This window comes from Haliotis rubra, unplaced genomic scaffold, assembly GCF_003918875.1.
Source record: "Haliotis rubra isolate DU_JTF1 unplaced genomic scaffold, ASM391887v1 Scf548, whole genome shotgun sequence".
NCBI classification, from domain to species: Eukaryota; Metazoa; Mollusca; class Gastropoda; order Lepetellida; family Haliotidae; genus Haliotis; species Haliotis rubra.
In genome coordinates, this window is record NW_025767244.1 from 203,855 (window position 1) to 325,750 (window position 121,896).

Here is a 121,896-nt window from a genome sequence, read left to right on the forward strand (position 1 = left end):
GAGAGATAATATACATTACAGTTTAAAATTATATGTGGTTATTACTTATGGAACTTCCTGAACCATTCAGTGCTACAGTGTCAAGTGAAATCTTTCTTGTAGTATTGAGGCCTCTGTACCAGTATATATGTTGTAAAGACAAACGTTAATAATATGAAACATCACAATTTGGTATTTGCATATGGATACCTAGAGCATCACTAAAACCTGACACAACTGAAAACGCACTACAAAGTAGTTTTGCTAAATTATCTCCCTTTAAGGTTAACTGTTCAGTTCACATCCTTTCATAACTGGTGCATTGTATAATAAAAATAAAGAAAGGCACATTTTCAAGCACACTATTATTTCAGTATTTAACACATTTGTCAGTATTACATTTGTTGAATGACATGCTCTACCAATAAAGCTACAAATTTGTCAGCTTTATAGTAATGTTCTAATGGCATTCACATACTACATATAAAGCAAAAAAATAGGTTTCTTGTAAAAAATGTAAATGTTCTTATTGACAATATATACCTGTGTGTCATTGTACATATGATGGACAATGCGAATGTTGCGTAAAACATCTTACCTGACACTGCATTCAGACAATGTGTCAAGACAGGAATTAACATATTTGTGAATGTAAATAAATATAGAATCTTCGTATTTGTTTTGTCAATTATTAGCAACAGTGATCATCTACTGATCAATAATGATCACTGAGCAGTGATGCTCTATTATCTATACCTATCTATAAGTTCTGTTAGACACCTACTCACAACCAACACCTGACCTAACAAGTTAGTTAATAGTAGTAGTTAATCCAGTTGCAGTGGAGTGAGTACAGCTAACAGAACAGGGCTTGAGGTAATAATTAGTAGCTTGTAATAACAGGGGGTTACCTGACCTTTATCAAAATATTCCTAAGCGTTTCAAAGAGACCAAAGTGAAAAATGTCTGAAAAATATGTTGCAGGCCTAATGAAGGTCTAAAAAAAGGCTGACTATGTCAAAGAAACTAAAATAATTCACCAAGTCATTATGTTTAAGTTTTTTTAAGTCTTCTAACATTTCAAGAAATAATCTTCAAATCATTGAAGTTACATGTACTCCGAACCCCGAACAAATTCATTCAAATTTATATCATTTAAGAACAAGAGGTGGTTGCAAATTTGTCAAACAAACACATATATGCCATATTTTTGTTACCTGGGAAGCCATTGTGATGGGAATAGTACCTTGTAAGATGCGAAAGTTTTTAATTCGTTCCATTTGCCGCTCAACATGAATCCTCAAACTGGCAATTTTCTTGGTTACATTCACCTCATGTTGAGTCATTTGTTGCTTTTTAGTTTTAAATGGGGGAATGATGAGATCAATACCTCTAGGTGTAGTAAAATCAGAGATGAGAAAACCTTTGTCTGCCATGATAGCATCACCTTCCTCACACAATTCAACTAGGCCACTAAGTTTGGTGATCTGTTTGTCACTGATACTACCACAATACAAATCTGAAGAAAATGTTACAACACAAGCTGGACTTATCCCAATCAAAGCCTTGTAGGTCATATGTGACTTATAGTCACTGTATAAAAGTGACTGTAGCTGAAGTGAACTAGGTGTCTCTGTCCATATCTCTGTGCAATCTACGACAACTCTAGTGGTTGGGTAATTTGTACTAAATGAATCTGGCATTGTTGCATTAACATTCTCCCTACTTGGCCATTGCACCAAAAACGAGAGTTGAACATACAAATAGTCAAACCACTTGTTGCAGAGTCTGCCGCATGTTGCACGTGAAATTCTAAATCTGTATGCCAAATCATCTAGTAACAGTCCTAATCTCAATCTCATTAGAATCATGAAAAATTCATCTATCTGCCTCAAAGCATGTGGTCTCCCACCATCAGATGTGTCAGAGTAAACCTGCTCATCATCATACAAAGCCTCAAATGTTGATGAATCTGGAACTCCAGTGTAGAACATAACACTTTCATCAGAGCACCTGATATCCTCATAGGTCAATGTTGGTTTGTCAACTTGAATACCAACACTGTGCATCAATGAATCATATGTTTGAGTGTTTGCATTGCAATAGATAATTTCATTGTCAAATGTCTGAGTTCCAGCTGATGTAACAGGTTCCGAAAATGTTTGGGTACATTTATTCACAGAGAGACTGGTCAACATTTGGGAACCACAGTAGTCATGGTGACTAAGGGAACGTTCAAGTCTTGATAAAAGTCCTGCAGGTGAATCTGATTTCTCTGCTGACACATCACACATACTTGTATCCTCCATATGCAAAGCAATCTCATTAACATCATCAATATCCATGTTCTCACCAAGACCATGATCCAAATCGGTCTCACATGTAGTTCCATGGACAAGATGGGACACATTCTGTAAAAGAAGATAAAATGATCACCAATCAACTGTCATTTTTTTGGAAATGTATGCAGTAATCAGGGGAAAATGTCAACTAATTTTCCAGAATTTTGAAAATAATAATGACATGAAGGAATTAAAACCGTTTTTTTTTGCAATGCTAATGTTTGGATGGATTCATTGAAAGGTATAAGGTTACCATACTTACCAATATTGTTCTAATAACATGCACGTAATTATTTCATATTTCATTTGGATTTCACATAATAAAGTCAAATTTATCTCAATTCTTGATCTGTATGTGTACTAGTCTACATGATACGATACGACTAACCTCCTAAGCCTTGCTTTATCACTTTGGTGGATAATACGAAATACCATCTGCTTTTAAGCTAAAATTTTTTCACAAACAATCTTACCGAAAGTTTGAATGTCTTCTTTGGGAAAACAGTTGGCAAAGGATGAAGCTTACTCGGTCCCTCCCCGCCGTAAAAGTGTTCAGAGCATAATCTGGTGCTGTCATTTCTATTTGAAGTTGGAACGGAAAAGCTTGCATCTTTGAATCCAAACCCTTCTCAGTCGTATATCTGCAGGGAATCTGTGCATAGTGATCTTCCGGCCATTCGCAAATTTCTTACAATGATTACTACAAATACAACAGTATCGCTGTTTGGACGGCATTCTTGACATTTGCCGCACCGACGCGACACTTCCCGGAAGTAGATACGCGTTGACCAGCACATGCGCATTATGTTTTTAATAGCGGTCGCCAAGGACAGATAACTCACGTTTTGTATTTGAAAGCTCAATGAATCAACCTTTGTGGTCTACATGTCATTCTTCTGATCCAACTTGTCTTCATCAAGCGTTATAGCATAAAACAGTGATGCAAGAAAGCTGTCAGCCTGGATCGTGACCTTCAACTGATGTATTGCTGACCTGATCACTTCCTTGCCGTAAGCACTTCTGTCTAACGTGAGGCGGATGTGCCCGACAGCTCACAGCACTGTACACATGCGTAGCAATTTGAGTGGCGTGTACACTAAAGTCTGCTGTCGTGGGAGATATACGACTAACTTGGAGGAAGTTTTGTCACAGCACGTGTAAACAGTGAGTATTCGAAACAGATATTCATGATCTACTTTAAGTATCAATACTATCAACAACTGTTTTGAATGGCAGTACGGAACCTAAAGTTATTATTATTATATTACAGGATATGTATATAGCGCACATATCCACGCACTAGTGCATGCTCAAGGCAATGGTATTTTTTCCCTCGATCATTGGATGTCAATATCAACTGCACATCGTATTAGCAATCTCAACTCACTTGGGAGTATACAACTCTTTCTGCCACTAGGCGCACCAAGTTATTGTGGCTTTCTCATCCTAACGAGGTTACCATGCTACATTTCAAAGAATGAGAATTCACGCAACAACTTCGATGTGCTCTCCTTTGTCGGGGATGTATTTTCAAATACCTTTTGAAATGGTTTGTATTATGTGCTGTGAGTGACTTAATTTTTTAAAGTCACATCGGCAGAATCTCAGCAATAAAGTGACACCAAACGTTATACAGGATTAATAAGCACATTTCGATAGTCTAAAGCCCGGACATCCCAGGTAGGTATAACCGATACTTGGTTTGATGTCATGTAGTTTATTGATAGCTGCTTTGGTGTCCCACTTCTTCTGCACTAGATCACTGATATATAACCAACGTAAGGCATATAATCAATGTAAGGGATGAGACGTGGTGTCACAGATGTTACTTGGCAGCTGCATTAGACTTTATGTTACCAATTATATTGTATTCCGTCATGGAAACCCACCAAACGATATTTTTGTGTCCAGGAGCAAGAGCATTGCGTTTAAAAGTCGATGTTTGAACGATTTTTTTGATTACCTAAAAACAAGAATGAGAGTCTGAAAACATAACATAATTTTTGTGTTTATTTTTTATATTCTAGTGCTGCAAGTACTGCCTTTGGTTGGACCGCAAAAGAAAAAGAACAATTATCCAGTAATCTTGTATTACACAGATTCATTGTATATCGTTATAGTAAAGGTATAAAAACTTTGTTACAGATGTGAACGCCAGCAATAATTCTTCTTAGCCAAGAGGACACATTTGCCATATATGGCGTAAAGTGGACGCTCGACTCTACAGCCTTTGATGAGCAAGGACAATGCTTTGCAACGGTGCCTTACAGGGGGATTGTACGTGCGACGTTATATGTATGTACTCGAGATTACAGGGGGATTGTACGTGCGACGTTATATGTATGTACTCGAGATTTCTATGAGATAGCTGTTGTTAAGAAGAGTTGGCTGTACTCGAAAAAATAAATATGGTATTGCCAGTCCAGAAGAAATACGTATTAGTTGCCGTGACAGTTCCTATATTCGTTGCATGTGTACTTCTGTACAATACAGATCATTTCACTCTTGTCCCGTTGCTGACTAATTCTGGGGACATCCTGGTCGGACCGTGTCCGAGCGTTCTGGACAATATGATGATAGGAGCATGGAGCACGCGCACCCTAACTCCGACAGAGCAGAAGGAAATCGACGCCTTCCTCATGAATGGGTTGTTCTTTATTGACCCACGGCATGGTGTTCAGAAACCTGATGGTACTTGCGGAAACGTCACATACTATCCTTGGATGTCTAAGGAACCAAACTCAAGATGGTTCCGAGTACTCTGTGATCCCAAGGGCCCATCGCCTTGTTGTTATAAGAACATGTGTCAAGCCAAGACAACTGTGGAGTGTAGATGTGACGAATGTTTTGACCTGAGACAACAGATACATGCTGAATATTCCCTCTGGCGACCGCTGGATCCCAGGTAACTATTCACTTCTTAATTAATGACTACGTTTATGTCATATAGCTTGACACACAGTAACAAACAAAAGTTACCTTTGTAAATTTTAATTGTATTTCTGCATTCAACCCCCATGTCCAAACTGGAAAATCAGAAACAAGAAACGAGAAATATTCCAAGTCCAGTTCCAGACTTGTACCAACTATTACCTTTCCCTATGCGTGTTTGCGTGAACACTTCGTCATCAGCAATTGATAGTGATTCATATGAACATCTTATATGTGTATTCAGAATTGTACATTCGACTGTGCTTTTGGCAGAAATGTATTTTGAATAACGAAATAGTTTGCATATGTGCTCTTTCTCCTACACGACATTTAACTTATATATTCCAGGTGTAACATTAAAACTTTCACGTCCATGTCAGCGTGTGAATTACTGCAAGGTGGTACTGTACATTTGTACGGCGACTCTTTGGTGAGACAATTGTTCTTGGCACTTGTCATTATACTGAAGAATGACTTTGAGACAGGAGGACTCCTACCTAACGCTCCACAAGGTAAGGTCTACACTGTCTATTAGTGACCAGTAAATGTTGGTAGACGTCTTCCGATAGAGTTAACTATTTGCATCCCACAGTTTTCGTTCGTGTGAATAATGAATTTATGATATTTAAATGTCACAGTTCCTCCATACATCGTATCTGAAGTATGGGCTTATTTGGATCATTCACATGGCTGGCATAAAACTTTCAGTCAATACAATTAGCATTCACATGACTGACATTAAGCATGAATACATTTAACACTTACGTGACTGGTACAAAGGTTAAACGTCATAATATTCAACATTCATCTGTGATTGGATGGTTGGGAATGGTCAATCGGTTTATGTTCGTTCTCAATAACTGTGTATGGGTCGAGTGTTGGTATTTCTAATTTCCCGGGGTTGATGAACGTTTGAGGTATCCACATGTAGTTCCAGTACGTCCTCGCAGGGACCATCGTTCATTGTTGGTTTTCTAAAATCTTTTACCAATGTAATAGTTTCGACGAATCCTCGAGGATGGCATGATACTTATCTATACAATTGCAACTTAACATGAAGCAGGATCCTGCGTTCGTCTGAACAGTGGATCCGTCTCCTGGTCCGAGGATTCCAGCGCCGTCGAGCAAAACACCACTGCATAAGTTGCCTTTGATGTTCATGAATCCGAGTTGGACGTGTGATGATCCTTCTGGACCTGAAGCCAAGAATCAGTAACGGTTACGCGCGGTCATGGTTGACAAGCGTCTGTTGAGCACCCCGAGTTACTTCAAACGAGTGCTCGTGGCGATGGCATAGTACGGAGATGTTGCAAGATTTGGGAACGTTACGCACAGTGTTATGTTCCGGAGGTTGACCGATTTGAAGGGGGAAGCGTAATGCTTTGGTTCATATTTTGTGCCAATGAGTGCGTCAGCAGATGAATCACTTGGGTAAGCACTCGTAAACTATTCAGTGTGCGAAATAGACACTGGTCCGCTTGCCCTAGGATAGTAAAAATCCATTTGGGCCAGTAAATCACCACAGTGAATTTTCATGGGGTCATTTTGTAAATATATCTCTCTCTCCGACTTGTTAAGTTATGATACACTTTTAAATCACGCAAGGTTAAAATAAAAAATGTTCATCATATTAGCACTTTAATGATGAAAGCCATGCCATGCCTACAATATATTATGTTCATCTATTTTTGTAATCATTTGCTTAGTTTCTACACTCAAATTTGGGGTTAGTGAATTATTTTGTGGGCTAGTAACCTTAAGGCAGACCTAGACCGACTGGCTAGCACATTTTGGAAACGATTTCGCACGCTGAAACCATTTCCGGTTAGAGTGTTCCGACAGATTCTCCTGTCCATGAGGAGACGTTGTGTTGCCGTCATGGCCGCTCTAGGAGGTCATACTTGTTACTAACTTTTCAAACGTTTCTTCAGTGTGAAGTTCGCCTTTTTATCAGTATAACACACAGACACCTATTTCTATAAATGACAACTTCCATTTTTAGTAGTAAACAGCTGAACACATAACCAAATACAAGCACTTCTTACAATTTGTTGTCAACACCGCTACAGGGCCATTATGAACACATCAGGGTGTACACGGCATGACAATGGCGCTACAGGAGCTGATTCTGAGACTTAATTCACTGGTAAAGTGTTGTGTGTTATATCATTTCCGACTCTGTTGCAGCTGTGAAGGACTCCTGTCGCGGGATGTATGTGTTCCCCACCAAGAACTGCCGGGAGTACCTTGACTACAACCCCTATGTGTGCGGGGGGTCGGTACAGCTCAAGTTCCACCATGCTGCCCATAGTCCGGACATCCAGTCCATGCTGAAGGTTGCCTCGCCCCTTGCAGGAGTGAACCGATCAATCATACTATTCGGCTGTGGGGTCTGGCAACACTTCGATATACAGGAGACCACCAAATTTGCCTTGACTTTGACAAACATGTTTCGACTGTTATCGTCCAAATCAGAATGGCCTAAGCTGGTGTGGGCGGGATTTCATTACCTTGGCCTGTGGCGTCATGCACTTGTTCCAACGGTTAACAATGCGTATGTTGCGTACTTTAACCAGTACATGAAGCAGATTCTAGCCCCTCTGAAGGTATCCATGTTTGATACGGTCAACATCACGAAAGGCGTGCGTAGCGTGGACGGAACACACTATGGACCGGGGATAAATTTCCTGAAGGCTCAGATATACCTCAATTATATTGAGGAGCTTCAACGCAAGGGTGACTGGTGAAGATACGCCCAAGTTCGCAAAGAAAGAATTGTGTATAACATGTACACACATAAATAAAGACTGATTAACAACTGATGGCTTGCATTGTAACTGTATGGGTCGATGGACAAACTCCATTGGTGGTCGTGTACAGTAAAATATATTTATTTCCTGTACATCGAAACGAACATAAACAACCAGTTTAAATTTGATGAAAGATAAAATGCTGAGAATATTGTCCGAAATTTGTACTTTCACATTTGGAAAGTGTGTCAAGTAACTTACTGATTATTAAATGATTCCGAATCGTTAGTAACGATAGTTAGCCCTTACTATGGTTAGTACCAGCAAACGTTTACTGTTGACATACAACCTGTCATTAACAGTTTTATTGTTTTTAGAATTGAATTATTATTTTTTATTATTGAATTAGCCATAAGATCGACATCCCCGATGCCCTCCTGTGCGTACTCTGGCGCTGACAAGAAGGATGTGGGTGGAGGTTGTCTACCTGCCTAGATGGACCCACGCCATCATGTATACTACTCACACTTTGCTAAGGATCACAATAATTCACAACTTTACTTAAACGTAACTTTACTTAAATTGTATCCATTTAAAACTGGATAAATAATAATGTGGCAACACCTCTTTAGGCAAACAGCCCCTGGTTTTCATGGCACCAATCAACCATTTTGCACCTGTCAGTAGCACATATAGTTTCAACAAGATGAAATGACATACTGAAACCTAGGATCCATGCTTACAATAAGCTTTGATATTTAAACCAAATTTGATCCCACATTCTGTTGAATCCGTGATTTGATCCTTAGCAAAGTGTGAATAGTATAGTACACACTTACCTGGCGTATTAAAGGATGTGGGTTGAGGTTGTCTACCTGCCTAGATGGAACTACGTCACCCTGTAGTACACACTTACCTGGCCTATTAAAGGATGTGGGTGGAGGCTGTCTACCTGCCTAGATGGAACCACGTCACCCTGGAGTACACACTTACCTGGCCTATTAAAGGATGTGGGTGGAGGCTGTCTACCTGCCTAGATGGAACCACGTCACCCTGGAGTACACACTTACCTGGCCTATTAAAGGATGTGGGTGGAGGTTGTCTACCTGCCTAGATGGAACTACGTCAACCTGTAGTACACACTGACCTGGCCTATTAAAGGATGTTGGCGGAGGTTGTCTACCTGCCTAGATGGAACCACGTCAACCTGTAGTACACACTTACCTGGCCTATTAAAGGATGTGGGTGGAGGCTGTCTACCTGCCTAGATGGAACCACGTCACCCTGTAGTACACATTTACCTGGCCTATTAAAGGATGTGGGTGGAGGTTGTCTACCTGCCTAGATGGAACCACGTCACCCTGGAGTACACACTGACCTGGCCTATTAAAGGATGTGGGTGGAGGTTGTCTACCTGCCTAGATGGAACTACGTCAACCTGTAGTACACACTGACCTGGCCTATTAAAGGATGTTGGCGGAGGTTGTCTACCTGCCTAGATGGAACCACGTCAACCTGTAGTACACACTTACCTGGCCTATTAAAGGATGTGGGTGGAGGCTGTCTACCTGCCTAGATGGAACCACGTCACCCTGTAGTACACATTTACCTGGCCTATTAAAGGATGTGGGTGGAGGTTGTCTACCTGCCTAGATGGAACCACGTCACCCTGGAGTACACACTGACCTGGCCTATTAAAGGATGTGGGTGGAGGTTGTCTACCTGCCTAGATGGAACCACGTCAACCTGTAGTACACACTGACCTGGCCTATTAAAGGATGTTGGCGGAGGTTGTCTACCTGCCTAGATGGAACCACGTCAACCTGTAGTACACACTTACCTGGCCTATTAAAGGATGTGGGTGGAGGCTGTCTACCTGCCTAGATGGAACCACGTCACCCTGTAGTACACATTTACCTGGCCTATTAAAGGATGTGGGTGGAGGTTGTCTACCTGCCTAGATGGAACCACGTCACCCTGGATAAGAAGAGTTTACATAATGATGAAAATTCATGCTAAATAATAGAGTTGAAAGTTGAATTGTTGAATTATTATTTAGCATGAATTTTCATCATTATGTAATTAAACTCACTTATACAGTACTCTCCCTAGTGTACTGTGATGTCACTTGCATTGTGACGTCATAACTCAGTTATGACGTCATAGTGACGACGTCATAGTACTAACTGCCAGTTCACCTGATGACGGGACCTGGAATGGTCTTGAAACGTCGTGAGAGAAATTAAAAAAGAAGTTTAATCCATAAAAATATCTTGGACATCAATGTACAACTTCTAAATGCCACTGAAAGACATTATACCTTTATTGTCTGATAATGTTTGTTTTTTTCGATTGTTCTAACCGCTAGGCATCTTAGAAGCACATTTATTACCTACGTGGTCAACGTATGGGTAGTTGCATACTAATCTCGTACGTCACACGTGTGTCGTATCGCGTTGACCTGTGTCGTAACGACTTGACCTGAGATTCTAACGATTTGATTGGATAACCGATGACCTCTCAATTAGGTCACATTCTGACGTAACTATTTTTTCATTCATAACAAACACGTGGATCCATTCATTCTACAACTAAATGCATTGTGGGAATGTAAACATCGCGAACGTTGCCGTGTCGCTGTTTTATTGTGAGTCGAACTGAGACATTATACCCGTCGAAAAACGTAAACGCAATGTTTCCACCAGTGATGTTAGCCGAATGAAGCTACTGCAAACCAAGAAACGGGGTGCTACGGAGTAGTTTACTGTAGGAGGCTGTACGAGGCGATGACAACTGACATGCATCGTGACGTCGGTTACCAAGGCAGTGACGTCATGACAGTGACGTCATGCAAATATTGTACTACAGTACAAAACTCTTCCGCAACCTCTTTATGAAACCGGTTTCGGTTTGAAACAAAAATATGAACAAAAATACGCTATTTTGTCAATTTAATGCATGTAAGACGTGGGAAATAAATAAAATACCACACTCGGTCTCATTACATACGAATTATACGAAACTCGTGACCTTCCTATGATATCTGACCGAGCTTTCGCTCGGTCAGATACCATAGGAAGGACACTCGTTTCGTATAATTCGTATGTAATGAGACCTCGTGTAGTATTCTCTATTTATCATTCCTGTTTCGGCCAAATTAATGGTATTCTGTCAAGATAGCGCCATTGAGGCTCACAACAACCTCCGTTCAATCAGTACATGCGATTATCTGTCATAGCTGGAATAGGTATGAAATACGGACGACAGACAGTCACAATAATTCTTTGGCTGTCTAATAAACTGATTGTGTTTATTCACTTTACTATGTTCTACTTGTTAAGTCTCTTAAGTTTAATTCATTGTATCTTAACAATGTGCTACCTGCAAGTCTATTTGATCATTGAAAATGTCATACTTGTGTGGATATCTTGGCTTTCACATTGGAGTGAGTGAGTATGGTTTTACGCCGCATTTAGCAATATTCCAGCAATATCAATGTGGGGAAAACCAGAAATGAGCTTCACACATTGTACCCATGTGGGGGATCGAACCCGGGTCTTCGACGTGACGAGCTAAAGTTTTAACCACTAGCCTACCCCACCGCCCCTTTCACATTGGACAGTGGACACGTTTTGTGCTGGGAGTGTAATGATGGCGGCCGCAATCTTATATACCCTTACAACAGATTCGATGCACGTCCAGGGCAATTTAAGGTCACAACGTTACACAGATGAAATTATTCGACTACACGTCCTTCCCATTATGCAACAAATGAACGTCAATACGACCACCCATCGAACATTTATGGGATGCTCTTTGATCAGCTGGCACAAGCACTGCAGGAAGGGTGGGCGAACAATCCCCTGGCCACAATTCGTAATCTGATTGGTTACATAAGGTATACATCTGAAAAACACACTTTCTTTCTTTGTAGAGTATAAATCACCATTGTGAAACCACCTTAAGTTTATGTTTGTTTGCTTTACATAACCGAGTCTGAACCAGACAAGGCAGTGATCAACAGTATGAGCATCGATCTACACAATTGAGATACAAGGACACGTGTCGCCTGACCACCCGATCCCGTTAGCCAGATCTTACAAGCATGGGTTGCTGAAGACCAATTCCAACCCGTCCCACCTCTCTCTTGTAGATGATCTACCTCCATTCCTAAAATGACTACAATGCTCAGAGACACATTGGAGCCTCACTGAAGTCCCTCGACACTTGTACTGAACAAAATAATGTTATGCAAACAACAAGAAAAGTGCATGCAGAAAATGTTTTCAACGCAATGCACGTGCACTGTGTCGGAAACATGAGTATAGACATCGACTATTAAAGGCCAAACCAAATTTATCATTTTATTACGAAATTTACGACGTAAACGAAGTTAAATTGCCAAGATTGAATGCTACTGACCGAAATATCGACATTGGACGTTTGGAAGGGATCCCTGAGTGCCGTTGCAATACACTTCAACGTCTACCACAGCACCATAACTCAATTATGGCATCGATATACATTGTATGTACCCGCTTTGATTCGACCCAAGATCGTCCCAGAAGTGGAATACCAAGAATGACCACTCCTGCTCAGGACCGATTCATTCGGGTGTTTCACCTACGTCACCGTTTTGCTACAGCAGTGGACACTGCAGGACAGGTGCATGGCCTTCGAGGAATTTCCAAGCAAGCCATCAGAAATCGCCTGAGAGAAGTGGGAATTCGACAACGACGTTTCTAATGGTGCAACAGAGTACAGGCATGGAACATGGGGAACAGGCGACAAGTTTGGTTCAGTGATGAATCGCGATTCCGCCTGCAACGACAGAATGGGAGACAACGTGTCCTTTTGCACCGAACTGCGTTCGACAGGTGGACAGATTTGATGGACGAGACGTCATGGTGTGTGGAGTCATGTCCTACACGGGCTGATCAGCGCTGGTTGTTCAAGGCAATCTTACAGCAAGTCGCTACATCGACCAGATCCTGCGACCTCACCTCCTCCTACGTTTTAACCGCCAGAGGGAGCTGTTTCAACACGACAACGCTCGACCCCTTACAGCTCATGTAGCATGTGCCTATTTTGCCAGTGCAAACGTCAATGTCCTTTCCATGGCCTTCCGAATAGCCATATCTGAACCCGATCGAGCATCTTTGGGACGAACTTGATCGACGCGTCCGTAAACGTCACCATCGTCCTCAGACATTTGTGGAACTTGCCAACGCATTGCAGGAGGAATGGTGAAGAATTCCCCAAGCAAAACACCGACAACACCGAGACGGCTGCAAGGGGTGGTATCACCAGGTACTGACCTGAACGCCCCCTTGTGTCCACATATAGTATGACCAGACATTATTGAGAAATTTAGGAATATGTTTAATTGGATTTCTAGTATAAACAACCTTGACCAGCTATCAAGTGCTTGGTTTCATTCAAGAGAGACAACTCCGTTAATCCGTTTTCATTTGTTTGTGAAGAGTTATCCCCCTTTGTTTACTTTGCTAGCAGACGACATTTTCAGTGATCCTCAGTATGGACGATTTAGAGAAGAGGAAGTTGATTTTAGAGTATTATAACAAGGACATCAGATCAGCTAAAGTGATTTCAAGTAGAACAGGCATCCCTTTGTCCACTGTTTATCGTGTTTATCGAGGCGGCTTGGTATTCTTGTTTCTAAAAACAAACGAAGGAGTTTAGAAAACTTAAGGCTGGATATGATTGATAGAGGAACTGTGTCTGTCTGTAAGGAGACAATTAGAACAGAGCTGCATGCAATGGGTTGGCAGAAAAGTCGAGGAATTCCATCACCGATCACGAAACCTGAACAAAAGGAGCGAAGGTTGAACTGGTGCTTACAGCATAGACATTTTAACTGGGACAATGTGATTTTCTCAGATGAAAGTTCTGTGTGGCTGTTTCCTAATACACTGAAATTCTGGACCAAACAAACTGAAAAACCTTTGTATCAGCGCCAAAAGTACAGTCCGAAATTTAACGTGTGGGGTGGCATATCTGTGTTAGGGGCAACGCCCCTCTGTGTATTTGAAGGGAATATGAACAGTGAGCGGTACACAGATATTCTCGAGGGACACTTACTTCCATCTGCTCGCGTGTTCTATGGAAATGTTTTGATTTTCCAGCAGGACAACGACCCAAAAGATGGTTCAAAGCATTCACAGGCCTGGTTTCGGACCCAAAATATGACATTATTAGATTGGCCAAGCTATAGCCCTGACCTAAATCCAATAGAAAATGTTTGGGGACTTATGAAGGAAAGTGTCAATAAGAAAAATCTGACAAATATTGCTGAAATGAAAGAAGGGGTGTTTCGATATTGGGACAGCATGGACCACGACTTTCTAACTTCTTTGATCAGTAGTATGCCCCGCCGCATTGAAGTCTGTATTGCTGCCCATGGTGACTTGACAAAATACTAACTGTTCACCTGTCTATGTATCTGGAGTTATGTTCTGCTAATATTCACATTTAATACGTGAGTAATAAGTGAAAAAAAAAAAAATTACAATCTTTAAATTCTCAATAATTTCTGGTTGTACTGTATGTGCCGCGAGTGAACTGAATGATGACAATGACAACAATACATATGGTCATCCGAGTGTCGAATTTCCTCATCTATGTTCAAGCTTAATCGACTTACGTAAACCTATATACGTTAAACACTTTTCCTTATTTTTGGTCTGTGCGTTTCTTTTCTTGTTTTTCCTTGAAGGGTTTATAATATGTAGACAGTCTTGCGAAGATGATGAGCAATATCTATAATAAACCAAACAGAATACATAGAAAACAATCAACACTGCCGACGGATTCACCTTTCACCAATCCTTATTCCGAGACCCGTGAGGATCCGGGTTAGAATTGATCTTCAACAACGCATACTTCTTGTAAGAGGCGACTAACGGGATCGGGTGGTCAGGCTCGCTGACTTGGTTGACACATGTCATCGTATCCCCATTGCATAGATCGATGCTTATGCTGTTGATCACTGGATTGTCTGGTCCAGACTCGATTATTTACAGGCCTCCGCCATATAGCTAAATATTGCTGCTGGAACAATCCTTATTCCGATACCAGAACTGAAATAATTCAAATGCTATTCATTCGCTACTTCAACATGATTTAGCTTCAAAATACATACTGCTAAATACGTTCGTCATATTGGAACCCTGATGATTAAAGATAATACCAAAGAGCCTGTCTGTTTACATAATCGAATGCTATGCGAAAATCTACGAAAGCACAGTAAAATCTGATAATGTGACTATGTAATGCAAAATACAGTCAATACTGGAAAAGCTCCCCGAAATCTGCTTGTTCCTCTATAAAAACAGTACATCTGTCGAAACACAATTTGAAATTACCGGTAAACAATTTACCACAACAAGATTAAAGTGTTATGCCCTTATAATTACATTTACACTTATATCCGGCACAAATTTACTTCCCGTCGAGTGATTTGATATAAAAAGTCTCTTTGACCACGAAGTCAGTCAACACACAACAATTGCTGCATTATTTGGACATTACAACTTGAACCGCTGATGTGACCCCCACCAAACTTATTTCTCTATCACTGCTGCAATATAGGTGGAATATTGCTCAGTGTGGCGTTCAACAACAAACAAATACTTCTCTATCTAGCTCCTCAACCCTTCTCTCAACATTATTACACACACCATGACGTGGACTGGCGCCTGCAAAAGGACCAGAACCAACCATGACCAGTTAGGCTACCTCCGTTGTGACTGTCGTGGACATTTGGAACGTACAAGTGTGCCGCAGTTGCCGCTCTACCAAGCGATAGACGCACCCGATGTTGACATTGCCAATGGAGCTGTTACACCCCTCGTCTTTAGGCGCATGTTGTTCTGCCCCCTATTACTAAATATGAAAAAGCTTGACAGAATTACTTAACTTCACCAATAGAATGAACTTATTTTTGGCTTGGCTGAAGGCAGTATATCTCGGGGTTGTGACGCGGTTCGATAGGAGAAAAGACAGACCCATGAGCCTTTACGGGAAGAATTATCATAGCGACTTGAACTTGTGTGTGTTCCTATTTAACCTCATATAAGATCATATCCAGATGGTCATTGACGATATTAGTGGATGTAGATTCATCACTCATTTATTATGTTTAGATACAACTTTAGAATAGATCTGAGCAAAGACTGATAACGATGCATCTATAATGATTGATGGAATTTCAGATTTGTATGGTAACAAGTTCTGCCAGCATGTGTACAGTAGACCGTGATCAAAGGAGGCTTGTTGCTGTTATAGCGTGACTAAACCCAACAAATATTTTCTACAAATAAAAAGACAATTTATGATTGTTTGTTTGCTGTTAAACGCCTCACCCAGCAATATTCCAGCTATATAACGGCGGTCTGTAAATAATTGAGTCTGGACCAGACAATCCCGCGATCAACAGCATGAGCATCGATATATACGAAAATGGGATGCGATGACATGAATCAACCAAATCAGCGAGGACAATTTATGAAAATAGGACGAGAAAATAGAGTTAGCATAATGAAATTCAACAGTTTGGTTATGGTTCGTTTTGCGCCATTTTACCTGTGTGTGACCTTATCTCACCTGCTAGTTGGGTATATAGTTTACTTACCGTACTAGACGTACTAGATATCCTCATTGCCAAGAAGCTTCGACCAGTAAGTTAAAATGTATACCTAAATCAGGTATTTGAATGCAGTTCAGCATTGTATATAGAGATATGCAAGACGTAAGCAAACTTCCAGAGAATAATGTATGGCGAAATAGGATTTAATCACAATAATATTGGACCGTTAAATTGTGTGTTTAACCTGTATTACACTGCAACCTCGTTGGAACATGCACACAGGCCTCCCATTCAACACAATGCAGCATAATTCCTCGCACTGACAGTTCGACACCAACCCGTCGGTCTCGATAGCTTACTGGAAGGTTATTCTACAATGTCTGTTCAAATAAAGATAAAAAAAAGCCGAGGTTGGATAGCCGTAGTAACAGGCGTGGGTCGTGTGACATCATGCTGTCGACAGATTATTCAACAAGATGAGCCCGATAGGTTTGTTCAGGTCGATTTGTTCTTGTTTCTAAATTTTGATGACAAAGTCATTTTCTCCGAAATATTTTCAGGATTTTAGATTCAGAAAGACATCCCATGTACAGCCAACCTCTACAATGTTGAAACTTGAATCCACAAAATTTGCTCAACAGGTATCCAGTGTAGTTGTTTAAAGGTCACATAAACCCTAGAGGGTACAAATGCATAAATCACTAACTGGCATCGTTATAAATGAAACCCCGTCATTAAAACTACTCATTTCGACCTTTATTTGACTTAAATCGACCTTTTTGACAACAGTGCACAATTCTCACCCGCGAACGAAATTTCAACCAATCAGAGCGGCGCGCCTCTGTGACGTCATATGAGGAATAGCTTTGAGAGCCGATGCAGAATTCATCTACATTTTAGGGGGTAAATTATCGTGTTTACAGGCTTGTATAAACCTGAAATCGTGACAATTGTTGTGGAAAATGAAAGCTATATGTTCTCACAATCTACTGTCATTTAATTTTGTCTCCTGCTTTGCCTAGTTTCAGAGTTACAACTTGTTTTCATAGACGATTCTGTCAAAATCGATTGGTGTCGTTAGGCCCTATTTGTATAATGATTGATCCAAATAGATCCCATTTCTGTGTTGTTTTACCTCGACATTTAATCATGTCATGTAAAAATCTGTTTGTATTCTCAATACAGTGTCGGCCCATAAGTTTTCACATGCAATACAGCAATTTAATACTCCCTCGTTGTAACCCGTGTTAGGTGGTATAAACCTACACATGTTATTTGTCATCATTCACTTGATGGTCAGTTAATGAATTTATAACAGGCATAATTAGTGGTAACACACTTAGATTACCCGACAAAGGTTCCCATTTTGCATTTCTTGTGTCTGGAGTAAATATTCAACATTATAAACATCGATCAAAGGATTAACCGATAACACGCTGATTGATTAATTACTTTTATCTTACACAGCGGAATTGTCAAAAGGTAGTGTTTATGTATGTAGATTTACTAATCTATACTGAATACACTCTGTCGTGTCAGTGTCTGCGTAAAAACAACGTCCTTCTTTCAAAGGATTAACCGGCAATACATTGATTGATTGCCCATTATTGGCTAACTAAATTACTGTTTTTAAAGAAAGGCGGACCTTATGCAATTAGTTGCCAGATGTGCTATCTTGGGTGACCAATGAGACTATACACCAATACCTGAAAAGATTTATCACTTTTTCGTATATTAAACTGTTAAAAGATGCATCATTTGGAACAGTTTTGTGGATATTGATTGATACATTCCTCGAACAAGGTAATGGCCTGATATTGTTCCTATAACTTTAATCTTTTTTAATTTTAATATTTGCATTTTGTTTTTATTCATTTGTCGTAGCATTCAACAGAATCATTGTTTTCGCCGTGAAGTGTAATGAGACAGACAACATGCACTAGGGTGTGTGTGCGAATTATGATTCACATTGGCAAACTATAAAATGTCTAGATATTACAGTTCTGTTATAAATTCACTATAAGTATCAGCAGATCGTCTGCTTTTTATTTAGTTTCAAAATGCATACAAGTGTGATAATAAACTAATTAGGATTATAAGACCAAATATAAAGACGCACATTGACTAGTATCTACATACTGGTGAGTGGACATTAGCCATGGGAATGTAGCAAGAAATTTATCGCGCAGTATAGTGACTTCGACCCCCACCTCGCTTCCGTGGAAGAAATCGTTATGTTATAAGTTGTGTCATGCAAAATCCGTTTGGTTATGATTCCAATACATATTTAACAACGAGTAGAAAGTAGTCTTGATTTTCTAACTTGATGAAAACAAACTATAATCTCATTAATTCTAACAGATTTTTTTATTTTTAAAAATGGCGGCGCCCTGTCGGGAACATCCGCCAGTCTGAGGATAAATGGTATTTAGGTTTGTTTTCACCGATTTACAAAATCAAAACTACTTTCTACTGGTAGTAAAATATGTATTTTATTGATGGCCAATAGGATTTTGCATGACATAGCGTATATCATAACAATTTCTCTCGTGGCAGCGAGGTGGGTGTCAATATAATACTACTTACAATATTATTGTTACTTCGACCACAACCTCAATTCCGAGGAAGAAATCGTTAGTTACAAGTTGTGTCATAGAAAATCTTTATGGTCATCAATCATATGCATATTTTACTACAACTAGTAAGTAGTTTTGATTCTTTAACTTCCGTGAAGCGATCTGAACACAAGTAAGATATCGTTTCAGGCTTCCACAACGCTCGCTTCGCACTCACAAACATAACCCATTTAGCACGAACTGCGGGGTCCTGTGGAAATCTGTGCATGGGGACACCATCGCCCGACCCCTAGGAGCAATTGACGACAAAGCAACGATTCGGCATGTCGTCGTTGATGTCGAGAAATCATCAAAATGATGAGCGTGGTACACATTTTCTATACAACTAACTGAAAATCGTTCCTCATATGACGTCACTGCAGTGCTCTGGCGACAGAGTTACGTAACCTGTCTGTGGTTTCGTTGGCGGGCGAGAGGGAAGCAGGCGACTTTTTGGCCACTTTTAATCGCTCGGTATTAATTAACCACAAGTTTTTAAAGAATAAATTTGGTGTTCCGCATAAGACTAACCACAAATCTTTCACATGTAATGGTTAAAAGAGTAACAAAAAACAAAGTTTATTGGTTCTTTAAGGACTAGTGTGATGTGGTCCTTTGGCCTGGCCCTGGTGATCACCCCCGCCGCTCTGTTTTGGACTTTCTGCAAACGTTGGATGTTTCCAACTCCATACAGTAGTGAGTTGCTATAGTCCAGTCTCGATGTTACATAGCAGTTGGCTAGCAGCTTTGTCACATCTCTGCCAAGGTATCGGATGTTCCCGATGTTCCTCCGATGGATGTTCACTGTCCTGCATGTGTTCAGAGCTTGCTAGTCTGGTGACATTGTCTCAGTAAACATGACCCCGAGATTCTTCACCTTGTTGGTAGGTTGTATGCTTGAGTCACCAATCGTGAATAGGGATGTTGTCACTTTCTTTAATTGTGCCAAGGTGCCAATGATCATGTACTCCGTTTTGTCATCATTCAATCTCGGGGAATTCACGGCCACCCACGCGAATATCTGCAAGGCATTCTTCAATCTGATAATGGCAAAGCGGTACAGAGGTAGGTACGACACTGATGCATAACTGTTGTCAGCATACCCGTGGACTCGTTGGCCATGTCGCCTGATGATATCACCAACTGGCGAGATGTACGGTGAGAATAACACTCGGCCGTGAACTGATCCTTGAGGCATGCCAGATTCTTAGTGATGGTCCTCAGATGTTAACCATCTTCTGATACCCTCATCAATCTATCTGATCTGAACCAGTCTAAAGATTCCAATGGTGTTTTCCAGCCTGTTGAGGAGTATCTGCTGGTCGAACGTGTCAAAGGCAGCTGACAGGTAGAGGAGCACAAGTAGTACCACCTCCTGGAGAGTAATACATGCTCCTCAGGATGTCATTTTGAACTCTGAGTGAGTGAGTGAGTTTAGTTTTACGCCTCACTCAGCAATATTCCAGCTATATGGTGGCGGTCTGTAAATAATCGAGTCAGACCAGACAATCCAGTGTTCAACAGCATGAGCATCGATCGGCGCAATTAGGAACCGATGACATGTGTCAACCAAGTCAGCGAGCCTGTCCACCCGATCCCGTTAGTCGCCTCTTACGACAAGCATGGGTTACTGAAGATCAATATTCTAACCCGGACCTTTACGGGTGATTTTGAACTCTGGATAGCGCTGTTTCTGTACTATGCCTGGTCTGGTATGCAGACTGATACACCTCCATCAAGTATATGACTGATAAGATGTTCGTTTAGCCGTGTCAAGACAAGCTTTTCCAAGACTTTGGATAGAAACTGTAAATTAGTGGTCTGATCAATGCTTCTTTGAAGTCTGTAGGCACCACTCTCTGCGTCAGTGACGTATTGAGCAGAGATGTTATAGCTTGTGAAAGGGTGTCCAAACAGCATGTAAGCGTGTAAGTTGGTATCAGATCCAGTGGACAGGACTTCCAAGGTGAATCTTTTATTATCCTCTCAACTTCATTGTGGTCCGTTGCCTGAAACATGGCCATTCTGTTGCCCACGAAGGTTTTGTCCTCACCAAGAGGAGATCCAAGCACAGATGATGTCAGTGCTTCAGATCACAATCTTCCAACCTTGTCAGTGGAGAAACCCGCCAGTGAATCAGCTTGTTCTTTCGACTGAGCTGAAGTGTTGAGGTTTTGAATAGCCTTTGGTTTGGTGAGCACCAGATTCCTCAAAAATCTGTCTGTGGATTTCCAGTTTGGATTTCCGCCACTGACGTTCAGCTCTTCTGCGCGCATGCTTCGCCTGTATAACCTCATCATCCAGCTGGTGTCAGGTCTCAGGACTTTGTTGCATTGGTTGACTGGGGGGTGTTTGTCCTACAGTTCCAATATTCTCTGCAACTCTGCTGCAAAATCACGAACATTATCTGGCGGATCTGGTACGCAGCGTAGACGTCACTACATTTCCCAAACACGATCTATAGGAACCTGGTGAATTTGATGACCACGGCAGTACTTGAACGGTTAGGTAGACTAATGCCTACATGGGAAAATAACTACAGGGAATAAAAACTACAAAATTTGTTGTGACAGTGATATGCCTACCTGAACATGGTTAGGCCTACTTAGGCCTACAAGGAAAAATAGCTACAGGGATAATAGCAACAAAGTTTGGTGTGACAGCAATACGACTACATGTACCTGAACACGGTTAGGTCTACTAATGCCTACAAGAAAGAAATAGCTACAGGGAATAATAGCTACAAAGTGTGTTGTGACAGCAATATGCCTACCTGCACACAACTGGACTGTTTCAATTAGTGTGCACTGATGCCTGCAATGGGATTAGGGGAGTAAAGAGTAAAAGGCAAAGAGCAAAGTTGTTTTGAAAACTTTACAGGCATTTACTTTTTAGCAAAATGTTTTCTCAATCTCACACGAGAAGGAGATTGAAGAGTAGAATAATTTATTGAGAGAGATTATTCAGTGTGAGAAGGACATGTATAAATGATGACAAGATTCTCTGCTTCGTCACACCCTCCTGCAAAAAGTGGACACCCTCTACATGGACGGCACATTCTACTGCTGCGCTCCTCTCTGGGACCAGACTGACTTTGAAATCGCTGCCATCAACGCTGTTGAGACGGTTGTCTCCAACTGTGACGTCTGTGGATGCTACTTCCACTACATTCAAGCTCTCTGGAGGAAAGTTCAGAACCTCGGCTTCAGTTAAGTCTACCAGCAGGATCCTGAGGTTCACAGATGGGTACGAAGAGCAGCAGCACTTCCCCTCCTCCCAGTGGCCATGGTGCAAGACGCTTGGATAGAGATTATGCCCCTGCCATTGGACAGAATGATGAGTTTCAAGACTACGTCACCAGCACTTGGGTCGACGACCATGCCAAGGACGAACAACCATCTCGAGGGATGCCATTCGCACCTCAGCATGATCGTCCAAAGAGCACACCCGAACATTTTTGCTTCGTGAAAGTGTTGCAGAAGATGGAGAAGGGTGAGAAAAAGCTGGTGCGCATGGCTTGAACCTCAGTAGAGGAGGCTGGCAGATGCCATCCGTGCCCCTGGCTACAGATACTGAACATGTTGGAATTATTCTTGACGCCCAATTCAACTCATGGGAAAGAACATAAGACAGCTGCTCCAGGTTCAAGCCATTTATTATGGTGCTCACCAACTCAGGTTGCGATGCAAAAGGCCTAAACCCTTTGAAATCATCAAAACTTTCCACATCCATTCCACACTGTGACCTCATACAGCATGGGTGATGGCGAAACAACCCCATCCAGAAAACAGTAGCCACGTCCCTCATCCAGAAGTGTGCCTTATGGAGACCCGGATGAGACACTGGTGTATGCAGCAAGTGTGATTGTGTATGTGCAGACCTACATGTGATACAATGTGAATGTGAACTGAAGTGCAGACTACGAGACTTCGGTACCTGTCTGCTGTCCTGTACACCACCAATCCCTTCAGACCAAGAGACATGTGAACATTTTGTAAAGACTGATAAAATATCTTTACCCACTTGAAAAAATCTCAAACAAACATTCTTAAATTAAAATCCTCGTGTAATGCATGCTTTTATGTCAATGTATACTGTGTAAATACCTAACCTTCATATAACTTATGTACCAAACTCTCCCTTGGAGGAATAAAAGTATATATATTTATCTCAGAATGCAATTTGTTAACTAATTTCAATTTTGTTTTGGTTTTGTTCATAATAAAATGTTACAATTACCTCTCCAAATTAGAATTTCCATTCCAGGACAGTTTTGGTTGCCAACAACTCCATCTAACAATCAATCATGTGCCTATGCACGTTTCGCTTGTATGGATACCACAGTGACCATAGTAATCGCGTATTCAGAATTTCATGTCTTGTTAGAAGATAACTTGGACCTTGGCTTATGGTAACTTGAATTATCTTATTGCAGACCCTCTCCAAGTAGAGTAGATCATAAAACTGAAGGTAATTGAAAAATGAATTGGTTCTTGAGTCAATCGGATGTGAATTTTCATAGCTATTCAGCTTTCCTTAGAAAGAACACAAGATATGAAACATAAAAAACATACTGACACAACCTGTCTCATTTACATTCGGAAGTGGGCCAATTAACCTCAAAATACTGAATCCAAAATACTGGTCCTCACACTTAGCGCCTATAATTCCTGAGCAGACAAATCCTTTGGTAATACTGAGTTGCAAGTTCACTTCATGGTTCACCAAAACCCTCTCTGATCAAGGTGTCTTCAAATCCTCCTACCTGTGAAAATCCGGGTTAGAATATTGGTCTTCAGTAACCCATGCTTGTCGCAACTAACGGGATCGGGTGGTCAGGCTCGCTGACTTGGTTCCCAATTGCGCCAATCGATGCTCATGCTGTTGATCACTGGATTGTCTGTTTCAGACTCGATTATTTACAGACCGACGCCATATAGCAGAAATATTGCTGAGGCGTAAAACTAAACTCACTCACTCAAATCCTCCTGCCAAGAGGCATCCTTCCTAAACTAAATCTTCTATTTTAATGAGACTACTCAATAGATTTTCGAAATGTTATATTAGTTACCTAAACTGAACCACAAAAGAATCTTTGCACATTTGAAAATAATATTACGAAAAATGAGCAAGATAGGTTGAAACCCAAATAGTCATAAACACATAGCCCAAACGCAACCTATGCTCACGTGAAACGTTGAACCGGCAATATGCACGTGTCTTGTTGAAATTGCGAAATATTGGAAATCATGTGACCCCACTACAGGCGGAACTGCACGTGCCACATGGGTATAAAAACTGCACAGCACCGATGTTAGACATTCACATTGGGAAAAGAACACCTTGGAAATGGCAAGACTGACAGCAGAACAACGCAAGCGAGCATTCGGAATGATTCAGATGGGGGCAACGCATACCCACGTTGCAAGAACCTTTGGTTGTTCCCGTGTTGCCATTGGTAACTTGTTGTAACGATACAGGCATACTGGACGGACATTGGACAGGCCCAGAACAGGGAGACCACGGGTCACCACGCCACAGGAGGACCGGTACCTGCGTACGTTGCACCTCCGCAACCGCTTCCTCACGGTGACGTCATCGGCGGCGCACGCTTTAGGTCGGCGGATCAGCACAACCATGGTGACCAGAAGATTTCGGGCAGCGGGTATCAGGGCTTATCGACCATTCACTGGACAGATGTTGACCGCTGAACATCGCCGCAGGAGACTACGATGGACGAATACGGTACGACGTTGGCAACGTCGGGATTGGCAACGTGTGATTTTTACGGATGAAAGCAGGTTCTGTTTGTTTACTGTTGATGGCAGACAACATGTTCACCGTCGCAGAGGTGAACGTACAGCTGCTTGCTGCGTACAACAAGTCGTTCCGTACGGTGGAGGTGGAGTCATGGTGTGGGGTGCCATTTGTGGTGACCAGACAACGCCACTAGTCGTCATTAATGGAAATCTCAATGCTCAACGTCACAGGGATGACATCCTTCGTCCTGTGGTACTACCCTACTTTAAGCAACAGCCCCAGGGTGTTCTGTACCAGCACGACAACAGCTCGTATTGTTGTGAACTTCCTTGCCCCAAACAACGTCGACGTCTTATCGTGGCCGGCATGCTCTCCGGACCTAAATCCCATAGAGCACCTCTGGGACATCTTGGACAGGAGTGTAAGGCTCCGACAACACCCTCCCACCAACAGACAAGAGTTGTACAAGCTCTACAGGCTGAATGGAACCACTTGCCACATAACCTCATTAAACGTTTGAGGTCTTCGATCCGACGTTGAGTTCTTGCATGGTTGGCTGCACAGGGTGGCCATACACCGTATTAAAGTGACACATTTTGTGACTGGAACCACTATCTGGGTTTGAATGAATTGTACTGGGCATCTGGATAACCGAAATTTTACCCCCTACTGGCTTTGGATGTCTTTAGTGGAATATGTGATCGCAGAACACCAATTTTCTGTTCTTCAATGTTTTCTGGCATTGTTGATATATTAAATATACTTTACCTCAAACTTCTATTGTTTTCAGTTTTGGAATTAGACTGATTTCAATCTGTTGCAAAGTTTCTTTTGCCGTTTTATATTAAATTAATGTTACTTATACACTGATAAACATTAAATAGTGTCTAACCCTACAAATGTCATTTCAAAGATGGAAACAAAACAAGAGAAGCCAATTGAATGAAAGACAAAGGCGTTTTTCTTCATGATTTTATTGTTGGTGATTGTGACAATGTATGCAGCTGACAAGAGTGACATGACCTACTTGAGGTCAAGCAAGGCATTGAACCATTCATGCACATCTCACTATACTATCATACTCCTTTACAATATTAAAAACTTGACAATGTATCAGTAAGGAAAACAAGCAGTGTCGAGTAAGAATTTCATCATTTCCATATTATGCATATCTGGCCTATCAAAATTACATGAATCTAGATCACCTTGACTATCACAAATCCAAAGTTTGTGCAATATACCCGTTGAAATGCACTCTGCACTACTGGTTATGGCTCCAATGATTAACTGGACATGTGTCTATAATTCCCATTTCAGCAGAGGATGTACTTGCACAAAAATTCCAACATACATCTTCTTAAAGTAATTCCTACAGAGCACCAACATGAAGATAACTTTGCCTTATGATTTAAAAAGATGGATCAGTTACTGAGTTAACAATGACAATGTATGACTGCTTAAAAGCTGTCAAACACAAATATGTCTTCGGGATAACCAGCCGAATACGACAAGATAGCAGCAGAACTCCTGTGTTTCTATATATCTTGTAATGTATTATAAAAGGTGTAAATGGATTCATAAACATTACAGATCACATGCTGTTATAGCCTCATCATCAACAAAAAGCATAAGCAGTAAACATGATAAATCTTTTTCAGTAATTGACAAGTTTAAGAAACACTTGATGAAAATTACACGTAAGAACATTGTAAAGTGCCATCTAAACAAGCTGACGTAATTCTCCAAGCAGTAAATAAAGTAGTTAACAATATGCAAGAATCTTCCTAAGTACCACAAACAAGCTCCAAGAGAACAACAATCATTGTTTCACAATACAGAATGTAGTACCCAGCAACAACTGGGGCAATTCAGCCAGCCTTTGCACTCAGTGATTTAATTACTCACCATACAAGACCACAAGTGGCACCTATTGCTGTGTCAAAATCAAACTACAGCGCTTTACATGTATCATGTATATAAATGCCATTTCTCAGATTACATGTATTTCCATTAGAAAAATCTACATGTGAGATGATACCAAAATTCAACTTACTAAATTTGTCCATGTATATACATTACTAGACTTGCTCATCATATCTGTAATTAAAAACAAAACTTTTCGCAACATGAAAAATTAAATCCTTGCTAAGATAACACTTGTATTTAACACACTGAAGAAACATCTTCTCTTCACCACAGTTTGAGTATCTCTACTGAATTCTAAAAGTGTTACCATTAACAAATAGATATATATCAAAATCCATGATATGAAGCAACAAGTTCTCCTATGATGGCCATTGTACACAGGTGCCCTAAATATTGCATGGCAGACTTGACTCGTTTTTGACAGCAGACAAACATGCAGGTAGACAGGGTATGTAAACTTAGTACTGTGTGAATTATGACACCATCCCCCATCCACCAAATACAGTCAATAGGACATTAACTGCACTGAAACTATAGTTCTACATAGATATATGTATGTACACAGGGAAATCAATAATACAACTATACAGACATGGTATTTACAACGTAGTAAGTGTCTCTCACAAATATAGAGAGACAATACAAATACAATAAAACTAAATAACATTTTACACTGTAAAATGACCAAAGTAGAAAAAAAAAGAGAAGAAATTTGAAACACATAACCTTCAAAATACAGAGAACAATTAAAGTTAATCATTAGAAATCAAATGGCTTTGCTTCTTTTGACAGGATATATTTGTTAACATAATACATATATTACGAAGATTTACAACATATTTTACGGATCAGAATAAAGTTTAATATCTTACATAGTTCAGAATATTTTTAAAGTGCTTTTTAATCTGCACCACTTGTTTACCAGGTGAAGGGAAAATATTCCCCATATTTGCAGTTACAGATCATGACACAATCTTATGTGAACATTACTGTATATTTTGAAAAGGGGATCAACTGTGTTTAATAACTATGATCATTCTTGCCTAATGTGTGGTACTTTGTACCCATTTAGTTTGACACAATGAAGTCCCAATATATTCTGAAGGGTGCACGAGATCCAGCACAATACTAGCCACACTCCGGCGCAGTGATGATTTAGCATAACATCACTGCCACAGGCTAATTTGCATATCACATGACCGGACCTTTCTCTTGTTTGTAAACAAACGCTCATATTCATAATAAGAAGAGACTGGCCTTACGCAAGCTTTTCGGCGCTCTTCACAATGTTTTACATTGTTACATGTACATTCTTCCACAACTGCGACTGTAAGATTTATGACAGTACATATTTTAGATATCAAACTGGCTGCATTGTTTGCTTTCCGTCGGGTTCGATGACAGCACGTGGAGCTGTACAACCTATGTAAACAAACGATCGCTACGCAAATCGAAATAGTGTTACATGTTTTAGGATATTTTCTCAGTGAAACTAAACCTTTCTATCAAAGATGTTTAATTAGATGTGTAGACTCGTCAAAAACAAAAGTGTTAAGAAATATGTACACTATATTGAATGAACGGTGCAAGATGTGACGAATCGTCACATCTTTCTGGCCTGTGGCAGAGGTACTATGCTGGCTTGCTGCATGGAACTCTGGGTAGGAGAGTGAATACTAGCACTTCAGTATTTAAGATTCAAGTCAATTCCCCATTATGATGAGTGCCTGTCCTGAAGCCGGTCAGCTGGATGGTATTCACAGCTCAATATTATGACGGCGAGTCTCCCCTTGAGACTGACAGACAATAATCCCTCACCCCAGCTACTACCTACACCGACTCTGTCTGACAGTGGTTCAGCATGCTGGCTATGTAGCAGGACTAGGATTTTCTAGCATCTCCATCAGGAAAGTGTCAATTGGTGTGTCTCCAATTAGTTTAAAGAAGAACAGGTGCTCCAAGCATTTAAGTCCAATGCTGCGGAGAGCAGGCAACCTAAGTAAGAGTTTGGCAAAACGGCCCGGCTCATCAGGATAGCGAGTTTTACAATACTCCTCCAGAGATGCATAAACCTTTTCTCTCAGTTGTTCGACCTCTTGCACTGCAGACAGACCTTTAGCATCTGAAAGAAACAGAGAAGAAAACACATTAAACAAGTGTTTGCCACTGATATGGCAATGTCCCCCGCCGCTAAAGAATGGAATATCTATATTTACGACATTTTATTTTTGGGTCACATACAAGATGCCTGAAATGACTGGTGTCTGCATAATCACCCAATGTAGGCTGTCAACATACTTGAAACATTGGGTGCAATGTTTTATGAGATATCCGCTTTAAAAAGCGGTCAAAGTATCGTGGTGACCTTGAAAAAAAGGTCAAGGTCACCCAAATCGACTGGTGTCTGCGTAATCCCCCAATGTAGGCTGTCACCAAATTTCAAGACATTGGGTACAACAGTTCATGAGATATCACGCTAACAAGTGTTTGAAAAGTGGTCAGTGTCGAGGTGAACTTGAAAAAAAGGTCAAGGTCACCCAAATCGACTGGTGTCCGCGTAATCCCCTAATGTAGGCTGTCACCAAGTTTGAAGACATTGGGTACAACAGTTCATGAGATATCGCTTGAACAAGAGTGTGAAAAGTGGCCAAAGTGTCGTGGTGACCTTGAAAATATCGTCAAGGTCACGCAAATCGACTGGTGTCTGCGTAATCCCCCAATGTAGGCTGACACCAAATTTGAAGACATTGGGTACAACAGTTCATGAGATATCGCGTTAACAAGAATCGGGACGTACGGACGTACACTGCTGAATACATAGTCCCCCGTTCCGAGCTGCGGCAGGGGACAACAAAATAGGCCTTGAATCTAACAGTCTAAGGAACTGAATCTGCTTTGACCTTCCTGGTCCGTTCTTCAAACAAAACAAAAATTGATGTTACATTGCTTACCAGGATTGAAGAGTACAATGGCTCGCAGGCAGCCAAGTTCTGTCTTATCCATTTTCATCTCTCTCATCTTGGCCACCAGCTCTGTGAGCACTCGGTCAAAGATTGTCCCAACCCCTGCCTGATGTGCAGAACTGCGATGTACGTGAAGGCCAGTTGCCAACAGGATGCCATCTTTTACAGCAATAGACCGATGTGAAAATCCAGCAATCAACAGTTCATTCCATCCTGAAACAGAAAAATATCACGTGATGACAAGATAACTATTTGCATTCATGTGCCTTTCACTGACATTTCAAGCTGTTGCATAATTTTCTTCTTCTGAAAAGGGACCTGAAAAATGTTACATGTGGCAGACGTTTTGATGATGCGGCAATAAAGAAGTACCACACCTATCTTTCTTAAACCAAATCCTTAGACTGGAGCATTTGTTTCATGAAGAAATTATCAAAAGGAAGACATTGTACACAAGCCTTATCTAAACTAGTTGCTTAAAAAAATCTATTTTGTTGCTTTTTTTCAAATTTATCCATACTATCTAACCTGATGTTATCCAAAAAATCTTGTTCCCATTTAGGGCCATGTGCACCATGTCCAAAAGGTTAAATAGGGGGCAAAACACTGACAAAGGTACAAATCAATGCTTCTTTTAGAACTTAACACATTTATCCCTAAATATGCATCCAACCTTCATGCTCATATCAAAAGCCTTTTTTTTCTAAAGAAAGAGAAAAAAAAGTGTCCACACTGAAATATCAGAGATAAATTTGGACCACAGGGGCATGGAAACATGAAATGGCGCATTTCATGAACAACATCAGGTGCACATGGTGAAATACAATTTAACACCCGGCCATCGATAAAAATAAACAAATTGCATTATCATTAGTATAACAATAGCTATGTTGCCCTGATGACATGGGAAGATTAGACCTCACAATCAACCTTTTCTTTCTTGAGGTTTGGTAAGGACAAATGAAAATGTATTTCCACAACATATCCCTTCAGCAAATTATATTTGTATTAGTATTAAACTTGAACAATGAAAAATTTGAAATAACACATCACAAGACAAGATTTTGGATTTACATTATATCTCTTGTTGTTTTATATTCACAGATAAAGATTATCATGTGTAATCGTAAACTAAACAGGATATAGCTATCAGCTGTACACATGTTCGCTTCCTTCAATTCTACCAGTGTTTCAGTTAAAACATGCTCAATAACATAACTGCAAACAACATTATCGGCAGAATTATATCTGAAAAATTTATCTTACCTCAAAATTACCAATTCTATGAATTTAGCGCCTCGGGCGCTTTGTTAACTTAAATGTTAAAGTGGCACTCATCAGGATGCCCCGAGTAAAGGAGAGCGCTAGGTAGGAACTGGTTACAAATCACACAAAACAGTCAATGAACAGATATCAACAGTCATTGCAAATGCCAACATACTTCCATGTTCACGCTCATCTCAGCCTGACTATTTTCTAGTGTATGATAAAATCTTTTTCTTCTGAATTCCGATATATTTTTCACAATGCACAGTCATTACCATGGATCACTGGAAATACGATGCCAATAAATCCGCGAATTAATCATGCTATTTCACTGTCTTGTACTAAAATGGACTGATCTTGTTTTATGCCGCACTCAACAATATTCCACAGTGTTTGCCCTTAGCATAAAAATTCAGGAGTCATCAGGACTTGTTGGTGTCATGTCTGATCATACCTGAATTTGCTGAAGGGATATGACGCAGGAGTTCAAAATTGTTTGTAAAGTTTACTTGCCATAAGGCAAGTAAAAACAAATAGGACAGTACATAGCATTTGCGTCGCCATCGTATTCAACCCACGGAAATTGCCCTTGCCAACTGGGAATGAATTTTCTGAAGTTTTTCGTCATCGTACTCTTTGTTTTTAACTGATCCACTCCCTTGCGACTGTTCTGAATTTCTTTTAGTAGAACTGCTATCTGTTTTGCTGCCGAAGAAACTAGAAATACTTTGTGACATATTTACGATAATCAAACTGTAGCAATTGCTGAAAATTGTGAAGAAACAAACGCGTTTCAGTATTGAGACTTGTTGCCAATGGCGCTATACTTAGACCAGATAACGGTGTTAAACGTGTTGGCACGAAAACCAAGGAAAGTAACTATCTTTCTTCGGCAACAATGTCAGCAGAAAGCGGGAATTAAAAACTGATAAATCTCAATGAAAAACAGATTAAGATACAGACATTTACGTATGTAGATTTTCCAGGAAATGAAATTCAATTTTATTTGTTACTTGCCCATAGGCAAGTTGAAAAGAGCAGTTTAGATGCCCGACAGAAAATTTACCGTATCTGGACGTTGGACAATCATATTTTTGAACCCCCTGCTGATGCAGTCTTCTGACTGCACATCGCACATCATTGTCATCATTTCTTTTGGTCCAAAAATTAGTGAATCCCTTAGTAGGGGGTGTGCATTATACATGGGTGCACACTATACTCCAGAGAATATGGTATATTGTTCAGATCATGGTCACTTATTTGTGTATTTTGTCGAATACGGAAGATATTTCAACACTGCATTATTTTAGTTGCTTAGTTTAATTATTATATCTATAAATAACCTTGTACATGGCACTTTGGTCTTTGGTACATCATATATTTTATAAATGGAACTACTGTAATCGTAGTTATTTTCGCGTGGGATTAATTTTCGAGCTTTTAGTGCAAAACGATTGTTGCGCAGTGGAAAATAAAACGATTGGGCAGAGCTATGCAAATTAACTGAATTCCTAATCAACTAAAATTTCAAACTTACCTTTTGGCCTAAAACAAGGAACTAAACGTGATAACTATTATAAGTGAGAAAACTATGAAATTTACAAAGAACTAAACGTGATTCTCTTAAGTGATTCTAAATGAACTTTGAGATGAAACGAACTGCTAAATATCACTAATTGTCTAACCCTTAAACACACTAATGCAAGTTCAACAACCTAACACCACAATAGCCAATTGAACCTACACATCTAACATCTAACATCTAAGTCATTCCTAGTCTAAATAAATGCCAACACACACGACATGTAACAGAACATCACCCAATGGCAGAAAGGAGCGAATCGCCGTGTATCGCTGATCACCGTCTTATATATACAAAACCTACTCGCGTTTTTCCGTGCATTTCACGGGTGTGTTCGAGTGATACGCCTAGTATGCACTGAGTGCGTTTGAGAGAGCAGTTTCAGTGATAAAACCAAAATGCCTTCAGACCATGCCCCTCCATGATAGATCCCTGTCTATCATTAAAACTGACTAAATGGGAGAACCAAGGAAAACTATCTATGAGTATGTACATCATTTGCTGTTACAAGCATCATTTCACCATTTTACCATTAACTCCATTCAGAGGGCAGACCTTTGTGATAGGCCTTTTCAAGACCGTAAGCGCCAACCTGAACATCTAGAACGGCATGCGTGACCATCCTTTCCAGGATAGGTCTTCAATACTCTGCCTAGAGGCCAAACTCCACGAGGAGTATCCGAAGATACTACAATCACAAGCGTCATCCACCTGTAGGTCTCGGCATGGTGTGAACCATTTCTTCCTGATGTTGAGAGATGGGAGCCACTCTCTCATCCATCGTTTCCACCGTGTCTAATGAGTTCTGAACTCTTCTCCATCAGCTTCTTAGGGCTGAAGGAGGTAGAGTCTAACTCTGCGCAAATTCCCCACCTACCTGACCATGTAGGAAATGATTGGGCGTGAGTGGAACATCATCCTGTGGATGTGCGCTTTGATCGTCAAAGGTCTAGAATTCATAAGAGCTTCCACTCCTATGATGGCTGTCATGAGTTCCTCATCACTAACATCCCCTGAACTCAAAATAGCATACATAGCTCTTTTGGCCGACTTCACCAACGACTCAAAGACTCCTCCAAAGTATGGCGCATTTGGGGGATTGAAAATCCAGTTGACACTTTTGTTTGCCAAAGTTGATTTAACTACGCCTGAATCTAGACCAGCAATGAGCTGTTTCAGCTCTTTGCAGTAGCAAAGTTAGTCCGTTGTCACAGAGATTATTTCCTTTGGCATACCGTCGTCATGCGCCATACAGAAACAAGGCATTCAGAAGCGAATCCGTGTCTAACCCAAAAGCCATTTCTAAATGTACTGCTCGTGTTGACAGACATGTGAAAAAGGCAGAGATAACGTTTTTGTTCGACTCTTACCTCGACCTTGTACCGTGTAAAGCGGACCTGCATAATCCACACCTGTTGTCACAAATGCTTTCATTGAACATCGTACCCTAACCTTAGAGAGATCTGCCATTATCTGATGTGCTGGTTTGGCTTTTTGCCTTTTACACCATGAACACTGTCTTTCCCACTGACGTATTTCCTCTCTAGCTGAAATAATCCAGAATCTAGTGGACAAGGCTGACAACGTACTATTTGTACCCATGTGACTCACCTGCTCATGATAATATTTGACAACCAGTTTGGTGACCCAGGAATGTCTTTGGAGTATAATAGGATGTCTGGCCTCAAAGACAATACATCCATAAACCTCAGTCTGCCTCCTGCTCTCATTAGCCCATTGTCATCAACAAAGGCTGTAGGCCGACCAACTTACTGTTTGCTGACAACTCTGATTTTCTCATCAGTGAAGAGTAATCATCAGGAAATTCTTCCCTTTGATTTCTTACAAGTATTGCTGTTTCTCGTCCTCAATGTCCTCCCATCCAGTTCACCCTTCTTTCTAAGTGAACATGGAGCTCTAGCATTGTTAAGAAACCTATAGACCCAAGCATACACTCTGCAGAGTCTCTTCCAGCTAGAATATCTATTTGGTTCTAACCTATCAGTGTTTGAGTCAGATTTAGTAAACATGACTCACGTTTACTTGAGAACGCCTTTTAGTTCTGGATTCTCACAGTTGTCATAGGCAACTGTCTGTTTTGGCCACTCATCTTCATCCACGAGTCAGAAATGTAGGACCATGCAGCCATTTGTCAGTGGAAAGGGTTTCAACATCTGCACCTCTACTAAGAATGTCTGCAGCATTTTGCTTGGAAGGGACGTATTTCCATTGACTGATGTTTGTATGTTCCTGTATGTATGCAATCCTGTTTGCTACAAATGGTTTAAAACATCTACTCTGTCTTCTAATCCACCAAAGGGCGTTCAGACTGTCAGACCACAATGTTACACATTGTAGAGGCAACTCTAATGCTTTTGCTACTGCAAAATCAGTCTAACCCCAAGAACAGCAGCGAAGCTCCAACCGTGGCATACTAACTGCTTTGAGAGGGGCTACACGACACTTTGAAGCTACCAGATGACTAGTCCTTTGACAATCCCTTGAGTGTAGAAACTGAGAAAACTACAGCTCCAAGCGCTACTTCTGAAGCATCTACAAATGTGTGCAACTTCATTCTCGAAGTATCTAAGTTGATCTTGAGTTCCCTTGGAACTCTAAGCGAAGCACAAACTTTCAACCTCGTGGTACCAAGTCCATGCTTTTTGTTCCAGATCTGGACTAATAGTGTCATCCCAGTTTACACCCGATAGCCACATCTCTTGCAAGATAACTCTAGCTCTTATGGTGAATGGACCTAGGAACCCTAGAGGATCAAACAACCTAGCAGTTTCTTTCAAGAAGTTCCTCTTAGTCATCTTGATATCCTGCTTAGACGACATGAATGAGAACCTAAACTCATCTGAGTCAGCACTCCATAGTAAGCCCAATGCTTTTACAGATGGCAATTCACTCATTTGAATGTTTATCTCCCTTTAGTCTGTCTACTTCTGGTATTTGTTGGAGAACTGGTATGGAATTAGAGACCCACTTACGAGCATGCATTCCTGCACTACTCCACAGCTGTTGCAGCTGTTTGTAGAGCTCTATAGCTTTACTGTCTGTCTCTACAGAATCAATGTTGTCATCCATGTAGGTTGACTTTTCTATTGTAGCTGCAGCTAATGGAAGTTCTTTCTCAAGTGATTTCGCATGTTCCTGAGTGATATACTGAGCTAGAAATGGAGAACAATTTAGTCCAAATACAACCTTTGAGAACTCAAACACATCTGGCTTTTTGTTTTGATCCATCGATCTCCAAAGAAACCTTAGATATGTACGGTCCTCCTGAGCAAGTTCAATTTGGAGGTACATTTCAGCAACATCACAAATGATTGCAACAGGGTGTTTCCGAAACCGCAGCAAGATCTCAAACAGATCATTCTGTAGTTTAGGGCCTTGATGAATAACATCATTCAAGGATATGCCTTTATTCCTTGCGAAGCATCAAATACTATTCTTACCTTTGTTGTAGTTCTGTCAGGTTTAATTACGGAAAATGAGGCAAGAACCATTTACTTTGACCTATTTCAGTTTCAGGTACTTTTCTGATGTAACCCTTTTGTATGTACTGTTCTATGGCGTCATTGTAGGCTTCTGATATGGTTTGATCTTTTGACAACTTCTTTTCTATATTGACAAGGCGACTGTATGCCATGTCATAATTGTTTTGCAGACTATCACGACCCTCCTTCCATGGAATGCCAACCTGATATCTGTCTTCTTTGTACACAAGAGATTGTTTTACAGCCTTAACTGCAACATCCTCATCAAGACTTCTAACTGTTGTTGAACCGAAATGCTTTCAGATTCCCAAAGCGAATGAATCAAAGAGTCAAGATTTGTATCTGCATCTACCTCCATTATTCTGGATGAAGAATGAACCTGCAACATGTGTTGCGTGCCTGTCTAAACCTGGTATCTGACCCACACAAGTCCAGCCTAAAGGTGTCAACCTAGCTACTGGCTCTCTTGGAAGCCCACAGATTTCTTTGAAAGAAGAATGCAGCTCTAAATAATCCATACCTATTAGGATGTCAACTATGGGCGAGAACTTACCTGTGGGAATTGAATATTCCTCAAATGTGGCCATTGCTTTGCATGTTTCGCCAATCAATAACTTTCATTCTACCTGTTACTTTGGTAGTTGTCAAAGCTGTAATGGTCATGTCTACTGAACCATCCATACTCTCTAGGCCAACATCAATTAGCATACTGTCAAAGCGTCTCCTGTTTACTATTCAGGACATTGACCGACACTTGTTGTGTATTACCTTGCACACCAAGTTCATATGCTACATCCTCGTTGATGTAATAAGTATGCGTTACTAGCATCATCGAGCAATCGTTGACGGTCATTCTGTGACTACCATTCTTAAGAATCGACAGGAATTGTCCTAAGAGCAAGATAATGTGCTTCCTGTTTAGAAGTTGACAAGGTGGTTGTTTCTGATCTACTTTCATGAGACTTTGTGGTTGTATCATTAACCTCCCGCAACACCACTGCCAGCCCTATCGTTCCTGGCCACTTTGCTGTTGTCATGAAGTAACCTGTTATGATTAGCCTTACAGCCATCAAGCCCACATTTCACAATTCTACTGCATGATTTACCCAGATGACCCGATGTCAAGGCAGCGAAAGCATAAACCTAACTGTTTTGCCTTATCCCACCTTTCTGGTAGACCAAGAGATTTGAACTGTGCACAACCCCCGTGTCATGATCTGTTCCATGACAAACATGACATTGCCTTGCCTTAGCTCGGTTATGTGTGTGCTTTGCGAATGTTCCTTTCTTGTTGCTATCTCTCCTATCTGTTGTCTTTGATTTGTTAACTATTCCATGTTTTACCTCTGAAGCTATTGTCTGGAACTCTGACTCTTGTAGTATCCATTCCTAAGTGTCTCAACTGACTCTTGTCTTTGGTGCTCAAACATCCATCTGTGAAACTGCGTTATCATATTCTCATTCATTTTCTTAACCAGTAGTGAATACAAACACCCACTCCCAATTCCTCTATCGTGTCAGATTCCCTCAAACTGACAACAGCTACATCAAGCATATCAGCAAATTGTCCAAATCTTTAGCACTCCTGGTCAGTATTGGCCTGAAATTATATATTTCTTCCAGTTTCAGTGCTATCTGGGCGCCGCTTGCCGCCATACTTTCTATCCAACCTTTCTAAGGCCACATCATAGACTGAGGCACTGTGACCTAACTTAGCTACAAGTTGTGCTGCTTCACCAGAAAGATATTGTTTAAGCTGCAGAAGCTTATACTCATTAGTGGCTGGAGCTTTATCAACACATGCCATGAAAGCAGCTTTCCAGCCTTCATTATTCTCTAGTGTCACCATGAAATACTGGGATGGATACTGCTTCAATTGTTTCCACATGTCTTCACCTAAATTGTGCTGCCTAGATGACTTACCTGAAGAGGAATAATACCCTTCGGGTGTTAAGTGGAAGCTTTCTAACCACATTTGACTTTTGTGAAACACAGCCTATGTTGGGTGAATTAGGTGTGTCACCTTGACTAACGCCTGAACCATGTTGTGAACCTTTACAGTTCTCATGCGAATGACTTGCGTCAGAATGAAATAACCTTGATATTCCAGACTTAATGCTCGATGCCTTTGAACTAGCAGGTGCATTGGTTCTAAGAAACCCTTCAGCATTATCAAGGGCCAGTTGAATCTCATCTTCAACAATTTCAATTTCCTTACTGGTTTTCTGAACTTTGTCAGAGTCACCAATCAAGCTGTAAGCCTCTAATAACTCAACTATGATACCTATAGCCTTGCTCTGCAAGGAACTAACCTGGTCTATGGCATTCCTGATTGTTTTACGATCTGGAGTCTCAATTTCAACTAAATTCAACAATTTGTTCTTTGCTTTAGTTAAAGCCGACTTTGATACAGTCTTCTGATGTTTAAGTTTAGCTATTCTCAGTTCTATCTCGCCAGGGCGACCTCTAACATAGCCCCAGCAGTTGGCTTGGACTCTGACATAGTGAATAGTTATTTCACAGTAACTATTCTATGTCTTAAACTATCTAACTGAACTAAATGCTAATGCAAGTATAACTGAATATTCTAACCAGAGAAACCACGCTCTTCTACCAAATGTTGCGCAGTGGAAAATAAAACGATTGGGCAGAGCTATGCAAATTAACTGAATTCCTAATCAACTAAAAATTTGAACTTACCTTTTGGCCTAAAACAAGGAACTAAGCGTGATAACTATTATAAGTGAGAAAACTATGAAATTTACAAAGAACTAAACGTGATTCTCTTAAGTGATTCTAAATGAACTTTGAGATGAAACGAACTGCTAAATATCACTAATTGTCTAACCCTTAAACACACTAATGCAAGTTCAACAACCTAACACCACAATAGCCAATTGAACCTACACATCTAACATCTAACATCTAAGTCATTCCTAGTCTAAATAAATGCCAACACACGACATGTAACGAACATCACCCAATGGCAGAAAGGAGCGAATCGCCGTGTATCGCTGATCACCGTCTTATATATACAAAACCTACTCGTTTTTCCCGTGCATTTCACCGGGTGTGTTCGGGTGATACGCCTAGTATGCACTGAGTGCGTTTGAGAGAGCAGTTTCAGTGATAAAACCAAAATGCCTTCAGACCATGCCCCCCTCCATGATAGATCCCTGTCTATCATTAAAACTGACTAAATGGGAGAACCAAGGAAAACTATCTATGAGTATGTACATCATTTGCTGTTACAAGCATCATTTCACCATTTTACCATTAACTCCATTCAAGAGGGCAGACCTTTGTGATAGGCCTTTTCAAGACCGTAAGCCAACCTGAACATCTAGAGCAGCATGCGTGACCATCCTTTCCAGGATAGGTCTTCAATACTCTGCCTAGAGGCCAAACTCCACGAGGAGTATCGAGAAGATACTACAATCACAGCGTCATCCACCTGTAGGTCTCGACATGGTGTGAACCATTTCTTCCTGATGTTGAGAGATGGGAGCCACTCTCTCATCCATCGTTTCCCTGCACGTGTCTAATGAGTTCCTGAACTCTTCTCCATCGCTTCTTAGGGCTGAAGGAGGTAGAGTCTAACTCTGGCGCCAAATTCCCCACCTACCTGACCATGTAGGAAATGATTGGGCGTGAGTGGAACATCATCCTGTGGATGTCGCGGCTTTGATCGTCAAAGGTCTAGAATTCATAAGAGCTTCCACTCCTATGATGGCTGTCATGAGTTCCTCATCACTAACATCCCTGAACTCAAAATAGCATACATAGCTCTTTTGGCCGACTTCACCAAGCGACTCAAAGACTCCTCCAAAGTATGGCATTTGGGGATTGAAAATCCAGTTGACACTTTTGTTTGCCAAAGTTGATTTAACTTCGCCTGAATCTAGACCAGCAATGAGCTGTTTCAGCTCTTTGCAGCCCCGAAGTTAGTCCCGTTGTCTGAGATTATTTCCTTTGGCATACCACGTCTGTAAGCCATACTGAAACAAGGCATTCAGAAGCGAATCCGTGTCTAACCCAAAAGCCATTTCTAAATGTACTGCTCGTGTTGACAGACATGTGAAAAGGCAGAGATAAGCGTTTTTGTCGACTCTTACCTCGACCTTGTACCGTGTAAAAGCGGACCTGCATAATCCACACCTGTTGTCACAAATGCTTTCATTGAACATCGTACCCTAACCTTAGAGAGATCTGCCATTATCTGATGTGCTGGTTTGGCTTTTTGCCTTTTACACCATGAACACTGTCTTTCCCACTGGCGTATTTCCTCTCTAGCTGAAATAATCCAGAATCTAGTGGACAAGGCTGACAAGCGTACTATTTGTACCCATGTGACTCACCTGCTCATGATAATATTTGACAACCAGTTTGGTGACCCAGGAATGTCTTTGGAGTATAATAGGATGTCTGGCCTCAAAGACAATACATCCAAGAAACCTCAGTCTGCCTCCTGCTCTCATTAGCCCATTGTCATCAACAAAAGGCTGTAGGCCGACCAACTTACTGTTTGCTGACAACTCTGATTTTCTCATCAGTGAAGAGTAATCATCAGGAAATTCTTCCCTTTGATTTCTTACAAGTATTGCTGTTTCTCAAGTCCTCAATGTCCTCCCATCCAGTTCACCCTTCTTTCTAAGTGAACATGGAGCTCTAGCATTGTTAAGAAACCTATAGACCCAAGCATACACTCTGCAGAGTCTCTTCCAGCTAGAATATCTATTTGGTTCTAACCTATCAGTGTTTGAGTCAGATTTAGTAAACATGACTACGTTTACTTGAGAAGCCTTTTTAGTTCTGGATTCTCACAGTTGTCATAGGCAACTGTCTGTTTCAGCCACTCATCTTCATCACGAGTCAGAAATGTAGGACCATGCAGCCATTTGTCAGTGGAAAGGGTTTCAACATCTGCACCTCTACTAAGAATGTCTGCAGCATTTTGCTTGGAAGGGCGTATTTCCATTGACTGATGTTTGTATGTTCCTGTATGTATGCAATCCTGTTTGCTACAAATGGTTTAAAACATCTACTCTGTCTTCTAATCCACCAAAGGGCGTTCAGACTGTCAGACCACAATGTTACACATTGTAGAGGCAACTCTAATGCTTTTGCTACTGCAAAATCAGTCTAACCCCAAGAACAGCAGCGAGAAGCTCCAACCGTGGCATACTAACTGCTTTGAGAGGGGCTACGACACTTTGAAGCTACCAGATGACTAGTCCTTTGACAATCCCCTTGAGTAAGTAACTGAGAAAACTACAGCTCCAAAGCGCTACTTCTGAAGCATCTACAAATGTGTGCAACTTCATTCTCGAAGTATCTAAGTTGATCTTGAGTTCCCTTGGAACTCTAAGCGAGCACAAACTTTCAACCTCGTGGTACCAAGTCCATGCTTTTTGTTCCAGATCTGGACTAATAGTGTCATCCCAGTTTACACCCGATAGCCACATCTCTTGCAAGATAACTCTAGCTCTTATGGTGAATGGACCTAGGAACCCTAGAGGATCAAACAACCTAGCAGTTTCTTTTTCAAGAAGTTCCTCTTAGTCATCTTGATATCCTGCTTAGACGACATGAATGAGAACCTAAACTCATCTGAGTCAGCACTCCATAGTAAGCCCAATGCTTTTACAGATGGCAATTCACTCATTTGAATGTTTATCTCCTTTAGTCTGTCTACTTCTGGTATTTGTTGGAGAACTGGTATGGAATTAGAGACCCACTTACGAGCATGCATTCCTGCACTACTCCACAGCTGTTGCAGCTGTTTGTAGAGCTCTATAGCTTTACTGTCTGTCTCTACAGAATCAATGTTGTCATCCATGTAGGTTGACTTTTCTATTGTAGCTGCAGCTAATGGAAGTTCTTTCTCAAGTGATTTCGCATGTTCCTGAGTGATATACTGAGCTAGAAATGGAGAACAATTTAGTCCAAATACAACCTTTGAGAACTCAAACACATCTGGCTTTTGTTTTGATCCATCGATCTCCAAAGAAACCTTAGATATATGCGGTCCTCCTGAGCAAGTTCAATTTGGAGGTACATTTCAGCAACATCACAAATGATTGCAACAGGGTGTTTCGAAACCAGCAAGATCTCAAACAGATCATTCTGTAGTTTAGGGCCTTGATGAATAACATCATTCAAGGATATGCCTTTATTCCTTGCCGAAGCATCAAATACTATTCTTACCTTTGTTGTAGTTCTGTCAGGTTTAATTACCGGAAAATGAGGCAAGAACCATTTACTTTGACCTATTTCAGTTTCAGGTACTTTTCTGATGTAACCCTTTTGTATGTACTGTTCTATGGCGTCATTGTAGGCTTCTGATATGGTTTGATCTTTTGACAACTTCTTTTCTATATTGACAAGGCGACTGTATGCCATGTCATAATTGTTTTGCAGACTATCACGACCCTCCTTCCATGGAATGCCAACCTGATATCTGTCTTCTTTGTACACAAGAGATTGTTTTACAGCCTTAACTGCAACATCCTCATCAAGACTTCTAACTGTTGTTGAACCGAAATGCTTTCAGATTCCCAAAGCGAATGAATCAAAGAGTCAAGATTTGTATCTGCATCTACCTCCGTATTCTGGATGAAGAATGAACCTGCAACATGTGTTTGCGTGCCTGTCTAAACCTGGTATCTGACCCACACAAGTCCAGCCTAAAGGTGTCAACCTAGCTACTGGCTCTCTTGGAAGCCCACAGATTTCTTTGAAAGAAGAATGCAGCTCTAAATAATCCATACCTATTAGGATGTCAACTATGGGCGAGAACTTACCTGTGGGAATTGAATATTCCTCAAATGTGGCCATTGCTTTGCATGTTTCGCCAATCAATAACTTTCATTCTACCTGTTACTTTGGTAGTTGTCAAAGCTGTAATGGTCATGTCTACTGAACCATCCATACTCTCTAGGCCAACATCAATTAGCATACTGTCAAAGCGTCTCCTGTTTACTATTCAGGACATTGACCGACACTTGTTGTGTATTACCTTGCACACCAAGTTCATATGCTACATCCTCGTTGATGTAAGTATGCATTACTAGCATCATCGAGCAATGCGTTGGCCGGTCATTCTGTGACTACCATTCTTAAGAGCGACAGGAATTGTCCTAAGAGCAAGATAATGTGCTTCCTGTTTAGAAGTTGACAAGGTGGTTGTTTCTGATCTACTTTCATGAGACTTTGTGGTTGTATCATTAACCTCCGCAACACCACTGCCAGCCCTATCGTTCCTGGCCACTTTGCTGTTGTCATGAAGTAACCTGTTATGATTAGCCTTACAGCCATCAAGCCCACATTTCACAATTCTACTGCATGATTTACCCAGATGACCGATGTCAAGGCAGCGAAAGCATAAACCTAACTGTTTTGCCTTATCCCACCTTTCTGGTAGACCAAGAGATTTGAACTGTGCACAACCCCACGTGTCATGATCTGTTCCATGACAAACATGACATTGCCTTGCCTTAGCTCGGTTATGTGTGCTTGCGAATGTTCCTTTCTTGTTGCTATCTCTCCTATCTGTTGTCTTTGATTTGTTAACTATTCCATGTTTTACCTCTGAAGCTATTGTCTGGAACTCTGACTCTTGTAGTATCCATTCCCTAAGTGTCTCAACTGACTCTTGTCTTTGGTGCTCAAACATCCATCTGTGAAACTGCGTTATCATATTCTCATTCATTTTCTTAACCAGTAGTGAATACAAACACCCACTCCCCAATTCCTCTATCGTGTCAGATTCCCTCAAACTGACAACAGCTACATCAAGCATATCAGCAAAATTGTCCAAATCTTTAGCACTCCCTGGTCGTATTGGCCTGAAATTATATATTTCTTCCAGTTTCAGTGCTATCTGGCGTCGCTTGCCGCCATACTTTCTATCCAACCTTTCTAAGGCCACATCATAGACTGAGGCACTGTGACCTAACTTAGCTACAAGTTGTGCTGCTTCACCAGAAAGATATTGTTTAAGCTGCAGAAGCTTATACTCATTAGTGGCTGGAGCTTTATCAACACATGCCATGAAAGCAGCTTTCCAGCAGCCAGTATTCTCTAGTGTCACCATGAAATACTGGGATGGATACTCAGCTTCAATTGTTTCCACATGTCTTCACCTAAATTGTGCTGCCTAGATGACTTACCTGAAGAGGAATAATACCCTTCGATTGTTAAGTGGAAGCTTTCTAACCACATTTGACTTTTGTGAAACACAGCCTATGTTGGGTGAATTAGGTGTGTCACCTTGACTAGCGCCTGAACCATGTTGTGAACCTTTACAGTTCTCATGCGAGATGACTTGCGTCAGAATGAAATAACCTTGATATTCCAGACTTAATGCTCGATGCCTTTGAACTAGCAGGTGCATTGGTTCTAAGAAACCCTTCAGCATTATCAAGGGCCAGTTGAATCTCATCTTCAACAATTTCAATTTCCTTACTGGTTTTCTGAACTTTGTCAGAGTCACCAATCAAGCTGTAAGCCTCTAATAACTCAACTATGATACCTATAGCCTTGCTCTGCAAGGAACTAACCTGGTCTATGGCATTCCTGATTGTTTTACGATCTGGAGTCTCAATTTCAACTAAATTCAACAATTTGTTCTTTGCTTTAGTTAAAGCCGACTTTGATACAGTCTTCTGATGTTTAAGTTTAGCTATTCTCAGTTCTATCTCGCCAGGAGCGACCTCTAACATAGCCCCAGCAGTTGGCTTGGACTCTGACATAGTGAATAGTTATTTCACAGTAACTATTCTATGTCTTAAACTATCTAACTGAACTAAATGCTAATGCAAGTATAACTGAATATTCTAACCAGAGAGAAACCACGCTCTTCTACCAAATGTTGCGCAGTGGAAAATAAAAGCGATTGGGCAGAGCTATGCAAATTAACTGAATTCCTAATCAACTAAAATTTCGAACTTACCTTTTGGCCTAAAACAAGGAACTAAGCGTGATAACTATTATAAGTGAGAAAACTATGAAATTTACAAAGAACTAAGCGTGATTCTCTTAAGTGATTCTAAATGAACTTTGAGATGAAACGAACTGCTAAATATCACTAATTGTCTAACCCTTAAACACACTAATGCAAGTTCAACAACCTAACACCACAATAGCCAATTGAACCTACACATCTAACATCTAACATCTAAGTCATTCCTAGTCTAAATAAATGCCAACACACGACATGTAACGAACATCACCCAATGGCAGAAAGGAGCGAATGCGCCGTGTATCGCTGATCACCGTCTTATATATACAAAACCTACTCGTTTTTCCCGTGCATTTCACCGGGTGTGTTCGGGTGATACGCCTAGTATGCACTGAGTGCGTTTGAGAGAGCAGTTTCAGTGATAAAACCAAAATGCCTTCAGACCAACGATTGTGCGCCAATAATCATACCATGCGAAATATTCATGGTGAAGTCATGACAAATACTCAAGTAGGAACAACATGTAATTTGTTTATTCTCTCAGATAACAACATCAAAGCAATTATTCCCGGTCCATGTTTACAAATTACGTGATCAAACAATGTCAAGAACTCCAGATGTTCGCCTACCGGTTATTCCTTAACACAATGTAGCTTTGATCATTGCATGACTATCGGTTGAGAAAACGTTGTGATGGATACCATCACTCAGGTGTTTGAAATGCACGAAAAAACAACTGCGCTAACAGGCCTTTTGTGAACTTTACGCGAAAATTGCACCCCGTGAAAATATATACGATTACAGTATCTATTAAGAACCCAACGAGGTACCCGTGTATGTAATGTTGACATATTTTAGTTAAACTTCAACAAATATACAACGTTTGGCATTTATTACAAATGTGTCCTTTTTTGGTTATTTTCAGTACTTCAATAGTGTCTATCTGACCGTGGTTGCTGTTAATAACAGTGACTTGGTCCACATGATTTCACTGAATATATTGTAAACAAAATTCAATGAAATTTTTAATAATTTTTTTTTTAAATGATTAAAAACATAAATCGTGAAGTGAGTGATTGCAGCTATATGGCGGTGGCCTGTAAATGATCGAGTCTGGACCAGACAATCCAGTGACCAACAGCATGAGCATCGATCTGCGCAAATGGGAACCGATGACATGTGTCAACCAAGCCAGTGAGCCTGACCACCCGATCCCGTTAGTCGTCTCTTACAACAAGCATGGATTACTGAACGCTTTCTAACCCGGACCTTCATGGGTAAAAAATCAAGAAGTACAGTTCACATCCAGACAGTGTAATTATATAGATCAATTGCATATTCCAATTCGGATCAGTTGACATGTGACATCGTCCATTGAAAAGTGCACACATCAGTGATTACTGATAACTCATTTTAAAGAGACAAAAATCAGAATATTTGTGATATGTTTGAATGTGCTGTGGTTACTTAATGCACAAAATATGAAAACTGAAACAACGCACTCTATTTTTATGTTATTTTAAAAAACATGTTAGTGTCAGAATCTTTTACATTTGACAGACATTAGCAACATTTAGGTCCGTCATAAATGTGACATTAGCAACAATACCAGTACATCAAATCTTGGCTTTAAAATTATTAGCTGGAATTCTAAGAAATTATCACAGTGTGGTTGATATTTTGCTAATGTAATCTAATGCACATTTATTAATTAATTTTTATTATTTCTTTATAATTATTACATGATTATTGTTTCTAATGTAACATGTATGACGGACCTAAAAGTTGCTAATGTCATTTATTGACTGACATGTGACATTAGCACTCACAATAAATAAATTTATAATAACAATTAAAAATGAAAATAAACAAAGTGACAAAATTTTATTTTCATTTTATTTGTAAACTTCAAGTTGGGCAAACAGTGTGCACTTTTCAATGGAAGATGTCATGTTACTGACTACATATCTATATACATGGAAAGGTTCTCTGACTGCATTGCATGTAATTTCTGACTCTGTAGGGAGGCATAAGTAATGAGATCAAACACGGGTGGTGGACAGGCCCCTCCCACAACTTACCAAACAACATTGTTGTCAGGGCACTGGTGCTTTGACACAGGACCCACTCAAATCTAACTTCCCCTATTCAGATAAATTCCAAAATGATGCTAGAATATGATGGAATGGTGGACCCAAAACCTGTATGCCCTTGCTACAAACCCTGTAACTTGGTCGCTGGAAATAACTGAAATCTGGCAAAAAGTCAATTTAAATTCAAGGTGAGATACAACACACTTCTCACCTGCTCGAAGGAGAATAACCTGGTCCTCAAGGGGTAATTCTGTGAAGTGAGGTATGCGCTTAGCCCACTCCACCAACGTAAACAGCTGTTTGTCTGCTGCTTGGCAAATATTAGTCACTGGATCCTTCTGTAAAAATACATGAAAAATGTTTTCAGTTATGAAAAAAAACATCATGGCATAAAAGTCAGAGAGTTATACCCCTTGCACTGTAGATCAACACAGACTGAAGCAATTAGCCTGGGGTCAATAACTAGTCTTAATTACTAGCGAGGGCTTTGTGGTGCACGAAAAGTGGAATAAGGAATTTGTGAAAATGGTTTAAAATATCCTCATGACTCTACCGAAAGAGTAACAGTCAAGTTGATGACAATAATCTTCCACAGGATGGCATGAAGAAGTCAACTGACAACACTCAAGACCTTTTGCCAAAAATATCAACTTTGGCCTGTATTTTTAAAAAATCCTCTGCAACTCATAATAAAATGTATAACATACTATTCTACATTCTTGATGCAAGATTGTCAAATTCAATCTTTGTTTGATGTTTAATGTCACACTGAACAATACTCCAGCTGTATGCCATCTGTAAATAATCAAGCCTGCGCCCCGACAATACAATGAATGACATGAGCATCAAATTATACAAGTGGATTACAATGTCAGCAAGCCTAACCTTAGACCTAGAGTGGATTACAATGTCAGCAAGCCTAACCTTAGACCTAGTATATCAGACTACATGGCAGTTCCTCTAACACGAATAATACACGTCAGTATTTAAGTACATGTGGTATAAGTACCTGTGTGTCAATGTAAGTGTCAATCTTAGGTTCTACAGCCAGTTCAGCCTCCAGAATCTGCTCTGTCGGCATATCGTTGTTGGCTCCACTTGTACTCTCTACCTCTTCCCCCTTCTCTTTCACACGCTGTCTCTCCTCCTGGACAGCTGCCAACAAAGCTAACCAAGTCAGTGGACGTGGGGAATCACCCCGACAAAGACAGTTCCATAAAACTCAAATATCTGCCAGCCAGTCTCCCTCATTAGCTCATTTTAGATGGCAAATAACAATGACCTCACCTGAGGTCAAGCTTATGTCATTAATCCATATAGAGACTTTACATTGACATGAAGAAACCCATATATCTGTTAGTATTGTATTATGTTTGAAGAACAACATACTTTCGATTTCCAAGGTGTAGATACTCAATTGTACTGCACAATGTGTGGATATCAGTAAGTGATGTACACACTTATGGCAGTCTACTGTTCAATGTTCATGTTGCACCTATCTGGAAAACTGGACTGGCATTACATGAACTAAACATATATTCTTGCATCTCCTTAAAATGAAATGGCCTAGTTGGATTTGCTTTGTGTCCACACTGAACTGGTGGATACATTCCCAAACAATAAGAATTACAAGTTCAGTAGCACACCCTGGGGAAAATAGGAATTCTATGCATTGAGAGAGAACAACTTTAAGAAAACATCCAATATTTATGGAGTTTTCAGGTTTAAAAACAAAACAAAACAAAATACTAAAATGACCATAACAATCTGGTTTGTCAATTCATCAACCATTTGAAGTAACATGTTAGACAAAAATAATCAATTTCAATTTGCTCTCTGACAGCCCCTGCTTAATGTCCACAGCTATGTGGCACCACAGCTAGTGAGTGCATACCTTCTCTCTTCATTCCCATGGAGAGACACTTCATGTATCGGCAATACTGGCAGCGGTTGCGCTGACGCTTGTCAATCATACAGTTCTTGTCATCTCGGCATGCATAAGTCAGCTCTTTTCTGACTGTTCTCTTGAAAAAGCCTTTGCAACCCTCGCAGCTAAAATGTACACCAGCATACAAGATCCATAAAATATCAGGATTAAGACTGGCACATAACATGCATAAGTGTAACTCAGTAACATCATGCTCATACATCTTTCGTCAGCTGGAACTATGTAATTTTCATGCTGCCTAAAATCCCACTCAGTACATTCCATCTACAAATAATAAACATGTTTAGGCCAGACGAATTTTATTTTTTGTTTTACAGATCCGCCTGTCGGATTTTTCCGAGAATAAGAAAATAAATAAAAATTAATTTTCCCCGCTCAAAAAATAAAATCCTGATATTTTTTATTGGCCCAAAATGTAAACTTACAAGAAAAATGTTTTTAGATTGTTTTTTGCCTCATGTACACTTCATGAATTGCCAAAAGTAAAATACTATGAGTATTTAGAAGGAATATTACTTTGACTGGTGATTGTATTTCTATTTTTTTTCCCTCCTGCCTTTAGGTTTTCTGAAGACAAAAATCTGTAAAGCAAGAAATGAAATTGGTCTGGCCTTAATAATGAAAACAAATCTTTCTGCAGCAGACAAACCATGATGACACAAAAGCGATAAACTCTCAGATTTGTGGACATCCAGTCCATTAACTTGGAATATCAATCAACTAAGGTTGACCTGACCCAGAATTTAAGAAACTCAATACAATGTAGTAATATTCGTCATAATTGTTTCATAACAGATTAACGTCACTTTCTTTCTCACCCTTTCCTGAAACATATCCCCAATGCATTATTCTGACAAACATTAAAGCATCTGTTGTAACATACCATCTCCAGCTAGTTTTTATATATTTGATATCAAAAGAGACTTCTGAGGATAACCATTTGTTGGCTGGATCACAACAATTAGGACAATGCTTGGCCCGTAAATGAATCGTACAGACCAAATGATAACAATCACAATTTCTTACAGTAACACTTACCTGTATACACCATAGTGTTTACCAGATGCTCTATCACCACAGATGGCACAGATATGTTTATTAGTTAGAGAGGAATGAGCCATCCCCATGCCTGGAGGTGATGGAGACGGACCTCCACCTAGTGACAGCATTGGGGGAGATCCTAGAGGAGATCCCATGGACGATGTAGGGGAGTGGAGAGGTGGTGAGTGCATTGGTCCTGGATGGCCAGGTGATGGCTGTGTTGATGATGGCATGGATGGGATGCCATGGCTGAAGCCATAGAAACCACCATGTGTACTGGTGGGTGAAGTAAGGGCAGAAATGTCAGGCTTGATGTCAGGAGGATGACCCATTCCACCCATCTGCGCCATGGACATACCGCCCTGCATACTGCCATTCACATTACTGTCCAGCGTATCTGTTAACAAAATAAGAAAATATCTGTTACATTTAAACTGGTGCAAAAGCTGAAGAACATGAACTAAACATGTTTTTAACAAACTTAAGCCCCACCTGGGAGTGGTGTGCATTAGGGCTGCATCGAATACACTACTTGGCGAATATGATACATATCACGAATATTGGGTAACAAATACACTATGTTGCGAATATGATACATATCACAAATATTGGGTAACGAATACACTATGTGGCGAATATGATACGTATCACGAATATTGGGTTACGAATACACTATTTGGCGAATATGATACATATCACGAATATTGGGTAACGAATACACTATGTGGCGAATATGATACATATCACGAATATTGGGTAACGAATACACTATGTGGCGAATATGATACATATCACGAATGCACTATTTGTCGAACATGATACATATCACGAATATTGGGTAACGAATACACTTTTTGTCAATATGATACGTATCACGAATATTGGGTAACGAATACACTATTTGGCGAATGTGATACATATCACGAATATTGGGTAACGAATACACTACTTGGCGAATATGATACATATCACGAATATTGGGTAACGAATACACTATTTGGCGATCATGATACATATCACGAATATTGGGTAACGAATACGAATAATTATTCATGAATACAATACTGTAGTTAAGTGATTGATGCACAAAGTGGAACGCCCATGTTGATAGTGTTAATGTGTCACAGCAATAACCAGTGATCTCATGACACTCAAATTTGGTATGTAATAGTTTTATTTGACAGTACCATGTGCGACCTTGGCAAACTAACGTAACAAGGATAGTACATATTCCATTCTTGCATATCTCACTTTGAAAAAGGACATAATGGTTCAAGTAAAACACACTCTCTTAAAATATTTGTAAATATTCGGTTCTGGTGACCACGAATAACGAATTGAATTCATGAAGGGCTACACAGGGGTGGAAATAACATTAAAATCGATATCGTACTCTGGTACAGTGGCACATGCAAAGTCACTTGCCCGGATAATTTTTCCACTATACCGACTGTTTTCTTCTTGATTTTGTAAATTAACAACATAATTAATATTGGAAAGTCAACTGGACACGGTACAGTGTGATATACAAATTCGTTGGCCAGACAGAAAAAAAACCCACTCGACTCGGACGTCGGGCAATGGGTTATTTCCACCCCTGCCACAGTTCGATACATGCCTTAGTGTGCATGCATGAGTTTCAGACAACACAAACTTTCCTTTTCATGAGTGGGCTCTTTCAGAACAAGGTGAAACACCCACAGTTATTAATATTTCATAATGTGTCCGTTTTCCTATTGCATAAAAAAGCCTGTAGCTGCATCTGGTGTTCGAGAGGGGGTGGGGAATGGGGTATATTCAGTTTTATATACCCGGTATATCATAGTGATGTGATTTTCCATATCAAGTAGATAACACACCAATGTCTGATGTGTAATCAACTTCTCAGTAACATCATCACAGATGTTGCCATACCATGACTATTGTTATACTTTTTAAGATCAATCAAATGCCTATTGCATCACCATGATCAACCCAATCTAAAATGGAAGAATAGATATGGATGTTAAATTGTTATATTGAAAACATATATGCTAAATGAATAAAAATAACAAATATATTCTTTTTTATTATTATCCCATTTTTGAAAGCACATACATTATTAAAAATACATGGTTGAATAAATCAGTTATGTGTTTCAAATGCATTAGATCTATTTATTATTAATTAAATAATGTGGTTATAGCCATTTTCTTGTTACAATTACTGGGCGTTATTTCCAGCATAAAACAGGAGTGAGTGAGTGAGTTTGGTTTTACGCCGCTTTTAGCAATATTCCAGCAATATCACGACGGGGGACACCAGAAATGGGCTTCACACATTGTGCCCATGAGGGGAATCGAACCCGGGTCTTCGGCGGAAGGCGTGACGAGCCAACGCTTTAACCATGAGGCTACCCCACCGGCCCGCCTAAAACAGGAGAAAATGGGACCAAGCGATTTTCATGTATCGAAGCTGCTTGAACCCCTGTGCATCGAAACATATTAAGTACTTGGTCAAGACAAGTGAAAAGTTTGATGAACTTTGAAAGTATTGTCTCAGCATAAGTTTAAATAATTTCACCCGCAATTTGACAGACGATGCCAGTAGCCATTGCAGCAACTACGTTTTCAAAATATAGTTCACTTTGAAAAAAGTTCTCCAACTGCACAATCAATACATGCAGTTGCCCATTCATATTTAAGCACAGAAATGTTGGCTTGAAACAGCAAGGGTGGAAACTAGAGCTGCAACGAATCCACTATACTCGTATGGTGAATATGATACACGTCACAAATACTGGGCAACGAATATGAATATTAAGTACCAGGTAACAGGTCCAAACACAAGTCAGGAGTTGATTCATTCTTCATTATATTGAGTGGAACAATAACAAAATAAAATTCTTTGACATATTTTGACAATGTTGACAGGATTAATTTATCATGACGATGATACCATTACACTCAAAATTTATATACAAGTATTGACTATTATCCTGACTGCCTTGGATGCATTTTGCATATCTTGCTTTTACATGTAACATCCAAATTCTAGTAAAAACAAGAATATTCAGTGATCAGGAATAACAAAATTGAATTCATGAAGGAATATGGTTTCAGAGCTCCAGATAAGATTTAGCTCATGTGGGTACTGTACCCACTGTATTTTTTTGGAGTGGGTATTATGAATGTTGAGTGGGTATTCTTTTTCTGTTTCCCACTGCTTTCAAATATGTGCTTATTTCAGTCATTTTACTCACCTAAGTATATGCCATTGAGTAAGTTAACTAAGCAGGTATGTTCTGCCTTATGTCATACCTACCGTATATTACCATCTATAAGCCGAATTTTGAGGAACAAAAAAAGCAGTCTGTAGAAGGGGGTCGTCTTATCCATGGGTTACGTTTTCGTCAAACTTTTTTCCAGGGGTAAGAAAACAACATCGTATCACTTTGCGTGAACAAACAACAGAAGACGACTTTGTCAGTAGAGACATCAAATTTGCAATTTAACTACACTAGACAAGATTCTAAGTTGTTTTTGTTAGGCATTGTATTATTTGCAGGGATTAAGATTACCGTGTGTATCGGAGCCGGAAATAGCAATAAGCTGTGCACGTTTCCCGGCGATCAAGTTCAAACATGCACAATAATATAACGTGACGAATTCTGACGCAGTCGTCAGTATAATATAATACAGAGTACTATTATTTAACCCAAAGAAATATAACCTAGCATTGTGTAATTTTAGTTACAGTTTTTATGTAAAATATATACGTGTATAATCAACACTAAGGTTATACGGACCCTCATGAACGTGGTAAGCAGAAGTTGTACGCAGATGGAATGGGGTAAAATACGGAAGCCATTTAAATTCACTCATTTTTACCGATGTTACTGTAAACTAGCAGTCAATGAAAAACGAGGTGGTAATCAAAACCAACTTAAATATAATGGAAATGATTTCATAAAAAAATCACTCATCCTATACTGACAGTACTACACTTGTCCTATACTAACAGTACAACTTAATAGCAGAGCTACAGATAACTTTTTGGGTCATTGAGTTATGTACCCGCTTGTCTTCATCTCAATTGGGTATCCTAATTTTCCTCTGAGTAACCAAACAAATTGTACTCACCTCACTCAAAATCAATTGGGTATTTTGCCTTTTTCCATTAATTGTTAAAATATAATAAAGTTTAAATGTTAATGTTTGTTATTTATATTTGATCTGTAATATGAGAAACGATATGAAAGACTGCTAGTTGAGTGTTCATGTGCCGAAATAGAACCTCTCAATATACCTCAGTTGCTTTATCTATCCACTGGTACGCAAGCTAAGATTTGACAGTTTTCTGTGTACGCATGTACAATCAAATTTATTGAGTCTTTACAAAAATACAAGCGTACTTGTACGCAACAGACGTAATAGGAATTGAGTTTTCACATAAATATTTGCGTAATTTACGCAGATACGCAGCTTATCTGTACCTCTGTAATAGCAATCGATGTCTTTTTCATTACGCTAGCGATTTTTATAAATATATTCTGTACGCATTTGTTTTAAACTTTCTGCGTATCTATCATATTAAAAGCGTAATTGGTACACAATTATTTTTCAATGCGTAATTCTATGCGTTTTTTACCCGAATACGCAGCTTATCTGGGCCTCTGTGGTTTGATTCACCAAAGCACATAACATCTGGGCCCCTAGTGGAAACTAGACTTTGGTTTTGGCCAGGTTACACTCTTGCTTAAGAGATGATTGGTCCAACATGTTCTGTAAATATCTCATTCACTGATTCATAGCAAGGCAGCAAGTGGTAAGGAAGAGCTGAATAACAGTATAAAAGCTATGCCAGGGTGAATGTGTTGACCATTCCTCAATTTCCTGTGGAAATGGTCCCTTGGATTATAATTTAAATCTGAGTGAGACAAAACAATGAAGTCAACCACTTGGCAGCTGGCAAACAGTCCTTGTAATTTTAAGTATCTCATCAAAAAATTGCTTTTGGATTAACAGAAATTGTGAGTTATTACACAAGTAAAGCCAATCAATACGTGGGCCTTTAATCATGAGCAAGAGCATTCAGCATGCATTTAGTTTTAGCCTGTTGGCTGGCTGTCGTAACTACATGAATAAAAGCAGCATCTTCTTTTCATCCCAAGCCTGTGTTTGATTTCTGATTCACCACATTCTAATTTAACATGTGTAAAGCAGTAAATTAAGACTGTAATGAAGTGTTCTGCAAAGATATCGGACACTATGTAGCCCTTACACAATGTTAGCAGCGAATTTGCTTGACAAATCATATGTTTTACTAAAGTTTGATAACTCCTCCATCAACATCTGACAATATCTCCATCAGGAGTAACATCAATGATTGAACAATTGAGGCAATGTTTTTATTGTTCAATCAAAATATAGGTTGTTCATGTGTCAAGCCGAACAGATGCCACCATATACTGACAGCTTCAGTGTATATTAAACAGCCATGGAAGCCATATTAAAACAGGAGAACCTGTTAACATGGTTAACCAAACCTGCTGTGCTGAGCCTCATCATATTTAAGTTTCAAATGGTTTCTGTGTTTATGCAGTCAGTCATGGAATATTTAGAAGAATTGTAATCCTGATGCAAAAATGGAATTATTTTGCATCTTTAGCAGACAAATCATGCAGAATAACCTGTGGTGTATTCACTGAGACTAAAAAATGTAATTTCATGTGGAAAGACTAATGCTGACAGCACCATGTTCTAGGTTTTTGTATTGACATTTTCATTATGCCTTGACATTTGTAACGCAGGTAAACATGCACTGATACAATTATAAAACCACACAGGAGAGATCACTATTTAAAAAAAATTGGGAGATTCCATTATACACACGATATAAAGATGAAATTAGATAGAAAAAAATGCTCTGCTTGAGCTTGAATTGTTCACAAGGAAATCCATAAACAGACAAATGTGGACATGAAAATAGAATACACACAAATAAAGTTCCATCACGACATGTGACAACCTCTGCAGTGAAATCCATTGCCTCAGTTTCACAAACACAAAGAATTTTGTAGAACTCCGGTAATTCAAAAATGGGTTAAATTACAAAAGCATCTATTTATACTGTTTTAGGGTGAACCCTACCAAGCACTGTCATTTTAACAAGGAGACACAAATGGTGTCCACTCATTCAAAAAATTCATCCTGTGCTATTAGAATATTGGTTGTACATCATAAAGACATTTGGTGTGTAAAGTTCTGAAGAAATATTGTACATGATGTATTGTGCATTACGTACATGCAATTATTTCCCTGTAGAATACTCAACATGACTGATACATTAACAACTTGGACTACATGGTATTTTATGCATGTAAATAATTCAACAAAAATACAAAAAGTTAATTTCAAGAGAACAAATGTAATAGCATAGTTTTAGGCTAAAAGATTAATCATTATGGCATATTGGTGTTTTGCTGTCAATAGTGAAAGGAATTGCAACCTTGCTTTTTCAGGTTCCGCAGGTGATTTGAAAACAAGTCCTTTACTGACATTACTTTAAGACTTTGCCTTTTCTTCCAGAACAACTGATTACCTTATTCATATTATATCAGAGATCAAAATAGTGTCTTATTTGCATGCCATGGCACAGTAAATATTCAAATGGCACAGATGAAATGTTTTCGATGTGCCCTGGTGGCATGACTTAAATTATAGAATTAATACTCACCATTATTCATTTAATGGAAAATGAGATAGGTTTTGAATCAGCTGAGTTGGTAAAATTTATCTTTTGCACTCTGATTCTCACAAGTTAACATGGTCATGGCCATTTTGAATGCCAGTGAGTGTAACAGGAACTCCCATTTTGGATGATAAGTTTGTGGGTTAGTTTAAATATTCAGGATAAATGAAGCTGAACTAACCTTGTAGTCATGATACTGTTCAGGTCCAGCTCTCAAGTTTACACGTTTCATGTTTACTGATTTTTTAAAACAATATATTGAAATCCAAGATATTTTTATGGATTAAACTTCTTTTTTAATCCATAAAAATATCTTGGACATCAATGTGCAACTTCTAAATGCCACTGAAAGACATAATATATTGAAAGACATAACTGTTGTGATGTTCTAAGTTTAATTGGATTTTGTAAAGGTATGGACAAATTTACTTTTGCAAGGGCATGATAGCACCCTTGAACAAAAATTGCATTTCCATCCCTGCATATTTTTTTCTGCAAATACAGTTTATGCAAACTCCCCTTTTATCTGGAATGCCCAGCCAGCTGACACTGTGAACAAATCAGTTTGTATCAGAAGTAAAGATAGCAGAACCATTTTCAATTAGCTGGGACACATTTAGTGTAACAGCTATTATTGGTGTACATTTCCCTTATTTCAGACTGCACTTTTTTCAATGCATAAACTAATACAGTATTTTTAATAATAAAATAATTACAGAATATTTATATAGCGCGTATATCCACACAACTACTACATGCTCAAGGTGCTTTAAAACTTTTACCATCGATTTCTGTTTTCAGTTTAAATAAGCCAACATGTATTAAAATTTATGATCATTAAAAGCAAAAGCTCATTAAGTTTCCACTGTGACAGATAACTTTGTCCCAAAAAGGCTAAAACCATGAAAAATAACAGCTTCATAAACTGCAGGACTTAAGAGTAGAATTCATTAAATTGGGTTACTTCAGCAGTGACTGATATTATTCTGACAGATCAACTAAAAACAACTGTTATTGCTTAACTTCTCCATATAATTCTGTCAGGTCATCAAACACATGATTATGGAGTCTTACAACAAGTGACGCTTCCAGGTAGATTACTCGCTTAACATTGAATTGCACAGACAGACTAAATGAATAATGACATTCAAAGAACTTTATAATCAGTGGTCGAAGCTGATGCCTTGGTTATAATGTATTGACTAGGTGCCTAAACCTAGTATTGTCAGACACGGAGTATGGATGAAAGTCAAGAGCAATAAAATCTATTGATCTCTCTATTGATTTGACCCTTTCAGATGAAGCAGAAAGTTAGGTCTTAAATCAGTTTCCAAGTCTGAGTTGCCTGCTTGAAAAGTTCTCAGCCTTATTGATGGTGTTTTCTTCCAGAAAAACACATTTGTTGTTCACTTTTGTTTGATCAGTAAAGCTCATACCAATGTTGTCATATGCCGCAGAAACAACACTGACATGTTTGTAGTATTTTCCGTACATTCTATTCTGGTTTTGCACAATCTACAGTCATGTTTTTGTGCTGTAACCACTTTCCAGAATCCTTAATAGTGACTGAAAGACCAGAATGCTGCCAAACTATTATCTTGAAGGCTGCTGTAAACACGCTGATTGGATGACATTCTTGATGCAGAAGTCAGTTGATAAAATGTATCATGCACACGTTGGCATTTAACATTAAATCTGTCGTTAAAAATATATTGTCAATTGAAATGTAATAACGGTTTTCAGACATTGTGGAAAATGATAGATTTGATAAATAAATCATACATCAGGTAGGTATCTAAATTATAGACAAGTCTGAGAAAACAGTTTTGTTGACAAAAACTTGCTCGAAATATCATCATTCTTACACACATTTGATATGGACCAGAAAATTTATTTTTTTCCAAAACAGTTTTGGCAACATTTACAAACTTTGAATGTACCGGTATCCCTAAACTACATATTTTATGAGACTGACACTTATTTAATAAATGAACAAAATGACAGATGTTCTTATAAGTACATATCATTTGGACATGGCTACAGCTTGCAGTGCTTGGGTGCCCATGCCATTTTTATCAGTGTTGAAAGCCTTGAAAGCCCTGCCAAATGTAAAACTGTCTCATAAATCCCTTACCCGTGAAGATTTGGGTTCGAATTGGTCTTCAGCAACCCATGCTTATTGTAAGAGGCGACTAACATGAACGGGTGGTCAGGCTCTCTGACTAGGTTGGCACGTCATTGTATCTTAATTGCGTAGATGAGTTCTCATAATGTTGATCACTGGATTGTCTGGTCCAGATTTGATTATTTACAGAAAACGCCATCATATGATATAGCTGGAATATTGCTGAGAGCTATGGTTAACACCAAACAAATACACAAACAAAATCCTAAATCTGTATTTCATGAGTTCTTTGCCACAGCCACAATCACCTACTGCACTATCAAAAAATAGCCTGTCCAAGAGCACCACTTACTGCCCCTTCATCATTAACTATTTGTTAACTTTTCATTTTAGTTCAACTACAGTTTATGTCACACTGATATTTGATGTTACTGACAACTGGTCATAATGTACTTGTGGATGCTGGGTGATTTACATTTGGAATTTGTCATTCATTCTTGACCTTTGGATTCAGGTCTAAAGGATGTCAGTTTTGATATTTCATAGTTTGTACATATTCAAGTTATTTGTACAGCTATTGTGCTTATGCTATTGACGATTTGGCTGTTTTGTCATGTTGTTAATGTTGGATACCTCAAGGTAACTAGTTGTGTTACAGTATGTAATAAATAGCACAATCTATTATTTACGTAAGCTAAGTCATTCAATAATTTGGTTAGGGTCAAGTTCAGCTTAATCTACAAGAAAAACAAAACCAAGAATGTAAAACACATGGGATGCTGGATTTCATGTTACGTCATGAATGTAATAGTATGAAACTGAATGTATGAATGTATGAATGCATGAACATGATGAATGTATAATAATGTGTGAATGTATGAATAACACAGGCCTTAAGCACTATACATATGTTAGAAATGTTTCTAGTTACTCAGCAGTAATTTAAAGTATCTGTATTAACATTGTTGTCATTTAGTCAGTCTGCATATATGTTCATATATTCGTTGTGCAGATGTAACGGTATTACTAGTGCAGCTGTAGGTGTCTTGCCTGGTTTTTGGTTGTTTAACGTAGCACTCAGCAATAATCCCGCTGTATGGTAGCAGTCTGTAATTAATTGTGTCTGTGATCAACATCACAACATTGATCTACAGAATTGGGATATGATGACATGTATCAACCAAGTCAGCAAACCAGAACACCCAATCCTGTTATTCACCTCTTACGACAAGCATGGGTTACTGAATATCAATTCGAACCCAGACCTTCACTGGTCAGTTACATGAAAGACATATTTGATGTGATATATCCTATCATCAGGATATATTTATATTTTGTCTAATGAATGTTTTACATTTGTTTCAGTGCTTAAATTACTCATCAGAAATAAATTATTGGACATAATGTGAAACAACACCTGTGTTTATGTCATGAAACAGTGCCGGTTTCAATTACATTCAGAAATATAATTAAAAAAAGATCCTTAGATGTTAACATGGTTCTGGCATCATTTATCATTATCCTGATTAAAATATTAGACAGTTCTTACATTCTCCTCACATCAGCTACAACCAGCTTGATCACCGTTCAATACTGGCAAATGTTAACATAACCAGTATTAAATACACATTATTGGATAATCCAACTAGTCCCAGATGATCAGACTTGTTCTAGTTGTTGTGGCCATGCCTAAACCACACTTCAAAATTAACATACACTTAGTCCATAAAGCTTGTAAATTTCAGAGTGTCAACTCTGTAGTAGAGGAAGAATTAAACACAGATTGAATTCATTAATGGGACCGTTATTTTCGTGTTAATTACAGTGTAGCTCCAATCCCATGAAAGCATCCATCTTTTCATGCATGACTTTTATAAACACGATTCAATATGGTCAAGCAGACTAACCGCAATGTCATTATCTCGGAGTTTGGTACGAAATGACGTTTAAATGAGAATTAAAAGAGAGTATTGTGTTCCTTTTCAAAATGGGAACATATCTGCAAGCATTTAATAAGTATTGTCGGATGTGTTTAACAGTATAGCTGTTGAAATGAGGCCATGCACGATCGACAGCCTATGTTGTGCAGGGGCGAAGGAGCCGACTGGCTGAGCCAGGCTAGACAATGTGAAACAGATCGTAATGGGTTAAAACAATCTTGGAGCAATTTTCACTCTTTTCTTGATTGAAAGTGACTTTGGCTGTTTATGCATAGATAACCGATCAAGTGAATTTCGGCCACTGTGTCCCGCAGCCACAGGTGAACTGCACCAAATCAACGGTGTAGCTCAGTGCGCGAACTCTATTGACTCCAAGATGGCGGAGAGCGTGTTGATGTGGTATTTGTCTGATTAACATGTTTCAGTACGTTTAACACTCTGTCAAAATGAATGCGTTTTTAGAACGATATTATCACTCTTACCCATATCGCTGTGTTCCATATTGGGCTGCTGGACAAATTATCGCCCGAAATGGACTTTTGATTCGTTTTCAACCTTCGCGATTTCCAAAAATGTCTGGCCTAGATTACCTCGGTCATGCAGATACGACTTCTACTACCCACAATGCACCAGAAAGTAGGCCAGACAAACGTAGGTATGTCTTCATTTCATTCTTTAAATTAACGCCTTGACTCCAGAAAAGGTACATTTTCTATAACTTAATATCACAGAAGTAGAAAACAGATAATGGTGGAAAAATAGTACTAGTTGTCTCCTGCGATGCAACAGGATCTGTCGGAGTGGGGTGAGTGTGTCAACAGGTCATAGGGTCAAAGTTGATCATTGACGTAAACATAAAGTTCGCACTGACCCAAAACCGTACACGACTCAGAGCAAAATCAAGCCAAATTGCACATTTATATATGTAAGAAAGGGGGCAAAATGAATTTTCGACATCTCATTTCAATTCGTCAATGTTCATTGACTCTTGACTCAAAGTCACAGTTGTAGGAGAATAATTATTTTTCTTGTTTGATTAGGATTTTTCTTTGTTTCCTTTATCTAACATATAGGTAGAATTAGCCCCTCACACACGAACGAACACGAACGCGCACACACACAAATGCCGCAAGGCAATATCGGACACCATTTGAAGTTTACTTTCATTTCGCTGATGGGAACTAAAACGTCAAGCGTTCTCACCCAAATGCCCATGCCGACTGTTAAGCGTAGTGTCACTGTGCGAAGCATTGTGTGGAAGTGAGGAAATAATACTGACTTTGTTTAATGACACACCAACTAAGCATAAGGCTACCGTGGAATACAACGGTGGTGAACAGCTATTTGCCCTCACGGCGAGCGTTATCAACTGATTTCAGGAATGAAAACATCTTTTAAGTTGACGAATGCTGTTTTAGAAAGTATGAATATTATGACTGGTAATTGACGTGAAATGTCTTCTTTTTTCAACCAATCAACATTTTTTTCGACAAGCGAATCCATACAGTTTGGGGTAAAATACTTTCATATTGAGTTATTGAGACAAAAGACCCCATGATTACATATTACATTCATAAGCATGCTAATTGATCAACTACTTGCATAGTATCGGGCAGATCGATGATGGTTACAGTAATTGCGAGGATATAAGTAACTTCGCCATCTTACAAGTTCCCCCACACATGCCTGCATACATCACACCGTTTTGATAGCGGGGATCTATACAGGAAATATACTGTTGCATAATCATGTATCCATCAACAGGTTCAGAACAGGAATCGACGCTCTGATAAAACAAAATATGTTCACATAACATTACAAAAGTCAGCCAGCTGCGAGAATAAGTAATGCACTTAGAAGAAAATGAACAAATACACATCGTTAGTGTGTTCACTGATGGGCGTGAACTAGTTGGATCACACAAAGTGGACAGCTGGAGCACCCAGCCAGGCATGACGACACACATACAGTCCGTGAAATGTTTTTATTACACAAAAAACTTCATATTTCTCTCCTTGATGAAAAACACCCCAACAAACATGGTGGTGATAACTGAGCTGGCAGGTATTGCTTTTTTGTGTTCGTTTTCATAGGGTATATATATTCAACAGCCATACGGCTAAAATATGTTCATAATTGTAATACATCATAATAAGCTGTGATATTCATGCATTGTTCCAGACTGCCGTGTATATGTGGTAAAAGAATGGACGCGTATTGCATGGCTGCGTTTGCTCCACGAGGCAATAGCCAACCAGGTAACGAAGATCAACAAAAGGGTTGGAGCTGATTCCCGTTACTCCAAATGAAGCAGTGGTATGCCTCGTGCAGCAAACGCAGCCATGCAGTACGTGTTCATTCTTTTACCACATATACTGCAGTCTAGCTGGAACAATGCGCATGCTTCGTCGCGGTGAATACTGGAAGTTCATATGGAAGAGTGCGTGGTGAATCTCGCAGCTTATTATGATGTATTACAATTATGAACATATTTTAGCCGTATGGCTGTTGAATACATATACCCTATGAAAACGAACACAATAAAGCAATACCTGCCAGCTCAATTATCACCATCATGTTTGTTGTTGGGTTTTTTATCAAGGAGAGAAATATGAAGTTTTTTGTGTAATAAAAACATTTCACGGACTGTATGTGTGTCGTCATGCCTGGCTGGGTGCTCCAGCTGTCCACTTTGTGTGATCCAACTAGTTCACGCCCATCAGTGAACACACTAACGATGTGTATTGTCCAAATTTCAGACTTTTTCAAGCCCGCGCGAACCTTGGAAAACGCATTCCGAATCATTTACCAATGACATCCAATTCCCTTTCCACGCGTCCCTCATATACATATATGATCTATGATCTCATGTAGACACAATCTCTATTTATGATCTCATGTAGACACCCCCTCTATCTATGATCTCATGTAGACACAATCTCTATCTATGACCTCATGTAGATACCCCCTCTATCTATGATCTCATGTAGACACCCCCTCTATCTATGATCTCATGTAGACACCCCCTCTATCTATTGTCTCATGTAGACACCCCACCCCTCTATCTATAATCTCATGTAGCCCCCCACCCCTCTATCTATAATCTCATGTAGACACCCCCTCTATCTATGATCTCAGGTAGACACCCCTCTATCTATGATCTCATGTAGACACTCCCTCTATCTATAATCTCATCTAGACACCCCCTCTATCTATGATCTCATGTAGACACCCCCTCTATCTATGACCTCATGTAGACACCCCTCTATCTATGATCTCATGTAGACACCCCCTCTATCTATAAGCTCATGTAGACACCCCTTCTATCTATGACCTCATGTAGACACCCCCTCTATCTATGATCTCATGTAGACACCCCCTCTATCTATGATCTCATGTAGACACCCCCTCTATCTATAATCTCATGTAGACACCCCCTCTATATATGATCTGATCTCTCTTGATTTAGAGATCCCCTCTGTGATCTGAACTCCCTTGATGTAGACACCCCTTCTATCTATGATCTCATGTAGACACCCACTCTATCTATGATCTCATGTAGACACCCACTCTATATATGACTTCATGTAGACACAATCTCTATCTATGACCTCATCTAGACACCCCCTCTATCTATAAGCTCATGTAGACACCGCCTCTATCTATGATCTCATGTAGACACCCCCTCTATCTATGACCTCATGTAGACACCCCGTCTATCTATGACCTCATGTAGACACCCCCTCTATCTATGATCTCATGTAGACACCCCTCTATCTATGATCTCATGTAGACACTCCCTCTATCTATAATCTCATGTAGACACCCCTCTATATATGATCTCATGCAGACACCCCCTCTATCTATGATCTCATGTAGACGCCCTCTCTATCTGTAATCTCATGTAGACACCGCCTCTATCTATAATCTCATGTAGACACCCCCTCCTAATATGATCTGATCTCTCTTGATTTAGAGATCCCCTCTGTGATCTGAACTCCCTTGATGTAGACACCCATTCTATCTATGATCTCATGTAGACACCCACTCTTTCTATGATCTCATGTAGACGCCCCCCTCTATCTATGATCTCATGTAGACACAATCTCTATGTATGACCTCATGTAGACACCCCCTCTATCTATAAGCTCATGTAGACACCCCCTCTATCTATGATCTCATGTAGACACCCCCTCTATCTATGATCTCATGTAGACACCTCCTCTATCTATGACCTAATGCAGACACCCCTATATCTATGGTCTCATGTAGACACCCCCTCTATCTTTGATCTCATGTAGACACCCCCTCTATCTATGATCTCATGTAGACACCCCCTCTATCTATGATCTCATGTAGACACCTCCTCTATCTATGACCTAATGCAGACACCCCAATATCTATGGTCTCATGTAGACACCCCCTCTATCTTTGATCTCATGTAGACCCCCCAACCCTCTATCTATAATCTCATGTAGGCCCCCACCCCTCTCTTTCTATAATCTCATGAAGACCCCCACCCCTCTATCTATAATCTCATGTAGACACCCCCTCTATCTTTGATCTCATGTAGACCCCCACCCTCTATCTATAATCTTATGTAGACCCCCCCCCCTCTATCTATAATCTCATGTAGACACCCCTCTATCTATGATCTCATCTCCCTTGATGGAGACATCGACCTCATGTAGACACCGCCTCTATCTATGACCTCATGTAGACACCGCCTCTATCTATGACCTCATGTAGACACCCCCTCTATCTATGATCTCATGTAGACACCCCCTCTATCTATGATCTCATGTAGACACTCCCTCTATCTATAATCTCATCTAGACACCCCCTCTATCTATGATATCATGTAGACACCCCCTCTATCTATGATCTCATGTAGACGCCCTCTCTATCTATAATCTCATGTAGACTTCCCCCCAAACCCCCTCTATCTATAATCTCATGTAGACACCCCCTCTATCTATGATCTCATCTCCCTTGATGGAGACATCACCTCTATCTATGACCTCATGTAGACACCGCCTCTATCTATTACCTCATGTAGACACCCCCTCTATCTATCATCTCATGTAGGCACCCCCTCTATCTATGATCTCATGTAGACACCCCTCTATCTATGATCTCATGTAGACACCCCCTCTATCTATGACCTCATGTAGACACAATCTCTATCTATGACCTCATGTAGACACAATCTCTATGACCTCATGTAGACACCCCCTCTATCTATGACCTCATGTAGACACCCCCTCTATCTATGATCTCATGTAGACACCCCCTCTATCTATAAGCTCATGTAGACACCCCTTCTATCTATGACCTCATGTAGACACCCCCTCTATCTATGATCTCATGTAGACACCCCCTCTATCTATGATCTCATGTAGACACCCCCTCTATCTATAATCTCATGTAGACACCCCCTCTATATATGATCTGATCTCTCTTGATTTAGAGATCCCCTCTGTGATCTGAACTCCCTTGATGTAGACACCCATTCTATCTATGATCTCATGTAGACACCCACACTATCTATGATCTCATGTAGACCCCCCTCTATCTATGATCTCATGTAGACACCCCTCTATCTATGATCTCATGTAGACACTCCCTCTATCTATAATCTCATCTAGACTCCCCCTCTATATATGATCTCATGCAGACACCCCCTCTATCTATGATCTCATATAGACGCCCTCTCTATCTGTAATCTCATGTAGACACCGCCTCTATCTACGATCTCATGTAGACACCCCTCTATCTATGATCTCATCTCCCTTGATGGAGACATCCCCTTTATCTACGACCTCATGTAGACATCGCCTCTATCTATGACCTCATGTAGACACCGCCTCTATCTATGACCTCATGTAGACACCCCCTCTATCTATGATCTCATGTAGACACCCCCTCTATGATCTCATGTAGACACCGCCTCTATTTATGATATCATGTAGACACCCCTCTATCTATGATCTCATGTAGACACCCCCTCTATCTATGATCTCATATAGACACCGACTTTATAATCTCAGGCAGACACCCCTCTATCTATAATCTCATGTAGACACCCCCTCTATCTATGATCTCATGAAGACACCCCCTCTATCTATGATTTCATGTAGACACCCCCTCTATCTATGACCTCATGTACACACAATCTCTATCTATGACCTCATGTAGACACAATCTCTATCTATGACCTCATGTAGGCACCCCCTCTATCTATGATCTCATGTAGACACTCCCTCTATCTATGATCTCATGTAGACACCCCCTCTATCTATGAGCTCATGTAGACACCCCTCTATCTATGACCTCATGTAGACACCCCCTCTATCTATGATCTCATGTAGACACCCCCTCTATCTATGATCTCATGTAGACACCCCCTCTATCTATGATCTCATGTAGACCCCTCTATCTATGATCCCTCATGTAGACACCCCCTCTATCTATGATCTCATGTAGACACCCCTATCTATGATCTCATGTAGACACCCTCTATCTATGATCTCATGTAGACACCCCCTCTATCTATGATCTCATGTAGACACCCTCTATCTATCTCTGATCTCTGATGTAGACATCCCTCTATCTAGGATCTCATGTAGACACCCCTCTATCTATGATCTCATGTAGACACCCACTCTATCTATGATCTCATGTAGACATCTCTATCTATGATCTCATGTAGACACCCTCTATCTATGATCTCATCTCCTTGATGGAGACCTTCTATCTATGACCTCATGTAGACATCTATGATCTATGACTCTCATGTAGACACCCCCCTCTATCTATGACACTCCCTCTGTCTATCATGTAGACACCCTCTATCTATGATCTCATGTAGACACTCCCTCTATCTATGTAGACCCCCTCATGTAGACACCCCTCTATCTATGATCTCATGTAGACACTATCCCCTCTATCTATAGATCTCATGTAGACACTGCCTCTATCTATGATCTCATGTAGACACCCCCTCTATCTATGATTCTCATGTAGAGATCCCCTCTCTATCTATGACCTCATGTAGACACCCTCTATCTATGATCTCATGTAGACACCCCACTCTATCTATGATCTCATGTAGACACCCCTCTATCTATGATCTCATGTAGACACCCTATCTATCTATGATCTCATGTAGACACCCCCTCTATCTATGATATGGTCTCTATCTATGATCTGATGGAGACCTCCTCTATCTATGACCTCATGTAGACACCGCCTCTATCTATGATCTCATGTAGACACCCCTCTATCTATGATCTCATGTAGACCCCTCTATCTATGATCTCATGTAGACACCCCTCTATCTATGATCTCATGTAGACACCCCTCTATCTATGATCTCATGTAGACACCCCTCTATCTATGATCTCATGTAGACACCCTCTATCTATGATCTCATGTAGACACCCTCCTCTATCTATGATCTCATGTAGACACCCCCTCTATCTATGATCTCATGTAGACACTCCCTCTATCTATGATCTCATCTCTATCTCATGATGGACTGCCCCCACACCCTCTATCCTCTATGACCTCTACCCTCTCATGATCTCATGTAGACACCGCCTCTCCTAGACACTGCCTCTATCTATGACCTCATGTAGACACAAGCCTCTATCTATGACCTCATGTAGACACCCCTCTATCTATGATCTCATGTAGACCCCCTCTATCTATGATCTCATGTAGACACCCCTCTATCTATGATCTCATGTAGACACCCCTCTATCTATGATCTCATGTAGACACTCCTCTATCTATGACCTCATGTAGACACCCCTCTATCTATGATCTCATGTAGACACCCCCTCTATCTATGACCTCATGTAGACACCCTCTATCTATATCTATAGACACCCTCTATCTATGATCTCATCTCCTTGATGGAGACATCCCTCTATGACCTCATGTAGACACTGCCTCTATCTATGATCTCATGTAGACACTCCATAGACACCCCTCTATCTATGACCTCATGTAGACACCCTCTATCTATGATCTCATCTTGACCATTCCCCTTGATGGAGACATCATGCAGATCCTCTATCTATGTAGACACCTCATGTAGATCTCACTGGAGACACCCCTCTATCTATGACCTCATGTAGACATCCCCTCTATCTATGATCTCATGTAGACACCCCCTCTATCTATGATCTCATGTAGACACCCCCTCTATCTATGATCTCATGTAGACACCCCCTCTATTTATGATCTGATCTCTCTTGATTTAGAGATCCCATCTGTGATCTCAACTCCCTTGATGTAGACACCCATTCTATCTATGATCTCATGTAGACACCAACTCTATCTATGATCTCATGTAGACACCCACTCTATCTATGATCTCATGTAGACACCCTCTCTATCTATGATATCTTGTAGACACCCCTCTATCTAGGATCTCATGTAGACCCCTCTATCTATGATCTCATGTAGACACCCCTCTATCTATGATCTCATGTAGACACCCCATCTATCTATGACCTCATGTAGACACCCTCTATCTATGATATGATCTCATCTCCTTGATGGAGACATCCCTCTATGACCTCATGTAGACACCGCCTCTATCTATGACCTCATGTAGACACCGCCTCTATCTATGACCTCATGTAGACACCGCCTCTATCTATGACCTCATGTAGACATCGCCTCTATCTATGACCTCATGTAGACACCCCCTCTATCTATGATATCATGTAGACACCCCTCTATCTATGATCTCATGTAGACACCCCCTCTATCTATGATCTCATGTAGACACCCCATCTATCTATGACCTCATGTAGACACCCCTCTATCTATGGTCTCATCTCCCTTGATGGAGACATCCCTCTATCTATGACCTCATGTAGACACACCTCTATCTATGACCTCATGTAGACACCCCTCTATCTATGACCTCATGTAGACACCCCTCTATCTATGATCTCATGTAGACACCCCTCTATCTATGATATCTTGTAGACACCCTCTATCTAGGATCTCATGTAGACGCTCCCTCTATCTATGATCTCATGTAGACACCCCCTCTATCTATGATCTCATGTAGACACCCCATCTATCTATGACCTCATGTAGACACCCCCTCTATCTATGATCTCATCTCTCTTGATGGAGACATCCCCTCTATGACCTCATGTAGACACCGCCTCTATCTATGACCTCATGCAGACACCGCCTCTATCTATGACCTCATGTAGACACCGCCTCTATCTATGATCTCATGTAGACACCCTCTCTATCTATGATCTCATGTAGACACCCCCTCTATGATATCATGTAGACACCCCTTCTATCTATGACCTCATGTAGACACCCCCTCTATCTATGATCTCATGTAGACACCCCCTCTATCTATGATCTCATGTAGACACCCCCTCTATCTATAATCTCATTTAGACAACCCCTCTATATATGATCTGATCTCTCTTGATTTAGAGATCCCCTCTGTGATCTGAACTCCGTTGATGTAGACACCCATTCTATCTATGATATCATGTAGACACCCACTCTATCTATGATCTCATGTAGACACCCCATCTATCTATGACCTCATGTAGACACCCCTCTATCTATGATCTCATCTCCTTGATGGAGACATCCCTCTATCTATGACCTCATGTAGACACTACCCAGGCATACCGCCTCTATCTATGACCTCATGTAGACACTGCCTCTATCTATGACCTCATGTAGACACCCCTCTATCTATGATCTCATGTAGACACCCCCTCTATCTATGATATCATGTAGACACCCCTCTATCTATGATCTCATGTAGACACTCCCTCTATCTATGATCTCATGTAGACACCCCCTCTATCTATGATCTCATGTAGACACTTTCCCTCCACTCTATCTATGATCTCATGTAGACACCTCCCTCTATCTATGATCTCATGTAGACACCCACTCTATCTATGATCTCATGTAGACACCCTCTATCTATGATCTCATGTAGACACCCTCTATCTATGATATCATGTAGACACCCCTCGATCTATGATCTCATGTAGACTCCCCTCTATCTATGATCTCATGTAGACACCCCCTCTATCTATGATCTCATGTAGACAACCCTCTATCTATAATCTCATGTAGACACCCCCTCTATATATGATCTGATCTCTCTTGATTTAGTGATCCCCTCTGTGATCTGAACTCCCTTGATGTAGACACCGATTCTATCTATGATCTCATGTAGACACCCACTCTATCTATGATCTCATGTAGACATCCACTCTATCTATGATCTCATGTAGACACCCCCTCTATCTATGACCTCATGTAGACACAGTCTCTATGTATGACCTCATGTAGACACCCCCTCTATCTATAAGCTCATCGAGACACCCCCTCTATCTATGATCTCATGTAGACACCCCCTCTATCTATGATCTCATGGAGACACCCCTCTATCTATGACCTAATGCAGTCACCCCTATATCTATGATCTCATGTAGAGACCCCCTCTATCTTTGATCTCATGTAGACAACCCTCTATCTATAACCTCATGAAGACACCCCTCTATCTATGATCTCATCTCCTTGATGGAGACATGGACCTCATGTAGACACCGCCTCTATCTATGTCCTCATGTAATAACTAGCCTCTATCTATGATCTCATGTAGACACCCCTCTATTTATGATCTCATGTAGACACCCTCTAACTATGATCTCATGTAGACACTCCCTCTACCTATAATCTCATCTAGACACCCCTCTATCTATGATCTCATGTAGACACCCCTCTATCTATAATCTCATGTAGACACCCTCTATCTATGATCTCATCTCCCCTGATGGAGACATCCCTCTATCTATGACCTCATGTAGACACCGCCTCTATCTATGACCTCATGTAAAACCGCCTCTATCTATGACCTCATGTAGACACTCCCTCTATCTATAATCTCATGTAGACACCCTCTATCTATGATCTCATGAAGACACCCCTCTATCTATGATCTAATGTAGACCACCCCTCTATCTTTGATCTCATGTAGACCCCCACCCTCTATCTATAATCTCATGTAGACACCCCTCTATCTATGATCTCATCTCCCTTGATGGAGACATCGACCTCATGTAGACACCGCCTCTATCTATGACCTCATGTAGACACCGCCTGTATCTATGACCTCATGTAGACACCCCCTCTATCTATGATCTCATGTAGATACCCCCTCTATCTATGATCTCATGTAGACACCCCTCTATCTATGATCTCATGTAGACACCCCCTCTATCTATAATCTCATGTAGACACCCCCTCTATCTATGATCTCATGTAGACATCCCCTCTATCTATGATCTCATGTAGACACCCCCTCTATCTATGATCTCATGCAGACACCCTCTATCTATGACCTCATGTAGACACCGCCTCTATCTATGACCTCATGTAGACACCGCCTCTATCTATGACCTCATGTAGACACCCCCTCTATCTATGACCTCATGTAGACACCACCTCTATCTGTGATCTCATCTACCTTGATGTAGACACCGCCTCTATCTATGATCTCTAGTATAAACAACCTTGACGAGCTATCAAGTGCTTGGTTTCATTCAAGAGAGACAACACCGTTAATCCTTTTCATTAGTTTGTGAAGAGTTATCCCCCTTTGTTTACTTGCTAGCAGACTGACATTTTCAGTGATCCTCAGTATGGATGATTTAGAGAAGAGGAAGTTGATTTTAGAGTATTATAACAAGGACATCAGATCAGCTAAAGTGATTTCAAGTAGAACAGGCATCCTTTGTCCACTGTTTATCGTGTTTTGAAAAAATTGCAAATGGATATGGCATTGAGCACCAGGGAGGCGCAGGTAGGCCCAGAAAAGTGACAGGAGGCGGCTTGGTATTCTTGTTTCTAAAAACAAACGAAGGAGTTTAGAAAACTTAAGGCTGGATATGATTGATAGAGGAACTGTGTCTGTCTGTAAGGAGACAATTAGAACTGAGCCGCATGCAATGGGTTGGCAGAAAAGTCGAGGAATTCCATCACCGATCATGAAACCTGAACAAAAGGAGCGAAGGTTGAACTGGTGCTTACAGCATAGACATTTTAACTGGGACAATGTGATTTTCTCAGATGAAAGTTCTGTGTGGCTGTTTCCTAATACACTGAAATTCTGGACCAAACAAACTGAAAAACCTTTGTGTCAGCGCCCAAAGTACAGTCCGAAATTTAACGTGTGGGGTTGGCATATCTGTGTTAGGGGCAACGCCCCTCTGTGTATTTGAAGGGAATATGAACAGTGAGCGGTACACAGATATTCTCGAGGGACATTTACTTCCATCTGCACACGTGTTTATGAACAATTTTCGATTTTCCAGCAGGACAACGACCCAAAAGATGGTTCAAAGCATTCACAGGCCTGGTTTCGGACCCAAAATATGACATTATTAGATTGGCCAAGCTATAGCCCTGATCTAAATCCAATAGAAAATGTTTGGGGACTTATGAAGGAAAGTGTCAATAAGAAAAATCTGACAAATATTGCTAAAATGAAAGAAGAGGTGGTCCGATATTGGGACAGCATGGACCACGACTTTCTAACTTCTTTGATCAGTAGTATGCCCCGCCGCATTGAAGCCTGCGTTGCTGCCCATGGTGACTTGACAAATACTAACTGTTCACCTGTCTTTGAATCTGGAGTTATGTTCTTCTAATATTCACATTTAATACGTGAGTAATGAGTGAAAAAATATAAAATTTACAATCTTTAAATTCTCTATAATTTCTGGTTGTGCTGTATGTAAGCAATGACACGCAGCATTGTTACATGGTCTGCAGTGTGTAGGCAATGACAGGCAGCATTCTGCAGTGTGTAGGCAATGACACGCAGCATTGTTACATGGTCTACAGTATGTAGGCAATGACAGGCAGCATTGTTACATGGTCTGTAGTGTGTAGGCAATGACACGCAGCATTGTTACATGGTCTGTAGTGTGTAGGCAGTGACACGCAGCATTGTTACATGGTCTGTAGTGTGAAGGCAATGGCAGGCAGCATTCTGCAGTGTGTAGGCAATGACACGCAGCATTTTTACATGGTCTACAGTATGTAGGCAATGACACGCAGCATTGTTACATGGTCTGTAGTGTGTAGGCGGTGACACGCAGCATTGTTACATGGTCTGTAGTGTGTAGGAAATGACAGGCAGCATTCTGCAGGGTGTAGGCAATGACACGCAGCATAGTTACATGGTCTACAGTATGTAGGCAATGACAGGCAGCATTGTTACATGGTCTACAGTATGTAGGCAATGACACGCAGCATTGTTACATGGTCTGTATTGTGTAGGTAATCACACGCAGCAGTGGTAAATATGGTCTGTAGTATGTAGGCAATGAGACGCAGCATTGTTACATGGTCTGTAGTGTGTAGGCAATGAAACGCAGCATTGTCACATGGTCTACAGTATGTAGGCAATGACATGCAGCAGTGGTAAATATGGTCTGTAGTATGTAGGCAATGACACGCAGCATTGTTACATGGTCTACAGTATGTAGGCAGTGACACGCAGCATTGTGACATGGCCTGTAGTGTGTAGGCAATGACACGCAGCATTGTTACATGGTCTACAGTATGTAGGCAATGACAGGCAGCATTGTTACATGGTCTGTAGTGTGTAGGCAATGACACGCAGCATTGTTACATGGTCTGTAGTGTGTAGGCAGTGACACGCAGCTTTGTTACATGGTCTGTAGTGTGAAGGCAATGACAGGCAGCATTCTGCAGTGTGTAGGCAATGATACGCAGCATTTTTACATGGTCTACAGTATGTAGGCAATGACAGGCAGCATTGTTACATGGTCTACAGTATGTAGGCAATGACACGCAGCATTGTTACATGGTCTGTAGTGTATAGGCGGCGACACGCAGCATTGTTACATGGTCTGTAGTGTGTAGGCAATGACACGCAGCATTCTGCAGTGTGTAGGCAATGACACGCAGCATAGTTACATGGTCTACAGTATGTAGGCAATGACACGCAGCATTGTTACATGGTCTGTATTGTGTAGGTAATCACACGCAGCAGTGGTAAATATGGTCTGTAGTATGTAGGCAATGACACGCAGCATTGTTACATGGTCTGTATTGTGTAGGCAATGACACGCAGCATTGTCACATGGTCTACAGTATGTAATCAATGACATGCAGCAGTGGTAAATATGCTCTGTAGTATGTAGGCAATGACACGCAGCATTGTTACATGGTCTACAGTATGTAGGCAGTGACACGCAGCATTGTTACATGGTCTGTAGTGTGTAGGCAATGACACGCAGCATTGTCACATGGTCTACAGTATGTAGGCAATGACATGCAGCAGTGGTAAATATGGTCTGTAGTATGTAGGCAATGACACGCAGCATTGTTACATTGTCTACAGTATGTAGGCAATGACACGTAGCATTGTTATATGGTCTGTAGTGTGTAGGCAATGACACGCAGCATTCTGCAGTGTGTAGGCAATGACACGTAGCATTGTTACATGACCTGTATTGTGAAGGCAATCTCAAGCAGCAGTGATACATATGGTCTGTAGTGAGTAGGCAATGATACGCAGCATTGTTACATGGTCTGTAGTGTGTAGGCAGTGACACGCAGCATTGTGACACGGTCTGTAGTGTGTAGGCAGTGACACGCAGCATTGTTACTTGGTCTGTAGTGTGTAGGCAATGACACGCAGCATTGAGACATGGTCTGTAGTGTGTAGGCAATGACACGCAGCATTGCTACTTTGTCTGTAGTAGGTAGGCAATGACACGCAGCAATGTTACATGGTCTGTAGTGTGTAGGCAGTGACACGCATCATTGTTAAATGGTGTGTAGAAGGTAGGCAATGACACGCAGCATTGAGGCATGGTCTGTACTATGTAGGCAATGACACGCAGCATAGTTACATGGTCTAGTGTGTGTAGGCAAAGACACGCAGCATTGGGACATGGCCTGTAGCGTGTAGGCAGTGACACGCAGCATTGTTAAATGGTCTGTAGAAGGTAGGCAATGACACGCAGAATAGTTACATGGTCTGTAGAAGGTAGGCAATAACACGCAGAAGAGTTACATGGTCTACAGTATGTAGGCAGTGACACGGAGCATTGTTACATGGTGTGTATTGTGTAGGCAGTGACACGCAGCATTGTTACATGGTCTACAGTATGTAGGCAGTGACACGCAGCATTGTGACATGGTGTGTATTGTGTAGGCAATGACACACAGCACTGTCACATGGTCTGTAGTGTGTAGGCAGTGACACGCAGCATTGTTACATGTTGTGTATTGTGTAGGCAGTGACATGCAGCATTGTTACATGGTCTGTAGTGTGTAGGCAGTGACACGCAGCATTGTTACATGGTCTGTAGTGTGTAAGCAGTGACACGCAGCATTGTTACATGGTCTGTAGTGTGTAGGCAGTGACACGAAGCATTGTTACATGGTCTGCAGTGTGTAGGCAATGACACGCAGCATTGTTACATGGTCTACAGTATGTAGGCAATGACAAGCAGCATTGTTACATGGTCTACAGTATGTAGGCAATGACACGCAGCATTGTTACATGGTCTACAGTATGTAGGCAGTGACACGCAGCATTGTGACATGGTGTGTATTGTGTAGGCAATGACACACAGCACTGTGACATGGTCTGTAGTGTGTAGGCAGTGACACGCAGCATTGTTACATGGTGTCTATTGTGTAGGCAGTGACACGCAGCATTGTGACATGGTCTGTAGTGTGTAGGCAGTGACACGCAGCATTGTTACATGGTCTGTAGTGTGTAAGCAGTGACACGCAGCATTGTTACATGGTCTGTAGTGTGTAGGCAGTGACACGAAGCATTGTTACATGGTCTGCAGTGTGTAGGCAATGAGACGCAGCATTGTTACATGGTCTGTAGTGTGTAGGCAGTGACACGAAGCATTGTTACATGGTCTACAGTATGTAGGCAATGACACGCAGCATTGTTACATGGTCTGTAGTGTGTACGCAGTGACACGAAGCATTGTTACATGGTCTGCAGTGTGTAGGCAATGAGACGCAGCATTGTTACATGGTCTGTTGTGTGTAGGTAATGACAGGCAGCATTGTTACATGGTCTACAGTATGTAGGCAATGACACGCAGCATTGTGTTACATGGTTTGTAGTGTGTAGGCCAGGACACGCAGCTTTGTTACATAGCGCATACTGTCACTCCACATATTAAACGGTATGCCCGAAACAGACTTGCACAAGCATCATCATTCTGAACAAAGAATTTTCACGCAACATATCCGCGTATTAGCTCTGAATGCACGACAGAAACACTGGTCTTAAACACGGAAAATACAAGTGAAAATAATAATCGCATCATCAACTTGTTTTTTTATTTCTTGTCACTTTCATGCTATTGTATGGCGGTAACCCGTTTGTTCCGAGGCCCTTGAAGTGAGGCTATTGCACGGCTGATTGCGAGGAGGACTGCACTACACACTCCCGTCATCTGAAGGAAAGTAGCTGAGCAGAAGGTATTAATGGCTGATAGAGGCATCACTTCTCAGATAACCGTGCAAGATGAACCGATCATTGCCTCCACATTTGCATGTAATCAGTAAATCTAGCCTAACCAAACATATGCCAAATATCTAGAATAGCTCCAGTAGTCGTATATATCTGCTACAGCCGGGCATGGCATATTTGAGCGGCCCAGGTCACTCGGTACAGCCCGGGGGACACTGAGTACCTGCACATGCACCTCACACACAAATTCCACCCTCACACTAAAAGTCTAGCGACTAGTAACGTTTGCATCACGTTCCACACAACTGCAGTGCTGTATCTGTGGATGGGGAGAAGGCGCCGTACTGCTGAATATCTGCCGACACAGTGGCGGTGGCAGAGTAGCTTTCCATGACAGCTGCCGCTTCCCTGACAAAAGGGGTTGGGGATCAAGCATGCCAACAAGGGCAACTCAAACTACACATTCGTAATAGAACGTACAAAAGTTTCTTCCAGCCAATCAGCGCCGCCTATTACAAAGTATGCAGCCAATTACAGCCGTACTCTTTCGAGCGGTGGAGTGGTGGCTTGCTCAACCAGACTCCCATTACAACATCAAATCTAACCATAGCTCCCACGGCGATAAAAACATCTCTTTCTCAAACGTTTCCTTTGATTTAATATTCATTCCTAGAAACGACACTAGAGTCATTTCGGAAAGAAGAGGTCTTATGTAAAACAATTTGGAATGTATAACTACAAATAATGTATTTAGATTGTATCATGGATCTATTCAGTCGAGCTACAAATGCACATACGCCGAATGGTAATGTACACTCATACCCCAAAGGCATTCGAATATTTCAAGCTGTATTTTCTTCTAGATTTTTTCGTTTTGTGTGTGTGTTTTGATGTGGTGAGTGTGAAACGTTGAGGCAATATATAAGTAGTAAATGAAATACCCACCCTTCACACGTGACCCTCCCGTAATTCTAGCTCACGTGCTGGATGTCGTCAACTATCCTTATTGAAGGGGGTAGCTATTCAGCCAACATCAAACATAACGAGCTGTTGTGGCCAAACAATTGTGACAAATTTGCGGGGAGTAATCAAATGGTTCTTTTCCGAGTGACATATGGTAAGAGCGTGCCATGCACGTGTAATCTGAACATAATCATTTAGAAAACATTCGTATTTCAAACTAAAGGTCGTATTCACTGAATCTCGGGTAAATCCTTTAAAGTTATATTTAATGGACCGATATGGGGTTATTCCGCTTCATATGAAGCAATGGATCGACATGAGGCCGAAGCTCGCAGTGGCGAACAGAAGCGCGCTTAACGCTACGAAATGGCATTTTAAACTTTTCTAATGAACTCTTTGATGGGACTTCAATCATCGATTTTTTCACTCAGTAATCACTTTAATTGTTTTCAGCAATCGTCAAACAATGAGGGGGAAGCCAGAAAAGATGGAATCACGTGGAATGGAAGGAATTGCAGATTTGTGTGATTCCCACTGAGAACAGTCTGTCAGTGTCGGTGTGTGCAAGTGCGCTGAATTACTCAGCCTAAATCACTTGTTTGGCGTCGTCGTTATTAATCAGATTCTTTTGTTATCTGCGGCCCATTGGCTGCTTGAGGCCCGGTAAATGGGGCAGTCAGACATGTGGACTTAGATTCCATCGTTCCTGCTCTCAGATACAGCAGATGAAGCAAGCTCACTGTGTTGGTGTACACGAAGTAAAAGAGAACGCTAAGGCAATGTTCAAAATGCATGTCCGTATGTAACGAGATGAATCAATATCGTATATAAAACATTTTGGGCACACTTTCTCTTGACTTTCAAATTGTGACACTGAGTCAAGTAGAAGATTCCTTGTTGTGTGGGATTACGATGAATAAACACGGTACACCTTCCTAACCTTGGGTTAAATTCTCAAGCAAATGGGAGATCTGCCACAAACGTTTGCTCAAAAACCACCAGCCCTCTGTAGCTAGTTGATCTGCCAAACATCAAAACATCACTAGCTCACTTTACCTAAACTCCAAACATCAACCAATCATATCCATCTTACCGTCAAACATCACCAACCCCATTTATCTTACCGTCAAACATCAAGCATTCCCATCTACCTTACCGTCAAACATCAACCAACCCCATCTATCTTACCGTCAAACATCAACCAACCCCTCTATCTTACTGTCAAACATCACCAACCCCATCTATCTTACCGTCAAACATCAACCAACCCCATCTATCTTACCGTCAAACATCAACCAACCCCATTCTATCTTACCGTCAAACATCAACCAACCCCATCTATCTTACCGTCAAACATCAACCAACCCCATCTATCTTACCGTCAAACATCAACCAACCCCATCCATCTTACCGTCAAACATCAACCAACCCCATCTATCTTACCGTCAAACATCAACCAACCCCATCTATCTTACTGTCAAACATCACCAACCCCATCTATCTTACCGTCAAACATCAACCATCCCCATCCATCTTACCGTCAAACATCAACCAACCCCACCTATCTTACTGTCAAACATCAACCAACCCCATCTATCTTACCGTCAAACATCAACCAACCCCATCCATCTTACTGTCAAACAACCCCATCTGTCTTACCGACTACATACAGACATCAGTGACCCTGTCTTGCCGACCGACAAACATCGCTAGCCCAACCATGCTAACAGTCCTCATAAAGATAGCACTACTATAGCCTTCCCACTATGGCAGCGAATATTAATGGCATTTTACTAACCTGTCTCAATTATTGTCCTTTCCGCTTAGCCCGTTTTGCAATGCTAAGCCCTAAATGAAGCTAGATTCAGGTTCTGAATCGCCACCTCACTGGGCCTCCTTTTCAATTTATTATGGAATAATTTGTTTCTATCACAATTGCATATTATCGGAGACTAAGCGTCATGCTAGCACTTCACTTACAAGCAGCAAAGCTGAAGCGAATATTATAATAACAATCATCATATAACTGTTAATCAGGGCAATGATTTGTTTCAAGCAACAGTGGTTGGTGTATCAATGAGCCAAATTTTAGCATCATTTATCTATATCTCACGTTATGATATCACAATTGAGTTTGATAAAAACTAGCATGAATATATTGATTTTACGAAACAAATGTGAACAGTACTGCAGCTATGTTTTAATGACATTGTAACATTACAAGGAGGGTTTGGGATTTAGCCACACGCCTTCGATAGAGGCCAGTTTTAAGCTGTTATAAGCTTACAGTGACATTTGTCAGGCCATCAACACGCCGGAGTATATACCCCTCTGTGTGCTCCCTGCCGACTCCCGCCACAGGCAACCTGGGGCTCGTCACGCCCGCCCCCCTCCGACACACCTCGACTGCGGGGTCTTGCAGTGGTGCAAGCCTGTTGGTCTGTGTAACGCCGCCTCCCCGCGGGCAAATGGTTAAAAATCAAAATTGATGATAGGCATGTTGCATGATCAGGACGGAGACTGAAGTCCAATTGTACAGTAAAGACACGGCATACAACCACCAGCCATACACTGTCTCTCACCCAAGTCTGTTGTAGTCTGGATAGCAAGCGCCGATCAAACTGACCCAAACACTTCAAATACTGGTGCCCCTAAAGATGACGTGGATACATGAAAGCCTTTAAGAAACGAGCCAATAAACTACACACTACGATGGGTATTGTAACTAAGGAATGCCGTTACGCTGAAGGTCTCCAGTATAGATTGACATAGGACAGTAACATTACTCATGCTGGACGTGTCAGTCGCCTGTGGACCAACACCAACGGCTCCATCGTACAACAACACAACCACGCCAGCAGACACATTTGAAAGGTTCTTAAGAGACCGACACATGACATTTAGAATCACGCAATCTGATTGGTCCTAAGCACTTGGGACCCACATGCACGTAGCAATCAGTGAATCACTTGAAAGGTAGTACAAGAACATATTTACTCATGTATATATGATAACAACTGACATCATAGTAAGTATTAAATGTTACAGTGTACAGTGCTTCCTCAATGGGCTATCACTACTAGAAATAAACGGACACACATGTTCAATCATGGATACAAGTTACGTATATAAGGCCAATGACAATAGAAAAGGGGTATGTTCAGTGATCTAGCAAGGGATTTAGCAAAGCCTCTGAATCTAAATAGATAATGGAATTCATCGGCAATAGTTGGTGAGTGACTGATAAGTCGAGGTCTTTCTTCTCTTACTACACCTTTCCAGGGCAGGGTCCAGTTGCTACTGGTAGATTATGGCTGGATGTTGGAAAAAATTTGGTATGCATTGACATCAATGAATAACTTTCAAAAGAGATCAGATTAAGAAACAGTTTTTAATAGGCGCCTTTCGAGCTGTAACCCACCTCACCGTGACATGCGTGTATATATTGGTCTTCTAAAGCCACCTCTGTATTTTCGTTATTTCATGATACAGTTTGGTAGAAATGTACACATATTTTGATAACTTGTCAGTGAAATTAGATTCGAAAACCTTCTTTTCTTTAAAGTAATTTTGTGTGGATACCTTCCAAATTCACTATACATACTGGGGTGGAGTTTTTAAGCCCAGAAGTTCATCAAGTGATTTGTTTCTATCACATCAATTGTTTCATATCCATAAACTTCTAAACCTTTTATAAGAATATTCAATGTCATCACACCGAGTCCATCAGCTGATTTATATCACGTGGCCTCTGCGTGTAAAAGTAGATTGATGCCTTAGGTCCGCTGATTACTAAACCATGTTTAGGGACGGTCTTATCTGTTCTTGTAAAAACAAATATCAAGATAAAGATAATTATCTACAACTTCTATTCTCTTAAATACCGTATAAATGACAAACCCCGAAAACAAACGTTACGCTAACCCCTCCCAACCAAATTACTACTGTCTTTTAAAAACAATCTAAAATTTCCAAATATTACAATGAAAAAAAGCTTATCATATTTCATGAGGATTTCCTTACTCTCGGCCATGAAGACCATCTGCATGGGTAACCTCCCAAAACCCCTACATCCCATTACCCCAACAGCTTATAACAACAAAGTCCATGGTCCAGTGCACTGCTAATCTCCTGCCTGTTACCTATTTCATACAATGGACCAGCCCAAACACTTAGCAATAATTATTGAGAGAATGATTTTAATGAGCGATAAAAAAACTAAGAGTTTGAGAGAATGGTTTTAATGGATGATAACCAAAATATTTTAACAAAAGATCTATAATATTGAACTTGAGGTTTAATTAACCTCATTAAATATCATAATGTCATAATATTAAATGTTTCTTTATGTTTTATTTTTTCTACATATTATCTGTCAACCTCAAGCAAATTGGTTTTGCCATGTTCCAGCCTCACCATCCCCATTTTGTTTGACTTTTTATCTTGGTACCCCCAAAATGGGTGTGTCCTTGAAAAACAGCCCCCGTCTACATGTTAATCAAACAGTCCAAATCTTTGAATGTTGATTACGACGGGAAGTCATCCAATATTATACTGAACATATTTTATATCATAGCTTCAAAATAAATGGAAGCTCTTCAAACATTCGACAGCGTGAATATAGTTAAGCTGACTACTTTTTGAATGCCCCTCGTATATACCACCCCAAATCATCTCAAATTATTTATCTCAGTTTACTATCTCCAACACTATTACAACTGATATTATTACGATTTGCAAAATCTGTCTACTCACTATGTACATCAGGAAGCTAAAAAACTAGCTCAACATTTAATTCATCTCAATTATTTCAAATGAATTATTAAAACCCTAATAACAACAGCACAATCTTATTCCCTTCTCATCTGTATACTCTATGCAGCTCACGCGGTATCTTCCCATAAGACAGACCTCCCAAAAGACAGACCGCTTAAAACAACACATTTTATGGTTGGTTGCATACGGCTTAATTAAGCTGCACCCTTGATAATAATGGTATGTGCCCAGAAAAAACAGACAGCATTAGGTATTAAGTATAGTTTTATCAATTCATGTTATGAATTATGAATATTAAATTAAGACATATTGCATCAACATATATTTGCCAGATCACATTTACTTGTGAATATTATCAAAAACAATGAATTATGTACTTATCAAACATATGACACCAAGCACCATATTATTTTACAACACATGTTTGTCAGTGCACAGATAACACTTATTAGAAAGTCACCTGAACATCATCATTTTCTCCTTCCACCTAGTTCTTGGCATACAGGTAGCCATCTAGAAGGGTCATCGGAAACAAGGTCATAGGAAACAAGTCATGGAAAAAAATTCATGTTAAAAATAACTATTATAAAACATCCTGTTCTCCAGTGATGTACTTTGTTTACACTAAATTTTATATATACTGTTTCACTTTCATCTTCAGTAATAAGAACATCCTGTTCTCCAGTTATTTGCAAAAACTAATTCAACAACTGTTATTAAACATTGTGTGATAAATGTTACATGAATTACAGTGAGTGAGTGAGTTTAGTTTTACGCCGCACTCAGCAATACTCCAGCTACATGGCGGCGGTCTGTAAATAATCGAGTCTGGACCAGACAATCTAGTGATCAATAGTATGAGCATCGATCTGCGCAATTGGGAACCGATGCCATGTGTCAACCAAGTCAGCGAGCCTGACCACCCGATCCCGTTAGTCGCCTCTTGCGACAAGCAAAATAAGACAGTATTGTTTGTCGAAAGTCTTTAAGTAATCTATAAATGCACAGCCCATCTTAGAATGCTTTAAAACTTTCGCGACAATGTGTACCACTAAGAAATTGCCTATGGCCTATACGTTATCTGTGAACCCCCGCATGAGTTGGATTGAATACATCATTGGATTCAAGGAAGGTTTTGAGACTTCCGTTGATGATATTTGAAAAATAAGATCAGCTTAAGATTGTGACAAATCTACATGAGTTCAGCTACAACTATTGTAGGTCCAGTGTTATGGTATTCCACAATAGGAGTTACTCCATGCTGTTTTTGTTCTATTCAAGTGGGTAATACAAGTGGACGCTCGGTGTTAAACAAAATAGACTCCACTAAATCTAAAAGGATCATGTAAATGTCTTTCACATTGCTACAAATAGTGTAATTTAACTCACCAAAAGCGCAATCAGATATAACAATGTTTATATAGGCAGCAAGACCACTGCGCCCTAGACCAAACTCTTCTCCTATGGTTTCCAATCAATTGGAATGTATAAATAGACGTCGTACATTATGCAGAAGGCAACCCTGTCAAGATGCCGTCAACTGCTGCTGTCACTTACCTCCAGCCTGGACGAAACAGTACATGGTTATGCAATGAATCGTATTATTGTGTCATCCTTAGCCTATTCATCAAATTCCAAAGTAGATTGTGTCCTGATTGTTGGTATCTAACTAGAGACAACTAAAACCACACTTAGACCCCCACAAATAGTAACGAGGAGAGTCGGAAACATTCCTCTCATCTTTCAAATAAGAATTCGTAACATAGACGGAAATAAGATGGTAGCTGATCTGTTTGAGTGGCATTTTAGAAGTTGATGAATAATAAGAAAAGTGAGATACTTTCTGGATGACAACTTCTTTATTATATTATGATGCGACGTTTCGGTATAGGTTCTTAATCCATGTTGATGTATATAAGTCTGCTCTGTGCTGTAGTACTTCACTTTTGCTTGACAACGGTATAACATACTGTCACCGAAACGTTGCATAATAAGATGATATAGAAGTTGTCATCCATAAAGTACCTTACCTTTGTTAAGATGGCAGCTATGCAGTCTAAACACTAACTACCTACACACTGCATATTCATTACAAAACTGGCAGAAATGTAATGGTACTGACACAAGTTACCCCGAACCTATAATCCAGTAATCACCCTTCTGTCAGTAGTTGTTTGTTTCTACACAAGCTACCCCCAACCTATAATCCAGTAATCACCCTTCTGTCAGTAATTGTTTGTTTCTACACAAGTTACCCCCAACCTATAATCCAGTAATCACCCTTCTGTCGGCAGTTGTTTGTTTCTACACAAGTTACCCCCAACCTATAATCCAGTAATCACCCTTCTGTCAGTAGTTGTTTGTTTCTACACAAGTTACCCCCAACCTATAATCCAGTAATCACCCTTCTGTCAGTAGTTGTTTGTTTCTACACAAGTTACCCCCAACCTATAATCCAGTAATCACCCTTCTGTCAGTAGTTGTTTGTTTCTACACAAGTTACCCCAACCTATAATCCAGTAATCACCCTTCTGTCAGTAATTGTTTGTTTCTACACAAGTTACCCCAACCTATAATCCAGTAATCACCCTTCTGTCAGCAGTTGTTTGTTTCTACACAAGTTACCCCAACCTATTATCCAGTAATCACCCTTCTGTCAGCAGTTGTTTGTTTCTACACAAGTTACCCCCAACCTATAATCCAGTAATCACACTTCTGTCAGGAGTTGTTTGTTTCTACACAAGTTACCCCCAACCTATAATCCAGGAATCACCCTTCTGTCAGTAGTTGTTTGTTTCTACACAAGTTACCCCCAACCTATAATCCAGTAATCACCCTTCTGTCAGTAGTTGTTTGTTTCTACACAAGTTACCCCCAACCTATAATCCAGTAATCACCCTTCTGTCAGGAGTTGTTTGTTTCTACACAAGTTACCCCCAACCCATAATCCAGTAATCACCCTTCTGCCAGCAGTTGTTTGTTTCTACACAAGTTACCCCCAACCTATAATCCAGTAATCACCCTTCTGTCAGCAGTTGTTTGTTTCTACACAAGTTACCCCCAACCTATAATCCAGTAATCACCCTTCTGTCAGCAGTTGTTTGTTTCTACACAAGTTACCCCCAACCTATAATCCAGTAATCACCCTTCTGTCAGCAGTTGTTTGTTTCTACACAAGTTACCCCCAACCTATAATCCAGTAATCACCCTTCTGTCAGTAGTTGTTTGTTTCTACACAAGTTACCCCGAACCTATAATCCAGTAATCACCCTTCTGTCAGTAGTTGTTTGTTTCTACACAAGTTACCCCCAACCTATAATCCAGTAATCACCCTTCTGTCAGTAGTTGTCTGTTTCTACACAAGTTACCCCCAACCTATAATCCAGTAATCACCCTTCTGTCAGCAGTTGTTTGTTTCTACACAAGTTACCCCCAACCTATAATCCAGTAATCACCCTTCTGTCAGTAGTTGTTTGTTTCTACACAAGTTACCCCCAACCTATAATCCAGTAATCACCCTTCTGTCAGTAGTTGTTTGTTTCTACACAAGTTACCCCCAACCTATAATCCAGTAATTACCCTTCAGTCAGCAGATGTCTGTTTCTACACAAGTTACCCCCAACATATAATCCAGTAATCACCCTTCTGTCAGTAGTTGTCTGTTTCTACACAAGTTACCCCCAACCTATAATCCAGTAATCACCCTTCTGTCAGCAGTTGTTTGTTTCTACACAAGTTACCCCCAACCTATAATCCAGTAATCACCCTTCTGTCAGTAGTTGTTTGTTTCTACACAAGTTACCCCCAACCTATAATCCAGTAATCACCCTTCTGTCAGTAGTTGTTTGTTTCTACACAAGTTACCCCCAACCTATAATCCAGTAATTACCCTTCTGTCAGCAGATGTCTGTTTCTACACAAGTTACCCCCAACATATAATCCAGTAATCACCCTTCTGTCAGTAGTTGTTTGTTTCTACACAAGTTACCCCCAACCTATAATCCAGTAATCACCCTTCTGTCAGTAGTTGTTTGTTTCTACACAAGTTACCCCCAACCTATAATCCAGTAATCACCCTTCTGTCAGTAGTTGTTTGTTTCTACACAAGTTACCCCAACCTATAATCCAGTAATCACCCTTCTGTCAGGAGTTGTTTGTTTCTACACAAGTTACCCCCAACCTATAATCCAGTAATCACCCTTCTGTCAGCAGTTGTTTGTTTCTACACAAGTTACCCCCAACCTATAATCCAGTAATCACCCTTGTGTCAGCAGTTGTTTGTTTCTACACAAGTTACCCCCAACCTATAATCCAGTAATCACCCTTCTGTCAGCAGTTGTTTGTTTCTACACAAGTTACCCCCAACCTATAATCCAGTAATCACCCTTCTGTCAGGAGTTGTTTGTTTCTACACAAGTTACCCCCAACCTATAATCCAGTAATCACCCTTCTGTCAATAGTTGTTTGTTTCTACACAAGTTACCCCCAACCTATAATCCAGTAATCACCCTTCTGTCAGCAGTTGTTTGTTTCTACACAAGTTACCCCCAACCTATAATCCAGTAATCACCCTTCTGTCAGTAGTTGTTTGTTTCTACACAAGTTACCCCCAACCTATAATCCAGTAATCACCCTTCTGTCGGCAGTTATAATAAACAATCACTGTCAAAATGCCCTTGATAGTTACAGTACCGCAGATACACTTGCGCATACGGGAACATTCAAATTTATTTTAACAGTTATCTAAAATAAACCAACAATACCTTAGCTCTACTTTGGCTTAACATAGAATACTTGTAAATTCATTTTAAAATCGAATTTTCTAGATGAGTGCCAACAAAATGCCAACATTTCGTTGTTGTCCCATGTTTAAACAGACACAAACCTTTCTGTGGCTTCTGACATCACGAAAATACGTAGCTATATTAGGGCCTGACAGTGACGGCGTGCCCTTATGACAACTTATGACGACAGTGACAAACCAGTACTTGAGCTTGATTGTGAGTATTGAACTGACTACAGATGAGACATAGTATCTCTCTCATCAACCCACTGGTGTAAAATAGCAACGGTCCTCCCATGGAATGGAACTGAATATTTTAGCAAGAGCGGCCGGATACCAATACAACCAAATTGCGAGGGTTTGCGTGCATTATGTTATGTGCACATGGGAACATGCATTGCGTTAGAATGAAAAGTCACATCGCACGCAATTAGTTCCAACATTGTAGTTGTGGACTAGTTAGAAGCTGTAGTCGTCCCGGTCGTCCCAGGGCACAACAAACCAGTCGATACGAGGGAGACGAAAGACAGTGTAGGGGGTGGCGGGCGTAGCTAAAACTAGCAGAGTGCCCGCTGTGAGTGACACTCTCAACAAATGACACGAGATCAAGATCAATAGGCGTTACTGTTAGGCTGGTATTGAAACTGGTGACAACTTAATGACAAGCGCAAGCGCAAACACACACACATACACACACACACACACACACACCTCACACACACACACACACCCTCTCTCAACCCACCCCCACCCCCATACCCACCCACACCACATACCCCGGCGGTTTCAGGGTGGAGACTTAGTGACCGAAAGTAATATTACTTAATCGACCAGTCATAACAAAATTTAATTGTGGCAACTCTGAAATGAATATTTCTCATTGGAACCTACAATTATGCAGATGACGTTCATGATTTTGTACCTGTGAGTGTTTCTCCGATTGTGTATTGATGGTGGCGACAAGTTGGCGTTTGAGCTAACAATGTGCACCTTTTGCCCTATATCAACTCGTCCATGTAGGCAGCCTGTCTAAATATGTCTACATACAAATACGAAACATAATTCACAACTTGGGGACTTGACAGATATTGACTAAATGATGTCAAACAATAGTTGAACTGCAAGCCAGGTAAGTTAACTACAACATCTCCGCCTGTGACAGCTGGTTCTCGACTGCGGCACGGACATACCCCTGAGTTGCCGACTACCAGCGTGTCCAGCATGTTACACGTCACAACCCCTGCTCCCCACATTCCATAGTAAATCTATGTTTGAATACCACAAGTTATTGACCACTAGGTTATGTATAGATCTCAATTCTAAGAATATATAGCCTTGAAAGCATTGGTTTGTTATTCGTAATATCTTTGGAAGAGAGTTCGAACAAAACATAAATGGGAATTTTACTATGCTGGCAAATGAAAGACATTCAAGGCCACGTGACAACAGATTTGTCGGTACTGAAGGTATATTTATGTAGGAAACACAATCAGGCGCCTGTTCAGCTAGTCTAGGCCACCGTAGATACGTCATATGAGTGTTGCACACTGTTGTGTCCATTTAACAAACATATTCCGTTAGACAGTAATGTATTTCTAGGTAGCACAGACGCGCAGCGTGGTCCAAGGAAATGGTCGTGAATACCTCTTAATCATCACAGTTATTTTGGCTCGACTCGTGCGAATATGGCCTCGATATGTCAACACGCATCTGTGGAAATGGAAACCACACAAACAGCCAAGTGATTAGGCGATAGCAAATAGGTATCTAAATACATCTCACAAGTCGGTACGACACTAAGGTCAGTCCAATGGCATTTTTAGCCAGACTTTAGTTCCTGAACTCACATATGTGTATGTGTGTGTGTGTGTGTGTGTGTGCGTGTGTGTGTGCGTGAGTGTGTGTGTGCGTGCGTACGTGCACACGCGAGTCATTCGCAGACATCTGAACGGGGTATCATATACTGTCCCTGGAAGGCCTGCGGTTGATCTGCCAGGGGATCGTTCACAAATCCATGCGGGACTAAGTGTACATGGAAAATGTCCATTTGAATCCTGTCACCCTCGGGGATGGCATGTAGCATGTCCATATGGATCCTCTCACCCTCGGGGATGGCATGTAGCATGTCCATATGGATCCTCTCACCCTCGGGCATGGCGTGTAGCATGTCCATATGGATCCTGTCACCCTTGGGCATGGCGTGTAGCATGTCCATGTGGATCCTGTCACCCTCGGGCATGGCGTGTAGCATGTGAATATGGATCCTGTCACCCTCGGGGATCCTGTCACTGCGGGAGGGGGAGAGAGTAGAAAACACAGTGGCCACAAACCCCAATCTGGCCACCTCCGCCACCAAAACAGGTGAATCCTGCCTGCACTGCCCTGCTGCACAGTGTACTACTTGTAAACGTAACTGAAGGTGTCAATCACACCTAACGCCACCAAGTACATCGATTCATCTGTGGATCTGTGATGTCATAATAACAAATCACCGGTAGTTAATCAATAATCGATACCTATCAAAACCAGTAGTGCGTGTGGCAAAAGGATTAAATATTGTAGTGGTTATACTTCCATCCACGTTTAACCCAAAAGAGGTAGACCAATACCTGTCTAGGTGTCAAGGTGCACTTTACCGCAAACACACTGCTTAACCAACTGTTGAATCTTGGAGAATTATAGTTGATACATGATAGCTGAATTTGTCACTTGTCCGCCAGATTCAGTAACAGTCAGGGGTGTAAACAGAAAAGCTTAAGAAACAAATACTTATCCTTATTGTTTCGTGTGGTAATCGTTTCACAACCAGCAGAAAAGGAATCCATTGTAAATGTATATGTCGCGGAGGACACACAGTCTGGGGGTGATCCAGTGCACTGGCCAAACACGTCCAGGCTTCCTGGTTGCGGCGGCTTTACTGGTTATCTTCAGACACCAACAAGGTCACGTCGAGCGTGACACCACACAAACACTGAAACCACAGGCCCCTCTAATCACGGTAAAGGACGGACACAGTGCTACACCTTCACACAGAGTAGTAACGAACGAAATATAAACAATCTGATTAACGAATACGTTCACTCGTAGTAGCCTCGGGAACTATTAGTGGAAATTTTACTAACCAATTATTAAATTATAAAATATGATAAACTTGTTTCTGGTGAATATTTATTGTCATCTTTACGGTGTGTGGTTATTGTTGAAATGTGTACACACAAATCACCGCAATTGGTAAACAGTTTAATTCCGCAACATCATCAACAATGAGCAAGGAACAGTTTGATGCAGATGGTGGAGTGGTGGAACAACATTATCAAGACGATCAACACATAGTTTCAGCTTGATCAGAGAATTTATCAAACGACACTCTGAATTCTACATCTATATGCAATGATTGAATCTTATTTCCATGAAAGGGCTACATGCACATCATACTAAATGATCATCTCTCGACTGTTAGGAATTTCTTCTTTTTTAACAAAAATAGTATTAGTTGAAAGAAATGACAAAATTACACCGTGGGACTTCAAAGTATATATCAAATATATTTCTACTTCTGTCATAAATATATGAATGACTCAGATCATTACACCCTTTGCTGTCTGAGAAGATGATTTTCCTGAAGTCCTCACGGTATGGACAAAGCATAATATGTGACGTAAAGGTATATCTCACTGACACCATTTTGTCTTTAAAACATTTTTTTTTAATTTCATCGTCATGGACATTATATCGTAATATACATCGTCACGCAGTCTCAGACTGACCTCTTCTGTCAGCCTAGACTAACAACTAGTCTCTGAAATGAACATATTTTACTGAAAAAAAACGTTCATAGTAAAGAAATATATATATAATGAAAAGGAGCCTGAGACTTTCTTCATTCTCCTGAAGCTGAGGAAATCTAGACTTGCCACATTTTCTAGACTTGCATGGGCTTTCTTGGATATATTTGCTTCAGGGTCTGTACTAGAGACTACTTACTGTCAGCCATGCAGGAGGACTTGAAGCCGACACCTTACACTCTCTTTAAACTCAAGTCCACACTGTGGGTATTGCTGGGGCACCATTGCTGGCCTGAACATACACCTGATAGTTTTGTCTTCTCCAAGGACTAGTCTTTCTTCATTCATGTCCCTGATTTCGGGCTACTTAGAATTACAATAAACAACATCTGAACGTTCGCAACACAACGTTCAACATGTTCATGATTAAACTAAATCGGTCTTAAATATACTTCTGGCGGGATATAAAGTTTTAGTGAAACAAGCACACCCGGACATAAAACAGGGTAAACAAATATACAATGTACACTAAATACAAATTACAAAACTGGAACAAGTTGTCTGTAATAATAACCGCAATGCACATGTGAACCTCGCCCAAAATGAGAAATAGGTAAATTCAAAATATCAGATATTCTCACTATTCGTGATAATGAAAGATGGAACAGAGAACTGAGGGAAGACCAAAATAATGAAAACGACAAAAAGCCCAGACGTTACAGGCAATGTAAGACGTTACAGGCAATGTAAGACGTAACATGGCTATTCAATCTTATGTTTTTGAATTTGTAGATGTGGATCCTTAGCCCTTGCCACGGAAACTGGAAGTTTTAGCAAACAAACTTCCTCCTATGTTCTAGGTTGATGGAAATAGTTTCATCACAGGATCATTGAAGATGAATAACATTTTAAATATCATGTCCATTAAATGATTATATAAGACACGTTCTCATTAAAACTTGTGTCTTATTAAATCAGTCCGGGTTAGGATTGGCCTTCAGTAACCCATGCTTGTCGTAAGAGGCGACTAACGGGATCGGGTGGTCAGGCTCGCTGACTTGGTTGACACATGTCGTCGGTTCCCAGTTGGGTAGATCGATGCTCATGATGTTGATCACTGGATTGTCTGGTCCAGACTCGATTATTTACAGACCGCCGCCATATAGCTGGAGTGTTGCTGAGTGTGGCGTAAAACTAAACTCACTCTCTCACTTAAACCAAACACGTAAGAACATTTACAAGTTTCATTAGCACGCTCACTTTACACAGTGTACAAACGAAGAAAATTGTTAAACTCCTGAACATTGTACTAGCGCACTATATAGTATATCACCATATACAATATTGTCTTGTACAATACAAGAAAAGTAACTACCCCATGTTTCAGGTATACATGCTTCTAATATCTTAGTTAATGTAACATGTGACCCATATATAGATCTTTTTCTAAATTTGACCTCAATATGTAAACTCTCTGCCCTTATAGACGACCACCAACGTAACTGCGACGACAAGGCACCGTTGTATTCCGTGAAGGCGACGACAAGGCACCGTCGTATTCCGTGAAGAACACCGTTGTATTCCGTAAAACGACAAGGCACCGTTGTATTCCGTGAAGGCGACGACAAGGCACGTTCACTTATTTACTTCTTTACTCGCTTCCAAGTAAAATTATTCGTATACAAAAGTAACGTTTTATTGCATAAATATTACAGAAATATGGAAACCTTTCCCCCTCCCCTAAATTTTACATCACGTGACTTGTTAAAAACATGATTTGCTTCTTGTAGGTACAATTCATATGAACAGAATAGACATTAAATCCAGAAATAATCCAAAACCAGTTCCTGTATTTGTTCTAGCAAGCGTATCGTTTCTAATACATACTACGGGCATGAGGGTGGCATCACCGAGTGATACTTCTACCTTCATGACAATCGAAGCAAAGTTTCCCCCACAGTGACATGTAGTAATGCATACATGACTGCCATGTTTCCATAATATACACCATATGTTAGGATGGATTGGGGCCATGGGGTAAAGAGTGATACGTAGAAGTAGATCAATTTATTAAACACGTCACATGTTGGTCGGTTCCAGTCACTTCGAGTTAGAGATTCCAGTGTGTGGACAGCTACCGGCCTCGTGGGGCAATGGCACATCAATTCTCATTAACATACTGTTTTAAATTATTGTAAAATAGCCGTAGATACCGCATGATACCTAGTGTGGATGAATACATGTAGTCTGGATTGGGGATGACATGCGGCTTGGACGGGGGATTACTTTGTATATAGGGTGGGGGTATGGGGTGTGGTTGGGGGAGAGTGGATGGATAAATTTTTTTATGTAGTTGTATGTGACGTTCCAGCCAAAGGCCAGAAGGAAGTTTGACTACACCAACTGCGATACTTCCTCAAAGGACGCTGAGAGAACAGGTGTAGTTGTGAGCGAGTCATGGTAACTTGTCTATGAATTATGAAACTATCCCGTGATTACACCAATGATGATAAAAACACTGTGGTCACGCCTACAAGCGTGCAAGCAACTGAAGACTATTTATTTAATAATTCCCCTAGGAAAGCTATGGCGCCGATTTCAAGACAACAATCTTTGTTGAACAACAATCAGTTAGATAGCGTGCAGGGCCTAGTCGCACTACGGCGCAATTCCATGCGCGATCAGTCGAGTATGACAAGCGATCTCAATTGCCCAACAATATGATATCATCTGCCCCTGTATTCACGCAGATCGGTTCAACATTTGTGAAATTGCTACTTTGTGGAGTAATATATAACATACGTGACTTTGATTGGATGGAATTATGTGTAATTGCTTGTTGTACTTCTTTGATTTTTCCGCTGGCGGGAAGGTCACCAACAACATCGGGATCACACAGTTTAACTCTTGCCCAGTATCAGTCACACAGTGTACTACTGCACGTTGCCATCTACTCGCACAACATTATCCTCACTGTATCGTGAAGTAATGGCTACATGTAAATGTGATTGTCCTTGCAAGGGCCTTAGGTAATGAAGCAGAAAACAACGTCCAGATCTACATGGAGCATGGACCATCAGACGTGAAGCAGAGAAATACGCCCAGAACTATACTGAGCATGGACCATCAGACGTGAAGCAGAGAAATACTTCCAGATCTAAACGGAGCATGGACCATCAGTCGTGAAGCAGAGAAATACGTCCAGATCTATACGGAGCATGGACCATCAGACGTGAAGCAGAGAAACACTTCCAGATCTAAACGGAGGATGGACCATCAGACGTGAAGCAGAGAAATACGTCCAGATCTATAGGGAGCATGGACCATCAGACGTGAAGCAGAGAAACACGTCCAGATCTATACACATTTATAGCAAACATTACAGATAGCAGATTTTATTAAGTGACACATCCTATTTTGGAAGAAAGCACAAACTGGATATTGAATCTTTATTGGTGTTAATGTACAGGTTACTCGTCGTGACATCGGGAAGATGATAAGACACCACAGTACTTCACTATCCCGAGTCAAATTGTTTTCTGTCCAAATATACTGAGCCGCATCAAGTATCGTGATAAACTTTAAAGATACAAATATCACACTCTCTGAACTCGTGTTAGTTCTCACATACTAAAATACTGAACTGTATGTGCATGTGTGTGTATGTTACATGTAAGGCCGGGTTTGTGGGTACAGTACCAGGTGTGTATAGTGTGGTCTACCAGGTGTGTATAGTGTGTGACTTGCTGTGGTCTACTGTATCTGTATCACGTGGTCCCACTGTGGTCTACTGTATCTGTACCACGTGGTCCCAGAGTGGTCTACCGTTTCTGTACCAAGTGGTCCCAGAGTGGTCTAACGTATCTGTACCAAGTGGTCCCAGAGTAGTCTACCGTATCTGTACCAAGTGGTCCCAGAGTGGTCTACCGTATCTGTACCAAGTGGTCCCAGTACGGTCTATTGTATTTGTACCATTGTGGTCCCAGATTGGTCTACCGTATCTGTACCAAGTGGTCCCAGAGTAGTCTACCGTATCTGTACCAAGTGGTCCCAGAGTGGTCTATCGTATCTGTACCAAGTGGTCCCAGTACGGTCTATCGTATCTGTATCACTGTGGTCCCAGAGTAGTCTATTGTATCTGTACCAAGTGGTCCCAGAGTGGTCTATCGTATCTGTACCATTGTGGTCCCAGTAAGGTCTACTGCATCTGTATCATTGTGGTCCCAGAGTGGTCTATCGTATCTGTACCAAGTGGTCCCAGTACGGTCTACTGTATCTGTATCATTGTGTTCCCAGAGTAGTCTATGGTATCTGTACCAAGTGGTCCCAGAGTGGTCTATCGTATCTGTACCAAGTGGTCCCAGTACAGTCTAATGTATCTGTATCATTGTGGTCCCAGAGTGGTCTATCGTATCTGTACCAAGTGGTCCCAGTACGGTCTACTGTATCTGTATCATTGTGTTCCCAGAGTAGTCTATGGTATCTGTACCAAGTGGTCCCAGAGTGGTCTATCGTATCTGTACCAAGTGGTCCCAGTACGGTCTAATGTATCTGTATCATTGTGGTCCCAGAGTGGTCTATCGTATCTGTACCAAGTGGTCCCAGAGTGGTCTATCGTATCTGTACCAAGTGGTCCCAGTAAGGTCTACTGTATCTGTATCATTATGGTCCCAGAGTGGTCTATCGTATCTGTACCAAGTGGTCCCAGTAAGGTCTACTGTATCTGTATCATTATGGTCCCAGAGTGGTCTATCGTATCCGTACAGAGCGGTGAGAGCAGTGCTGAAGCCGGCGGGCTGACCCGTCCTCACAGCCTCATGAACAGCCGCTATTGCGTGTTGGCCATCCATTAAATACACCAGTCTATGACAAAGTTATCAATCAACACGGACGACATTACACATTGATCCTATCAGAATATAGCTGATCACTCAAACGTTTACATAATCAAAGTAGAGCCAGTGACCTTCTGCACACCCGGCCGGTATACGTAACTCTTGCATAGTTTTCTGTAACATGCTTCATACTCATGCTTCATTTGACGGAAGTCGTCCTCGATCACGTTGCTCCCATCCTTGCCCTTGAGCGTTGGCCATAATTGTACCCATAGGGTGTATACTAGGCCCACCCTGTGTACACCCTGATACCTGCAGCCCGCATCTGCACACGTCTTGTTCCAAATACATCTACAATCATGTACATGTCATGGGCAGTGAAACCCACCCACGTACAAATATATTTCCGAATCGAAAGTGTCCACGGTCAAAGTTTAGTTTACTTTCTATAGGCTTGTGGACACTCTGGCCTCGGGAATACGACATGCAAAAAAACAAACAAAAAAACAGTTACATTTGGCGAAAACCCAAGCATGGAAATACACATGATGATACCAACGGCATGTTCACTCACAAACGAACCAAACTAAATGTGATTATATTTTAGCATGATCTACATTCTATTATATCCACGAATATAACGAAGTTCAGTTATCGAAGTATCCCATCTCTACACCACCATTTCAGTTACAACTGATAAACTAGTTGATTATTATTCTGATGATTATTGTGAAGCAGTGATTCCATGCTTATAGTACATATGCAATTCAATACACAAATTCATATACTATGTTACCCTGTAGAATTTATTTACAACGAACGTTTGGATTGAACGGTCTCGTACTTGAATGTAACGGGAAGAACCCTTCAGACGTACAACTGTAGTTTGGTAAATGAAAAGACAGTTGTAGGTTGTAGGTCGGGAAGTTAGCGGTCATTGGAGTGAGACTGGTTACATGAGAGAGGGGAATCTGGTACATCCCCCGCAAGGCAGGCCGAACGACCGACCACACCGTCACCGAGCGATTGTTGCTGAGAGGGAGGGAGCCTTCAGGCGGCAGATCTATTACACGACCGGGAGAGGAAACACAAAACTAGGAGAGAGCTGTGCACTCCACCCGTCATCCGGCCTACTTGACACCCCCTCCCCCTCCCCTCCCCTCCCAGCTTCTGCACTTCCTTTGCCACATCTTATCGCCAACACCAAAGTTTTACTATACAAGATAGTTAGATGCAAGAGGGTACCATTTCGCGGACATATGCCAGTGATACACAATAATGACATCATAACTTCTTGCTATAATTTGTATACTCAGGGGGTTAAGAAGTGTAACATGTGACGACCACAATGAAATATTGACAGTCTTGAAACAGACTTCAGGGATGTGTTTCCTGGTAGTATATTTCTCATTAGCGGTAAATCTTATCAAAGAGATATATTTCCGCATGTTCACTATTTCGAACCTTTCAAAATTTCGTGAGTGCATCAACTGTATTCGAACGTTGTCGCTTCAAAGTAGAGAGGAAATGAAAAGTGCTTTGCAAACTTAAAAGAAACTGAGAAACATTTCGTACTTGAAACAATTAACAAACACTAATTTAAGAGACGTTCATCAACTGGACACGAGGAATACAGTAGTACACTAGCGTGATTAATTAAACACACCAATAAGTAAACTTATCACATGTGACAGCCCAAACTCTCCGACCACCAGGTTCGCCCTCCATCAATCTGCTGTAATTGGCTTTGGGGATTTACACCCATCAAATTATGTTTTGTATTTTTAAGGTGTTTAATGCTAACTGTCAAGTGTGCATGTAGCAAATAAAATCACACTCTTTTCGCACTGTTCAAATTAGGTCAGGCGAAAGCATGAGAAAATTCAATGCACGAGTAAATACAGCGGCAATTTGTAAACATTAAAGAAAAACAAAGGGTTGTCAGCAAACACTTACCGGTGATACTGGGGATGTACAGTCCGTTCAACGTGCTCTCAGTCTGGCGGGGGTGGAAGTTAGCCACCATTCTTGAATTTTGAGCCGTTTTGAGTGTTGTGTATTCTAAGCCGTGTAACACCAACGAGAATATTGTACACAGTCGTCCCAGCGTACAGGAGTCATACCATTTGTGACCGGAGGGGGGCGAGGTGGGTTACTCAGTGCACAGCCTCGCTTTCGCGTTGCTCTCCAGCTCGCTACCTCGCTGGTGGAGCTTTTCGTTGCCGACTGCGCTTGTCAGCTGGGCGAGATCGATGGAGTTTGAGACGACTCGAGCAGATTTATTGGGGGATACTAACACAAAACTCAAATGCCATTTATTCAGTATTGAAGGAAACTGGCACCAGAACCATTTCGTCGGTTTTGCTACTCTCTGGTTCTGCACATACTGAAGGATTGAAAAAGGCATTTTTTGGCTCGGTTTCATGTTACAGGCAAGGGGGAGTGAGTGCGCTCAACTCGCAACACTCGGTGACCGGGCGTGAGTACTGAGAGACCCCGGCGGGCCTGATATGTGCCCGACTCTCTCTACTCGCTACACAAGAAACACAAGGCTAGAATGAAAGGGTTTGAAAGGGGAAAAAATGTTGCAGGGTCCCAGGGCACGCTTGTACAAGTGAGAGCAAAGCTGGACTTAATCCGCGTCATTTTTGTTAGGTATTGTAGCTCCGAGCGCGCAGATAAGTGAATCATATAAGTTAAAGTAAGGAGCGGGGCGTTTGTCGTGGATTGTTCAAAAAGGCTTACACAAAAATCATTGTCAGCTCGGAATCTATTTCAACCGCTTGGAACGTTAGAGAACTGCGGGTCGCCAAATACCATATAAGGTGCGGGGCGGGCGAGGAATCACAGACAACAGTAACAAATGCTGAATCCAACAGGAAACGATTTTCAACAAAGTCAAAATGGCTTACTAGTGAACATGTGCCACTCAGAGCTAACCCATTATTGTTAATAGACTCATGTCAACGCTATTTGGTAGATGGAATTTAACTCCTAAATCGTTACTCAAACACATTTACAATATTACATATGCGGTTTGGTAAATGGTGTTTTTGTCATGTAGATGCTCAATTATATGAAAGCGATTAAGTTTGTGAAGTTTGTGAAATGACTGCCACATCATCCCTTGGTACGCCGCACATCGGAGAGTAAAGCCCGTAAGTGAGCGGACCAGAGGCATGTACATCGCGGTGAACTGGATATTGTGGAGTACATCGTGGAAACACTAACCACTGTAAGAAGGAAAACACAGTTGCAGAGACCACCGCAACCTCGGTAGTTCTTGGCCCAGATGAACATGCGTACTCGCGTGTTTAATAAGCACAGAGAAGTCCTGTGAGGTGGGCGGCGGGCAGGGGGAAGGTGCTAGTGCGCGCGCGTGTGTGTGTATGTTGGGAGGGGGTGGGGGCGCAGGGGGTGGATGAGGTTGAGTGTGTTTGGTTAGCGCTCATTCAGTGCAGGGTGAGGAGAGGAGGGGGGTAGTGCAGGGGGAGGGGCTAGTGCAGAGGCTGGCATTTATTACCTACCTTCATCCAAAACTCCATAGAGGAATACAACCCGTGTCGCTTGAGGGTAGGGGTCGTATGCCTCACACTACCTGGACACATATCGACACATCTCTTCACTTCCAACTGAATACAGTCTTGCATTTGTCTTGACATTTTCAACAATATCTGCGGGTCTCTCTCATTTAGGCTATTGGTCACATTCTCACATACACCAAGCAAACTGACGGTCACATAAACAACGGAGACTAACGGTCACATGCACCACGCAGACTGACGTTCACATACACCACACAGACTGACGGTCACATACACCACACAGACTGACGGTCAAATACACTACGCAGACTGACGGTCACATACACCACATAGACTGACGGTCACATACACCACGCAGACTGACGGTCACATACACCACATAGACTGACGGTCTCACACACCACCCAGACTGACGGTCACATACACCACATAGACGGACGGTCACATACACCACCCAGACTGACGGTCACATACACCACGCACACTGACGGTCACATACTAAACTGACGGTCACATACACCACATAAACTGACGGTCACATACATCACATAGACTGACGGTCACATACACCACATAGACTGACGGTCACATCTGTACTATGTACACATCGCCATGCCTTCTGTACACATACCTGTATCTCCACTATACACGCATATAGTATGATCACTAACCACACATCACTGGACATGGTAATTTAAGGTGGAGGTACCTCTTTTGACGGAATCGAAACTCTCGCCCTTTGTAGTTACAAGTGTAATAATATACATATCGTGTTTTGCAGTGCATATTGTTTTCTTCGATATAATATTTGCATCAAATGTTTGACGGCTTCTGAGATAAATCATAAATGTAATATGTGAGCCTATAGTTACTTCGGGTTAAGATCGTTGTGATGACTAATGAGTCTACGAGAAGGCACCACTTTGTCAACGTCTATCCATTGATTGAACCAGCAGGTGACCACAATCAACAATTAGGCACGTACAAGTCATGTATTTTTTATGCTGCTTTGACTTCGTGTGCTCTATGAAGAAATGGGCCTGACCTATCAAAGAGACGGTACATCAACTACCGAATGGCCAGTATTATACATATCACGCTGTGATCTATCGTGACCAGACAGTGCTACACACAGCACACTGCAGACTACATCACTAACACAATGATACACACAACACATAGTTCTCTACACCACTAACACAATGCTACACACAACACACTGCACACCACTAATAAAGACATTGCTACACAACACCCAGTAAATGCTACACACTACACACTGTCCTCTATACCAGGAAAAATATAAGACAGTGATAAACACATCCCACTGCGTACTTTACCACCAACGTATGGTATCGTTGTATACAAAACTGTACCTACACGTCGTGTTGCTATATATAAAACAATGTAGCGAGTACTAACGTATCGTATCTCAGAATATAAAACAATGTAGCGAGTACCAGCGTGTCGTATCACAGAAAATAAAACATTGTAGCGAGTACCAACGTGTCGTATCTCAGAATTTAAAACAATGTAGCGAGTTCCAACGTGTCGTATCTCAGAATATAAAACAATGTAGCGAGTACCAACGTATCGTATCTCAGAATATATAACAATGTAGCGAGTACCAACGTGTCGTATCTCAGAATATAAAACAATGTAGTGAGTACCAACGTGTCGTATATCAGAATATAAAACAATGTAGCGAGTACCAACGTGTCGTATATCAGAATATAAAACAAGCGAGTACCAACGTGTCGTATCTCAGAAAATGTAGCGAGTACCAACGTGTCGTATCTCAGAATATAAAACAATGTAGCGAGTACCAACGTGTCGTATCTCAGAATATAAAACAATGTAGCGAGTACCAACGTGTCGTATCTCAGAATATAAAACAATGTAGCGAGTACCAACGTGTCGTATCTCAGAATATAAAACAATGTAGCGAGTACCAACGTGTCGTATCTCAGAATATAAAACAATGTAGCGAGTACCAACGTGTCGTATCTCAGAATATAAAACAATGTAGTGAGTACCAACGTGTCGTATATCAGAATATAAAACAATGTAGCGAGTAGCTACTGTATATAAAAAGTCTTAACATTATATGAAAGGATCTTGATATATAGTGCCAAGACCCCGTCAGTGACAGTATGTACGTTGATGCACCTGTGAACTCCTATCTATCATATGGTTCAGCGTTAACCTGTAGATGTACAGGGAACAACCCAGCTGGTATAACGTTATTTCCAGGGGAACCACTGAAGACATTGTTAGATGCATTGCAAGATGAGAGGAGTTCTTCATCGTTTTGTTTTAAACATACTTTTATCACAGAAGGTGAATGGAAACGGGTACATGTTCTCCAACTAAGGGCACCTTCTCCCAGTGTTTACATGACTGAATTACAGTTTGTTCTGTACATATTCAAAACCGTAGGAAAGTAAAGAGAACAGTCAGAACAATATAGTTTACACCAATCACTTTGTATTACATGAATAGACCTGTACATATATGAAAATTGTTATCCTATATGTTATATTATCTTGATCTGGTAAATGCCCATTTCCATTTAATATCAAGTTGATGAGATCATTGCTATATTTTGGACTTTATTGCTTATAGTTCTAAGTAATGTATCTCTTTCTACTTTCAACCTTTCTTATTCCAAGAAAAACATATATGCATTTTCACAAATAATACCAAACATTCAGCTGTATACATACATGTATTTAATTCCGATATGTATCACAATTAAACTGGCTCACTTTAAGTATCAGCTAAGTATTTATATTTAGTGTTTTTTATGACCAGTGAAGAAGTAGGATGCGATGAACAACGGGTTCTTACATTAACGGTATATCATTCCACATCATAATAGCTTATATAAACGAATCATGTGACGGTTTTAGTCAAGTATGGGAGTTGTGATATTTTCCGAATTTGTCAGGGTATTTTTGGAAGCAACCTAGTTTGGTAAAATATTGTTCATTTTTATGACCTCTCAATTTCATGACTTTGCGAAAATCAACGCCAGATATTTGAAAGCAAAAGGTTTACGAATGAAAAGAGACACAACCAATCAGAATAACGTATTCTTCAATATCAACGGTAGAATTCCACGTCGCCTGATATGTCCACACCCTATACAGAAAATGCAAAGTAAATCAGAACCCATCCGAAAAGATTTCGACGTTTCTTTACACCAATAACTTCTGTGGGTAGTGTGACGCACAACATGGAGCCACTGGGCGGAGTTGCTGATCGTCTGACCTGCAACTCGTACTGTAGTCACCAGATGAAAGTTTGCAGCAGTTTGATTCGCAGTTACATTTCCTAGCGTCTGGTTTTGGATCAATCGATGATGCACCTCTGTTGTTGACATGGGGCGCATTGAACGGAGTCGATTGAAAAATGTGTGTTCGTTCTTACCAGTTCCTTTGTCTACTAATCACAGATAGTGAAACATTGACCTTTTGGGCCAACTTCTGTCAGTTTCCACCATGCTAGTAGCCCATAGACGCTCCCTACATTGAAGACGCCACATCGCTAATCCATGCACAAACAATAGTAGTCAAGTAAATCTCAACAGTATGATCTGCAGAACCAATAATATGAACAGAAATAATGGTTCACAGCGATTAATAGACCTTCGATGAAAGCGTCAAGATCTGGAATAACAACCTACTGCGTGCGGCACGTGCAAACTACGTGTTGACGAGTCATATAAAAAAACATGAAACGAATATCTACCTGCTGTAATGATGTATGTAAAACACTGTGTCGAATATCTGCATCTTGTACAGATATATATCAAAGGGTATGTCAAATTTTTTCGAGTTGTATAGACGTAAATAAAACAGTCATATATAGATGCATATAATACAGTGTGTCGAATATCTGCGCCATATATAGATGCATATAAAACAGTGTGTCGAATATCTGCGTCATATATAGATGCATATAAAAGAGTGTCGAATATCTGCGTCATATATAGATGCATAAAAAAAAAAGTGTGTCGAATATCTGCGCCATATATAGATGCATATAAAAACAGTGTGTCGAATATCTGCGTCATATATAGATGCATAAAAAACAGTGTGTCGAATATATGGTTCATATATAGATGCATATAAAACAGTGTGTCGAATATCTGCGTCATATATAGGTGCATATAAAACAGAGTGTCGAATATCTGCGTCGTATATAGATGCATATAAAACAGAGTGTCGAATATCTGCGTCATATATACATGTAGATGCATATAAAACAGTGTGTCGAATATCTGCGTCATATATAAATGCATATAAAACTGTGCCGAATATCTGCGTCGTATATAGATGCATATAAAACAGTGGCCGAATATCTGCGTCATATATAGGTGCATATAAAACAGTGTGTTTACACATGAACTGATGTATTGTAAAACAAATTCGTATAGTTGAAAAGCTCATTGTCATGAGTCCAAGAAATGATAAAACTCAGTGAAAACTGACTATCGGATTGGGGCAGTTGTTTGTTACTTTTTAGAATACAATAAAAGCACATATGACTTTTTTGTGTGTACGAAGGTATACTTTGTTCGATCCTTCATAACATATTTCAAAAAGTATATCTCCTTTAAATAGTTTTAAACAATGTAACGAGTACCTACGTGATGTCTCGTGTGGAGGTATATGTTGTAAAGCTGACTATACAATACGGTAGTAACCAGCATTCATAGACCTTTCTTGTAAACTTGTATCATTATATATAAAACCGTTACGCCAATATCTACATGCTGATTCAGCTGCATATACAACACTTTATCGAATACCTTCGTGTACATTCAAAACTGGGAGTCTACGTTGTATGCCCATATTTAAAACATTGAAGTTAGTGTCGTATTCGTTTTGTATAGCTGAATATATAACTGTGAAAGGAGTACCTATGTGATGTTCATTGAACAACTCCCTCTCTCCCTTCCTCCTCCCTCTCTCTCTCCCTGTCCCTGTCTCTCCCTGTGTCTCTCTCCCTGTCTGTCTGTGGCTCCCCTTTTCTCTCTCTCTCTCTCTCTCTCTCTCTCTCTCTCTCTCTCTCTCTCTCTCTCTCTCTCTCTCTCTCTCTCTCTCTCTCTCTCTCTCTCTCTCTCTCTCTCTCTCTCTCTCTCTCTCTCTCTCTCTCTCTCTCTCTCTCTCTCTCACGCACGCGACACATACGCACAAAGAGAAACATACGTGCAATGTCGTTGCCCTAATCGAATACACAGTTTTTCAATCGAGAGAGCGTGTCTGCTATTAAGCGTTTATTCTTTAAAATTAAAGACCAACGTTCGCTATTTCACCACATTAATGATAATTAGTTTTCTCAGTTGACTTAGCGGGGTTACCATAGAAACCATATTGAAGGAAACCAGAGTGAAACCTAAATATAATACCAAAAATAGCCTAGACCCAAAGTGAACTCGTAATCACCCGTTTTATCTGCGAGTGAAATTCATTGGAGGTTAGGAAAACACGAGCGACGGTTAAACCCTGCACTGACTAGCACCTCGAATGTCGACAGTAATTTGCGTTCTCGCATAACGATTTGCTGTAGGGACCAGATAGAGTTAGCCACAATGACTAAAACCTATACACCATTCGGTCGTACAGCTGCCTACAGGGGTTGCGTATATGTGAATTGTTACTTAATCACATCTTCGTCCCGAGCTTTATACAATCGAGAGATGCGATTTGTCTACGGTCAGATGCTATTAGGCAGAAAAGTTCAGATGAGAAAGAAATGTTAAACAATTAAACGGATCAAACCATGCAAATTCTCCTTTCTTGCCACTTTGACTTATCAGCTGATGGAACCTGTGGACGGTCAACAAATACACAGTTGTTCAAGCTGAAGTACTCTGGTTATGCGCGGTTCATTGATGACTCACGTCAAGCTATATGAAGGTCAATGGCGGTGCATGCCTATCTCTGCAGATCGCTGATGACTAAAATCTATCTGTTGAACGAATTGGTTCCTAAAGCCAAGGTATACAGATACTTCAAATGAATCTATATAATTCCCATTTAACTATTCATTTCTGACTGAAATCACTACATACTGATCATCGTGACTCATAACAGGCTATATACAGTTCACTGTGACTCACAACAGGCTATATACAGTTCACTGTGACTCAAACCAGGCTATATACAGTTCACTGTGACTCAAACCAGGTTAAATACAGTTCACTGTGATTTATAACAGACTATATACAGTTCATTGTGATTCACAGCAGGCTATATACAGTTCACTGTGACTCAAACCAGGCTATATACAGTTCACTGTGACTCAAACCAGGTTATATACAGTTCACTGTGACTCAAACCAGGTTATATACAGTTCACTGTGACTCAAACCAGGCTATATACGGTTAACTGTCACTCACAGCAGGTTATATACGGTTCATTGTGATTCACACCAGGCTATATCATGATCCTTGTGACTCACTCCGGGCTATATACGGTTCAGCGATACTTACAAAAGGCTATATACAGTTTACTATGACTCACACCAGGCTATATATAGTTCAGTGTGACTCACACCAGGCTATATATAGTTCAGTGTGACTCACACCAGGCTATATATAGTTCAGTGTGACTCACACCAGGCTATATATAGTTCAGTGTGACTCACACCAGGCTATATATAGTTCAGTGTGACTCACACCAGGCTATATATAGTTCAGTGTGACTCACACCAGGCTATATATAGTTCAGTGTGACTCACACCATTGTGACTCACACCAGAGTATATACAGTTCAGTGTGACTCAAACCAGGTTATATACAGTTCAGTGTGATTCATAACAGACTATATACAGTTCAATGTGACTCACACCAGGCTATATACAATTCACTGTGACTCAAACCAGGTTATATACAGTTCATTGTGATTCAGAGCAGGCTATATACAGTTCATTGTGATTCACAGCAGGCTATATACCGTTCAGTAAGACTCACAGCAGGCTATATACAGTTCAGTAAGACTCACAGCAGGCTATATACCGTTCAGTAAGACTCACAGCAGGCTATATACAGTTCAGTAAGACTCACAGCAGGCTATATACAGTTCAGTAAGACTCACAGCAGGCTATATACCGTTCAGTAAGACTCACAGCAGGCTATATACAGTTCAGTAAGACTCACAGCAGGCTATATACAGTTCACTAAGACTCACAGCAGGCTATATACCGTTCAGTAAGACTCACAGCAGGCTATATACAGTTCAGTAAGACTCACAGCAGGCTATATACCGTTCAGTAAGACTCACAGCAGGCTATATACCGTTCACTAAGACTCACAGCAGGCTATATGCAGTTCAGTAAGACTCACAGCAGGCTATATACCGTTCACTAAGACTCACAGCAGGCTATATACAGTTCAGTAAGACTCACAGCAGGCTATATACAGTTCAGTAAGACTCACAGCAGGCTATATACCGTTCAGTAAGACTCACAGCAGGCTATATACAGTTCAGTAAGACTCACAGCAGGCTATATACCGTTCACTAAGACTCACAGCAGGCTATATACCGTTCAGTAAGACTCACAGCAGGCTATATACAGTTCAGTAAGACTCACAGCAAGCTATATACCGTTCACTAAGACTCACAGCAGGCTATATACAGTTCAGTAAGACTCACAGCAGGCTATATACCGTTCACTAAGACTCACAGCAGGCTATATACCGTTCAGTAAGACTCACAGCAGGCTATATACAGTTCAGTAAGACTCACAGCAGGCTATATACCGTTCACTAAGACTCACAGCAGGCTATATACAGTTCAGTAAGACTCACAGCAGGCTATATACCGTTCACTAAGACTCACAGCAGGCTATATACCGTTCAGTAAGACTCACAGCAGGCTATATACAGTTCAGTAACACTCACAGCAGGCTATATACCGTTCAGTAAGACTCACAGCAGGCTATATACAGTTCAGTAAGACTCACAGCAGGCTATATACCGTTCACTAAGACTCACAGCAGGCTATATACAGTTCAGTAAGACTCACAGCAGGCTATATACAGTTCAGTAAGACTCACAGCAGGCTATATACAGTTCAGTAAGACTCACAGCAGGCTATATACAGTTCAGTAAGACTCACAGCAGGCTATATACAGTTCAGTAAGACTCACAGCAGGCTATATACAGTTCAGTAAGACTCACAGCAGGCTATATACAGTTCAGCGATACTTACAAAAGGCTATATACAGTTTACTATGACTCACACCAGGCTATATATAGTTCAGTGTGACTCACACCATTGTGACTCACACCAGAGTATATACAGTTCATAGTGACTCACACCAAGTAGTACAGTTTATTGTGGACTCAGATATCAAGATGGTCCATTATGTCTCTAACCAGAGCAAATGTGCTCCCATACGTGATTTCCAGTCAGAACCTTGACTCTACCTATCGTTTCGTCAAGTGATTAAGGAGTCTGCATGGGGATCTCGGGATAAATGGGATAAAACAAGGCCATGGTCAGTTACATAGTGCCAGGGTATCTAAGTAGGGTGTAACTAGGAAACTGGCATTAGTCCGGAATAGTACAGTCAGTCATTCACTCCACCTCAACTATATATTGTGGTGCTTCAAATTCCATATCTATGTTGTTGTGTTACTAATTCCATATCCATGTTGTTGTGTTACTAATTCCATATCTATGTTGTTCTGTTACTAGTTCATAACCATGTTGTTGTGTTACTAATTCTACATCTATGTTGTTGTGTTACTAATTCCATATCTGTGTTGTTCTGTTACTAGTCCATATCCATGTTGTTCTGTTATTAGTCCATATCCATGTTGTTGTGTTACTAATACCATATCTATGTTGTTCTGTTACTAGTCCATATCCATGTTGTTGTGTTACTAATTCTACATCTATGTTGTTGTGTTACTAATTCCATATCTGTATTGTTCTGTTACTAGTCCATATCCATGTTGTTGTGTTACTAATTCTACATCTATGTTGTTGTGTTACTAATTCCATATCTGTGTTGTTCTGTTACTAGTCCATATCCATGTTGTTGTGTTAGTAATTCTACATCTATGTTGTTGTGTTACTAATTCCATATCCATGTTGTTGTGTTACTAATACCATATCCATGTTGTTCTGTTATTAGTCCATATCCATGTTGTTGTGTTAGTAATTCTACATTTATGTTGTTGTGGTACTAATTCCATATCCATGTTGTTGTGTTACTAATTCTACATCTATGTTGTTGTTTAACTAATTTCATATCTGTGTTGTTGTGTTACTAATTCCATATCTGTGTTGTTGTGTTAGTAATTCCATATCTATGTTGTTGTGTTACTAGTCCATATCCATGTTGTTGTGTTACTAATTCTACATCTATGTTGTTGTGTCACTAGTCCATATCCATGTTCTTGTGTTACTAGTCCATATCTATGTTGTTGTGTTACTAATTCCATACCTATGTTGTTGTGTTACTAGTCCATATCCATGTTGTTGTGTTACTAATTCCACATCTATGTTGTTGTGTTACTAGTCCATATCCATGTTGTTGTGTTACTAATTCTACATCTATGTTGTTGTGTTACTACTCCATATCTATGTTGTTGTGTTACTAGTCCATATCCATGTTGTTGTGTTACTAATTCTACATCTATGTTGTTCTGTTACTAGTCCATATCCATGTTGTTGTGTTACTAATTCTACATCTATGTTGTTGTGTTACTAATTCCATATCTGTGTTGTTCTGTTACTAGTCCATATCCATGTTGTTGTGTTACTAATTCTACATCTATGTTGTTGTGTTACTAGTCCATATCCATGTTGTTGTGTTACTAGTCCATATCCATGTTGTTGTGTTACTAATTCCATATCTATGTTGTTCTGTTACTAGTCCATATCCATGTTGGTGTGATACTAATTCTACATCTATGTTGTTTTGTTACTAGTCCATATCCATGTTGTTGTGTTACTAATTCTACATCTATGTTGTTGTGTTACTAATTCCATATCTGTGTTGTTGTGTTAGAAATTCCATATCTATGTTGTTGTGTTACTAGTCCATATCCATGTTGTTGTGTTACTAATTCTACATCTATGTTGTTGTGTCACTAGTCCATATCCATGTTGTTGTGTTACTAGTCCATATCCATGTTGTTGTGTTACTAATTCCACATCTATGTTGTTGTGTTACTAGTCCATATCCATGTTGTTGTGTTACTAGTCCATATCCATGTTGTTGTGTTACTAATTCCATATCTGTGTTGTTGTGTTAGTAATTCCATATCTATGTTGTTGTGTTACTAGTCCATATCCATGTTGTTGTGTTACTAATTCTACATCTCTGTTGTTGTGTTACTAATTCTACATCTATGTTGTTGTGTTACTAGTCCATATCCATGTTGTTGTGTTACTATTCCATATCTATGTTGTTGTGTTACTAGTCCATATCCATGTTGTTGTGTTACTAATTCTACATCTATGTTGTTGTGTTACTAGTCCATATCCATGTTGTTGTGTTACTATTCCATATCCATGTTGTTGTGTTACTAATTCCATATCTATGTTGTTCTGTTACTAGTACATATCCACGTTGGTGTGATACTAATTCTACATCTATGTTGTTTTGTTACTAGTCCATATCCATGTTGTTGTGTTAATAATTCTACATCTATGTTGTTGTGTTACTTATTCCATATCTGTGTTGTTCTGTTACTAGTCCATATCCATGTTGTTGTGTTACTAATTCTACATCTATGTTGTTGTGTTACTAGTCCATATCCATGTTGTTGTGTTACTAATTCTACATCTATGTTGTTTTGTTACTAGTCCATATCCATGTTGTTGTGTTACTAATTCCATATCTATGTTGTTCTGTTACTAGTCCATAACCATGTTGTTGTGTTACTAATTCTACATCTATGTTGTTGTGTTACTAATTCCATATCTGTGTTGTTCTGTTACTAGTCCATATCCATGTTGTTGTGTTACTAATTCTACATCTATGTTGTTGTGTTACTAGTCCATATCCATGTTGTTGTGTTACTAATTCCATATCTATGTTGTTCTGTTACTAGTCCATATCCATGTTGTTGTGTTACTAATTCTACATCTATGATGTTGTTTTGCTAATTCCATATCTGTGTTGTTCTGTTAGTAATTCCATATCTATGTTGTTGTTTAACTAATTTCATATCCATGTTGTTGTGTTACTAATTCCATATCTGTGTTGTTGTGTTAGTAATTCCATATCTATGTTGTTGTGTTACTAGTCCATATCCATGTTGTTGTGTTACTAATTCTACATCTATGTTGTTGTGTCACTAGTCCATATCCATGTTGTTGTGTTACTAGTCCATATCCATGTTGTTGTGTTACTAATTCCATATCTATGTTGTTGTGTTACTAGTCCATATCCATGTTGTTGTGTTACTAATTCTACATCTATGTTGTTGTGTTACTAGTCCATATCCATGTTGTTGTGTTACTAATTCTACATCTATGTTGTTGTGTTACTAGTCCATATCCATGTTGTTGTGTTACTAATTCCATATCTATGTTGTTGTGTTACTAATTCTACATCTATGTTGTTGTGTTACTAGTCCATATCCATGTTGTTGTGTTACTAAGTCTACATCTATGTTGTTGTGTTACTAGTCCATATCTATGTTGTTGTGTTACTAGTCCATATCCATGTTGTTGTGTTACTAATTCCATATCCATGTTGTTGTGTTACTAATTCTACATCTCTGTTGTTGTGTTACTAATTCCATATCTGTGTTGTTCTGTTACTAGTCCATATCCATGTTGTTGTGTTACTAATTCTACATCTATGTTGTTGTGTTACTAGTCCATATCCATGTTGTTGTGTTATTAATTCCATATCTGTGTTGTTCTGTTACTAGTCCATATCCATGTTGTTGTGTTACTAATTCCATATCTATGTTGTTCTGTTACTAGTCCATATCCATGTTGTTGTGTTACTAAGTCTACATCTATGTTGTTGTGTTACTAGTCCATATCTATGTTGTTGTGTTACTAGTCCATATCCATGTTGGTGTGTTACTAATTCCATATCCATGTTGTTGTGTTACTAATTCTACATCTCTGTTGTTGTGTTACTCATTCCATATCTGTGTTGTTCTGTTACTAGTCCATATCCATGTTGTTGTGTTACTAATTCTACATCTATGTTGTTGTGTTACTAGTCCATATCCATGTTGTTGTGTTATTAATTCCATATCTGTGTTGTTCTGTTACTAGTCCATATCCATGTTGTTGTGTTACTAATTCCATATCTATGTTGTTCTGTTACTAGTCCATATCCATGTTGGTGTGATACTAATTCTACATCTATGTTGTTTTGTTACTAGTCCATATCCATGTTGTTGTGTTACTAATTCTACATCTATGTTGTTGTGTTACTAATTCCATATCTGTGTTGTTCTGTTACTAGTCCATATCCATGTTGTTGTGTTACTAATTCTACATCTATGTTGTTGTGTTACTAGTCCATATCCATGTTGTTGTGTTACTAATTCTACATCTATGTTGTTGTGTCACTAGTCCATATCCATGTTGTTGTGTTACTAGTCCATATCCATGTTGTTGTGTTACTAATTCCATATCTGTGTTGTTGTGTTAGAAATTCCATATCTATGTTGTTGTGTTACTAGTCCATATCCATGTTGTTGTGTTACTAATTCTACATCTATGTTGTTGTGTCACTAGTCCATATCCATGTTGTTGTGTTACTAGTCCATATCCATGTTGTTGTGTTACTAATTCCACATCTATGTTGTTGTGTTACTAGTCCATATCCATGTTGTTGTGTTACTAGTCCATATCCATGTTGTTGTGTTACTAATTCCATATCTGTGTTGTTGTGTTAGTAATTCCATCTATGTTGTTGTTGTGTTACTAGTCCATATCCATGTTGTTATGTTACTAATTCTACATCTCTGTTGTTGTGTTACTAATTCTACATCTATGTTGTTGTGTTACTAGTCCATATCCATGTTGTTGTGTTACTATTCCATATCTATGTTGTTGTTGTGTTACTAGTCCATATCCATGTTGTTGTGTTACTAATTTCTACATCTATGTTGTTGTGTTACTAGTCCATATCCATGTTGTTGTGTTACTATTCCATATCCATGTTGTTGTGTTACTAATTCCATATCTATGTTGTTCTGTTACTAGTACATATCCATGTTGGTGTGATACTAATTCTACATCTATGTTGTTTTGTTACTAGTCCATATCCATGTTGTTGTGTTAATAATTCTACATCTATGTTGTTGTGTTACTTATTCCATATCTGTGTTGTTCTGTTACTAGTCCATATCCATGTTGTTGTGTTACTAATTCTACATCTATGTTGTTGTGTTACTAGTCCATATCCATGTTGTTGTGTTACTAATTCTACATCTATGTTGTTTTGTTACTAGTCCATATCCATGTTGTTGTGTTACTAATTCCATATCTATGTTGTTCTGTTACTAGTCCATAACCATGTTGTTGTGTTACTAATTCTACATCTATGTTGTTGTGTTACTAATTCCATATCTGTGTTGTTCTGTTACTAGTCCATATCCATGTTGTTGTGTTACTAATTCTACATCTATGTTGTTGTGTTACTAGTCCATATCCATGTTGTTGTGTTACTAATTCCATATCTATGTTGTTCTGTTACTAGTCCATATCCATGTTGTTGTGTTACTAATTCTACATCTATGATGTTGTTTTGCTAATTCCATATCTGTGTTGTTCTGTTAGTAATTCCATATCTATGTTGTTGTTTAACTAATTTCATATCTGTGTTGTTGTGTTACTAATTCCATATCTGTGTTGTTGTGTTACTAGTCCATATCCATGTTGTTGTGTTACTAATTCTACATCTATGTTGTTGTGTCACTAGTCCATATCCATGTTGTTGTGTTACTAGTCCATATCCATGTTGTTGTGTTACTAATTCCATATCTATGTTGTTGTGTTACTAGTCCATATCCATGTTGTTGTGTTACTAATTCTACATCTATGTTGTTGTGTTACTAGTCCATATCCATGTTGTTGTGTTACTAATTCTACATCTATGTTGTTGTGTTACTAGTCCATATCCATGTTGTTGTGTTACTAATTCCATATCTATGTTGTTGTGTTACTAATTCTACATCTATGTTGTTGTGTTACTAGTCCATATCCATGTTGTTGTGTTACTAAGTCTACATCTATGTTGTTGTGTTACTAGTCCATATCTATGTTGTTGTGTTACTAGTCCATATCCATGTTGTTGTGTTACTAATTCCATATCCATGTTGTTGTGTTACTAATTCTACATCTCTGTTGTTTGTGTTACTAATTCCATATCTGTGTTGTTCTGTTACTAGTCCATATCCATGTTGTTGTGTTACTAATTCTACATCTATGTTGTTGTGTTACTAGTCCATATCCATGTTGTTGTGTTATTAATTCCATATCTGTGTTGTTCTGTTACTAGTCCATATCCATGTTGTTGTGTTACTAATTCCATATCTATGTTGTTCTGTTACTAGTCCATATCCATGTTGTTGTGTTACTAATTCTACATCTATGTTGTTGTGTTACTAATTCCATATCCGTGTTGTTCTGTTACTAGTCCATATCCATGTTGTTGTGTTACTAATTCTACATCTATGTTGTTGTGTCACTAGTCCATATCCATGTTGTTGTGTTACTAATTCCATATCTATGTTGTTCTGTTACTAGTCCATATCCATGTTGTTGTGTTACTAATTCTACATCTATGTTGTTGTGTTACTAATTCTACATTTATGTTGTTGTGGTACTGGTCCATATCTCTGTTGTTGTGTTAATAATTCCATTTCTATGTTGTTGTAATAAAAGTATCAGCCTGAAGCTGAAAGTCACAGTAAACAGAAGATGTGACCGCGAATTTGAGAATTTGCGAAAATCATTTTTGTTTATTTTAAATAGATGTTGTAAATGTCCGAAAGAGAATATAATATTCTAAGAAAGTATTGAAATGTCCAAGTGAAATTGCTGAAATCTCCCAAAACACTGGCACGTATCTCTCAAGCATTAGGACAGAAGAGTGTTCGTTATATACTCTCACAAAAAAGAAACGCATCATGAAAATAGTAATTTCATGTAGCAATGAATTAAAACGTGATTCATTTTACAAAAGGTTTTGCTCTGTTTATGGGTCATATGGTGTTTATGTTTTGAAACATCACAACAAAACGCACTATCCGTAAAATACCCGTATTTAACAGCATGATTTTCAATTTCGGCGTGTAGTGTCACAGAATACACAATTCACATGCAATGCACGTGAAGGTGATCAGATAGTCTCAAAGATGGGTATAAAAGGTTGATCGCTGTCTGTCGATTATTCACTGTATTTGGAATATTGTTGACGAACGCAAAATGCCACTTCTAAGTGAAGCCAACCGTCATTGGTTTGCTTGAAGCTGGCCAGTCTCAACGTGCAGTTGCCCGACGCATGAATGTTCACCAAAGCACCATTTCACGGCTCTGGGAGAGATATCGCCGGGAGAATGCGGTAGCAGACGCCCCTCGTAGTGGGCGACCTCGAGCGACCACTGCGGCGCAGGATCGCTACATCCGGGTACATCACCTGCGTCATCGAACAGCTACGGCGACCAGTACCGCTCGACAAATACCCTGATTGAGGAGGCTTTCTGCACAGACCGTCAGGAACAGGTTGAGAGAGGCTGGTTTACGTGCCAGAAGACCTTATTTTGGCCCTGTGCTTCGACAACAACATCGTCGACATCGAGTTCAATGGTGCACCAACGTTCAGGCCTGGAACCTACCGAATTGGCGTAGGATCTGGTTCAGTGATGAATCACGATTTCTATTGGAACGACGCGATGGAAGAATGCGGGTGTACAGACGTCGACGTGAACGTTTCGCCGACGCTTGCGTTCCCCAGGTGGACAGATTCGGCCGGGACAGTGTTATGATGTGGGAGGGTTCACCTGCCGTAGGAGAAGTGATTTGGTGATGATCCAGGGCAACCTGACAGCTCAACGGTTATGTGACGAAACCCTAGGCCCACACCTTCTTCCAATAATTGATCGCCAGGGGGAGTTGTTTCAACAGGACAATGCCAGGCCCCACACAGCACGTTACACTAGAGACTTCCTCCAGAACCACAACATCAATGTGCTCCCCTGGCCCTCAAGATCACCGGACTTAAACCCGATCGAACATGTGTGGGATGCCCTGGACAGACGGGTGCGACGCCGTAACCCTCAGCCCCAGACACTTCAGCAACTCGCACAGGCACTACAGGCAGAGTGGGCTGCGATTGGACAACACGAGATTCTGAGACTTATTTGTTCGATGACGAGGCGATGCCGTGCAGTTCTGGATGCCCACGGTGTTCACACGAGGTATTGACTTCAGCGCCACCACACGTCTCCATGTGACACTCAAACTGACTTTCCTCGAGTTGGTGCCAAAGACGGATTCCCCATGTGCAATGTCGCTATATTTCATTGACACATAAAGCCTACAAGATATTTCAAAATAAACATAAAAATACAGTGGAAATTCCTATATGCGTTTCTTTTGGGGGAGAGTATATAATGTTTATGTGTGAGACTCGCCTCTCTCAAGTATCAGAAGAGTCTTTTTACACACTCAAAAAAACATGCTAATATTAAGTCTTACAGCAAAGATAAGTGATGACGACAAATTATCTATGCAAGAACGTCTCCAAGCCTGGGCCTAAATATACATCCAAAACACAGAGTAGCGCCAAATACATGCAATCTTCATTTTGATACTTTCGTCGATTTTCTCCCGTAATCTCTAATGTCCTTCTTATTGACAAAGTTGTGATTCAAGTGATATCATTCATTGTCTGTATATACACCAGCGATGCGGTATCTTCAACATGCAGGGCTTTTACTGTCTCCTGCCATGCTGCAGACAAGCAGGAGACAGTATACAGCCACCTATATTCTTAATGTTTCAGTTTCATAGCAGACCATGGAACAGGTACATAGCACACACAAGATGACTATGGAATCAGGGCATCCCAGTTCAACAACAAGAGTACAAGATAGACTTGTGCTGTATGAAATCGAGCTCAAAAGGCAATTCAGACTGCTCCAAACCTTCATCTGGAGGCGCAGTCTCGGTTCAGGCGCCTATAACTCATCTACATGTAGCTGGTCTCCATGGTCGAGTAGCATCGGTTGTGCCGCCACGAACATACTCAATATCTGCTTATCCGGGAGGGTTAAGGAACAGTGATATTGCACTCGTCCTCATCTACTCAATATCTACTTATCCGGGAGGGTTAAGGAACAGTGATATTGCACTCGTCCTCATCTACTCAATATCTACTTGTCTGGGAGGGTTAAGGAACAGTGTGTTGCACTCGTCCTCATCTACTCAATATCTACTTGTTCGGGAGGGTTAAGGAACAGTGATATTGCACTCGTCCTCATCTACTCAATATCTACTCGTCCGGGAGGGTTAAGGAACAGTGATATTGCACTCGTCCTCATCTACTCAATATCTACTTGTGAGGGAGGGTTAAGGAACAGTGATATTGCACTCGTCCTCATCTACTCAATATCTACTTGTCCGGAAGGGTTAAGGAACAGTGATATTGCACTCGTCCTCATCTACTCAATATCCACTTGTCCGGGAGGGCTAAGGAATACTGATATTACACTCATCCTTATCTACTCAATATCTACTTGTGCGGGAGGGTTAAGGAACAGTGATATTACACTCGTCCTTATCTACTCAATATCTACTTGTTCGGGAGGGTTAAGGAACAGTGATATTGCACTCGTCCTCACCTACTCAATATCTACTTGCCCGGGAGGGATAAGGAACAGTGATATCGCACTCATCCTCATCTACTCAATATCTACTTGTCCGGGAGGGATAAGGAACAGTGATATTACACTCATCCCTATCTACTCAATATCTACTTGTCTGGGAGGGATAAGGAACAGTGATATTGCACTCATCCTCATCTACTCAATATCTACTTGTTCAGGAGGGTTAAGGAACAGTGATATTGCACTCATCCTCATCTACTCAATATCTACTTGCCCGGGAGGGATAAGGAACAGTGATATTACACTCATCCCTATCTACTCAATATCTACTTGTCTGGGAGGGATAAGGAACAGTGATATTGCACTCGTCCTCATCTACTCAATATCTACTTGTGCGGGAGGGTTAAGGAACAGTGATATTGCACTCGTCCTCATCTACTCAATATCTACTTGTTCGGGAGAGTTAAGGAACAGTGATATTGCAGTCGTCCTCATCTACTCAATATCTACTTGTTCGGGAGGAATAAGGAACAGTGATATTGCACTCATCCTCATCTACTCAATATCTACTTGTTCGGGAGGGTTAAGGAACAGTGATATTGCACTTATCCTCATCTACTCAATATCTACTTGTCCGGGAGGGATAAGGAACAGTGATATTACACTCATCCCTATCTACTCAATATCTACTTGCCCGGGAGAGTTAAGGAACAGTGATATTGCACTCAACCTCATCTACTCAATATCTACTTATCCGGAAGGGCTAAGGAACAGTGATATTGCACTTGTCCTTATCTACTCAATATTCACTTGTCCGGGAGAGTTAAGGAACAGTGATATTACACTCATCCTTATCTACTCAATATCTACTTGTTCGGGAGGGTTAAGGAACAGTGATATTGCACTCGTCCTCATCTAGTCAATATCTACTTGTCCGGGAGGGATAAGGAACGGTGATATTGTACCTTTCCTCATCTACTCAAGATCTACTTGTCCGGGAGGGTTAAGGAACAGTGATATTGCACTCGTCCTCATCTACTCAATATCTACTTGTCGAGGAAGGATAAGGAACAGTGATATTGTACTCATCCTCATCTACTCAATATCCACTTGTCCGGGAGGGTTAAGGAGCAGTGATATTACGTTCGTCCTTATCTACTCAATATCTACTTGTTCGGGAGGGTTAAGGAACAGTGATATTGCACTCGTCCTCATCTAGTCAATATCTACTTGTCCGGGAAGGATAAGGAACAGTGATATTGCACCTTTCCTCATCTACTCAATATCTACTTGTCCGGGATGGATAAGGAACAGTGATATTGCACTCGTCCTCATCTACTCAATATCCACTTGTCCGGGAGGGTTAAGGAATAGTGATATTACACTCATCCTTATCTACTTAATATCTACTTCTTCGGGAGGGTTAAGGGACAGTGATCTTACGCTCATCCTCATATACTCAATATCTACTTCTCCGGGAGGGTTAAGGAACAGTGATATTGCACTCATCCTCATCTACTCAATATCTACTTGTCGAGGAAGGATAAGGAACAGTGATATTGTACTCATCCTCATCTACTCAATATCCACTTGTCCGGGAGGGTTAAGGAACAGTGATATTACACTCATCCTCATCTACTCAATATGTATTTGACCGGGAGGGTTAAGGAACAGTGATATTGCACTCGCCCTTATCTACTCAATATCCACTTGTCCTGGAGGGTAAAGGAACAGTGATATTGCACTCGTCCATATCTACTCAATATCTACTTGTCGGGAGGGTTAAGGAACAGTGATATTGCACTCGTCATATCTACTCAATATCTACTTGTCCGGGAGGGTTAAGGAACAGTGATATTGCACTCGTCCTTATCTACTCAATATCTACTTGTCCGGGAGGGTTAAGGAACAGTGATATTGCACTCGTCCTCATCTACTCAATATCTATTTGTCCTGAGGGTAAAGGAACAGTGATATTGCACTCGTCCTTATCTACTCAATATCTACTTGTCGGGAGGGTTAAGGAACAGTGATATTGCACTCGTCCATATCTACTCAATATCTACTTGTCCGGGAGGGTTAAGGAACAGTGATATTGCACTCGTCCTCATCTACTCAATATCTACTTGTCCGGGAGGGTTAAGGAACAGTGATATTGCACTCATCCTCATCTACTCAATATCTACTTGTAGGGAAGGGATAAGGAACAGTGTTATTGAACTCGTCCTCATATACTCAAAGTCCACTTGCCCTGGAGGGTTAAGGAACAGTGATATTGCACTCGTCCTCATCTACTCAATATCCACTTGCCCGGGAGGGCTAAGGAACAGTGATATTGCACTCGTCCTTATCTACTCAATATCCACTTGTCCGGGAGGGTTAAGGAATAGTGATATTACACTCATCATATCTACTCAATATCTACTTGTCCGGGAGGGTTAAGGAACAGTGATATTGCACTCGTCCTTATCTACTCAATATCTACTTGTCCGGGAGGGTTAAGGAACAGTGATATTGCACTCGTCCTTATCTACTCAATATCCACTTGCCCGGGAGGGTTAAGGAACAGTGATATTGCACTCAACCTCATCTTCTCAATATCTACTTGTCCGGAAGGGCTAAGGAACAGTGATATTGCACTCGTCCTTATCTACTCAATATCCACTTGTGCGGGAGGGTTAAGGAATAGTGATATTACACTCATCCTTATCTACTTAATATCTACTTCTTCGGGAGGGTTAAGGGACAGTGATCTTACGCTCATCCTCATATACTCAATATCTACTTCTCCGGGAGGGTTAAGGAACAGTGATATTGCACTCATCCTCATCTACTCAATATCTACTTGTCGAGGAAGGATAAGGAACAGTGATATTGTACTCATCCTCATCTACTCAATATCCACTTGTCCGGGAGGGTTAAGGAACAGTGATATTACACTCATCCTCATCTACTCAATATGTATTTGACCGGGAGGGTTAAGAAACAGTGATATTGCACTCGCCCTTATCTACTCAATATCCACTTGTCCTGGAGGGTAAAGGAACAGTGATATTGCACTCGTCCTTATCTACTCAATATCTACTTGTCCGGGAGGGTTAAGGAACAGTGATATTGCACTCGTCCTTATCTACTCAATATCTACTTGTCCGGGAGGGTTAAGGAACAGTGATATTGCACTCGTCCTTATCTACTCAATATCTACTTGTCCGGGAGGGTTAAGGAACAGTGATATTGCACTCGTCCTCATCTACTCAATATCTATTTGTCCTGGAGGGTAAAGGAACAGTGATATTGCACTCGTCCTTATCTACTCAATATCTACTTGTCCGGGAGGGTTAAGGAACAGTGATATTGCACTCCTTCTTATCTACTCAATATCTACTTGTCCGGGAGGGTTAAGGAACAGTGATATTGCACTCGTCCTCATCTACTCAATATCTACTTGTCCGGGAGGGTTAAGGAACAGTGATATTGCACTCATCCTCATCTACTCAATATCTACTTGTAGGGAAGGGATAAGGAACAGTGTTATTGAACTCGTCCTCATATACTCAAAGTCCACTTGCCCTGGAGGGTTAAGGAACAGTGATATTGCACTCGTCCTCATCTACTCAATATCCACTTGCCCGGGAGGGCTAAGGAACAGTGATATTGCACTCGTCCTTATCTACTCAATATCCACTTGTCCGGGAGGGTTAAGGAATAGTGATATTACACTCATCCTTATCTACTCAATATCTACTTGTCCGGGA

At 40.4% G+C, this 121,896-nt stretch overlaps 2 protein-coding genes and 1 long non-coding RNA gene across 5 annotated transcripts; 2 read left to right on the forward strand and 1 right to left on the reverse strand.

The window, feature by feature from the left end:
• Positions 1–4,669: 4,669 nt before the first annotated feature.
• On the forward strand, positions 4,670–8,197 carry LOC124253652. Its single transcript, XM_046687464.1, has 3 exons — positions 4,670–5,226; positions 5,601–5,764; positions 7,440–8,197. The coding sequence occupies exons 1-3, from the start codon at positions 4,730–4,732 to the stop codon at positions 7,997–7,999; spliced, it is 1,221 nt and encodes a 406-aa protein (XP_046543420.1). The 5' UTR covers positions 4,670–4,729; the 3' UTR covers positions 8,000–8,197.
• Positions 8,198–22,073: 13,876 nt separating this feature from the next.
• Positions 22,074–45,995, forward strand: LOC124253654. The gene is made up of 3 exons (XR_006892255.1): positions 22,074–22,084; positions 34,572–34,578; positions 45,899–45,995. It is a non-coding gene; the product is annotated as an uncharacterized LOC124253654 (long non-coding RNA).
• LOC124253653 (retinoic acid receptor RXR-like) lies at positions 28,486–98,908 on the reverse strand. Of its 3 annotated transcripts, none has more exons than XM_046687466.1 (7): positions 98,720–98,908; positions 50,267–50,666; positions 49,175–49,332; positions 48,290–48,447; positions 47,492–47,618; positions 29,863–30,087; positions 28,486–29,033 (listed from the first exon to the last, which is right to left on the reverse strand). In XM_046687466.1, the coding sequence occupies exons 1-7, from the start codon at positions 98,787–98,789 to the stop codon at positions 28,780–28,782; spliced, it is 1,392 nt and encodes a 463-aa protein (XP_046543422.1). In that variant the 5' UTR covers positions 98,790–98,908; the 3' UTR covers positions 28,486–28,779. The 3 variants fall into 3 exon arrangements, with proteins under 3 accessions (XP_046543422.1, XP_046543423.1, XP_046543424.1); XM_046687467.1 differs by having other exon boundaries at positions 28,487–29,033; positions 48,290–48,435; positions 98,720–98,906; XM_046687468.1 differs by lacking the exon at positions 98,720–98,908 and adding an exon at positions 61,549–61,697 and having other exon boundaries at positions 28,487–29,033.
• Between the last annotated feature and the right edge of the window lie 22,988 nt (positions 98,909–121,896).

Coding starts and splice junctions, on each gene's coding strand:
- LOC124253652 (XM_046687464.1), top strand. CDS start 4,730: ATGGTATTGCCAGTCCAGAAGAAATACGTATTAGTTGCCGTGACAGTT. Junction 5,227..5,600: donor TGGCGACCGCTGGATCCCAG/GTAACTATTCAC, acceptor TATATATTCCAG/GTGTAACATTAAAACTTTCA. Junction 5,765..7,439: donor CCTACCTAACGCTCCACAAG/GTAAGGTCTACA, acceptor ACTCTGTTGCAG/CTGTGAAGGACTCCTGTCGC.
- LOC124253653 (XM_046687466.1), bottom strand. CDS start 98,789: ATGGTGGCTAACTTCCACCCCCGCCAGACTGAGAGCACGTTGAACGGA. Junction 50,667..98,719: donor GTACATCCCCAGTATCACCG/GTAAGTGTTTGC, acceptor TTTTGTTAACAG/ATACGCTGGACAGTAATGTG. Junction 48,448..49,174: donor CATGGGAATGAAGAGAGAAG/GTATGCACTCAC, acceptor TGACTTGGTTAG/CTTTGTTGGCAGCTGTCCAG.